The 144,179-nt window shown below is 42.8% G+C and overlaps 3 protein-coding genes and 1 long non-coding RNA gene across 7 annotated transcripts in view; 3 read left to right on the plus strand and 1 right to left on the minus strand.

Annotated features, from left to right (window-relative positions):
• Positions 1-244: 244 nt before the first annotated feature.
• Positions 245-36,725, minus strand: ALS2 (alsin Rho guanine nucleotide exchange factor ALS2). 2 transcript variants are annotated; one of them, XM_088167856.1, is made up of 34 exons: positions 36,680-36,725; positions 32,438-32,527; positions 30,326-30,480; positions 28,933-29,849; positions 26,274-26,634; positions 25,250-25,418; positions 24,692-24,788; positions 24,211-24,288; positions 23,087-23,263; positions 21,574-21,745; positions 21,009-21,189; positions 19,272-19,337; positions 16,727-16,889; positions 15,808-15,939; positions 15,447-15,575; positions 15,071-15,141; positions 14,661-14,727; positions 14,177-14,379; positions 13,975-14,040; positions 12,478-12,576; positions 11,813-11,977; positions 9,614-9,725; positions 9,239-9,316; positions 8,995-9,128; positions 6,943-7,131; positions 6,563-6,680; positions 5,872-6,029; positions 5,027-5,149; positions 4,359-4,535; positions 3,919-3,964; positions 3,358-3,419; positions 2,623-2,772; positions 2,271-2,367; positions 245-976 (listed from the first exon to the last, which is right to left on the minus strand). In XM_088167856.1, the coding sequence occupies exons 2-34, from the start codon at positions 32,455-32,457 to the stop codon at positions 938-940; spliced, it is 4,971 nt and encodes a 1,656-aa protein (XP_088023982.1). In that variant the 5' UTR covers positions 32,458-32,527; positions 36,680-36,725; the 3' UTR covers positions 245-937. The 2 variants fall into 2 exon arrangements, with proteins under 2 accessions (XP_088023982.1, XP_014734928.2); XM_014879442.2 differs by having other exon boundaries at positions 6,943-7,110; positions 36,680-36,724.
• Positions 36,726-38,951: 2,226 nt separating this feature from the next.
• CDK15 (cyclin dependent kinase 15) lies at positions 38,952-77,468 on the plus strand. The gene is made up of 13 exons (XM_088167857.1): positions 38,952-39,086; positions 40,260-40,357; positions 40,920-40,999; positions 44,468-44,562; positions 45,350-45,412; positions 47,403-47,526; positions 48,102-48,222; positions 53,205-53,298; positions 57,231-57,294; positions 64,343-64,391; positions 66,794-66,933; positions 72,237-72,374; positions 74,696-77,468. The coding sequence occupies exons 1-12, from the start codon at positions 38,976-38,978 to the stop codon at positions 72,344-72,346; spliced, it is 1,149 nt and encodes a 382-aa protein (XP_088023983.1). The 5' UTR covers positions 38,952-38,975; the 3' UTR covers positions 72,347-72,374; positions 74,696-77,468.
• A 7,917-nt stretch (positions 77,469-85,385) lies between these two features.
• On the plus strand, positions 85,386-97,654 carry LOC148223171 (uncharacterized). 3 transcript variants are annotated; one of them, XR_015804795.1, is made up of 4 exons: positions 85,386-85,578; positions 87,349-87,510; positions 89,975-90,060; positions 90,181-97,654. It is a non-coding gene; the product is annotated as an uncharacterized LOC148223171 (long non-coding RNA). The 3 variants fall into 3 exon arrangements; XR_015804796.1 differs by having other exon boundaries at positions 91,563-97,654; XR_015804797.1 differs by lacking the exon at positions 89,975-90,060 and having other exon boundaries at positions 91,563-97,654.
• Positions 97,655-141,872: 44,218 nt separating this feature from the next.
• FZD7 (frizzled class receptor 7) overlaps positions 141,873-144,179 on the plus strand; it is a 3,713-nt gene continuing 1,406 nt past the window's right edge. Inside the window, exon 1 of the mRNA XM_014879500.2 lies at positions 141,873-144,179. This exon is cut by the window's right edge and continues 1,406 nt beyond it. Within this exon, the coding sequence (XP_014734986.1) occupies positions 141,943-143,664 (1,722 nt within the window). The 5' untranslated portion in view covers positions 141,873-141,942 and the 3' untranslated portion in view covers positions 143,665-144,179.

Consider the following 144,179-nt stretch of genomic DNA (forward strand, 5'->3'; position numbering starts at 1 on the left):
ACCTCTGGGGCAATGGCTCTGTGTGCTGAGCCCTGCTTCCCGGGAAAGGGCTGGACATCACATGCTGGTGAGGAGGGGAGTGATAGAGGAGCCTGGGGGGCACCTGGTGTTAACCAAGGTCAACCCAGCATATCTGTTCAAGAGCATCCTTCTCACCTCCCACCACACGGGCTGATAGAGACAGCGTTTGTCCTCAGGGGAAGCCAACTGAACACTGTGCAGCATTTCATTCAGTGCCAAAATCTGAAGTGGTCAGTGCCTTTTATTTATTTCATAAACAGAAAGAATGGTAAATGCCTGTATATTTACAATTCTAGTAAACAGGGAAGTCCATAACAGTGTGATTATTTCCACAAGAGCACATGAACACTGCATTCAGCAATGCTGTTCAACACAGATGCCTCAAAACCGTTAGAGCCAAACACACTATAGGTACCCGTTATAAATACTAACATATTTCTATTTGCTTAAATAAACAAACATACAGCTTAATTCAGGAAGACCAAATGGTTCTGTGGTGCAATTCATTCCCTTTAAACATTTCTGCTGACGAACCAGGAATAAGAAAAACAAACCCACTGCTTTGGAAGCCATGCGGTCCAGACTCTCACATGTGTTCTGTGTAGATGCCATGCCTTTGTGCAGCATGGTTAATTTAAAAGGAGTAAATAACCTTTCTGTTAGAATAGGAAAGTATTTCTTCTTGGTAGGTACTTGACAAACCAAGTCTTTAACTTCATCACCACTTCACAGAAAGCTTCTGGCTGTAGTTTTTGAATCTTAGAACTGAGAGTTCAGAAGAAACAACTGAGTATTTTCATCTGCAGCAGCAGAACTATAACCACGTATTTTCTAAGGGCCATTTCAGGGAAGAAGTGGTTATTAATGAAGTTCCACTGAGTAGATTATCCCACAGAGGCAGATTGTAAATGATGGTCTAGGTAAGCTTTTCATGTTGAATCTGGTAGTAACACGCCTAAATTAAAACAAAGTTCAGATTAGCACAGGTGCCAGATCACAGCAAAGCATCACACAAAAACGTTGATTGCTTTCTCTGCAAGAAAACAGAGGACAAGGCTCTCTACAAGCAGGGATGCTACAGTGGCACTCAACACATGAGAACCTTCTGATATGTAAGCTAGCAAAACGAGCAACAGTTACAAAGTTACAAATGACATCCAACACCTAATCAAGCAAGACAGCATGATTTGCAACAGAATACTTTCACAGCTCCCAATTATGCCAAGATGAAAGTGTATTTTTGGTTACAAGTTTCTCTTTGCTCTTTGACAAGGACTCGAAAAAAAGAAAATATATTTTTACAGGACAAGGATGCAGGGATGAAGCATTTCAAAAGCACTCAAACTGAAAAGCACAGGTTTCCATCACCCTGACCTCCTGTTGAGAGTTATTTACTTCTTAATGCTGGTTCAAATATGCACTGGGTCAGGTCAGCCAGGATCAGAAACTTACTATAAATGTCTCAGACAACACTTGCACTCCTGGTAATTTAGATTCTACTTCTGCTTCCACCGTGTAGGTTCTTTAGTAAATTTGAACCAATGTAAACCTTCCTTTGTTGCAACATTGTGAAACAAATAGGTCTTAAAATGGACCCAACCATTTTGAGTTTCCACAGACAGAAAATGCAATCATGATAACCTAACACTTCAGTTTCAGATTAACAACCTCCCTCCAAAACACTGCCACTAAAAGGCTCCACACAGCTCAACTGTCCCGAGATCCACGTGGTAACAGTTTTGAGGTACCAAAACAACATCTTTCCATTATGAATGCCTTAGTTTACAACAGGATACTCTTCCAAACACACTCGAGTGACAAAGTATTTTTTTACCCTAAAACTGCATTCTTAGAAAGTCTCGATGTAATGTTAGACTCAAACTTCAATGGAATGGCTAATCTCCAAAGAAGCACTTCATTTCAATTTTAATAGGGACAGTAAGGATTGTTAAGCTGCAGGGGAATGACAAGCTCTAGGTGAGCATTTAGAACAGCTCAACAGCAACCAATATTACCTTTGAGTAATCCACATTTGCACATTGCACCATTTTTCTTTATGGTATCTGCAATTAGGATGTTATTCAAAACTCTACATTAAATTTCCTTGCTGATCCTAGTAAAAAATTTTAATTCAAGAAGTCAAAGAAGTTATAGCCTAATGTTCATATACTTGTCCTAAGCTGCTCTTCATTGTTGAAAGCTGATTATTTCCAGAGAAAGCCTTTAATAACTCTGAATAATTTTCATACCTTCAAGGTAGTGAACATGATGCCTTGCTCCCCATGCTGGAGATAGGGATCCATCAGGTCTTCAATTAAGTGCACCTCAGACCCCAAATTCCTTATCCTGCCACATGTAAGAGTGGGAAAATCAACACAGGAACACAAGGTGCCAGTATAACCTTTCTTAATGCTGAATTCAGGGCATTTTCACATTAAACTGTTCAAGACTTTTTCAGGTCAAAGCAAGCAGTCAAATTGGAAAATTTATAGTTACAAAAAGCCAGTAACTAATCCTATAACAAGCAGTAGTAGTGTTTAACACAGAAGTATTTGTACTACCTATGCTCAGCTTATGACTGATGCCACTCTTAGTACCTACCTGGCTCGTAGCACCACATAGAGAAAAACAGGAAATAAGTCATCCATGGACCACAGAAAATCTTCCTGAAGGGTCTCAAGTACACTCTGGGAGATCTCTTCGAAAGTCTGCTGGATCACCTTCAACTTGTCAGCTGGGGTAAATGTGGTACTATTTGGAGAGCAAAAGCAAGCCAGGGTAACAGCAAGCAGTGAGAGATCTGCATCTAAATCAGGAAGGGTTTGCTGGCCAGCATGGCCCTCCCTGTGCCAATGGAGGTCAGTCAGACATTGACACTGCAGCAGCCAAGGTGCCAAGGCTGCACAGTACCAAGGCACACTGCAAGTCAGACTCTCGTCAAACTTTTATATGGTGTTTTAATATAGCGGTAAAAGGGGAAAAATTCCTTTCTAAAATATTTTTAATTTCTTAAATTCTTGCTTAACAGACACAGAAAAGCCTTCCATGCTCAGGTCACTTTACTACAGCTGTTTGGAAACTCACATTTGATAGACATTCTTATGCCTTTGATTCTAAATGGTGCCCCACAGACACCTTTCATCCCTGTTTATGAGGCAACACTTCATTCCCCAGCAGGAAAAATCGCATTTTCACTCAGAACTGGAAAACATCTTAGTGACTTCTCTTACAAAGGTGACCAAAAAAGGGTGACATGTAAAGGATCCCAGTCAAATAAACCAGATACTACTATAGCAGGAACAGTAAAACACTGAAAGACAAATTGAGGAGAATTACCTGATTTGCTGTAAACATTCAACAGCAGAGGCAAAGCAGGCATCTTTTGTGTTTGATGATACCTGTGTAATCACGGTAAGATTTGTCAGGCAGGTTCAGCACCCCCACTGTTCAGTGTTGAGCCTCTTTCAACAAGATAATGATTAAGAATGTAAACCATACATTTTTTGTAATCAGAAAGTATATAATGATATAACACTCTTAATTAAGCAGCTTGAAAATCTCCTTGCTAGACTTTTATTCTCACACTTTCATAACTAGAGACCAACCAAAGGTCTCTTGAATTCATTACCAAGTCAGTCAGTGAGTGACAAAGCCAGACTGATGGCCACTGTAAGAAATCACAGAATAGCTGGGGTTGGAAGGGACCTCTGGAGATCATCCAGTCCAGTGACCCTGCTAAGTTATTACTGTAGCATTTAAATAGTAGGCAAACTTAAGGGAAATATAATAAAATGGCATATCTTAAGCAAAAAGCCTGGCCAAAAATTCTTTGATCACTTTGATGATTTCAGCTTCTTGAAAGAAGCACTGGGCAAAATGTAAGCCCAATGAACATACCTTTCTACTCTCTCCAAGGATGGATACAGTTCCTGGCCAAAATTTCCTGCAAGAAACCCAACACAGTCCACTGAGAGAATATAGTTGTGAAGTATTTTTTGCATTACAGGAATGAAGTCATCATGTTCTGAGACTCAACAGCCCTTCCTACAGGATCAACTACACCTCCCACAGGTACCCAGAAAACTGTCTAATTTGAAATGTCTCACTCTGCTTTTGTAGCAATGTCAATCTTTACCACCTTCCCATCCTTTCCACCTCCCCATTTTGGAAGAGGGAAGGTTTGATTCACTCTCTTAACCCTTCTAATTAGCTCGAAGACATGTTCAGATGCATTTAAATCTCAGAAAATACTTTAGAAAACTGGGGCTTTGTTTTAGTTGCTTTATCTAATTACATGCCATAACCTGCTCCAGTTTCTGTTTTTGTAGCATACTCACGCTTGCACTCCAAGGAAGCTGAGAAGAGCCATGTCAGTTTGTTTGTTTAGGCGTAAAACGCATTCCCAGTAAATGTCCTCCTCACGCTCGTTGTCCAAGGCATACAACATAAACAGAGGGGGATAGAGGCGTGGCAGTAATACAGGGAGCAGCAAGCCAAAACTGGTTACCACATAGCTGCAACAAAAAATAGAGGGGGTGGTTTGCAGAGGAAGACATAAAAATTGTCTATAAAAATGGAATGAAAATCATTGGAAGAAATCTTTCATATAGCACGAGCCTATTCTATGAGGGATAAGAGTAAAAAATTAGTACAAATCCATCAAATAGCAACTCTGATAAGAAAAGATTATAAATTAGCTCTGGTGTTTTTATCCCTAATACTCTTCTGAAGCCCAGGCCCAAGCCTTACGTGCTTACCCGTAATAGACAAGAGCAAGTTTTGTTTTAAGTAAAGAACAATTGCATGGCCAAGCATGAAATGCTTATTACAGCCATAACATGGATGCTTGCTTATCAGAGTCTGTCATCAGAACCAAAGGGGAAAGAAACCACTACTTAGACCATCAGTTGAACATTGTTTATCTTTCTTCTCCCACTCAAGTAAAACAAGCGCAAGAAATAAAATAAAAGCTTTGTTAGTTTTTATTTGTTTTTCCTTTATGTACCCTGGCTCAGGAGATTCTGATCTGGAATCAGATTTCCCACTGCAAAATGATCGCCTTCCTTTTGGCTCCGTAGTCACAAATGGAATTGTGCTGCCCTCTTCCGGGAGATCAGGAAACAAGAACCTAAACGGCAACACACAACAGTATTTGAGGTCACGTCAACGATGTCAGCACTAAGACCGGAGAGAAAAAAGTCAGCAGAAATAATACATGGTGGGCTAGGACAGCACAGCTAACACACACACAGTATCAGTTCTCTGGAAGAAAACTTAGGAAGGCCAACCCCTCCAATGCCAAGGACACCTTTCCTACATTTACATCACTTCCCTCCAGACAAGGTTTTTGTTAGTAATTTGGAGTATTTCTGCTTTCAGATTAGCAGGACACAATTAAAGCTGTAATTATTCTCAAGAATCCAAGCCAGCTCTTCATAGGAAGATTGTTCATCCATATTGGTAAGAACTTTAATGCCATATTGGTAAGAAATTTATGGAATACACTGGGATTCCCTATCCTCACTAGTGTTCTGTACCCTTTGAACACTGTCTTTGCACAGCACCGATATCCATAGACACTAAATTTTAAATCCATATTCCAGGTGAGCTGCTCACAGGCACATTTTGAAGTACAAAGTAAGATGTAACATACTAGGTGTAAAGAGTTAAGTTTTTCCATTTTTGAAAAAATATTCAAGACTCCTTAAAAAGATTAGGAAAATACAAGCAACCCTCAAAATTAACTAACAATACCAGCACCTTTGAACTGTACAACACTAGACAGCTTCAGTACATGGGAAAGCTTTAATGAATTCAGCAGTAGTTTGACTTGGAAATGAGTCTCGTTACCTGACCAGCTGGAAGATGCGTTTGAGGTAGGACTTGATCTCTCTCACAGCCTCCTGCAGCAGTCGCCGATTTGCTCCTACTCCAACATAGGTCATTCTGTAGACAGCCACCAGTGTTTCCACCAGCTTACCCAAGGGATGGAGAGGAGTATCACAAGCCTGAGACAAAAGATATTAATTGGCCACTCAGGTCAATGGCAGATAAGTTTAAAAAAAATGGAATCCAAGAGACATGAGTGAGAGATCCAACAACAGGCTTTCAAAAAATATTACAAATATCTCAAAAATGAGCTGTATTGAACAAATTGTCATTTGGATTATAAGATTTCTGCGTCAGCTAAACACAATTTATATGAATCAAGATAGTACAAGAACTTGTGCTACTAGTTGGACTAGTCATCTGTCTAGTACTCTTAAAATTAACATGCAAAAATTACCATGTATTTCAAGATGCTTTGCTGAGATCCAGCATTAAAGAATGAAAACAGTAATTGAACTGCTTAAGAGAGCATTCATTAGATATTCAATGATTTTAGTCTTAGTGGTGGACTTCAATATATTAAGAAGTGATGAGCAAGCTATGGAGTTCATACAAGAGTGCAAATATGGAAGTAATTAGGAAAGCTATTACAAAGTGAGCTTGATGTCATGCCTTGCCATGCCTTATTATGTGAGTATTTCAGTCACAATACCTTTATTAAATATTTTTTTATGTTTTCATATTTTTCCAGGGTGAAGGCACCAATGTGTTGTGGAATGAACTCCAAACTTTCCAGTGTCTGAGTATGTGAGCGGCTCAGCAGTTCTGGGCTGCAGTTTAAAAAGACAGACATGGTACAGGTTGAGACATATAATGGGGAAAAAAAACCCCTGACATTAACAACTCGACTAGTAATACACATCAGTATGCCCCAAAAGGGTTTGTAGTGCAGGTTATGATACGATTTCACTTGGGATTTGCTGTTGTTTTAACTAAAACTTTACAGTCAGAGTTTCTAGTTTAGAGCTGAGTGCAATTCCAGCCTCCTTCCCTATCCTGTTTTGCTTGCTGACACGTTCTCTAGTAGCCAACCTGTCTTTGTGCTGCCGTCGGTTGGTGGTCAGAGCCACTGCAATGTTGTCCCAAGCCTTCCATCTGTCCCCCTGGCCAGGGCTCTCACAGCCAAGCTGGTTCCAGCATTCTTCAAATACTGCTTTCCATTTCTCATCAGGGGACACTGCCAGGATCCCAAGTTTCCGCCTAATAAAATGACCAGTGGGTCTGTTAAAATCAAATAGCAATGAAATAACACATTCAGCTTGAAAACCACCCATGGCTAATGTCAATCTAATCTCTCACACTGTTTTACCAAAAGCTGACAGACTTAACAGTCTCTACTGTGAACGAAGTTTTATCACTAAGAATAAAGTTAGAGCCTACTACTAATACCTACATGAGAGAAGCAAGTATGGACCTTGTTAGTTTTACTCTTACTTGCAGCCTTCCAGGAAGCAATACAAAGGGCTGGTGCTTATCTTCACCACTGGTTTTCATTCAGAAGTCTCAGGACACATTCATGTAGCAAGGACACAGCACAAGTCCCAAATATCTTGGTACCCTGGAGTGTACAACCAGCACAGCTACCCACATAAATACCAAGGATGGGTACACAGCCTCTGACCCTGAAGTAGTAGCTACAGATAATGTTGCATGACACGTTAGGGATGTGCTGACAGAGAGCAAAACCAGGCATCCTTTCACTGCCACACAATGCTCAAGGATCATCTATAGTCAAAAGAAAACCAAGAGCTCTTCTTCCCATGTATATAGATAAAGATATCTCAGATATATAATGAAATTTAGGGCTTTGAAAAGCTTTCTCAAAACAAATAATTGCTGTCAGAGTTAACAGTTCTATCCTGATTTAAATCAAGTGTCAGAAATTCTTAGACCTTTCATTAATATTTCTCCCAGCACATTTGAGATGAGAACTAGCAATACAGGCATTTTCCTATGCTGCCAGTTTCACAAAGCAGATAAAGCAGGCTCTAAACCTTTTCAGAAATTATACCAGAAGATTTTCAACTTGAAGACAGTCAGAATAGGGTAGATGAAACTCTTATTTCACAAGCAATCCTCAAAAATATGTACATACATTAATTCATAGACTCCCTACTGGGGTAAAAAGCAGACAGCTGCGAAGGCTGCAAGTGTTCAGTTCAGCAGGGAGGCCCTGCTTAACTTGCATGCTGTTGTAGGTGTCAGCACTGTCAAAAGAAATTACCAGTGAAAGCTTCAGGAAGCCAACTGAGAAGTAATCTATGTAAAAATATTAGAGCTGTGTTTCCCATTTTAATCTGAAATTTCAGAGCACACTTCCAAGACACTGAATCCTACACAGCAATTTCTAAACCATCACATGGTGCTACCACATACCAACATCTACCATCAACTCTCTACTTAGGTTTCTTCTACTCAAAGATGTATCAGTTATAACTTAAACAAGTTTTGATTTTTTTCCTCCCATAAATAATTATGCAAATTGCCCTAATGCATCTGCTATACAGAGGAATTTATGGGTACTTTTCAAAGTCATCTTTGCTAAGGTATTAACATGCTCTTTTGCAAATCAGCAACCTTCTCTTTCTTACACACTGCTTGGAAGAGATGGAGGATCTAGTCAATTCTGTCCAAATATATCCCCACTGGCATTATTAAATGGCACACCTAATTCATTAAGTTGCTAACAAAGTAACTGGCAGAAGGCAGAGAGGTCTGCTCTAATGGAACTTAGTCTTTCTCAGGAGCTCAAAGGTCAGAAGCAGCTGTGAACTCAGGTTCTATCAGTCAGTTCCACCATAAACAAAAAAAATTGAGACTGCTACAGCACAGTAACAGCACATCAGCTGTCCTGTAATTTCATGCCACTATTTGCATATTCAAGTAGTAATTAAAGCAAGAATAACTATAAAAATATATTTTTATCTTATTTCCTGAGCAGCAGCAAGAAACAGGAAAAACATTTTCAAAACCTCACTATTTCTTTGGAAGAAGTATTTTTGACTGGTCTTTGAAGAAAGTCAATCATTCTGTTCCTAGGTATTACTGAACTATATGAGGAATTATTTATTATTCAACACTCACAGTGCTTTAGGTTTGTCCTTCTCATTCTCATACAAAGTAGGTTTGAAGTAGGTTCCAGTGATTTTTATTCCAGATCCCCACTCTCCACTGAACAGACCTTCAATATAATCTCCATTTGGCAAGGTCAGTGTTCCCTTGAGAAACGATAGGAAAAAAATTTAACTCAAATTCATTGGGAACCAAATTACAACCTTTTTATTTTCTTAGTTGGTAACAGTTTACAAGTGACAAGTGTAATACTGACCTTTCCACTCAGAGTCCAGTTATCTGAAAATTCCCCCTCATAGACTGTATCATCCTCAGAAAGCAGAATTCCAGTCCCCTACAAAAAGAATCATAAAGAACACAAAGCAGTAATTATAAGAGAAGGCCAGACCACAGATCTGAAGATGTGCTTTAGAAAACATGCTATTAATTCTTAGCAAACAGTAATTTTTGAACTCTCTAAAGTAGTCCTAGGTAAAACAAAGCAGGGATAATAAAGACAATTCTAAAAGCATGGACAATAGCAGATTAGAAGAAGAGCAGGTTACCACAGCCTAGCACATACTCATCTGCCTCAGAAAGCTGCCACACTTACAGGAGAAGCCCTAAGCCCACGGTCCAGTGTCCAACTCACCATCATTTTGTTGGTGCTGAAGGCTCCTTCATAATACAGTCCAAACTGAGTAACCACAACACCATTGCCTTGGCAAAGATCATCTTGCCACATTCCCATGTACTTTTCTCCTCTGAAGAAAAATGAAGTAGGAAAAACAGAGTCTAAATAGTACATTCCTATTCTTTCTTTGGCTTTACAGTCACATTTGACCATTAGAGAAATCATCAGAAGAGATGAGTTTAGTTTCACCAACTCCATGGAAATACAGATTCTTTTTGATACAAATAAATTAGAATGAACTTTCTTTCCCAATTCACATTTCAAATTGGCCATATGCAAGCAAGCTGATGAGCTGAGACAGTGCTGAAGCCCTGTTAAGCCCAGTGTGTGCCTCAAGGAACCTGACTAGTTCTTGTTTTCCACAAGTTTTTTATTTATTTTACCTAAAGTCAGGTGACTCAAACCGAAGAGAATAGAAAATAAAAAGAAACCAAGCTGCTCTTCTTGGGGAATAGGAGGGAGACCTAGAAAGCAATTTTTGTAATATTAAGAGTGCTAATATTGTAAAGAAACACATCATATTATAGAAAGTTTCTCTGTAACAGCCTAACAAAGACCATGCTATCAAAAAATTTATTAGCCAAAAACTGCTTACAAATAAACATCAGCCTCTTTCCGACTATTTTAAATACTTTTTTTTTCTGTATATAAGCACACAGATGTCAGGCTAGAGTTGTTTGAAACTTAGTCCCAAATATTTTGAAACAGCCTATTCTTCCAGCTGTTCTGAAAGAGAATGTGATGCTTTCACTATGCAATTAATAAAAAAATTAACTTGTTCAGGTCTTTTCTTCTGCTTTTTGAGGGAAGCTAGCAATTGATTTGATACAATTCTGCTTGTTACCAAGCATTTTCCTTGAAATGTACCCAGGAAAAACTGTTTATAGTAAAGAGAGTAAGCCCAAGCATTAAACTAAGCTCAGGGGTCTCTCCCAGCTGACTGGCCCCCTAAGGTGGCAGGAAGCTTGTCTGATGATTCATCCTGCCAACTACAGGGGCTTCTGCTGGGTGAAGGCCCCTTGGAGAGAGATTCCACATGCTCAGTTACCAGTAAGGAAACTCAAAGTCCCACTTGGTCAAAGAGTTGTTTTGCAGCAATGACAGCAGGCAATTAAGAGTGTCTGCAGCTATTCCTTGTTTGTCTGGGCTGCACAATAAGTGCAGAAAACAAATCCTGAGGACACAAACATACACAGGTTACCTCCCCGAGACCAGAAACAAAACTACATCAGGGCAGCTCACTCACATTTGAGTAGCTCTGGAATGAATGCCACGTTCCTCCTTCACCATGAACTAACACTGCATTTACAGATTCTGGAGGTGAGAGGATTTGCAAGAAAAGCTCATATCTATTTGTCCTAAGTACATCATCTTGGCACTACAGTGTAAGAACAACCACCACCCCTGAGCAAGACTAGATGCAAACCTGACATCAGGAAATACCTAGAGATGTTACAACAGCTGTTTTGGAAAAATATCCCCCCTTCACACTCCAGACTTTTGTCTGCTTGGCTTTTGAAGTGGCCATTCAGTTAAACCAACAACAATTCTTTGGGCTTTCACCAAAAGCTCTTTCCAGAAAAACAACCAATAAATTGGTGACTGAAAGACAGACTATATTGATGTGTGCTCAGGGTTCATTTACAGCACATACTTAGTGCAAGTCTGTCACTGAGACCATCATTTCAGTAATCTGCCCTGACAGGAAGCCTCTTCCCTCCAATGCATTTGGCACAATAAACCAATGGAAAACCTGAGCATGTGTTGAAATTCATGAGCACCGTTATTTGCCACTGAACAACCTAGTCTCATAGGCCTGAGATGAAAGAATACGCCTCACATGAATTCATAACACCTTCAGCACGTGCACAACACAATGCCTCAGTAAGACACCATATTCAGAGGCAGTTTTCAGGCAGGAGTAGGACAGAAAAGCAAGACAAAAAAAAACAGTGCAATCCCTCCACCATTCACTCCAGAAGCAGCACCAAAAAGCAGTTCCTAGAGCCATTTCTTTAAACCACCAATCCAGAAAGCCCAGCAATAAAGAAGAAAAAGAGACATGCAATATTACTGGTACTAACAAATCAAATTCTTTCCTATTCTTTTCGCAATTGCATGTCATACTCGAGTTCTAAGGACTTGTGGAAGCACTACCTTGTGATATCATCAAAAACTCCATAGCCACTCTTCTTGTCCATTATCCACTGTCCAATGAACATGCTGGGAGAAGAGGAGGTCAGCTTCCCGCTGCGCAGCAGCCCGTGCCCGTGCCGCATGTTGTCCTGGAAACACCCTTCATACACCTCACCGGTGGCATAGCTGGAACAGCAACAACACAAGAACAGCTAAGAGTCCTATCATCTACTGCTCTATTGGGGGGCTGGGTTTGGAGTTTTTGATTGATTCTGTTTGTTGGGTGCTTTCCCCAAACAGATAAACCCTCTCTTTTTCCTTCTAGGAATTACATTACAACCACACCAAGCAGCAGCTACAGTTAAAGGATGTTTGGGATAAAAGTGATCCTTTAATACAAGTCTCTGGATGCTTTGTTGTTTTAAAGCCACTCTCTGCCACTGGAGATTATATTTATCTCTCAGAATAAAGAATCCTCTCTCACTGCAAGGTGGCAGTAATATTAGAGCAGACATTAATAACAGACCACCGTACAAATTGCATTGTGAGCAAAGCAGAAAATAAGCCACTCTGACTGTGACCACAAGTCTGCAATGTAAGAAAGCTACACACAGAGGCTTGGTCAGAGCATCAGCCCTGCTCTCCTGCAGCCGTGCAGTGACAGCAACACAAGTGCCACAAGTTACCTGTACACTCCATGCCCACACATCTTGCCTTCCTTCCAGTATCCCACGTAATGGTCCTCTTTATTCAGTGCTTTGTTAGGCACTCTGTATTCACCATACCTGCCAGTGCAGAGATGGAACACAAGTGGCTGTAACACCAATACATTTCATTAACAGAGCAGATACACATCTCAGAGCCATTCTAAAATCAGAATGCTCTTTCTCATTTTTATGCATCTCTACCTACAGCAGTCACAGATGATATTTTGTGTAAAAGAAAGCAAGAATTCCAGCATCACTAGATCAATTTAGTCCATACTGCTCTCTCCTGTTTGATTGTGACATCTCGTAATACTGCTCTTGCAGCCACAATGCAGCATTTTTCTCAGGCCATGAGTCTTTTCAAATCTTAAGACTGATTCTACCTTGATTATTTTCTTGAGCTCTTGATAATTCAAGTACACTCTATTCCAGGGAAAGATGAGGGCATGTATTGCTACAGAAAAGATTTTTTCAAAAGATGCTAGCTTCCAATTATGTTCAGTAACAAGGATTTATTCACAATTTCAGTATTGCCTGAAAAGAATGAGATACACGACTGTATTTGATTTTAATCTCCTGAGGAGATCAAGATCCAATTCTGAGGGTTCTCCTGAGAGCATGTCCACCCAACAAGACCCTGCTGTTAAGTGCTGAGACTATAACATGCACGCTGAAATACAAGTATACATATTAGATAATTTCAGCAATTACAGCTAAATATTAGTCGATTTATTTCTGTTTGGAACTTATTTGCAATATTTCCATCTCCAACAACCCTAAAATCTCCAGGATTAGTTACACTTAGTTACAAATGCCCAAAGCTCTAATCTTGTTTTATGGTTTGACATTACACCAATAGCCAAGAGAACTTTAAAAAGCTGTCTGCAGACCCCATTTCAATGTCTCCTCCAACCCAATATTTTGAAAATACATCTGGAAGCCAACAGGACTCCTCATTTATTTTTATCCTACCCAGTACAGACAGGTCTGCTCACAAGATGCATGTTAAAATGCCTTTGGAAAGAAGTTAATCTCTCAGCCTCAACAGTGCTCTAAGCAGATTCTTAGCAATGAAGTCCACAGATTAATTCAAAGCTGTGTAATACATTAAGTTATTTTCAAATGGTTTTATTTGTTTCACCAGATAACATGATAATTTCCAGACCTTCCATTCAGCCTCCTTTCAGTCTATTCTGTATTAGTTATCTTCATCATCAAGATCACATACTCTCATTAGCTTTCACTCAAAGTGCAAACTCATCCTGAAGTCTGAATTCAAGATTTTGTCTCTTTGCTAAATTACTAAACCTTTGCTCTACTAGAAATATAGCAAAAAAATGCTAGAGAAGATGCATCACTATGTTGTAAGAAAGGTCAGCAAGATTTGCTGCAAAACCTTCAATTAAAAAAGGTTTTGTTGTTTTCTCCTACAAAAGGTATTTCTTGCTGGCTCCACGAGTAGTTAGACGATCTTACCCATCCTCCAGGCCAGTCCGGAAAGTCCCAGAGTACATTCGTCCATCTGCCCACTTTAGGATCCCTCTGGAAAAAAATATGAACCCATGCAAATATGTAAGATAATCAGTTCACTTTGCAAATACCTTCTGGGAGTGAGTCTACTTACAGCTACAGCAACCACTTCATTTTGGTTTCAACAGCTCCATTCCTATGCTTTTACCTTCCATGGGGTTTTCCTGAAAGCCACCTCCCATCATAAACAGCATCCTTGAATCGAGGGTCCTTGTAGAAGGTGTATTTGGCACTGCGAGAAATAGGAGGTTCCTGTCTTGGCACATTCCCACCAGCTCCATACAGAATCATGTCAGAAGTCCCTCTAAGGGCCTGATCCACTGCTTGGCTTATTGCCCTCAGCCACTTGGTCTGAAACAGAAAAGTGGTTCATTACAGGATTTAGCCAACACCTGTCTTTGCACCAACTCCCACCTTTAGAGCAAGCACAGTCATGTCCCTGGCACTGCTCAGCACAGTGCTGTGCACTTCTACACTCGGGCACCATGTACAGCCAGCCTGCACACTCAGCTGCAGAAAGACTTCATTCTTGGGGAATACTCAGGCAATCCTTCTCCCGGTTTGGTTTCACAGTAGGGGAAAAAGTCTCATTTGTATCACTGAAGCCGTGTCAAATTTGTAGAAATGCCCACCTTCTCCTGTGGTGTTGAAGAAACAAGAACAAATTGTTCTTCAGGTGTTGTAATCTTCAACCCGTTCCTACATGGAGGAAAAGTATTTTAATCTGTGAAATTCCATCCTGAAACCCCAAGGTTTCTTAGAGCATTGATATTGTATCTTCTCTTCCCTACCCCAGCTAGAACTTCCTTTAAGTTAGCAAAGAAAAAGAAGCAGCAACAAAAAAAGACGTGCTCCCCTCTTGATCACCTCATTCTTTCTGATGTTTACAAAACTTTAAGACACAGAAATACATTTTCTGAAAAAGAAAAAAGGGTAGACATAGCTGCAATCACTGTATTCTACTCCAAGTTCACAATAATTGGTTACCAAATGCTTATCTTCTCTCCCAGACTATTTCAGCATCACAAGCAAGAATACTCACACATTACCAGCTTCTTCTGAAAGAGCTTCTACCCATAGTGTGGACAAGGGAAAGATATGGTGTGTTGAGAACTGTAGGAAAGGAGAAGGGAAACATTGCCAGTTACTGATCCATTAACCCAGCCCCATTTTTTTCCAAATAGTTTCCTTTTTCCCTTTAAGAACTAGGAAAAACTGAGCATTAGGGACTCTTCGTACTACTTTGCTTCAAGAAACAGCCAACAGAAACCATGCCAGCCACAGGGCAATGCAATCAAATGTTAAAAAGACACCATTTTAGATTTATTTTTACACTGCAAAAACTTCACTGTATCAAAAGTATGTAATGTTATTTGAAGCAGAGAAAAGTTTTTGCTCCTGGCTGCAAGTTGGCTCACCTGAGCATGTACCAGAGCATCGTTGAAGAGGATGAACCAGTTCACAGAGAACCTTCCTGCATGCTGCAGGGACAAGGCCCGATTGCTGCTCTCACAGATCAAACGCCGCTCCGGCTTCCGCAAGGAGTCCTACAGGTGGGGTCAAAGGGAAAAGCACAATCCCACTTCTCAATGCCTGTGACTTACGGTCAGCGCTTTAGTCTTTCATAGTGAAGGCCCAACCTTTCTAAAGTAAAGAGTACTACAGCAACACCAGCTGGAAAAAACAGCAAGTGCAACTGGGACAGCAGCATGAGTAATAGATACAGGCACTAAGAGCAAGAGATTCAAGCTGCTAACGGACTGGCAATCGTCACCATACCGTCATTTTCCCAGGAAAAGTCTTCCAGAAGCCAAGGGTGTATTCTGCTTCTTTCATTTTTCTGCTAAGATGGACAGCAAGGCTCTCGTAACATGAACTAGAGTCCTGCAGCTTCTGGTATTCTGGAGATGCCTGTAGGGCACAAGGTAAGGCAGAGCTGAGGGCGTTTCTGAACCCCTGTACCAACACCACCACCAAGCTGCAATACAACTGCTCATTTTATTAAATCAGCACTGAGTGCATGACGGCTGCTCTGGGTAATAAACAGAGCAGACCAAGGCATTTTCTTGGTCACATGTTCCATTGGTGTGCTGATAGCTTTTAAAAATCACACAAAGGCCCCTGAATGTTATAAAGAAAATGATTAATACACAATTACATGATCTATTTTCTTGCAGCATAACAAGCTGTACCACAAGTAGTGCTCATAATTGCAGGAACAATATTCTAAATTACTATATTGGGCTAAATGTACAAGTAGTTACTGTTCCTGTTTAGTCATCTTTTATTTCAAAACAAAGCAATTATATACACCTAAATGGGTGGGAAAAGTCTGCCTAATATATATGTAGTGTTTTTAATAGAGTATTAGAGCCAAGGGTAGCTACAGCAATGATGCCAGATGAAACTGAAAAGCAATAGGCAAACATCAAAACAATATATTTGCAATTAAGCACTCAGGCACACAAACAAGCTCTGGCAGGGTAACAAGTTTCTACCTGTCACGTGATCTGTGCAGGTGGTGTAAGATTATGCAAATAAATCTACAAGATCTTCCCTGCAGCAAATACAAGTTTGAAGCAGCTCCTCTGGGGAATAAACTGTTTCTAATTACCTGGCATTTGCTTCATACAGTTAATTCCAAGCTGTAAGTTTAATGTGTTTATTTATTGAACTATAGATAGAAAAGCCATCCTACCACTTCAAAACACGTGGCAAGTTTCAGCAAAGTTCTGGCATAATTATGAAGTCGTCCAAATGGCATGAAAAACAGAGCATTCAAAACTTCCACTAGCTGGAGGTTTTCCTCATTCTTCTCAGACAGTTTCTGTAACAGCTCCTGGTTTTTACTCAAGAAGTCTCTAAATGATGGAACCATTGGGAAACAGAGGGACAAGAGAAGAAAAAAGACATTAAGACTTCAGTAATGTTTTATGTCAATGAGCCCAGATTGCCCCTTTCTGGATTACCATAAACCAGTAAAAATTATAAGGGCAAATGCATGCTGCTTATTCATCTATTCACAATTTAGTTTGAGGAAGTACAGTAGTAAAGACATGTAGCTAAAACTGCAACACAAGATTTGTTTTTTACTTCTAATTTCATATGCTCAATCATCAAACTCGCTGAAGGAAGTTGACTAGGTTCCTTACTTGGAGTGTAACCAATTGCCTTTTTCTTCTTTATCACTTGATTAGTAAAGAACAAACAGATGGAAAGACTTCCCCATTGCTCTTAGAGTAGTAAGTTTCTAACACTGTTGATTTATACAGGAAGGCCTGAAAAAATCTTAACTTTGCTCTAGTGTACTTTCCTAAATATACCAAAATAATTTCTTCCCCCTGCTGTTGTTCAAAGCAACTGAACAGTTCTTCCCCTACCTACAAAAATTACATCCTGCCTCAGAGAAAGGCAGGAAATCTGTTCAATCCTCAGTCTGATTTCCAAGAGGGAGAACTAATCTAGTTCAGAGAAGAAGAGGGAAACGATTCTGAAGACAGTACATTAGCACACAAAGCCAGGATCCCTTCATTCACAGGAAAGCACACCTATTTCTCCCTCTCCTTCGCCGTATGTGTGTGCTCACTGGTGCTGGCACACAGGACATGCACTGAAACACATCCAGCTGGGAAACATTTAAACCACAAGCTGCAAGAATCAGGTGAGGCTGAGAGAGCAGGTCCCAGGGAGAGCAAAACAGATCAGAGTTCACAGCAGGCTCCCCAAGAATGCCACATGATTAGTGAGATGCCATTTACACAAAATACTGTACCTTGTCCAGGTCTGCTAGTGGTATTTAAGAACTCTGTTATTGAACAAGCCTTAGGAATAAAATCATCTTTAGAGAGAAGACTTTTATTCCTAATTCTAAATTTATGCCTCTGGACAGCTTGCTATTTTTAATTTTGAGATCCTCACATGGAGGTTTTTCTGTTGAAAAGCATCAAACAATAACAGATAACACTCACTACAGATTGTCTGCTTTTTTAGAAGATATGCTCAAAAACCTGCCAACTATGGAGACTTTCATTGAAGCTGGCACTTTTTTCAAAGTCAGGACTCCATCTAATGCATTCATGCCGCAGAATATCCATAAAAGATGGGCTGACACCCTTAACCATTTACTTAAGCCAGTACCCCTCAGAGAAGGAGTGGGGGGGAAATTCATCATTAGCAGTAAAGATATTCTTAACCTTTCTTTGCAAGGAGCAGAAAAAAACTTGCACATCTCCTCCCTGAGGTGTTGTTTACCTAATGAGACCTTGGTTGCAGTAGGAGAATCTGTGACACCCAACAGTGACAACTGATGTGATGAATTCAGCATGCATGATTTCAGTATGAATTATAAATAAGCTTATACTTGAGCTAAGATTTCCTCTAAGTCACCCTAAAAATCCTGACCAATAAAAAAAGATTCTCAGTGTCTCTCAGCAGGGAGAATTCTGTATTTAGACTTTGGCACAGTCCTCGAGGGCAGAATATTCTTCATCCTCAGCACTTGCATTTCCAAGAACTTCCAGTACCATAATTTACACTGCATTCAAAGTGCTCCATAAACATCAATGGAATTACTCCCAGATTACAGAATTTGTGAAAAGGCAGCAATTGCATAGACAAATTAAAAATTACCCTCAGTTCAGCACTTCTTCAAAGCACTAGGGTGAGAGATCCAGCATCATTACTTTATTTCCTAGACAAAAATACTATAGAAGTGAGGAAAAAAGCTTTATGATCTAGAAACCTCAACTGTACAGTCTCAGGTCTCAAAATTCAATCCCTTCCTCACATTTACATCATCTCCACATGAAATAGAGCAAAGAAACCTTGAGAGGCAGGGAAGATACACATGCAGAAATGCTATTTTTGCATCATTTCTTGACAGCAACATTTGAAAGAATAAACACTAACACTGAATAATGATGAACATTTAACCTCATTTATCCAAAGCTTTCAAAAATCATTATCTGAACTCTATATTTTTTTGAAGGAATTTCCAATAACAAGCTTTTTTTCTCTCCTTTCTCCATCTTCAAGATGAACTAACTCAACTCAGCAGCATTTTAACCTAAATTTTGGTCACAGTTAAGAGGAGGTAACTTGCTGTTGATCTGAAGGAAAAGGTATTAGTGTACTCAAGTATGCTGAGACCAAGTCTCTGCATGGTCATTACTACACACTCTCCATTCTTTACAGTTCTTTGTTAATGAATAAAAATGTCGAAAAAACGGTAAAAGTTTGCTTACATTGCTGGCTTTGCAAGGAGCATGAATCCTCCCATTACAAGGAAGTTTGTTACTGAAGTACAATACCTAATATAGGGAAGAAAATCTTCAGTTAGAAAATGAAAACATCCCTGAAAGTAGCAAGTGTTGAAATGTCCAAGAGTTCATAATGACGTCTGTAATATCTTTTACTACATAAGTTATATAGTACTTGAGCAACACTCAGTATTACTGAACACTTGGCATTCACTTTCCACGTGGAGCACTGAACATGCTAGACTACACATTTCTGCTGCCATTAGCACAATGCAGAGGGTTGACTTTAATTTTTTGTTTGTCTCTGATTTGGGCATGTACAGAATAAACTACCTGTTTCAACCATTTAGTACTGTTAGTTTCTAATTACAGTCAAGATGGAAATTTCAAGAGAGATATTTTCTCTTTTCCTGCTGTTCAACATTCTATGACTTCTCCCCATCACTATTAAAAAAAACAACAAAACCACCTTTCTCCAAGGGAAAAGCTCTCTGCTTAGCCCATTTAACAGATTATACTTGTGCTGCCTTGAAAGATGCTCATAGTGTAATGCTGAGGTTCTGATGCCATATACATAAAAACATGTAAGCAATAGGGAGCAAAGGGGGAGAGCAGCAGACAAGCAGTAGTGAGAATAGAGATTGGGTATTTCAGTCGTTGAGGAAGAAATTAAAACCTTCTAGTCTGAGTAATGAGAACCAATTTTGAAAATCCAGGTTACATGAAAAATTCAAATTGAAGACTAAGTAAGAAAATGAGAAAACACATATTTAGAATTAGGAACAATCTATATGATAAACAGAGATGGAAGTTTCTTTTAGGGTGATGCAGCATAAGCTCATCACTGACCTAGCAAAAATGTTATTACTTGTGCCTGTGTTCAAAAAAAAGTGCAATCAGTTGTCCATTCAAACTGCTATTGTGTAACAGAGTTGACAACTACTGCAAAACAACTGAAGTTGATAATCTCAAAATTTTGTTTCCTTAGATATTTTCAGATATCTGATAACCAAGGCTACAGATATGACACTTCTAAACTTTCTGTTAAGCCATTATTTTTCACAAAAACAGTAAGTAGGAAGTATGATGAGAATTCTGTCACATTCAAATAAAATTGTCCAGAAACTAGAAATTATTGACAGGAATGACGGGTTGACTGCACAGATCTTTGCTCCCAAAAGGATTAAGCCAATAAAAACAATAACCAGAAAAATCCAGACTTAATTCTGAGTACTAAAGCAGCTCCAGCTTTTGCGTGACAGGTATAATGCCAGCTGTTTAACAGGTATGAGGACAGAAGAATTTTCTTCTGGAAAACAATATTTAGTTAATGACTATTGAAAAAGCATTTTATTACCTCAATAAACCCCTAAAGGCAGCTTTAATTAGCAGCCTAGCAATGTTAAGTCTATCACATTATACTACAAGGTCCTTAATAAGTGCTAAGTATTTAGGCTTATAGGCAGCGACCAAAGAAGTGTCTGTACAGAGTTTTACACAAAGGAAGGTGCTGCCCTTCATGTGCTCCACTGGTGAAGACCGGGAAATACATCTCACTACAAAATGAATCCATTTGTGTAAAACTCTCCAAACATTCCTAAATCACAACAATACAACAGTTACATAGCTTTCCTTATGACCTACTTTCCCTTAACTCAGGGCTTGTTGCAGTCAGTAGATTAAGCCTGCAGAGACTCAAGATGAAGGGAATTGGATACTTGCTCAGTGTAACTATCCAAAAAGAGACTGGAATGCTTCAGGATGGCCAAGCTCCTGGCTTCTTTTACTCCATGAAGAAAGCTACTTAAAGAAGCTCCATGTTGACCAATGAGATAGCACAGCTTGCTGAACCTGCTTGCCATTTCCTGCAGCAACTGGATTGCATTTGCATTGCCCAAATTATCTGTAACAGACCAGAAAGCAATTCAGCTTACCTTATGAAAGAGCAGCACCCTTTAACAGAGACAATCTCAACACGGTGCTGTTTAGATGTTTTATCAGCAGCACTTTCACCTCATGATTACATTATCCAGAATCGGAACTTCAACAGTTTTAGACTAAATACACCTCAAATAATAAAGATACTTCAGGTGAAACCATCAGGAAAGTGCAAATATTAACAGAATGCACACTGTCAAATTGCAACTGTCTTTCACCTCTTCATCCAAACAGGGGAGAAAGCAAGACCTTAGTTTTACCTCGAAAATACATTATTACTTTTAAATTTTGCATAACAGAAATTTGTTATGGAAACAATATCAAGGAAAATATTAAAAGAAAGTCTTACCTAAACCTAAAAGAGGTCTAAGAACCTGAGATTTGATTTCACTCAGTTTGAAATAAAACCTTCTCTCAGTAGCAGCCAACTCATGCAAACTGGCAATATATCCCATTACGTTTTTGTCTACTAAGGCCAGACAGTTGTCACCACCAGCTATAACATTGCTTATGTACCCTATCTGAAAGATGAAAAAGAGAAAAGAAAAAACAGCAGCTTTAATGTTTTAATTTTACACTCCAATTTAAAAATAAGAGTAATGCAAATAAAGCATATTTTGAAGAGCACTAAGTGATAGTAAGCATTAATTACCTTCAGTGACAAACAACCCATTCAATACGGCTTAATACAAAGATGACAACAATGACAAATTTATAGCCACTGCTCTTCATTCTCCTGACTCTGACAGAGCCAAAAGACAATAAATAGACCACCTTTTAAAGGGGCTCATACAATCATTCCATATTTAAGAGATAGTGACCTTAGGTTCAGTCACTTTAGAACTGCAATATGCTTTTATCAACAACGTTATCAAATAGCATCATTATATCATACATTTCTCCTATTAAATATGAAGAGAGAAGAACAAACCTTTATTAGAACTATGACTGTTCTCTGGACAGGTCCTTTCAGGACCTGGAATATGTGAATTTATTGATAAAAGTCCAGTTTATTTATACTGCAATATTACTAACAGTAGTACTTGCTTTCCACAGTAGTTCAAAGCAAAATTCTTCTCTAAGGTGAGCACAAGTGCTGTTCTGCTGTTCAATTTAGGGAAATAGCAGATATCCAGAGGAGCTAAGGCAGAGACATTCTCTACCCTCACAACTTCCTTTTTGTTACCATAAACTCATGTTGGTCTGAATCCATACACAACTTGGAAGAGGGTGTGCAGTCACAGTTCACACCCCTAGCTCATGCCAACCTCAAAGCACGTATAAGACTCAGCTTCATGAAAAAAAATTGTGTAGGGGCAGCTCCTGTCTCCCATTAACATCAAATGCTTATTTTTGCTCGGATCCCCCTTTGCACTCATGTGAAAGGGAGGGGTAGGGAAGGAGATGGTGCAGAACTCAGAGATCTTCTGCCCAGTCACAAACAAGAGGCAGAATATTGGAATGGAGTACCAGAACAGAGCAGCCAGTGGCCTCAGTCAGCTGAGAGACAAGGAAGTGAAGAGCAATAGCAGTTACGACTGAATGCTAAGACTGGTGAAACAGAGCACAATGTGCTCTTTTGAGTGCATTTCTGCAGCATGCACAGATAGAAGGAAATGGATTAAACACACTGGAAGCACCTCCTTGTCCCTCAAACAAAAGGGAAGGCCAAGAAACAGGCAGGGGAGAGAACAATACTAACTCAGCCTCCTCTCTGCCCTCCATCCAACATGCTCCTCATTTGACCACTAGCAACCAACCATGTGTCTTGACATCCTTAAAGCTCATCGAGCCACCAGCACTGTGCTGTTTCCTAAGAGCACCAGTATGATCTGTACTGACTTAAAGGAAATAACACTCACCTTACTACAAGCTATTAACAAAACTGGATTCTTTGTACAGCTATTTTCATTCAAATTGTTTTCTGTTGATGTCTCCTGGCCACAGTAATATAAGCCAGGTTGGAAGTCTTTCTCATCTGCTAGGAAGAGAGAATAATCTAGTCCTGCTGCTGTAGTCCAAATACCATCACCACACACCTAAAATGCAGGAGGAAGAAAGACAATAAAAATCATCACCCAAAGCTGGAAGGAGAGAAAAGTACATAACTCTTCTAGTCATACATGTACATAACACACCTGCCAAGATAAACCATTGCAATAACCAGTCAATTTTTCAATTTCAGTATCTCATAACAAATAAACTCCTTGCACATACACTGAAAACACTTTACAGTTTTCTTTCTAATGGCTGATTTTTTTGGCTTTCAGTTACAAATCAGTCTTAATTTTAAATGGGCATCAAGTGAACTTGATTAAAGTTGGAACACTATTCTCCCCTCTACATTTAACTGGGAAATCTATATAAACTTGGGAAACAGTTAATCTGCTGTACATTAATTAGCATAAGGCATAAGCAAGAAAATTGTGCAGCTAGTTTTCCATTAAGATGATAACCAGAAAACATGGGAAAGGCTGTGGTCTAACCCAAAAATTTTTATTTTGCTATTCACTCAATGTGGTGAAAAGTTCAAAACAAAGAGAAAACCCACTGCCAAAACTCTGGAAAAACAGAAATGAACAACAAATGTGGCTGTGGTCCAGGCACAAAACAAGCTAAAAACACTAGAAACAATTGTTTAGAATAAGAACAGAGTTCTGAACTATTTAGACGTTTCAACACTGCAACATCCAGATCAGAGAAACCAAACATAAAGTCAAAGTGAAATCTGATAGGAAGATACAACATTTCTCAGTTCTAGAACTTCATCATGGTCAAAACCCAGCAGAAGTCTGTGTAAATGATTTCTTGGGTAGATTTTGACACACTCATCTAAAGATCATTTCACCACATAAGCCAAAGAAAATCAAGGGTTCTGTTATTAAACAGCACCTAGATCCAAGAACAGAAAATTCTAAGAAATTACTCTGTGTTTTGTAAGAAGAGACCCTGAACTGGAAGAAGAAAACCACAGAAAACGAAGTACCTTTGTGAGACGAGGGACAGTTGTAGGGGAGTTCAAGTGACCAAGCTGGCCAGAGATATTACTGCCCCAGGAATATACCTGCAAGAAGCAGTGGTGAAATCAGAATGTACATTTACATACATGGAAACATACTGAACTGTGGTAGTACAATACATCAAGTGTGCAAACATTTAACTCAAGGCTATAGGATTCATGTACCAAGAAGTACTTCAGTAATTTTCACTGCCTTCCTACGTTCTCAGATTGTCTTCTCACATTCAGAAACAGAATGCAGCAAATCAAGTCACAGCACTCTTTAAACATAATGTTGATGGTACATGCAGAACTTGAGAAGAAATAGAATTTAGATCCCACACTACTTCCATGCTGCCTCCCGCAAAAGGGAACAAAAGTTTAGAAGCAAAAGAAACTAAAAACTAGAAAAGACCAGACATGGTAATTGTGTCAGAGATAAACAGTAAATGGTAACAATCACTTCTACCTGGGATTTGGCAGTGAGTGCTAAGGAATGATGGCCACCAGCAGAGAGGTGAATCACTTCCTTACCATCAAGGCTTTTCACACACAGTGGCTGAAGTCTGTCAATCCCCAGAACCCATAAGGTAAGGGAAGAGGAATACAAGTGAGAAAAAGAAAAAAATATTATTGGAGGTACTGTCAATGCAAAAACACTCAAGGTTTTATTTTCTTGCCCAAAACAAATTAGAGACCAAAGATATATGGAACCTTCTGGCAATAAACCAGCTTAGTCAAAATGGTCAGAAAGGGAAAAGTTGATGATAGACCTCATCCCAATTTGGGCAAAGTCCAAATATCACCAAATCTGTTACTGATTACAAAGGGAAAAGTCATAATTCATTGATGCTTGGTAACAATGCAGCATAAAACGTTACTTGGAGAAACATAGGTCGCAACACTTAAAATAACAAGAACACAATGCACAGCAGATGTTTAAATTTGAGAAGCTGAGATAGTTCAAGACTCAAAATTTTCTAGCAATCTAGTGAATAAAAGAAAACATTTATCAATGAAATCTCACCTTGGCAGAACATCACCATGCCCTAGCTGTCCTTCCTTGCCCTTCCCCCAGGTCCACACCTCTGTTCTTAGAGAGGGCAAAAGAGCATCAGCTTCACCACTGTAGGTTGGAGTCAGAGCCACAGTCCTCATTTTTGCCCGTCCTACCTTCCTTAAGAGCCTTGGGGAAACTGAGCAGAGGCCAAGAATTAGAAAAAATACTGATCATTTTGGTGAATGTATCACTCAGATTGTGTGTTACACAGTAACAGCACTACTTAATAGCAAGTGATCAACTTCTTAAAGCAGTTTTAATTCAAGCCTGAGAACAAAGGTTGATAGGTAAGACAATAGGTTATGAATACAAAGAAGTAACATAGGTGCTAAAGCCAGACAAATGTCAAGTAGTTTTTACCAGTTGCTAAAAAGGATAGCAGACATCTGAGAACCATGCAGTTTATAATGAAGCAAGTGAATCAAAACAAACTATACATTAAAGTGGTTTGGAAGAAAACATATCCTTGCAGTGAACAGAAGACTTCAATACTTCCTAAAACTCCCCTCAAATCCAAGATCAATATAGAACTAAACCATATACACATTCAGAGCAATTAGCAACACTAAAATCTGTGAGGGAAGAAGGTCGTTAACTCTGAAGTTAGCAGTGGAAACTGGAATACTGAGCTGGCTCAAAACCAGCTCAGTGCAGTGCAGATTACAGACCACACAGATTTTTATCTGCTGCAAAACCAACATGAAAGATACCTCAGCATCATTTGGCAATATGACTCCTCCAACGTGCTCAGTTTACCTTAATTTAACAAGGCAGACCATTTGCAAACCCACTGGCTCTGGTTTTCTTTGCATGCAGTATCTGCTAGTCTTCACTCTCCACTGCTTTCAAGTCCTAAGATATCGTTTAGAATTCATACACACCTTTGAGAGATCATTAGATTTGTGTTTAATAAATTTGTGGTTTTTTTCACTTACAAACCCCCACATTATTCCAAGTTTTCCAGTGTTTTGTCTCCAACATGCTTGTTTACCTTGTGACAACAGGCCAGGCAGGGAAAGCCTTCGACTCCCTCCTTCAGATTCCTCTTCCCTAATATCTACTAAACTGGAACTCTTCTTCCCCTGCATGGATTCCAGCCTGACCTGCTCTTCTCGGCTGTCCTTCAGAGCTTCGGGCCCTGGGGACTTGCTGCCCGACTGAGACCCTGGCTCACTCGAAGATGTGCCATAGAAGTTCATGACTTTCTTCAGGGACAGGGCTCCAGCCTCGTAGGTGGCAGCGACTCTCACCCCAACTGCTGAGGCACACGAGGCCACCAGGCTGTTCAGGGTGGATGTGCTGCTACCTGGAGGGCCAGGGATACAAGCACTGAGCTGTTCCTCTTGAGATGGCTAAAACCAAAGGGAAATTGGAAACTGTCAGAGCAGACAGCACAGAACAGTAGATGATGATAAACATTCACTATTCAAACCATGGGTTGGACTGAACACCATATAATGTTTATTACAAATGTTTACTGTAAATTATAGATGCATTTTAACCGTATAGAAGCATAAAACCCATAGATAACTTATATTAAGCGTATATCTATTGCTGAGAATAATTTTAAAGGTAGCACCAAACATTTCTAAATGGACGGGCTTTGTCTGTTGCACTTGTTTTGTAGCTCATCCATATGAGACTGTAAGTCTGAGGTTTTCAAATACCAACAAAAAAAGGATCTTTGCAAACAAATATAAAAAGGGATATAATTTTAAGCTTATTACCAACTTCTTGCCACCAGTGAAAGTGCATCAGTGAGCATGTTCTATTTTCAGAGAGACAAGTTCTCTCTTCAATATGGTAAAAGGTAAACAGCAATTCATGGATTCATTTTGCAAGGCCTATCTTAAAACCAGTCTGGGCTGTGTCCCCTTACACCACTGTTGTATCCATATCAAGCTGGGTCAATAATCATCAAGTCACACGAAGGACAAACTGAAGGCAATTATTAGTCCTAGCACACCATTTCCTGTAATAGCAATCAGCTGACCCACCAAATAAGAAACAATGCCCAAAATGATCTCTGATAAATAGTTTGAATATTTAAGACAAAGACAGCAAAGTCTCATTTTCCCATCTAATACACAGTGGAAAATGGTATTACTACAAGTATTACAATTATAACAGCTCATTTTATTCAAAATAAAAACAATATTTGACTTCTTTAAGCTTCTTTAAAGCTTGGGTTAAAGGGCTGGGATTGGTTCTATTTACTTCATCCTATTTCTAAAAGGCATACCTAGCAATACAGGAAAGAAAACTTCATTTGTGTAGGAAAGCAAAGAAAAATGAAGGATTTTATTAATGCTGAAACACTACATTAGACCTCATCTCTGCTCTTCACATATGCATCAATTACGGAAGATTCAGTGAATCAGTTTCAGTCTTGATTCCTGAAACTGTGCAAGGAAAACAGTGCTCTGGAAATATGCCAGGAACAAGGAATTGAGAAAGGGAGCCTGAAACTACATGTTTCAGTCATTTCCCAATCTGGTGCTCTTGCAAGAGTCTGAGGAGCCCACAACTGCTACAATGCATTTGTAATATCAAAAAGCAAAAGAAAGAGCAAATGTATTTATACAACGTTCATTTCTCTAAAGTAAGTTTTCCTCTGAGTAAGAAAGCATAACTTGCTGAACTACCAAGTGACTGGCCAGATTTTAAAACTACGGGGGTTTTGTTGCCATCAGAGGCAGTAACAAAAATCGACTATTTTTTAGGTATTGTGGAATTTATTTCTCAGAAGCACTGTGGAGAATGTCTTACTGCAACTATTAAAAAATAGACAAATTTATGTCTGCACAACACTTTAAAATGACAGAAGAAATTTTCAGAATTCCACTGTCAGTTTTGCAAATTAGGCCACAGAGCAGCAGGGCTCCTCACAGGCCAGTAGTTTGGTAAGGACTGCCAGACTGCACTGAAAGATTCTGGATTAGTTTTCTGTCTAGTAATATAAACCAGAAAAGAGTATTTTGTCAGCTCTTGAACAAACACAAACAGCTCTTGAAGCATCATGTCAAGCATTTTCTGAAGCTTACTAAGAGATGAGTACTTGTCTGTTGTTTGTTTGATGCCACAGCATCAAAACAGTGTTGAATCATTTTCCACACCACACAGAGTAGTACTTACACATCTCCCATCTCTTTTTTTGAGTTTATGCCACCCCTACATTATTAGCACTAGCACTTTTCGTCAAACCTTTTAGCAATCTGCAATCCACAATTTTCAACTGATTGAGAAATTAGATGGATTTGTGACGGAATTGTTCCAGGTACAGAAATTAAACCTTTACTTAAAGACAAATCAGATGAGTACCAGTAAGATTCATGGTTTCTTACTGCCCCACACAAATGGACACCCATCAGGAGACAGAGCATTGCCTTACACGGCTCTGGGACTGCAGACCATGACAAGGAGAGACTACAGCACTGTCAAGGCTGCTCACAATGAAGGCAATTGAACAGCAATGGAGGACAAAAAAATCTTCCACTTTGAAGCTGAGAATCATCAGTGAAAAAAACACTTGGAAACTACAAAAACACCATAGCTATATTAAAGTAAGTTTATAATTTGTAACAAGAATAATGTTGTCACATATGCAAGAGAAGTTATAGCAAACTATGAGCTAGTGATTAGGTACCAACCTGTTCAGGCTCTGTACAGATGTTTTTACTCAGGCTCTCACTTAATGAGTTATCTGACAAACCAATTAAGTACTCTTTCACTTCTTTTTTGTCTGAGAAGAGAGTATTTCCCGAACTAGAAATTGCACTATCTTCTGGTCCATCACTGCTGGAAAGGCCACTTGGTCCATCAGATTCCAAACCAACAAGACTACTTTGTTCCACAAGTGGTTTCTGACAGTCTTCACTTTGGCCAGCTGTCACACTTTTGCCCTCGGGGGTGTCTGATGAGGGACAGAAGACATGGTTTTCTGGCTGGTTATCAGACAGTGCCACACCCAGTGGGCAGCAGTGGCTATCTGAAATGATTACGTGGTCTTCCTTGTCTGTCATGGTAATGAGAGGCTGACTGCAGTGATTGCATCTCTCTGGGAAAGGCTTCATTTCCTGCACAGGGAGACATTGTACCAGAGCCAGGCTGTGGTAGGCTCCACAAGCGATCTGGAGCACAACACGTCCTGCCAGGTGCTCTACCTTCTGCGGCTTTGTCACGGGGAAAGTTGTTGTGATGAGACCGAGCTGGCAGCCACTCCCCCAGGCCCATATCTCCCTGCTCAGCGACAGTGCCAGCGTGTGCTCCTCTCCACATGCCAGTTGCAAAATCCGTACTGATAAGAGAGGGCTGGTTTCAGAATCACAGATACTGACGAGCTGGGGCTCTGGCACACACGGCTGGTTAGCAACGGCACACTGGCCAGCAGAATTGTCCCCCCACATATACACCACACCACTCTCCGTCACCACTCCATTATGGAAGCTGCCGGCTGCCACTGTAATAATACGATGTCCAAGCAAAGTCTTTTCTAAGGTAGGACTGTTAGCACATTCCTCAGGTCCTGATCTCCAGGGCAGCTTTCCAAAACTGTAGACCTCTCCACCTGGGAGGGGGGGGAAAAAAACCCCAAATCTTAGCATGAATACAAAACCAATTGGTAAATCAAAGCAAAACTATGAATACTGCTTCAGACAAACAGATATGAATTCCTAACTTACCCCAGGCTCAGCGAAACTACTGATGTTATTGATGTGAGAAGGCTGCTGGCTGCTCTCTGCAATTGCTGCTGTTAAGTTCTACACCTCACATAAATGTCACTCTGTGCATGTATGTACTGCTAAAGTAAGTAATGCTTTTCTGCTAGAAGTTCTATTATACTCAGGTCAAGTGAGTTAAGTGTATTTGTTGGTCCTTTCTAATTTAAGAACACATTAAGGGCATACGAATGTGTATGAAGAGCACAAAGTACAGTCTTCACCTTTCTAAACACAGATCTGGTATCACTTCTAAAAGAAAAAAACTTGACAATAACTGAAGATCGTTATTGCCCCAGATTGTTCCAATTAAAGTGTTTCTTACCTTCTGTTAGAAGTAACCCATGGTGGATTCCAAGGGCTGCCTGTAACACTGTCTTTCCACTGAGGCCTGGAAGCCTTTCTGGAGTTACAGAGCAGGAACCAGCCTTCCAAACATAGACCAGGCCTCTCTCTTTGGCTCCTTCTGCCTCTTCTGAGCTACAAAGATTGGATGAAATCGGAACACAATCAGGATGAAGTTTTCCATGGTTCAGTAATACCTAAGTAGGAAAGGCTTAGTAGTTCAGACGTTAGTTTTACTTTCAAGGCAACACATTTTAATTACTATTATCAAATTGTAAAGTAAATGCTATTTAAATGAAAAGGCAAGTGTCTTCTGTTGCTTTTTTCACATTTGTACTTCACCGTGTACCAAGTGCTCCTGTTAACAATGTGCTTAAAACATTACACCTGTAAGAGCTCATCCTTTACACACTTTCATTTCTATCTCTAGGGATAGATGAGGTTTTGTTTGGTTTTTTTTTTTCCTTTTTTGCAAATTCTTAACGAGTATATCATATTCAAAGGAGCCAGTTATTCAAATCAATTGAACCATGATTAAAAAAAATCCTGAAATAGTGTGCGAGTATCAGAGCTTGCAGAAGTGACTGGAACTATCCAAAACTGGTTTAATGCTTCAACACACTGTGGTTTGAATGCTCCATCAGCAACTTCTCTAACTCAGCACAAAGAAATTCCTCGGAATTTTGACAAGCCTACAGTTCTAACAATTTGCAGAATCCCTTGTTTCAAATACAAAAAGCTACATTAAGCATCAATACAGACTGGCTTAAAATAACACTAGACTTAAAGTTAAATTAAGAGTCATGTTTAAATTTCCTTAGAACTTTATATAGACTAGACTGTTATCTACTCAGAAAGAAAAAAATAGGTTTAGCTGCTTATTTGACAACAGCCAAGTCACTCACTCCCTGCATAAATCAGTTCTTGCAGCTTGACATGAACTTGCAAAATTAAATATTTTAAGACTGCAAGAAAAGCTTTGATAGAACTACAGTCTTTGTCCAGAAGAAAAGGCACAAGAAATAAAATGTACTCCAAACCTGTACCAACCCCCCAAAAAAAGCTATTGTGATACATCACATTGCAGGCAAACTCGTGCAAGTAGGCCTATTCCTGCAGATTATGGATTTGTTAAATTGTATTTTCTTAACTGTGGTGCACAGGATGAACATCTTTACACAATCTGCCTCTGAGACATTCCAGTTAAGAACAGTTAAGAAATCCAATTATCTCTCTTAGCTCCTGGGCCCATCCCAAATATCTTTATTTTTCTACAAAACAGAAAGAAAACAAAAAGGAAAAAAAATTTAAAAGGTGACAGTCTAGAACTCTTCTAAAATTCAAGTAAATAATTTATTCCATAAAGTAAACACAGATTTAAAATGCAAATTCCACCCTGCACTTCAAATACAAAAAACTTGTGCTTAGAATAGAAGTAAAGTAAAAAGGAACCAATCAAGTAATATATACGCAAAGAAAAAAAAGGCTTAAAAATTTAATATCAGTATAAGGATATTTCACCTAAGATTAAAACACAGATTTTACACAGATGTGCAAAGCACTCCAAAGAACACAAAATTATAATATTGAGAATTTTCATCAACATACTGTAAATCGAATCAGTTCAACGCCTGATATTTGCACTTTTATCCATTTAAGAGGTATTCAGAAAACAATGTAAAACAAATTTGGACATTCACATAACAGAATTTGTGATGAAAACATCTGACCTCTATCAAGCATCTCAGTGCAAGAAAAGCCTACTGCAGGGCTACTGATCCAGAATCAAAATTCACAGCTGCAGGTACCAGACTGGATTTTCTGTTCACTTGGGAATGTTACTTTCAAGTCTGTAGCCTGTGACTATGGCTCCAGAAATTACAATGATCAGCTTAAAGAAGTTGCTGTTGTAGCAACTTTAGTGTTCCAGCCACAACTGAAGCTGAAGCTAATTTAATAAGTCTTCCATTTAGTGTAAGTTTTAAGACAAGTTACATAAAGAGTATGCTGATATCACTTAATTTTCCAGGATGATCATGAGCTGGCCTATTTCAGGGAGCCTCTGTGGTTTCACCTAGCTGCTCATTCTCACCTTCTTTCCTGTGAGTCCATCTGTCAGTGGCAGCACTCCATCACCACCAAATTGTTCCTCTTTCAAAAGGAACAATATAATTTTCACAAACTGAAAAACATAAAACCAGCTATTTAATCACAAATAACATGAAACAATAACAATAACAAAGCTCAAAAAACCCCCAAAGGTTTAGCTCCTGCATTCAATAAACACTTCCACACTGCTAGGATGGTTCAAGTATTTATATTTAGTTCACTCACACTGAGTTGGCAGACAGAAGTGAAACAGCCAGACTTGTCCTAACTACTCAGCTCACAATGGGTCTATTGTAAGGATAGAATGAACAAAACCTCGTTCAAAGGCAGAAATTTACATCAATCTCTCTATACAATTCTCATTATACCACTCAAGAAACACCAAATTGTTTCATTTTTAGTCATAAGACAGAATTCAATACTCAGCTAAATTTAAGGCGAACAGATTTGCACGAGGAGAAAACGATCAGTAGCTGAATTTGTAACTTCATTCCTGAACCAAAGCACACATCACCATTAGAAGGTGCAATTCTGCCTGGGTAGAAATGCAGAAAGCAGAGTTCAAAACACTTCTTCATGCAAACTGGCAGCAGAGTGCCTATGGAGATAAAAGACAACCACGGAAGGCAAGGGGAAAGGGGTGGCTGCTCCAGCTACAGTTTCATCCTCTCAGATTTTGAATGTTGCAAGTTCACCCTCACACCTTCCCATCCTCATGAAGATACGCTTTTCTTGGAATAAAACAAAGCTACAGTTAATCTTTGTTTCTTATGATGTTTGGCTTTTTTTTTTTTTTTTTTTTTTTTAGTATTAAAAGAACTGTGATTTCTCTAGATCTCCTGCCTTACTATATGAAGTATTACAAGTTTTAGTTACATTAATGCACGTGTACAATCATTAATTCAAAGTTTCACATATAAATGCTTTAGAGCTGCTGTTTATTACAGTTGCTGTCTAATAGCCACTGTAACAAAATCAGAAAATAAATTAGTCAGTATAAATCTTAAGACTCAGAATAACTAGTCTGAAGCTTTTGCATACAGAAAACAGAAATAAATATGGCCAGTCATGAATACCAGAGACAAAATATATTCAGACCTGTAACTCTTATACAGAAATTTCAATGCACACTTGGAAACAGTAATCATCATGTTGATAAATAATTAAAATAACTAACAAAACCTCCAACACTTTCACTGGAGTGCTCTGAATAACGAAGTACCAAGGAGACCTTCACATATAGAAACAATACAGCATACAAACAATTCCAGTCTTTAAGATACGGGACCCTAAAAAGAGTGATTTTGGCTTCAGAGCTGGCAACGAACAGACCTCAAAAAGATAAACATTTGATAAGAGGGTATTGTGGTAAGACATATGTACCCTGCCTAAGAAAACCCCCAAAACCAGAGCATACTTTCTAGGAACACAATGACACACTTGTCACCAGAAAGATACAGCTTTCAAGACAGCCTCTCCTTCCTCAACTACAAAAAAAAAAAAAAAACAAAAAAATATACCCACTTACAAATGTAAAAGTTAACTTTTAAAATATTAACAAAGGAAGTCTCACAAATGTAAGGGAACTGTCATGCAATGCTTCAGAAGCAGAGGTGTTGATGAAACATCAAAGGAAAATGGAAGTGTGTTTTTGGAACCATAACTTCCTGATGTGTTCTTGCTCAGCAAGTACATTTAGGGTTTTCTTTAGCCTACTCAAAACCACCTAACCCTATAATTCATTCTCTTGAAAATGCTGGCATCTCTCCTTGGTGAAGGACTCTAGCTTCAAATAAAAAGACTCAGTAGATCACAGAATCAAAGAGATGAACACTTTGATAGAGTAATTGAAGTATCAACAAATATACCATTTACATAGCATATAGTTATTTGAGGTTAAAGAACGGAGACTTAAAATTCTTGACTTCTAGAATTTAAGGACTTTTTAAAGTCCTTTTAAGAATATTTTTTTAAGGACTCAAGAATTTTTTTCATTTTCATGAGCCTCAGCTGCAAAAAAAAAAATATTGCAATTGTCATAAAACCTTCTGATAGTAACAAAGCAGAGTTAAAGACAGGCATTTGATTAGCTGTTTTGCAAGATCTCCCTTTAAGGCCAAATTGAAAAACTATTTACATCATTACTAAGTAAGAAAGCTGCAACAGTGGTGAACTAGAAACTAAGAGCATAACATGATAGCAGTGATAGATTATCTTTTCTTTATAGAAGCTCACACTTAGGGTTGCATTACCAAGCATTTATGCATATAAGGGAAATCAAGAGTCAAAGTGTTTTCTGTCCACACATGAGACACATCTTTAAGACATTTTGAAATCACTTTCAAGTTCAATTCAAGTTTTCATTCACTCCTCGGACAGGACATTATTCCCATTTCACAGTTAATGCAAAATACAAGTTGCATTGCCACAGCTACAAAGTAAAATAATTGTAACAAAATGTTTCTTCCTCCCAACAGAAACATGTAATTTTCCTTGCTCATTCTCACATTACATTATTTCCTTTGCACTATGATTGTTATCAGTTTAGCATTCATGGAGATGCACATCCAGGCACAAAACAACACTCCTGCATGGAAGCTCAGTGTGATACCAGCACCTTCACTGCTCTGCCCATACTTTTACCATCTACATTTTTCTTTCAACGCTGCAAGTGGAAAGCAAGGAGTGCCAATTATGAAATGGGTTTGTGCTACAGACAGATGGTCACTGGCATGACACTGATGTCATACTCTCCACTTACAAAGTTAAAGGCTAATTCTCCAGAAACCAAATGCTACCACACCGTAACAACTGCCATGGCTGGGAATGACGTGGAGCAAACTCCACTCTCATTATCATGGATCTTTTTTTTTTTTGCTGACCATTTTTAAGCAAACACCACAGGTATGAAGGTAACCTTACATTCAGTGCTGAACAGCAACAGCTGCTATGCCCCTGACTTTGAGAAACACTAGAACTCCCATGACTCTCATGTGCTTATTTACCTGCTATGTCAATAAACACTGCAAATATTTCTACAGCTCTCACACATGTTTACTTATGTATTTCCAAACACACTTTTAATAAATTTGTTGCATCGCATTTAGAAATAACTTGCAGGACCACGACTGCCTATTTGTTGTACAGAATTACCTACTCAGGTTCTGAATACGTGATCTCCAAGCTTCCTCATTCAAAACAGAGTTGTCAACATCATTTACTGTTGCCAACTGTGGCTTACATACAATGTATGACCAGTTAAAGGAGCCCGTGTGTTTTGGTGAGCACTAACCACTGCTTTTAACATTGTGTGCTTAAGATCTGCTCAGAACAAAACAAAACAACTGGCTACTGAAAGATGGTAGCGATCCTTTTGGATGAGGGCACAAAGCTTTTAATGCAGTTCCAGCGAACGCAGGATGGTAGCAAAATACAGCAGTAAAGAAGTCAGGAAAAAAAGAACAACACAGCTGAAAATTATCTGCTACAGCATGCAATTAAAAATTTGAAAATTACTACACTCATAAAAGGCTCAAAAAATTCTGAATGTCCTTCTACCTCTTTTTCTTTTGAAATTACACCTTAATTCGCACATTCTCATGTGCTTCCCCTTCTGAAGACAGTTCACTCTGCAGAAACTCAAAGTGGTAAGGACAGCTAGTTTACATACACTGCTGCCCGACAACAGCAGTGATTAACTACAGATCATCTACGACCACTCCGGCTGCTCCCCGGTGCCTCACCAAAATATTTTCGCTCTGGAAGAGGAGGCCTGTGACAGCGACAGCACACTATGTCACCTGCACAGGATACTGCAGCCACAGCAGTACCATCACTCAACACACTCCAAAAGCTGAACTGCATTTACCCATGAGCAAGCAAGTCGCGCAAAGGGACAAGACATTTAAATGCAAGCGTAAGGAGATGAAAGGCATGTCAGTCACAGTGCGGGGATCTCTTTCCACCGAGAGGGAGGAGACCGTTCAGACCCTACAGAAATACACCTCGATATCTCTGCTGTGCCAGCCCATCACAGCGCGGTGAGAGTTGGACACCCAGGGTCCGCCAGAGCTGCTCTTGAGCCTCTCCCCGAGTCCCCGGGGGCAGCCGGGGTGGGCGCAGGGCCTGTCCGCTGTCCCCGCTGTCCCCGCTGTCCCCGGTGCCGCCCGGCGCGCGGCTCCCCCTTCCCGCGCGCACCCCGCGCGCAGCCCCGCGCGCCCCGCACCTGTTGCCGCCGCGCCGCCCTCAGCCGCGCGCTGCCCGCGGCCCCTCGCGCCTCCCGGCTGACTCACGCGGGGGCGCGGAACGCGCAGGGGGCGGGGCCAGCGCCGCGCGAGCGCCGACGGATCCCTGCCCGGGACAAAACAGACAGAGACGGGAGCGACACGTGGGCGCGCGTCGGGAAATGCTCGAGGCGCAAGTAAAGAGCCCGGGGCCGGCCCGTGCGGGATCGATGACAAGCGACAGCGCCCGCCCGGCCCTTCCTGCTCCGCAGAGCCGCCCGTCAGCTGCTGCTTTAACGGGGAGCGGGCCAATGTACAGCTTCCCCTCCAGACCAGCCTGCTCTGAATAGATGTCATGCCACCGGTGCGGCTGCGTGCACGTGTTGGTGCGAGCCATGCACACATGTCTAAGTGTGCTTTTCTACAGGCATAGATTTCACAGAATACATTTAAAATATGTACACATAAATACATCAATATGTGTATATACACAATATGCATATACACCAATATTTGTATATATACAATATGCATATACACCTATGTATATATACATACACTATACACACACACACACACATACATATCCCTTTATGGATCTATACATGTGTTTCTGTTTGTATGAGTTTTGTAAAATGTACTGTTAATGTTATGTCACCTCTTAATCAACCAATTTTTATGTTGCCTGAAACTTCCATTTAAAAGACATGGTTCCAAACACAGCTATAGGCTCTCCTTTATAAATTCCTGCATTTTCTAAGGATAGCTATTAAATTTCTATTAGAGTGTTTCCTCCACTAATGGGAATGGTTACTCCATATTTTTTTCAATAATAACAATCACCAGCTGTAAGCATGGTTTCTTCATTTATCAGCTCTGGCTGCCTGGCAAAATTTGGATTACTTATTTTTGTGACAGTATTTCCCCTCTAATCCCTGACACAAGGAGTACACAAGATTAAAATTTACAACCTTCATATGAATTTACATGTACATTTTATATTGTCCACTTTTTGTGCATTTCTCTTTACGTTCTTTTAAAATGCAAGTATTATTTTGTCATAACACTAAAAACCGTTTTCCAGAATAAAAGACTACATAACCAGTTTGTTGCTGAGTGTGTTGCATCTAGAAAACCTTTCTCATGCCTGGACAGCACATCTAAATTACTGCTGTTTCCTGGTGGCTCAAAGAATACTTGGAAAATAAAGAGAAGACCAAAGTCCATGATGATAGGTATTTAGCAAATTATGGCTAATGAGAGTGCAAAAGAAAGTCATGTGAAGGAAATCAAGCCTTCCAGGTGTGTTAGCTCCTTCTTGCCATGCAAAGGCTGGGTGGTTTGCACCAAGACACAGAAATTGTTCCTGCCTTCCCAAGATGTTTTTGCTTTAAAGAAATCCTTTTGCTCAAGGAAAGAATGTTATTCTTGGACATCAAAACAGTAAAGCAAAGGGAAGATTTCACATGATGCATCCAAATGAAAAATGAAAGACCTAATGGGTCAGCATAAAAATACCACAGGACAATGTCTGCTCCCTCAGCCTTGTCATTCTCTGTGTGTGGGTAGGATGTTACTCCTAGAAAGCTGCACAGTGAGTCCTGCTCATGCAGGACTGAAAGAAGGGGACTTTCTGTCTGTCCACATCCAGGGTAAATCCACTGTGTGTTCCCTGCTCTTCAGTGGGCAGGATTAATCCGTTTCCTCTGGCTATTCTGACATATGGACAAGACTGTTTTCAATCAGCTACAGCTCATTGCATCCCTTAGACAAGTAATCCAGCAGGGACACGCAGGTCACCATGCTGATGTAAATGCCAAAGCAAAGACAGTCAATGGACAGCTCCTGCAGAAAGCACCGCTCAGCCACAGTGCTCAGAAAGCTCACCTGAGAGCCTAGAGGCTGAAGTCTGAAGCCTAGAACAGCTGCAGGCAGGGAGGGAAGTCAAGGCCTGTGTGAAACCCATCCCTTCATTATCCAGCTTACTACACTGAGAGTTGCTTAACTGAAAGAAATGTGTACAAGCAGAAAGTTTGGATTTATTAATTCTCCATCTTCAGGTATGAAAAATGTTGTCTGTTTTTGGAGGGCATGTACCAAAGGAACTGAAATCAGTGGAGCTACTCCAGGGGTGCATTTGGACTTTCAAAGAAAAAACTGCAGAAATCACAAGACTGTTTGAGGCAGAGACCTCATGTGAGTCATATGAGCTGTTATTACAGACACAGAGGGATGGGGAGGGGCAAGGAGAAAAAAAAAAGAGATACAGTTTAATTTAAATGGGACAACACGGGAGACATGCTGTGTCTAAGTGCTGTCAGACCACGATGCAGCAGCTGCTGTTCAGAGAGAAGGGGCTCCCAACAAATCCAAGGCCTTCAGCACGTGGAAGCAGTGACTACAGCAGAGGTATTTAATATCACATTGTGATGCTTCTGCATTGAGATAGACTAAGCCTGGGTGCTTCCACTTGTGTGAGTGCAAAGCCGTCGCATTTGCTTCTAACCAGAGAGCATCAAACTTTGCAGCTTCAGGCTTGTAAAGCTGCTGAAAGAGGAATCTGTACCTTAGATGACAATAAATGCCTTTGATGTGATGAGCAGGGAGAGAAGATTGCACTTCAAGTTCTATGCTGATGAGAGATTGTGAAACAGGGAGGCAGCCAATAACCAATATGGGTCTGGAGGAGGCAGCATGCCACAGATTGCAAATCCTGTTTTGTCAAATTATAATCCATTCAATATAGCTGCTCAGGAGGAGCTTGAAGCCTGCTTGCCATTCATTGCTACTTCTTTTACAGTTGTGTAGTGTACAGCACTGTTCTGCTGTATGGGCCAAATTAACAGGCTATGTAAATTACACCGTGGTGAGGAAGGAGACGAGAGGTGAGGGATTAAAGAGGAGAAGAATACATAAATGAAAAGTTCCTAAAATTTCATTTCAGCATTTGGTTTTTGGTCCTGCCTTAACAGGTTATTTAGAGATGAAATATTCAAGGGTAAGGGGGAATAACATGCATTTAGAAGGAAGCTGGCAGAAGTACCCTCTGCTTAAGTTAAGGCAGCTTTATCTTTGCGTGTTCTGAGTGAGCACTACCATTTACCAACACAGGAACACACAGACAGTTGCTCCCCTTACAGGCAGTACTGGAGATCTATGAGTAGTAGAGAGGGAAATGAAAATTATGTGCATTGCTCAAAGCCACTGCAGTCGAGGAGGAAGAAAAGAAACTCATCAGTAGAATGGTAGTTTGCCAGTGTCAGTTTGTCCCCTTTTCCTATGCCAGCTGTTAGATGTAACCAGAGCATCCCTTTCTCTACTTGCTGCAGCCCCTGCAGCTCCACACCCTCCAGAGCTGGAGGTACAGGACACAGTGACCTTGGAGTTACACTGATTCTTTCCAGGAGTAGGATGTTGTGGAGAGGTTCAAATGGGTGAAGTGCAGCATCCATAGAGCCAGACAAGAGATATTTTATCCTATGGTTATTCCAGCCATAAATCAGTACTTAATTACTGAATGACCTGCTAGTATCTTCTTGTTCTACCCAGCAATATAAAACACATACCAATTTCTTCATGAAGCAGAGACAAGGCATCCCGTTTGGAGCTGCCACATCCTATGTACATCTAGAGAAGCTGTGTGAAGGATCCTGTGCAACTGTGTACAAGGGGATCAGCAGGTGAGCAATATTCCTTTCCAGTGCTTGCTGAAAACATCTCCTATGGAAGATAAAGGTAAATCAAAAGTCCAGTTTTGCCTTTAACCAGAATATTTTCTAAGCCCCATCCCAATTTTTCAGAGAACTCCTCCATGCAATCATGGAGGCACCACAAAGACTCTTTGATCCACAGCAGTGTGCCAGGAGACTGTCTGGCTGAACCAGGGAGAGAGCAAAGGTTTTCCTTGAAGTGAGGGATCTCTGCATGATTGAAAAATTGAGTGTGAGGTCATGCTGCCATCACACAGGGGCAGGAAAGCTGTGAGAAGGTGGAGTGGAGCCACTGCTCAATGCCATGCCCTAACAATACCTGGACAGCAGCACAGTGCTTCTCTAGCCAGGTGGGCTGGCTCCCATTGCTAATGAACACAAGATGGAGCAGGTTTGTAATTCTCTTCCGAGCTTGGCCTGACTGGGTCAGCAAGCCCTAGAAATTTTGCTTGGGTATTTGCTTGGGAGACTGTTACTGTTATCATGCCAAGCACGGAGAAACTTCATGTGACTTTCTACTGTGACCTGACAGGATCAACAGCCAGTTGGTGGCACTGAAAGTGATCAAGCTGGAGGCAGAGGAGGGAGTGCCCTTTACAGCCATTCGGGAAGGTAAGACATAGAGGAACATCACTCTTGAAAGGCATTTGTTTTAACCTAGAAAAGCTCCATGATGTCTCCCTCAGTCCTTTTTTGCTTATTCGATGTGCTGGCTGTCCTTCTCCCAGAATTCTGTTTCCTTACCCTCTCATGGAGGATGTCTTCACACTGGGCTGGATAGGCATGCAATGTACAGAGGAGGAATCTCTGCTGTATGCACTTGTGACAGATGCTTGTGAGAAGGAAAGTGCCAGGTGCAGCCAGAGCATGTTCTTTCTAGCAGTGTCAGGGCCCTCTTTCACCTTTTGCTTGCTGCCTCCTTCACAGTTGCTTTCTCACTCTCTCTAGAAACTACACAGCTTTTGCCACTGCTGGATTGGACAGTTGTGGACTTGTTACTACAACCATGACACTTTCCTAGCTGATATATGGAGGATCACAGATCCCACCTGAAGAGATACGTTCAATAAAACTGATGTTTAACAACATCTGTCATTTCAGTCCAGTGAGAAATTCTTCTTATCAGTCAACTTTGTAGAACACTGGGCAAAATGTCTGCAGATTTTTCAATTTCTTGGAGAAATAAATGCTTTTGTGCAAGTGCTTGATTTTGGCTGAAAGTATTTACATTTCCCTACAGACTGAGTTGACAAGCCTGGATAACTGAGGCTTCTATTTTCATCTCCTGTACAATCCCGAGAAGACCATGATCTGTTTTCTTCCATACACAGAAATATGCAACTGTTGTGCCAGTCTGTTTTATGGTATTAGTGAAAGCTATCAATGTAAGACGACACACACAGGGGTTTTTTTTTAGCTCTTACTGTACTTGTGAAACTAGGGTTAATCTTGTCACAGGGATGGAGAGTCAGGGAACAGATGTGCCAGCTTTCACAGAGCAGCACTAGCACAGAAGGGCTCTCATAGCAGTCAACTCAGAATAACGAGAGAGGTCACTGAATCCACTTCAGGTTTATAACTGTAATTAAGACAAGAACGTTTACTAAGTCCTTAGTCCAATTCTGTGTGAAAGCAGAGACACACCTATATATGCCTATTTTTAAAATGGCTTGTGTTACAGTTTCCAATACACTCATTTGCTGTGGTGCTTTTGCACTGCATTTACACTTGTAGCCCACCAGTAAAATAAGCCTTAAAAGCTTTATCTGCATTGAACTAATGATGAGCTAAAGATCAGCACCCCTTTAACATGCTCTACTGGACAGGCTGAGAGTCTTAACTTCATTCATTATGGGAGAAAACAAGGGTGATCCTATGAAGGGTCTGCTTTAAGTAGGTCTTTTGTGTACTGCTGAGCTTTGCAGCATCTGACACCTCAAATTTACAATGTAAGTCAGTAGCAAAAACAAAGCACAAGATTTATTAACGCGGCGCATTCTCTGCTACCCTGGAGGAATGCGCTCTCCTGACAAAGAGACGCTTCACCCCAGGAAGCCCCGCAGAGACAAAATGCGTTTAAAGCTCGGTTCTGGCAGTAGCACCTGACACCCCAGCAGGGGGTTGTAGAAGCAACAAAGTGAGGAGCAGTTCCCAGAAGCCTGATTGAGGCACAGGCTCTGAATCCTCCATTTTACTGTGGACCCTCTGTGCTGCCCCTCTGGAGCAATAGCTTCGGTCATATGGAATTTTTGAAGTATTAGAGTCAGGTTATCATGTTCTGTAGCAGATGGGCTCTAGCCAGAGTATCTTTACTAGGTTTATAGGCAATTAGATGCAGTGTGGAGCATGTTTAAGGTCCATACTGGTGTGCACTGGAAACATACTGTAGCTAAATGGACTAGTATCAATAGCAGAGGCAGTATAGCTGCAGCAACACCAAACTCTGTGCAAGAACTACTTTTCAATCTGCTGTTTCTAGTAGTTGTGCTGAATCAGGCATCCCTTATTGCTCAGTAGTCTCAGAACTGACACAGGCTTGGGCCACAGCTGTGTCGTACAGTGCAACTGGCAGTAGGGCTTTTAGAACCAGGTGAAATTGTTATGGTCGCAAAAGACAAAGTGCCAATCCAGTATAAATTTGCTTTGCCAGCATGAAACGCTTCAAATACCTTTTTCAGATCCTTTGAAAAACAAAAAAGCAGCTTTTAATTGTGAGTAAAACTCTGCCTCCCACAGCTGGCCCGTGCTCTGTATTGTGTGCTTCAGCTAATTCAGCTGAAACAAGATTGTACGCCCATGCCTTATTTGAATGAAATTTGTAGCACTGCATGGTCTGACAGTAAACTAATTAGTTTTTACTCAGCAGCAAAAAGTAGGTCTGAAACAGCTCTGAGGCTATTCTGCTATGCCAAAAGCAGAACTAAAATCCCGAGTCAGAGACACCTGCTTTACTGGGGCTTTGGGGCTTCGTTCTGTACAGTTAGTGTTCCCTGTCTGTGAACAGCTGGGTCAGATTCTTCAGTTGTGCCAGTGACCTACAGGTAAGTAATCCCAGCTTCACCTCTTCCCCACATTCCTCCTCTGTACAGAGTTACTGCTATATTGTCTCACACCTAAGGTAGCAAATAATTAAGCTGTGAATGCTCCTCCCACGTGAAGAGTTACTGCTGAGAAGCTCCTTTCACGAGTGTGCTGGCTGGATCCTGCTCTAACACAGCAAACCAATGCACAGCCAAAAGGCTCAGAAGGCTGCAGCTCTTGTCTTAGAGTAAATCAGTGCTCTGTGGTCTATATGGGGACAGAGACTCTTCCACGTGCTGCCCCCCTGCATCACCACACCCTGGATATACCAAGGCTTGGCAAAAGCTTGTCAGGACCTGAGGACCAGGGACACACAGTGCAATGATGCTTTTGGATAGTTAGGCTGAAAGAAAAGCTTGCAGAAATTTTATAAACACAAACAAGTTACTATTCACTCTGTAACTTCATCATCTCTGTTCTTAGAGTTTTTAACCAGAGACAGTAACCAATATGCACAGAACTAAACTAGGAATTTAGCTTTTATCTACAGTGATTTCTTTTTGCAGATTTTTGCTCTGTTGTTGTGAAGCTGGAAACTAGTAGAAACTCAGCTTTTCCCCGAAGTCTCTTGTACGGGCCCTACTGAGGGCACACACCAGAGGGTGGATGGGAAAGGATGAGAAGCTCAGTGACAGGCTGGAGGCTGCTGCACTCCGGCTCTGGGAGTTCCCGTGTCCTGCCTCTCAGCATTTACCTTGAAGAAATTATTTCTCCTCAGCTTATAAGCTGACACCTGGGGACTGTGAACTGCTATTTCTGACAGAGGCAAGATCCCACCTCTGAGGGATGGACGGGTTCCTGCCAAGGCTGGAACACTGATACTTGCTTCTCTGCGGAGCTGATCCATCCTCCTTCAGGCTCAGTAGCTGCCACTTCTTACAGAACTGCCAAGTCTGGACTATTACTCCCCAGTATTTTCTTTTCACTGCCTTGTTTTGTGCACGTTCTCCTTCCACTTCCAGCAGCAGTAAAATTGATCTTCCTTTTGTGTTTTCCCAGCTTCTCTTCTCAAGTGTTTGAAACATGCCAACATTGTACTGCTTCATGACATTATCCAGACCAAGGAGACACTAACATTTGTCTTAGAGTACATGGTGAGTTGATGTTTTTCTAGCTTCCTGTGGAGCTAGTACTGGGAAGTACTGGGAAGTGGCTGCAGAATGAATTTGCTGCACTATGAGACATCTACAAAGAAACAAATTGTAATGCTTTAGTGCAATGATTGATTTTCCTTCTTGATCTCCTGCTTTCCAGCCACACAGCTTTACTCTTTTCTTTCTGTATATGCGACAGCTGTATGCAAAAATAATTCCATGTCTTGTGTCCACTGGGGTGGCAGACGTTATTTACCTCCATTTCTGCCTTGCCAACACAATAAAAGTACTGTTTTTGAGCCACAGCAAGGATAGGAAATAATGATATGAGCTCACACCCCAGCTGGGGTCAGATTTGGCACTGGCCCCAGTGGCTTACCATGACCAAGCTCTGAGTTGCTCTCATGGGGAGACCAGGATACCAATAAAATTCTCCACATGAATCTTGCTACTTCTGTTGCTTTGGCAGGTAGTCAACCAAATTATAAAGAAAATATAGAAACTATGTCTTCTTATCACAGCTTTATGATTAGTTCTGGCACAAGTATGAATTCTGTAAACCAGCAGCTTCAGGTCATAAATACTGGTGAGATAACAGGTCAGCCAGGTCCCTGATGTGACCCAAAACTTAAGCAAATGCTTGTGTCCTGCATCAGACCAGATGTTCACCCAGGTGAAATAGGCACCTTTTGTAGCAGTTGCATATTTTTCCATTTACAGAAGGGACACTGTTGGCAGAGGCATTTTACAGCAGAAGCTTTGCCTGAAGTTGTTCTCTTTTATTTAGCACACAGATCTAGCACAGTACATGGGCCAGCATCCTGGAGGACTCCATTCATGCAATGTTATGGTGAGTTCCTTAGAAGACCCTTACCCCTTAAGACATGAGGAAGAGTATGGTCACTGTAAATTGCTAATGTTTATTTGTTACATATATGACAAAAACTTTGGAGAAAATCTGCTTTTGATGATGTAACAATCTCCCTCTCAGTCTCCAAGCTTTTTTTCAGTTAGCCCCTCTGCATATTTTCTGAGCCTGCAAGCAGACATTCAGCTTTTTTAAGCAATGACATCTTGTGGCAAGGAAACCTATCTCTACACAAATTTGTATCCTCTTATTGTTACAACACATTATTAATCTCTTTACTTAAAAGCTCTCACATCTCACTCTCTTTTTATTTGGAACTATCTTCATATTTGCAGTCATTTAAGTCCCTTTTGTTTCTCCCATAGCTTTTGGGATTGGTTGACTGGATCTGAACACAGCCAAACATGTACCCTTACTTTACAGATCGATGTTATGATAGTCTCCTGCTCTCCTTTGTATGCATCTTCACATTTAATTAACTTTCAGGACTGCTGCTGCATGCTGGCTTAAGGTTTCAGTGCAGATGTCCTCAGTGAATGCCTGGGTCCTTTTCCTGAGCAACTTCAGTTAATTTATCTTACAGCTGTCAACAATAACTTTGTAACTTATCAAACTGCTTATTCATCTGGCTTTGTCAGATCTCTCTAAAGTTCCTCGCTGTCACTTCTTATCACAACTAATCTAAATACTTCTGTCATCTTCAAATGTTGCCACATTGTTCACATCTTTTTCCAGATAGTTGTTAAGCAACACCAATTCTAATGATGTTTTTTGGGGCCTCAGATTTTAAACATCCTTAAAGCTCAGATACATCTGAGATGCAGTGTAGTCGTTTTGGCAGAGATCTCAAAGGTTCTGCTACCAGACATGCTCGTAAAGCACATGGAGCACATGGCTGTAATATGCACTCAGTGGCATTTCTGTGAGTAAACACTAGCCAGCTGCTCTGCTTTCCTGTCCGGAATCCTCACTGTCAGCAGGAACTGAACTGCAAAATTATTTACTGCTCCTTCAGGAGGGTCATCTAGCTTGCTTCATTTTTGCTGGCAAATGCTGTTTGTTTTTTCTGAGTGATTCCTATGGAATATGATATATAAGTATGCAGAATGTTACAGGGACACTTTTCTGCTACAAAAATGACCTATGGGTGTCACTGTTTTTCCTCCTCTTCAGGTTAAACCTCTGGTGAAAAATATATTTACTCTGGTGAAGTCATTACTTTTGCTGTGTTTTGTTTCTATCCACTGTCCAGCTTCATACTTTGTTTCAGCCTAACTTATTTTACCTCGTGCTTATTTAGACTACCATGATGGTGGGAGTTAGATGTTTATTTCTTGGCTTCCTTTCTTGCTTGGTTTCCTTCTTGCTTGCTTGCTTTGTTCATCGTATCTGATTTGCTGTATTTTTAAAATCAGGTCCTCATGTTTTCTCCCAGCTTGAAGCCAACAGTTCCCACTGCCAGGTCAGTCAGTTCCCTGCTCCCCTGGTGGCATGTGCAGCAGCCATGGAACTCAGTCAGCTGCTGCCATCTGGCTCAAGGGGGCAAACCTTCAGCTCCTTAGACTTTCATTTTGTTTGGCTGTATTTCTTTGTGTCTTTGTCTTGAGCACTGCAATCAACACAGCTGCTGTTCTGAGAGCTGGGGTCTGTGTTTTGGCAAGCTGATCTTGCTCCTGCAATCAACAGTCCATTTCTAAAGAAAAGTTAAATTTCCAAAACGTGCATTTATGGACCACAGTTAAACTGCCCTCCTGGCCAAATATTTCACCCTGAAAACCTCAGAAAGCTGTGGAGCAGTCATAACCCACCACAGTTTTTTCCTCCTCAGCCAGCTCTACTCATTTTGGGGATTTTTACTGGTTTCTTACTTGCTTTGTCTCTGCTTCGTTCCAGAGTTCTCCTAAAGTTCAGAGTTAATGTATCAATGCAAAGTCACACAAAATAATTTCAGTTTTTTGTTGGCTTTTTCCAGCTCTTCATGTTCCAGCTTTTGCGTGGCCTGGCTTACATCCACCAACAACACATTCTTCACCGAGATCTGAAACCCCAGAACTTGCTCATCAGTTGCCTGGGTGAGCTCAAATTAGCCGACTTTGGTGAGTCACAGTTTGGATACAGCTGTGTATCTGCTCAGACCAAAGCTGCAGCATGCATATAGATCTGCATCCACAACCAATTAAGGCAGAGAAGCATAACCTTTTCTTGAACTTCAGGAAATTATTTTTGTGGTCAGTCCAGCTTTTCTTGTATTTATCCTGATAGGTGCAGGGATTAACTTCATTTAAGTCAGAGCGATTGTAAAACTAGTAATGTAAAACTAGTTCAAGAGAACAAAGAATCAACCCCTCTCCATTCAGAAAATAATGTAATGTGTAGAGTCCACAGCAATGTGTGACCCAAAAAGCTGTCTTGGCATTAGTTTGGGATAGCTGCTTCATTCCCAAATGATAAAGCCCTGCAAAACACAGACTATTACTTCACTTGATCTGCCCCAGAGGTATATTCCAGAAATACTTTCTTTGTCAATTGCTTGTAAGCTGCATTGAGTTTACTTGTGTTTAAAGAGAAAATAATGTCCTGTTTCCAATTATTATCATCTATTTACTGTACAGATAGAAGGACTGTCCTAACACAGCATTTTTTTGTTGGTTTGTTGGGGGTTTTTTTGCAGGCCTTGCTCGTGCCCAGTCCATCCCCAGACAGACATACTCCTCTGAAGTTGTGACACTCTGGTACCGTCCTCCTGATGTGTTGCTTGGAGCTACAGCTTATTCTTCTGATATAGATATCTGGTACTGACCAATATCAAAGCATCTGTGGTTCCCGGGGAAAAATCATTTTTTATCTGAATTAAATTAAATCAGCCACAGTTATAGTAGATACAGTTGTAAGTAGAGGGATTAACACCTGTGAGCAGAAAATGTGTGAGCAGTGTGGAATTTTGTAGAAGTTTCATAGAGGATTCATAGAAGATTTTGGGAATGATGTCACTACATCACAGCTATAGATTGATACAAACCTCATCTGATAATATTTATGAGAGATATGAATCTTGTTTGGTAACATGTATGGAGCATTTTCGTGTCTTGCAACAGAAACCTTTTGCTCAATGCACATATATCCGTGTAGTCAGCTGAGTCAGTAGTAACTCTCTGCAGAAATGGCTTTGTGTAAAAACAATGTATCCACAACAGCACCATTAATTACTTTGGCCTTGGTAACAGAATGTGGCATTAAAGGGTTTCTCAATGAGTCTGGAGATTGAAAGGTGTCTGAGATTTTAGTTATTTCTGAGATATTTTGTCCTTCTTCTCCAAGACCATGTCTCAGATGCAGTCTGTATTTCACTCAGGAGAAGGGCTGTGTCTGTTAAAGCCTTGTTTCCATATGAGTTCTACCCCAAAATCTTGATGGTGTTTGGGAATCAAAAGGAAACAAGCTGCACATTCATAGAAGGGAGAGGAGTCTCTGAGAGTGGGCAGAAAACAGGAGAGGATGAAGGCTTCACAAGGTCCCAGTGGCCCTTTTGGCTTAGATGTGTATCTGGGCTAACTGTGAGATTCATCAACCTTCTGGCTCACTTCTGCACCAGCCTGAGCCCACTTCCAGCAACACAGCCCTGACATGTTCAGGGACAGCATGCAGCTCATGAAGTTGCGGGAGACCTTCCTTATTCTAGGCAATTTTACATCTGCAGATGCTATTGCTGCTTCACCCTTTCTTCAGACCAGCTAATCTTCTGCTTGTACCTGTCCCACAGGACTTATTTTAATTACTGCATAGTCAAAGGCTGGGAAAGGGTAGGAGTGCAGCAGGCTGAAGAATGTGCAAGAGGGCTGGCTAAGTTTACAAAGAGCAAAACTCCAGGTCTTCACAGGCTGTATCTCCCTCCAGAGGCCTGCAGCTTATCAGACACTCCAGTGACCTAAGCCTGGAGGGTAGATCAGGGAAACGGAAGTTTTTAGATTGTTTACTTCCCTAGGACTGCTGCTAATTTAATTATTTAAAGACTTCTCAAAGGAGGAAAACCTTGCTAAATTCTAATGGCTTCCAGCTGCTAAGCCAGTCTAAATACTCCTGTCTACTACCCCCACTACCTGTCATTTTTCCCTCCAGACAGTCTCTCAGAAATGTCCACTGAGGTTGAAGAAGATGCCAGCATAGCAGATTAGAGGGTTTGTATCAGACATAAGCCTGTTGTTTTTTTCCTGAAAGCTGACCCTGTCCAAAGCCAGCTATGCACAGAAAGCTTGTCATTTCTGCCTATGCAAAACCAACATCCCCAGTGCATAATTTTGCTCTGGTGTAATGAATAGCAACATAGGAGTGGTGTAGAAAGATCCCAGCTCTTACAGCAGAGTGCTCTCCATCCCACTGAACTACATCCACACTACAGGCACCTTTGTTATAACGCCTCCTTATAATAACAACATTCAAAGTGTTTGCCCTAAAGAAAGATGTCACGCTGAGAGAATAGAGAGTACTTCAGTGAGCTCTATTCAGTAACTTCCTCTAACAAGAGTCATTTATTATCTTGATGTACACTGCATTTAAGTTCAATTTTTGTCTATTAGGAAATAATGTGAATTCACACAGATGTTACTTGTCTATTGGGAAGAAAAGAAAAAAAAACCCTATGTCTTTTGGATGCTGCAATTTACATGAAGGCAGGTCAGAATGCCCTTGGTAATGGCATGAGACAGTGGGTGTCAAAGCCTTGGTTTAAAGAAACCAATTATAACAAAATAAAACATTATGGCAATTCATGCATAGTGTGCTTGAGCAGCAATACTGTCAGTGGGAGGCACACGGGAAGTGAATGAGGCCTTGAATAGATGAAGAAAGAGATATAGAAGGAGACTTGGTCGCTCTTGGACTAACTAGAAAAGCTGCTTTAATCTCTCTGTACCTCTTTTCTCTCTCTTTCTCCCTCACTATCTCTTCAGGACTTTAGAAGATTCAATTAAGGGATTTCAGGAAGATTACACTGCATATCAGAAGGAGTCTTTTTTTTCTTTTTTTGAAAAACACCAAGTGCTTTATGCACAGCCACATTAGTGGCTGCAAACATCATGAGTGCCTTAAGATGTCTTCTTTTCAGTCAGGCTTTCCTTGTATAATGTTCCATTAAAAAAAAAAAAAAGAGAAAAAAATCACAGTGATATTCTCTGGTAGATTCATGTAGAATAGGAGTTCACATGCAGTCATTTAACATGGACCTGCCAGGCTCACTACAGCCTTCTCCTCAGCCTAGTTCACAGTGCCCCATTGTGCCAAACTGGGAGATATTGGCTAAGGGCTCCACTTTACAGATCAGGCTTGGTGAGGAACAAGAGGAAGAATATATTTCTGGTCGAATATAAAATTACCATCTCCTACTGACAACAAAAACCCCCAAACACGGAAAGGAAACTCTGGGATGCCATAGAGATATCCTAGATCTTAATCCACATGAGAACCTGTCTACTGTGTGACGCAGCACTGCAGACTGAGGACGAAGTGCAGTGTTCAGACCTTTCCCAAGGATTGCAGATGGATACAACTATACTGTCTGAATCAGATCTGCTTATGCTCCCTGAATATCCCTGTAACTTCTTCTACTACTTTAGCTGTTGCTGTTTTGATTCGTGTGCATATCTGGCACTTGCTAAAATATCATGTCTAGGCTCTTCCCAAAGGACCCCTCCTTTTGCCCTATCTCTTCCCAAGGCAGTTTTATAGGGCTAAGACCCTTTAAGGAACTTACAGACTGGAAGAGGTAAGAAGATTTGAGAAGTTAATATTAGAGGGGAAAGAAGGAAAAGGGAGAAAGCAAAACAACCCCAGGTCTAAATATTTTAAAACATTTAAAAGTAAATGCTTTTGAATCATCCTCATTATCAGAAAAATCCTCATAAATGTTGTCAGAGCAGCAACTATAACTCTCAGAAGGAAAGCTGAGGCCTCTACTGCAAGGCTATATGACTTCCATTAGTTTCCACAGTTCCTGCTCTTGCCAGTCTAATAGCCCTTTCTAGCGAGGATATCAGAATGCAAACTGTGGTAGAACATCAGCATCACTTGTTCCAAAAACACAGAGAGCTGTTTCTCTTCCCCCTACAAATCAAGAGTACCTAAATTGGTTTGACCATGCACATTTGAACTTGTGCAATGCAAGCAGCCAATTACAGCAGCCCCTATGGTTGCAAAAGAGGGCGAGCCATTTGGGCACGTACATCAGCTGTGAAAACAGTGTTGGTATGACCCTGGTCTCAGTAGAATCTATCTGTGGGCTCTGAAGTAATGTCTAATCATGTGGTAGTGCTATGAAACACCAGAAAAACTCTGTGTTGCAAAAGCTGTGGATTAAGTTTCGTGATTCCTGGACTTCGTAAGAGGAGATTAGACAAGGAAAGAAGCTCATCTCACAAGATTTGCCAAGGTTAGGGTACAGGAAGCTACGAGAAAGTGCAGCAGAGATGTTTATGAAAACAGCATTAGATATGGATCTGCAAACAGGCTTGTCACCACCTGGTGTGCAAGGATGACCAGAATAAATACCACACATGAGCTGCATGCCAGAGTTTCAACTGACCACAGCCAGGTGGGAAAAGCAACTACAGTACTGCAAAAACAAGGTGCAAGGGGTAACACAGGAGTACAGATGACCAGAAAAGATTACCAGTTATTGCTAAGCAAGTGAAAATAATACTTTCAGAGACTGTAAGACAAAGCTGGGTTTTCAAGAGTTCAGCTTAAAGGACTCAAATATGATCTAACCAAAGAAGAATGAGACCGAGACCCAAAAAGTTGCAATGGGACTTAGAGAAAAGACAGAAAACCTAGAAAAAAAAAATGGAAGGAAAGGATTAAAAAGTAAATGAGTGGAGTTTTACACCATGCAGTAAGAGATGGGAATAATTGCAAATAGGCAAGTCTACCTTGATCACAACTATTTCATCATTACTGCCATGAGGACTAATCCACCTTAATAACATGAAATAATTTGGAAGGTGTTGTTTTTGTTTTTTTTTTAAGCTGGCTGGTTTGTTTAGATGCAAGTGCAGAGCAGGGGATGACATAAAAATACGAATATTTTAACTTGCTGTTATGACAGGTTTTTTGTGCTATGAAATCTTGCCTTCAGCTTTCCAAGGAAAACCTAATTGCTTCTGAAGGAAAATGGCTATAGTAGTTAGTGCCTCTGGGCTCTTTCTGCATCTAATATATCCTTCAAGCCAATGAAGTATGTAATACCTCCCTGTTTATCTTTCCTACTGTAAGTACTCCAATTTTGTACCCTTTTCTCATGAGAAGTAACCTTGTACTCCACAGGCTTCTGCCATGACACTTTGTTCACATAGTTTGTAACAGGATTAAGGGACAGAGACGTGAAACCATTTTTTTGGTACTGGAAAAAAGATAGTGCTTAGTGGTTTTCTTTTCCAAGGATATGACCTGTCTTGTCTTGCTGGTGAAAAGTGAATTGTTTTTTTTTAGTAGGTGATGTTGATGAGAAAAAGGAGATAGGAACAGACTTGTATGGAATCTTGACCTCTTCGGGTTTTTTTCAGAAATTCTGGAGGCATGTGAATGTAATTTACCTTTGGTCTGCTCTCATCCTATTTGACTTGTGAGCTTATATCAAGATTTCTGCATTTACAAATCAGAATTTCTAAATGTCCATTCCAACAATTATCTATGCCTCTCTCCCTGCCCATCCTAAGAATCATATTATATATATATATATATATATCATTTATGTGAATGAGTTAATACCTTGGGTTTCTTGCAGGAGTGCAGGCTGTATATTTGTGGAAATGTTCCAAGGTCAGCCAATATTTGCAGCAACTTCTGGTACTCGTGAACAGCTGGAGAAGATCTGGGAGGTGAGTAAAATACACCCTGAAATGGCAAAGAAAAAGAATCCATTGCTCCAGCCTACTTAATTTTGAAGTTCTAAGCATAGGTCCTGTGAATAGCAGAAATAATTTGGTCTAATCTCCCAAATTCATAGCAGACTTTGTAACCCATTTTATATTTGGCAACTTTCTTACAGACACAGGAGTAAATCAAATGACTTCCCTTTGATGTTTGTCATCTCATCAAAAATTTAAAGCCAATTAAAGTGACATCAAATTGAAGGAGGCATAAAAGGTGTGCAGGTACTGCAAATTCTGTTGCTTCTTTTTAAATCCTTTACTTACTGTAGGATACAGCATTCTCACAAAGGAGCTCTAATACTGCTCTGCAACTACCTTGAAAATGGCAAGACCCTGAGGTTTGTCAGAGATCCTTCTTCATTTTAACTTGGCACATCTTGTATCATCCAGTTTTTATGGTGCAGCTCTAGAGACTGATTTTGGATAATGAAAAGTGTGAAATTACTTTATAAAGGTAGCAGTGAGTGAGAGCAACATATTTAGGATCTTCCTAAGTTGTTTTTTCTGCTGAGGAGACAGCAACACAGAGCCACATTCCTAGAGTTTGGTAGAACTGAGGCAGCCAGCAGCACTGACAGGTTCTGTGCATTCCTGACAGCTCGTGCTGACCCTGTTACTGATTCAGCAGCAAGGTCAACCCATGCTTTCATATTAGGTCTTGCTGTAGGTATCACTTGGTCTGTTCAGTCTGGAGAAGAAGAGATTGAGGGGAGATCTCACTGCAGTCACAACCTCCATGTGAGGGGAAGAGGAGGGGCAGGCACTGATCTCTGCAGTGACCAGTGGCAGGACCAGAGAGAACGGCCTGAGTTGTGTCAGGGGAGGTTTAGGTTGGGTATTAGGGAAAGGTTCTTCACCCAGAGGGTGGTTGGGCACTGGAACAGGCTCCCCAGGGAAGTGGTCACAGCACCAAGACTGCCAGAGTTCAGGAAGCATTTGGCAATGCTCTCAGGTGCACGATGGAATTCTTGAGGTGTCCTGTGCAGTGCCAGGACTTGGGGTCAATGATCCTGTTGGGTCTCTTCCAACTCAATAGATTTTGTAATTCTGTGATTCTGTGTCTGCCCTTTCACATCTCCTCCCAAGAATTTACTCTTATGCATAGAGTGTTTCTGAAACATGAGTTTTCAAAGGAGAAAGTACAGAAAAAATGAAATTCATTAAAATAATGAGAAATTACTTTATAGTCATTAAACTGCGTAAGTCAGATTTTTCCAGCTTGACCACTTCATGCAGAAACTTGGTAGGGTTTGGTAGGGTTTTCCTCTCTTCTTGTAAGTAGGAATGTGATAAAAAGTCAGACAAGTGCATCCAGTTCTTAGACTTGAGTTCAGTCCATTTAAATAAATGCTGAATTTCTCTTTCATAGAGAGTAGGGGGAAAAAAAAGAATTATTGGGAAAAAAAATTCCATACTTGGCCAATTAACAAGGTTCAAAGCCAGGGCAGGGTCCAGTTTCTCAGAGTGTGAATGAAGGTTATCCTTACACTTATATCTCTGAAATCTCTGGATACATTTCCTGCAGTTTTGCATTAGAAGGTTATAGCACTATCGTAATTTCTCTGGTATTATAACTAATACCATGATTAATGGGATTTGTGCTATAGAAGGCAAAAAACCCCTTATTTAAAAATCATGAGGAAGTTTAAAGAGCTGTGAAATAATTAGTGCTTTTCACAGGAGGTTTTATGATATTATACAGCCTGGAATGAGGCTCTGTGTTAGACCAAGATTTCAAAGCTCCTTAGAGGCTTTCGATGTCTAACTTGAGATATTTTGCCAAGTGTGAGGTTCAGAATGGGGATTCCTACTGTTTCCTAATAGTCAGTCCCTTTCATGTACGAGTAACAGAGGCACCCTGCACTGGTAGAGAGACTATCTGCATTTGTGTGCATGAGTCTGTATCACCCAGCATGCTCATCTCCTTGTGGGACTGTTGGTTCACACACCATATAGATACATGGTTGGAAAATCCCCATTCTGTGAAATGTGTTTGTCCTGCTGAACCATTAGGACTGACTAGTTGTCATTTTACCAAAAATTCTTCTAGAGGCAAGTGCCACCTAAAGCAGTCTCCATCTCTGATCTCTATCCCTGGCTGCTCATTGCTGCTCCTGTTTCACCTCTCACATGAGGGGCTACATGAACTGGGAACCCTGCAACTTTGTTTTCTCCCTGTATTACTCTAAATGAGAACAGCTTCTTTGCCCTTCTCATTCTCTGGTTGCAAAAACAGCCCTAACGAGCACAGGTACTCATGAAGGCATGGCACAGGAGCAGGGCCAAACGGGAAGGGAAGGCTGGCAGTGTTGGTTAGAGAAGTGTGGCATGAGTGCTTTGGGCAGACCTGCCCTAGCCACAATACACACACCAGTCAAGAAGCATCCTCACCCAGGGCTGTCAAATTGCCCTTGGTGCAAGCCAACTTCCAACATCCTCAGCTGGCTGAACCCTGCAAGATACCTTCTCTATGGGGAGCTTTCAAGCTTCCAAGGCTGATTTTACAGATAAGCAGAGACAAGGATCCTCCCCCTTAGTCTTTGCTGTGGCAGGCTGAGCCCATAAGCAGTTTGGAACCATGGGCCATAGCCACTTCACTTCAGGGGCCACCGTGCTCATGTGTGCCAGTGGTGAGATGCACGCCCTGCTTGTGGCTGTCTTCCCCAGGTAGTTGCAATTGTCACAGCTGTTTCCCAGCTGTGAGTGAGAGAAACAATCAATTACCTGATGCTTTACAACTGCCACAAGCTGGCTTTATATTTCTTCCTTCTTTAATGTACTTTTTAACTGACGCCTGTTTTCTTGCCATCTCAATACAAATTTTTGGAAGGCCAAGTTACCCATGTCATATATCTCAGCTTATATTTTAAGGAACAGGAATTGTCTGTCATATGCAAAGGATAACTAATGCAAGACAAATCTAGTGCTGGAGAAGAGAAAGTGAATAAAAACCCTGAAACTCTTCATGTTAAAATTTCACTGCTGTTTTACGGAAACCTGGTAATTCTGGGGGTTGACTGGATGAAAGCTTTGAATGCTTGGAGCTAGCAGTGTGATTTATACTACAGTTTCACATGCTGTGAACTCTTCTTAAAGATGTGTCTTTACCTCTTTAGCACAAATCATCCATATCAATAGGCACAGGGCATTTTGCATGTGTTAAGTAATAACAATAACAACACTAAACATCCGCAACTGCAGAAATCTAGATATGCTCAATCTCACACATTTCAGCAAGTAAAATGAAGTTGGAGGAGGCTTTACTGGCCCAGACTTTGTTCAGTGAGCAGCTACTGCTGAAGCCCACAATTCCCAATAAAGACCAAAGACACTGCTGAAGCTCTATATCCTTCAGAGTGAGGCTCTGCACTGCTTTTCAGCTCCAGCTACTAGACCTGTCTGCCAGCTTTACTTTTTTGCCTCAGAATCAAGGGTTTCTCTCAGAGCTCACAGCCTGTGCTGCTGCTGAACATATCAGCTGCTGCCAGTGCAAGCGGGCACAGTGAGTCCCCAGTGCAGCTCTGGTGTGGGAGGACACCTTCAGCACTGAAAAGGGCTCAACTCTGTGATCCCTGGGCTAGCAGACACAGGCAGCAGTGGCACCTGGCAGTGATGCTGCATATGCCTTCACTGATACTCCCAGCAGCAATAGCATTCAATCTCAGCAGGAGCCTTTCTGCTACATAATCAAGTGTTAAAATGTCAGTGTCCTTTATGCACAGTGGTAGATTCCAGCAGCAGCCAGGGCAGTGTAATTCTGCATTAGTTTACAGGGAAGGCCAGTCACTCTCCACTGAGACTGATTCCTCCAACTCCACACCAAGGCAAAGAATGGGCAGAAAGAGGTCACTGTTTTCACTCTCTCTCTTCCTTTGCAGGTATTGGGAGTCCCAACTGAAGACACCTGGCCAGGGTTTTCCAAGCTCCGCAAATATAAGCCAGGTAGGACTTAACTCATGAGAAGGCCAGCTTTTTCTCTGAGCCACTAGCCACTCCATTGTTGGGTCAGTAATTCTTTCTATGAAAATCCTGTGCTTTGGTGTAACTAAATCCCTTTAACTACTTAATGACAGTAGTGTTGTAGGACCTACATTGGCTTAGTTTGCAAACAGAGGTACATGTGTGGCAAAGTTGCCTCACTGAGTGCTGGTGTATGTAAGTCTAAGGGAAGATTTCATTGCTCAAAGTCTCACAGTGTATTTAGTCTCCACTCCTCAGTGGAATGGAGCAAAGGACCAATGTCTCCTGGTTTAGACTGGAAAAGCCGACAGGCACCTGGAGACGCAGTTTATCTGAACTTTCCTTATTTTTATGGAGATTGGTTTGGGGACCTTTAAACCTCAGCTTTAAAGGTCACTGTCCCTGATTTTGATGTGGGCAAGGTGAGAAATCTGTGTGATTTACAAAGCTGGATTCTTTTATTTCCACATGGGCTGGTAGAGAAGTCTGTGTCCTGAACTTCAAAGGGCCAGTTGTCTCTTATTTTGATGTGGGCAGGTTGAGAAGTATGCTTTGAAAAGCTAGCTCAGTCACTCTCCCTCTCTCTCTCTCTCTCCCTTTCTCTCTTTCTCTTTTTGTTTAATGTTTTCTCCTGGGAAAATATATTCAAGTGTCAGTGAGGGGGAAATGATGAGCACTGATTCTCAGCCTCTCAGCAGGATAATTCTGTAAGAGAAATATAAAAGTGAAATATTAAAAACCCCAGAATGTGAAATTCACCCATCCACAATCTAGCCATTCTCTCTCACTTATACCATAGGAGAGTGGTGGGGGGAGCCTGTCTATCTGGACGGGGTAAAAAAAGAACAGGGGGAAAAGGAGGAGGGAGAAGACGTGCTTTGAGCAAGAGGTTTACAGGTTTAGTAGAGCATAGTAACATCTTTTCAAAGAAGTGGGTGTTGCTCTGTGACCCAGTCCAAGATGCCCCTCCTTTGATTCCGGTGCATGAACACTAAACAGCCCCCATTTTCACATGGTAGCCGATATTGGCTGAACAATAACCTGGTCTCACACTCGAAAGGACTGGAATCTTTCACACAATTAGCTGAGACACATTAATCAAACCAGCGTGAAATGGGAATGTGTCGCTGTCCACAGCAAGTTTAATTTGGATAGCAAGCAAGCACAGAGCAGACAGCTGGAGGAAGCATTTTCTTCTCTAAGTTGTAGAAGGCCTGGCTGGGTAGTCTACAAGTTGAGAAGAGTAGTCTGGGAGATACAAAAATGCTCATGTGTGGGAAGAACTAATCACAAAGAATTTTTTTTATGCTGGTCATCTGCTAATACAAAGCCTCAAACATACAAACATACAAACTCTGAGTGATGATGGTTAGGTGTCCTGGTGCTATGTAGAGGAACAACCTAAAGGTGCAAGCATTAAGGCTATGTTAGCAAAGAAACTTGTATGGACAACAGAGAATGTGAGTGCCTAGAACTGCCCTGAGTAGTGATTCCCTCAGCTCTGTTTTGTCTGAGTAGCAGTGCTGTCCTCTGCTGCTTTGGAGAGTGCCAGTGGCAGGGCTGGGAAGGAGAGGAAGGCACCTGGACAGCAGAGCAGTAACCCCAGTGAAGTCGAGCCATCATAAGCAGTTTTCAAGTCTGACTTGCTTTCAGACTTGATAGAAAGTTTTCCTAATGTATACTCCAGAGGGGCAGAATTGACCTGTGCTGTGCTGTGGTACTGGGATGCTGGTCCCCTTTGTGGCTAGACCAGGCGGAAATGCAGGACTCAGAGGACAGTGTTCTGTTGGAGCATCCCAGGGAGCTGGCAGACACACGGAAGAGGGGTGTTATGTCAGTGTTTGGGACAATAGCTGTGTTAGCTGGAGAGGCAACATCCCTTTCCGCTCTTGAGAGCCTAAGGGGCTGCCAGCTGTTCCAGCCACATACAGGAACCAAGCACTTGACTCACACCTGGATTACACAAACCAGTCTGAACAGAAAGCTACTCTAAAGTTGGACTATTTGCCCTTCTCATGAACTAAATCAATTCATTTTTTGATGGGACTGCTGGTAAGAAGACAAATTAGTATCTTTGTTTAAAGCTAAATGCCATTTATATGCTTCTGGGCACATCGCACATCCCTTCTCTTCCCTGAAGCACAAAGCTGTTTCCCCCCCCAGGACATGCTCAGCCCAAGTACAATCTATGGAGTTTGTCTGAGAAAACCTTCTCTCCTGAGGTTATTCCCAGACCATTTGTGCGAATCTGGGTGTCTGGGTTGGTTCAGATAAGCAAACAAACTTTGGAGCTCTTCCCCAAATCTGATGGTTTGAATTCTTTTAGCTAGTCTTATTGATGTTCACACTGAGCACAGGCAGCAAACAAACAAACAGGTTCCTGCCCGCGGCAAGGAACGAACACGGGCAAAACAAAGCACTGAGGTGTGATCCTATTCTCATTGAAGTTGATGGCAAAACTCCCACTGGATTCAGCAGCGCAGGCTCAGCCCCAGACTGAGATTGTTACTGGAAGGGTTCCTGGGCCAGGTGGGTTAGTAGGAATCTTTGAAATGAAAGCTGGAAACCTTTAGATGTTTTCCTGTCGCTGCCGTGGGCTTGAGCACATCCTGCTGCAGTCTGGAAAGGATACAGCATGGGCTGTGGGGTCTGTGAGTCAGGCATACACAGGGCAGCTGGAGGAAAAGCAGCTCCTCTGCCTCCTCTATGGGCTACTGGCAAGGGATGAATTGTGCAAAGGAATTTTTGGCTACCGTGTGCCCTGATGTCTTGCACAAAGAAGTTCAAGAACAGCCTCATGCCCGTTCCCTACAGTTTGGCAAAGTCTCAACTTGAATCCAGGTGAATGGGAAGGATGGGTGAGTAACCCATTCGTGGCCAGCCCTACAGCTTGTGACCTCCCCTTCTCTCTGCAGGCGAGACACTTGGGGTAGGGAATTATGTGCAGTCATAGGGCCTGCAAGCAGGTTGGAGAGCCATTCCCTGGAGAACGTGAGGACTGGGAGAGCTGCTGCCCCACATCTCAGCACACTTGCTGGCCGTCTCCCTGGCTCTCTGGGCTTACCAGCCCTACCCACAGTGACAAGGCTTTGCCCTGTGTTTGTTCATTTGTTCTGTTCCCTCATTTTGCTTCCCCTGAAAGAGGCAGTTGTAGCTCTGTTAACACTATTTTTGAAAGCTCTCATGCTGTGTGAGCTCAAATCCTTGCATTAATCTACTGCTGTGTTCATTTCACTGCGCTGAAAAGCAGTGAGTTTAAATCCCCTCTAAACACCATTGGTGACACCAGAAGGCCAGTGTTTTGATCCAGCCCCATTAATGGTTACAAGTTTGAATCTAGACAGCAGGGGTCAAGGGCAGGAAAGGATTAGGAATCACAGCCCATGACATTAAGCTAGTGCCTTTGCCAAACTGGGGATACTGGAGCGCCCAATGTACCAAGTCAGTTTTTGTTTCCTTTTTCTGACATTTGGATTCCAAAGAGTGGGGAGCAGTGCATATCTATCTATAACATGATGAACTGAGTGTGAGCTTTTCTCCTTGATTATTGCACAGGCTGAATGATGAATTTGCCTATGCCAAGTAGTATCACCTCACTGAGCAGATGCAGGTTTCACACAAGGCCTTTTCAGATGCAGCAATGACTTTCAAATAAAGCCTAGTTTTCACATATCTCTAGGCTTTGGTATGCTGAATGATATTTAGAAGCTTTCCAGAGTCAACTTGTGTTCCCAGGTACGGATTTTCAGTGTCTGTTGCGTTTCCAAATTATTACCAGCAGATGGAGGCAACAAGCAGCAGGCCCTGAAATGCAAACTTCCCATGACATTTGTGAAAATGCAGATGAAGTCTGCATTCCCAGTGCTTTTTTTTCCTTTTTTTTTTTCTTTTTTTGTAATCTCAGTTTTTATGCTGATGTTTCATTTAACACATGGGATGGCTGAAAACTGAATTCTAAAACGATAAAATTTTTATTGTCATAATAAACTGCATGTGGCTTTGATCTCACAGGGAAGAGCAGCACTGTAACTAATGCTAGCCAGGGTGTAGGGAAACTTCCCATCTGTGTGGCAATGGGCACAGCCTGCAGTTTCCAGCCTGCCACACAGACAGAGCTCTGCTCCTGTCCTGAAGCCACAGAGATTTCACTAATGAGAGAAATTTTCTCTGTGAGCCTGCAACCCCACTGCCTTCATCCTGCAGCACTTGGCATCCTCTTTCTCTCTCTTCATCAATTAGGAAAGTTTAACTTTTGTCCTCTGGCTTGCTTGCCTCATTATCAGTTCATTAGCCACTTCCACCTGAGTTTTCAAATAGGAAGGTATTTCCTCATTAGCACACTCTGCCTTGCATAAGGACAGAAAATAACAAACCTAAGTGCTACCTTTCAGATCTACTCATTTTGTTAAAAAAGCCAATCAGCCCTACACAATCCCATCATTTCATGACTAGATCATCATTGAGAGATGATTAAATCAGTAGTTCATCCACTTTTTGGAATGATCTAAATATTCTTTATCTCTTACCTTTATAGAGTAGCTATTTACAGCGTTTTGCAATTTTAGATTGGTCTTAATCTTACAGTAGGGAAAATATTTTCTGCACTGTTTTTACCCTGCTCAACACAATGGGGCCTCGGCATTCTGTAAGGATTTGTCTATATGGGGTCATTCAGGAGATTAATCTGAACTGATTTAAAGTGCATTAGTTAACTGCATTAAATCCTTGAGCAGAGACACAGTGTTTTCTTGCCCATACCTTCAATTTATAATCAAAGCTCTGTATACTCAAAGTGGCAAATTTGGCAGTCCTCACTCAAGCTGAATTCTTCACTGAGAGATGTGTTTGGACAGGGACAGGAGTAGCTGGCTCACTGGCTCTTACATTATTCCTTGCAGATAATTATTAATCTCTAGGTTATATGAAAGATAAATTTAAGACAAGAGCCTTGCTCAAGACAGCAAACACTGTAATTCAGATATTCCTCCTAGTTCCCAGTAGGCAAGCTGATATTTCTATTTCTAATGTAAAGAAAATCCTATTTCCTCTTTGGAATGTTAATTCTGAAAATACACTCCACAAAAACAAAGTGACATTTCACTAAGAAATCATTGAAACATTTTGGCCTCCTATTACCAGCTGAATATGCATTTTAAAAATTCTGTGTTAAACTAATTAAAGAATATTAATGTTAAAAGATTTCAGTAGAGTTAAAGTACAGTACTGAAGTAATCTTGGCATTTTCTCGAAATATTTAATGAAGTTGATATATTGTCATAGAATGTTTTCATCTCACAAATCAAAATTTTCTGACAGAAAGTTACATCTGAAAGTTTTTGGCCAGCTTTATGAAGAGGCAAAAATTCCTACCTCACACAGAAATTTTTTTTGCCTTTCAAACCATTTTAAGAATTATTTTTCTTCTGTTCTATCTGGAAACTTTACATTTCTACTCAATATGGGTAATCTATTTCTACACTTTTATTACAGTCAAGGGGGCAAAAAGAAGGAAGGATGATCCAGTAAAAATGTTACTAGTGATCCAAGAGGAATGTTCTGCCAGTCTTGGTGACTTATTTGGGAAGGAGGTATTCAAGATGCTAATATATAACTTCTATACTTTGATTATATTCCTGTGCTCTGGCACATAAACAGCCATGAATCCCATCCCAAGCTATATTCCCATTTACTGCTCTAGAAATCACCTTAGTATTTGGGTGTAGGAGAACAATTCAATTCTGAACTGTTACTTACCCTGCGATAGACAGGTTTAACAACCTGCTTGCCTGGTTTCATGGTGCACGATTGCTGCTGGAAAGGTCAAGGGCTGGAAGTTCAGTCATTTGCACTTTTTTCAAGTTGTCTGTGCATCAAGTCAGATGCTGGGTCTGGCACTCTGAAAATGGTGGTGCAGGCAAAGGCAGAGGGGGCTCCCACTTGGACGGCAGCAGGCAGCTCCTGTCCCTGAATGAAGTTCCTGGTGCTTCCAGGGAGGGCAGATGCTCTTGGAGGCTGCAGCATTAAACCCAACCGAGCTCTGAGTCTGCTGGCACCAGACCAGTGGTGCTTGCCTCCTGGTGGTCTCACTGCTGTGGGGAATGCTTGTCCAGGCTGAGCTGGAAGAGAGGTCAACACCACCCTTCCTGCTCTCCTTCCCATAACTAGAGGGCCACTGTTCATTCTCTGCTGTCAGAAACAGTGCTCAGGAAAATGAAGGTGGGTAGAAATTGCAGCCTTTCTGATGCAAGAAAATCTCTCTGTTAATCAGCTCTACGGGGAAATTTTCCAGGTTTAAGCCATTCATTCATTCATTCATATCTAAGCCTGAGAAAATTAATGCTTTACAATAAAACATTTGAGGAATGTATTCCTCTATATTTACCACAATGTTTAGAAATATGTCCTTGAAAAATATCAGCATGAACACAGACTTCACAAAACTGCAAACTCTGCTAAGTTCCAGTCTGATAGAGATAACAATAGTCAGTGAGCACAAAGCCTCCATGAGCATGGTTAACTGGACAAACAACAAACTTAGCGAGAGCTGTGGGCAAGAAGAGAGTGGGATCAAAGTGCCTTGTCTCTGTCCCCAGTCTTACTGCTGCATCCATGTAGAAAAGCCCCATGTACCCATCGGGGCAGTATGTGAAGCTCAGCAGCCCCTTGGAAAACCAAGACAATTGCTGGGGATTCAGACCTGCAAATTTCTTTTTGCTTCCTTTGTGTGAAGGCTTTAGGGACCGATACTGCTTTTATTGATGTCAAAGCTAAGACTTGCACTGTAACAGGAGGAAGTCCAAGGCCTACACTCACAGATATATGAAAAGAAAGGGTTACAGAACTGGAACAGCCTTATTAAGATCAATGCAAGTACTCAAATCCTATAGGAATAATGTATATCTATAAATAATAAGATGATAGATTCTATAAGGCCCTTTGAAATTCTGAGCACATTTTTTTGTAGGGGCTAAAAGAATGGGTTTTGGCTTGACTTTCATTTAATCTTGTGATTCCATATTACATTTTCTAGAACTGGTTGCTTCCAGGAGACCTCAGAGACTCCAAGTCATCTGTGACAGGTAAGCTACCTGTAACAGCAATGTCAAAATTGCCTCTGGGTTTATTTGTTTCTTTATGCAATCATTTAACTTGAAATGAGCTCTTTTGGCAAGCTCAGGAAAAGCAGGGTGGCTCTGTAGTAACAAGCAGATCTAACATCAGTTAAGCAACTGATTTTGAGAGATCTCAGCAAAGGTAGACACATAGTGGGTTTATTATTCTCAGAGGAGTAGTGATTATTCTGAGATAAGCAGTGATTCAATGACTTTGTGTGCAGCTTTTTGTGGGGCACAGTTCGATTGAGAAGGTCGTACTTTCCCAGGCCCTCTTGCCCAGACTGTGGACAGACTTTGCACTGTCCCAGTTTTCATTTTTGAAAACAGACTGTAGGAATGTTGCTCAACAGCAGTAAGGAAGACATGCTAGGACAGCATTTTCATGAGACAATGAAATAATCTTGTGATTAGTTAGGAGGAGAAAAATCACATTCTTAGTGGCCAAAGCTATGAGATGAAGGCCATGGTTACACACACAGCTTGACCAGACACACCAGCACTGCTGAATCACTCCCTAGTGTGCTAAGGGAAGGGAGCATTTTTTCGGGCACACACACGCTCACACACACACACACACACACACACACACACACACACACAGAATGTATATATGTATCAGTGAAAGAAATTTATAATCAGACAAAGTGCCCTAACCTAGCTGGGAGAGTCAATCAAATCAAATCCCCCTAAACTGATTTTGAGGCATACAGCAGGTTTTATAGATATGTTGGAAAAGACAAGACAAGATTTGTCCTCAAGATTGTGTACATGAAGATGTCAATAATCAAATATCCTTTGAGGACATAACTACATTTTTCATTGCTATTTATTATCTGTTCAGCTGACTGCTTGGGATCCAGCCCTGCTAGGAGGGAAGTGTGCTGCCCTTCAGAGCAGGATTTCCCAGGCGCTATTCTAAATGGCTGAACAAACATGCTAAAGTTTTCAGCAAAGGCCAGGTTACTGAAATGCCAGCCATTGTCATGCACAGCTTGAGAAACACAGAAAGCTCAGTATGTCCCAAACCCTTTTAAAGGTCCTGGAACAGAACAAATCCTCTCTCAGCCTGAACAAAGAAATAAGTATATTCCTTGCAACTGTGCTATATTGCACTCCTGCTTTTTGGCCATAATCCTTTCACAGACCCCCTTATAGTTCATACCAAGGAGCTGGCCTAGCACCTCTGTGGCATAGCTCTGGGCTGCATGTGGGCCAGCTCTGCCTTAGAGTCCCGGTGCTGCCATGGCCAAAGAACTGCCTTGGAATGCTCAGCTTGGGAGAAGGAAAGAGCTGCTTCATACAGGCTGCTCAGCCATGACTCTCCATGGACAATTAAGAAATCAAAGGGGAGCTCTCCACAGAACTTGGCCACCACCAGGAAGCCTGAGCCATGGTGGGAAGCACTGAACTGTGTAGCTGCCCAAAGTGGGAGCCTGCAGCAGCAGGGAGTGAGGGGGCAGAAGTCTCCAGTAAGACACTGCCATGGCAGGGGCAGCCTGTCATGCAGCTCCAGTAAGAGGCCTCAGACTGGATGCTTTGGCTTCCTGTCCCATCCCTGGTCCTCAGGGAAGCAGGGACTTGAGCTGTTGTGCTGGAGGTGAAAATTCAGCAATTATCTACCACAGTGAGGGCAGATAGCTTCTACAAATTTATTTCTCAGGGTCTCTTTCTCTCCTTCTGTCTTAGTGTTTTTTCCTCTTCTTTTACATTTTATCTCCTCGAAACAAAAATGTCAGCATGTTGAATGTTCTGTATAGGGAGGGGGAGTACAGGGGCAGGGGTATCCCCACCCCTGATGTCACTTGGAGGGGAAGCACCATTGGGGGCCAAGAAAGGAAGCACAACAGGCCTTGCTCTGAAGCTGAAATGTGATCAGAACAAACAAACAAAGCAAAAGCTGTAAAACTAAATGACTATTTTTATTTGTTTCCCTGTTGGTTTGTTTTCGCTCTTCCACTTCCTTGTCCCCAGCTGTGTGCTCCTCTAGAGAGCAGCCACTTGGCATTGGTATTTGCTGGGCATGGAGCATATGTGTATTACATTTATTTTAAGCACTCATCCTGAGAAACAGATTCTTCTCTGTGAATCCTCAACACATTTTACAACCAGCTGCACTACGAGTACTGGGGTAGGAGAAAATTTGTCTGTAAACATGAATTTGAGCTGAAATCCTAGATTCATATACCCCAACATAGTCAAACTCAGATGGAAAAGCATGAAAAGCTATATAGCTGGGCTGCATTTATCCAGCTCCTGTGTCCCTCCTCTGTCTTTGCCTCAAGCTGAGAAGGGCTGGGTCATGTTCTGGTTCCAGCTTTCTCACTCGTCCTCATCTCCTGTGCTATTTTTTCCTTCTGTTTTCCTAGGATGAGCAGGGTGCCAGCAGCAGAGAATTTGGCCTCTAGGATGCTCACAGCCTTCCCTCGAGACCGAATCTCTGCACAAGAGGCACTTCTTCATGGCTTCTTCAGCCCCCTGCCTCCTCAGCTCTATCAGGTTCCTGCTGGTAAGTTAACTCTCAATTTCATCTCACCAAGAAAGAGCTGCTGCACATGCTATACTGTGAGTTTCCTCTCTATTTTGAAAGTCTCTGCCATTCACCCGGAGATCTCTCTTTTCTGCCTGCACTCCCTCCCCACTCCTATATTTACGAAGTTCACATCCTGTGGCAAATTTGACAACTTGTTTTTCTGTTTTCTTCTACTTGACCACTGTTAATACTAGAAGGGGACCTTGATGGGCTGCTACCATGGTCCATCTGCAAAGCAGAGGTGTATATGCTTTGACAGGTCATCTCTCCTCCATTCTGTAACCTCAAGGGTCTGAACATTTCCCTGCTCACACTGTGTTCAGTGTAACTCACCCACTGGTCCCTCCTGATGTCCTGAATTCCCATCTGCTCAGCATGGTGTGCTAGCCCCAACTCCCTTGGACTGCTCCTCCCGCTCCCTTTTGATGTTGAGACAGCTGTTCCTTGTACTCTGCCATACCAGTTCTCCCTCAGTTGTACCTGCTTTATTTTCTTCTTCCCTTGCTTCCTTCTCTTGAGCACACAGCTGCACACACAGTTCTGCCTCTCCTGGCCTCAGCTGATAACAAATACAGGGTCTCTCAAGCTGCAGTTCTGCTCCTCACTAAGAAAAGCTCCCTCTTATTGGGCTGCAGGCCAAAGGGACCTTGCATTGCCTGTTGCCTCCTGGGCAGCCTGTACATTAGTTAGTTTGGTGGTGGTTTTTAAGATAGGGGCAATTAAGAAAAAGCCTTCATGGACTGTGTTGCCAAGCTATTGGAAAACCAAATTTCTGGCTCCTGTGACACATCCCAAGTGCAGGAGCAGCCAGCTAGCATCTCTCCCAATCCCCCAAACTGCTGCCCTTCAGAAGGTGCTCTGTGTGTGTATGTGCTTGAGTGAGAGACATCTGCATTCCTTTTCTGTTCACCCAGCCACAGAGCACAAATCTACTTTGACACTTTTAGAAAAATGAAAAGATGGAATCTCGCAGGAGCCTGCCTGTGCCGGGGGGGGAGGAGGGGAGCACGCACAGCAGGAGGGAAGTTGACTTTTCTTTATACATATAGGGTTTTTTCCATGCAGAGTTTAAATTATGCCTGATAAAAGGAGTTTCGTGGATGTTTCAGTTCTTTCAAACCCTCCTGGCTTCCTCCCAATTAAATGAGGTTTGTCAAAGCCACAGGGCTCTGCTGCTGCCAGAGAGGCGGACAAGCACTTCCCGCAGTGACATCTCCAATCCCCAAGGGAGAAGATGAAAGTGTCAGTGCTGAGAGAGAGAGAGGGAGAGAGAGAGAGAGAGAGAGAGTGGAAAAAAACAGGTACAGAGACAGACAGTGTGAGAGAAAGGGAGAGAGTGAGGAGAAATAGAAGGAATGAGAAAACAGATTGGCATAATGTGTCAATCTCTCTGATATGCTGCCAGCAAGGGGACAGATTCATTTCACCTGGGTTTAGGCACCATCCCGTATTTATTATCTCCCATATTGCAGCAAGAAATACCTTGTGGACAGGAAACTGCATGGCGTTATCATAGCAACCAGTGTGTTGAGAGCAGAATCAAAGTGCACAGTGCTGAAACAAGTACAGTACGATCATGTAAGACCATATTCATGAGTGACTCATTAAGCCTCTAAAATTTAGGCTATTCTGAATAATTCCCAATGTGACCATTGCTATTGCCATAATTGTTTAAGACATTTGCTCTCCTGTGTCACTTTGGCATAACACTATTTTGGAATTTAACTGTATAATTTTAAAATTCTTGTTGCTATGATAACAGTGCAGATTTTAAATATATTCTGTTCCCACTTTGTTCTGGAGGATACCGGCTAATAGTTGCCATCCTCTGAGGGGAAAGTTAAAGCAGAAGGGCAAAGAGTGATATGGAGATGAAAGGTGAAAGAAGATGGGGTTAATCCTAAGGTGTGTGAGAGAGTAAGAGGGAAACAACATTTGAAAAAATAGAAGGTTCTCATAAGAAATTATTCTCTGTTTTTATGAAATAATTGTATCTGTAACTACCCTTTTTATAAGTTGTTATGACTTTAGCTGGAAGCTAAAGGATGTTTTCAAAGGTCAGTTCTGGGGAATAAATAATTGAAGAAATCACTGTTTCAAAATTAGTACCCCTCCAAATAGCATGTTTCTGGTCATTAGGGGGAATGTTAATGGTTAGAGGCTGGCTGCTGCCCCTGGGAAGGGGGACAGGGAGCACAGGGCTCTTTGCTTCCTGGAGGCCAGCTCCTAGGGAGTGAACAGGTTGCTGTTGCTATGCTCATCTGAGCGCAAAGCGCTAGAAAAAAAGAGTAGCCGTGCTCTAAGGGAGGGAGAAGACTCTGTCCTCTGAGTGGGGCTGGCCCACAGAGGGGCCTCTCCTACAGCTGCTCACTCCTGTGTGTCTCACTCTAGGAGGGGATTACTGAGGCCCAGATCCAAACCTCGCTCATCATCTTGGTGGCCTTAAATCTGCATGTGCCACCTGCACCTCTCAATATAAAAACAGAGAGAAGTGCAGGGATTTCTTCAGCTTCCCGTCAGTGTGGCTAGTAGCCTGAGGGGTGGCAGTGATGACATTTTGTAAAACCAGAGCATTTGCTGTCCTTTTTCTGGCCAGAGCAAATCCTGAGACAATTATCTTTGTGCAGTGCAGCTCTGCACTGCAGCAGCTGTGATAAAACTTTAGTCTAACCCTTTGCCACCTGCTAAAGCAGAATGTTTTCTGTCCAATTAATCCCTCCTGGAAGAAAGATGAGATCCTCGAATCAAGAAAGCATGAGCTGTGCTCTCAACTCAGTGTCAGTCCTGAAGTGCAAAGGGCCTTCTGAGGAGGTATCTCACTCTGTTGTCAGACAGGTCAGACACAGTATCAATTGCAGCTTATTATTCTTAGTTATAGATTTGGTTTATTTTCCCTCTCTTTTGCCCACCGATGCTTTAGAGCAGGCTTGCAAGCAGGGAAGGTAAGCAGTGGAATTTGGGGTTATCAACAGTGCACTCCCAAGAAAACATACTGCAAGAAGAGCTCTGTCCAAAGCACACAGGCACGGGGGCCAGGGAGGCCTGAGCTGGCAGCTCAGATCCTTTCCCAATGTCCAGTCTCAGTAGAGACCTTTCTCTCAGTGTAGGACACGTTCAACCCTGGCCGTACCCTCGGCACAGCAGTTAGTAAATTCCAGTATGTGGCCATGAGGAGGATTGTGTTGCAGGGATGGGATCCTGGCTCTGACTAGGAGGTACTTACTCTTTTTGGATACAATTGTTCTCTTAACTGTTACCTCCCCCAGCAACACAAAACCAGTGCACCAGGTGATGAAGACACTGTACCATTTCTCCTGAAACAGCCCACTGTCCGGCCTGTCAGAGACAAGGAGGAGGAGGCATGCTCGATGTTGACAGTCATTTTAATGTCTGTTGTGTCCAAACTAAGACAAAGCAAGTAAGCAAGCCTGGGCAATGAGGAGGTTAAGGCTGCAAGCCATTGCCTACCAAAAATCTCATTACTGTTGGGATTAGCTAGCACTGGTAAATGTTATCACAGGGGACCTATAAGGAAGAGCAGGCTTTCATGACCCCTTGTTTGGTTTGGTTAGTTTCCCTAGGTTCTCCTACATAGCTAAAAGGTTTATACAGTCACTTGATTTTTTTTTTACCACTCTGCTTTGTGACCTCTTTACAGAGCAAATAGATATCCTTCACTGCAAGTCAGATACAGACACCTAGAAAGTTCCTACCAGTTGTATGAATCTGGTTGATAATGTGTCTTAATATAGGAATAAACCAAAGCTGGTGATGAGCAGCTTTCTGTGAGGCGGTAAAACAAATCTTCACTTAACTCAGGAAAACCACCCCTCACTTCACCTGGTGTGATCTCTGCAGGGGTGGAAGATCTACTTGCCTTCATACTGACAGGACATTAAAGTTTTGTATTCTGTCATTAAGCCACCACCCTAGGAAAGAGCTGTTGCAACATCACAGCAGATGCTTGCCAAGTGCACAGGACTCTGGACATGTTGCCCTATTTAAGCTCTTCCCCGCATGCTGTCCTGGGGCAGGCATTGTGCTGGGCACTGTTTAGGAGCACGGGGCAAAGGGGAAGATGGGAAAAGAAGGAAAATTTCCTTTGCTCACTCCCCAGCTCCTGCTCTTGCAAAAGCAACTGGCGCAAAGTTTGGCCCACATGACTTGTGGAAACAAAGTCCTACAGACATGGATCAAATGCTTTGACTCCCATTGATCTCAGGCCAGAGAATCTCTATAAAGGTCTTATTGTTCAGGGAGACAAACTGCTCTTGGGGGGAGTGCTGTTAATACTGTTCGTGGAGGCAGACACTATTGCATCAGAGGTTAGCAGATGTTTTTCTGTATTTTGTCTAATTGCTAGTTATAGCTGAGGTTTCTTTAGCTTCCATTTTCCCTTTAACATTCTTAAATGCAAATCTTAAAAGATTTAGTTGTCTTGTTTGCTGTGAAAGACATCCAGACTGAAAGTCTCACATAGTCGTTTCCCATCCTCAGGTGCACTTCTGCCTTCACCCAGTTATCAGCAGCAATGACTAAATGGGGAGGTAGTGATCAGGTTTCTAAGGCACAAAAGTTAAAGCTAAGTTTGAGATTGTGACAGCAAGCAACCATGAGCATAGGAACTCAATTAGCCTGAAAGACAACTATCTCATTATCTTTCCTAAAATGATATAAATACATAAGAATATAAAAATTTAAAATAAACTCTCTATTGACTGTCTAGATGACTGAATTTCACTGCTCAATTTCTTTAAACACCCACTTTAGTATTTATTTATTCTAAGCGTGAAGCAGCTACGATAATTAGACTGTCAGATTTGGTAAGTTAATGAGGAGTCACTGGAGTGGAAGGTTTTGCATTTGTGAGATTGCTGAAGGAGAGAAGCTCTGTGCCTTCGCTCTATCTCTTTTTTCTTTTTCTTTTTTTCCCCTCTGCTGGGTGGGAAGGAGAGAGCTTGGCAGTGCACAGATCCATTTGAATCCTTTTGATTAGCGGGTTGCATTCCTACCACTGTTCTACCAAATAGTATTTTGCTGGTTGTTCCAAGAAAAAGAAAAAGAAAAAAGGAAAGAACCTGCAGATGAGATTTCTAGAGAAGAGTGTCTAGATTAAAGAAATAATTTTCCAAAAACAATCAGAAGGAATGCAGCTGTGAGAAATACGATCCTGAATTAGTTTATATTGTGGTTAATGTCACAGGAGAGCATTAAGAAAGTAGCACAATTAAGGAAAAGGACCCTTTTGCAGCTTTCTCTTTAACCTGATTTTTCCACAGGACAATCAGTGCTCACAGTTCCAGGGGTGAGACTGCAACCTGAAACCTGTGACCTGTTTGTTTCTTACCGAAAAGGCCGTGTCTCAGGAGGTTGGAGCAAGTTTTGGTAGAAATCATGGATGATTGAATAATTCTTGGGTAAGCATGTAGCTGCCATTGTCAAAGCTGCTGCCATCACCCTTAGCACATGAACTCCTTCATGCACTGAAGGTGGAAAATAGATCTGATACTTAGGGCTGGATGATCACATTCCAGGGTGAGAACAAAGTGGGAAATCTCACATTCAGAGAGAAGAGATCAGCAAGCCAATGGCCCCCAGTGAATAATGTTCAGTGGTATCATGGGAGGTTTGGATTTGTTTTGTCATATTGCCAAGTCTCAGACTGGTGCCCTTTCCTCCAATGCCTCCCCAGTCAAAGTATTGCTTCATTTCCCCATTGCTTAAATTGGCCAAATTGCTTTGTTCTCCTTTGTCCTTGCCTACTGAGTCCACATTTCATAGCTTACTTTTTTGATTTCACACACACTGGAACCTGAGCAGAGCTAGGCAAAATCTCCTTATCTTGTAATATGCTGGTTTTAATTAATCACTATTTTAATGTTATGCTTCAAAATGATGCTACAGCATCAATATTTTTCATCTTTTTGTTACAGAAGACCAAAAGCTCACTTAAAATAACAGTTATTGAAAGAGATTACCAGAAAATATATTTTTATTATATCCTGTCTCTTTGTTTACTTTGTGCATTTGTTAGCAGCATGTGTCCTGTCAGTGTCACTGCTGGGTCTGCGCTTGCAGGGCAGACCTGGAAACTGAGTTTGAGGCCAAGTTAGTTTGACTGTCTTATTGTCTGCCAAGCTAAGAGGCAACCTTAGGATAGCAGGACACACCTCAGCTACCCATCTGCACTTTCAAATGCATGTAGATGCTATGTACCTGCTATAGGATCAGGTCCCAGCACTCAGTGCTGGGTCTCACAGCCTCTCTACCCGTTCTGTCCTCATCACACAGACAACAGCAGGCAGAGAGGCCAGCCTGCAATCCTTTTAAGAAAGATCTGACATTGCCAGTGCTGTGACCAGATTGGGTTTTGGAAGCAGCCTGAATGCCTTCCCTGCTCACCTGCTCAGCTGAGTGCAGACAGGACGGCTGCTCCCTCTCTGTGATCAGAGAGGAACTAATCCTGCCAGAAAAGCTGGCTGTCAGTTCCTCTAAGGCTTCTGGGACAACTCACTTGAGGAGGGCACTCATGCATCAGTGTTCAATGAACTTGGAGTTGGCCAATTTTAAATGATTTAGAGAGCACTTCACAAAAACGTCATTTAAAATAGTGAAAACTTGCAACTAGTAGGAGAAACTCTTAAACACTTTTTAGATATATTAACCTGGCCTCAAAATGATTGTGTCCTGCTTTTTCAGCTGCTTACAAAGCATACTAAACAAGCTTATATGTCAAGTTATCTTCTGCAGTTCATTGCAGGAGAACTTTCTATATGTGATGGTGTTCATATTATTAATTCTCTTTTTAAAAAAGGCATCTGGATTCAGACATGCAAGCAAGGTTATAAATGAAACAGTAATTTTTTTGTCATTTTAATAGGCTACCGATGGAAAGCAGGGGGCTCTGTATGCTTTTTCAAATCTAATGAGAGGTAGATAGGCATCTAAAGCACAACAGCCTCATACTGGCACATAAGAGAATGGAATTTCCTGGGAACATAATTAAACTGGCCAGCCTTCCTTCATTTGCCAACCTGAGTTAAGTTACAAAAATAGACAAAACCAAAAAACTAAATATATCAGGCTCCATCTTGAATCCATGGGCCCTGAGCAACACAGCAAGGGACAAAACATCATCACAGACTCCTCCATGTTCTCCTTCCCGTTTCAGGAAAAGAGATACTGTCAGTTGTCTATCCCAGGGTGATATATACTCCATGCCAACACTCCACCCATTTTCTACCCACCACTTTCCCTCTACCTGCTGAGGAGGAACATATGGATCACTGGAATCTGCTACTGTTCTCATTCTGCCTCTCAAAATAAATATTCAGAAAACTAATGCTGTGCTTTCGACATGTATGTGATTAGTGTACCAGCTAAGGATATTTGAATCTACAGGAAGAGAAGAGCCTGTTTTAAACCACCTTTTAACAAGCAGAGTGACTGAAGGCACTAGCCCTGCAGAATATTTGTAATTGGGATTAATTTTTCTTTTTGATTCAGAACTTAGGCCATGGATTTTTACCTTAATAGAATTCCTCTGCAATAGGGGCAGATTGTACCCTCCCTTACACCAAGGACCTTTGAAATAACTCCTTATGTTGACAAAATGAAGAAAAATCTTTGAGATTATAAAACAAGGACACAGTTTGAGGGATGGGCTGTGTGTTTTTAAAAGTCACCTTTCAGTAGAAGAGAATGAAATTGTGCAGATGTCCTGCCTTTTGTTTTTCAGAAAGCAATGTCAGAAGGATTGACTTGGCAACGAAGATGTAACAGCACAGTCTGGACACTGGACTTGCAGAATATACTCAGCCATGTGTCACTTAATAGAGAGCTCCCTGGACCAGAAGATCGATGTACAAACAGGACAGATGGGGAGTGACAATTGAAAGAATGTAGAGGCTCATCCGAGGCTTACAGAGACCTGTCATTCCTGGGGTATGCCTACAATCTCCTTCAACAAAAGAGCTCCTGAGGGAAGGAGGGGATTAGTCAGAAGTTGAGTGAGGTCTCCGGGGAAGATGGTTTCTTGGATAGAGTTGTCAACAAAAGGAATTGTTTAAGACTATTTGTTATAATTTCCTAGAGGGAGCTTCTGCCATTACTAACAGGATTACCAGCATACTGGTTCCACACCAGCAGAGCATTAGACATGTGCATTGCAGACTGGTTGCTTAGAGCTGAATCCAGGGGTCTTATACAGCATCCCAAATGTGTGCAGGTGTTGATGAGCAGAGGGGAGATGGCAGAGAATTAAGATGTAGCCAAATGCAGTCCATTTTTGGTCCAGCTGTTGCAGAGAGTCCTGGCTCATTAATGAGTTTCCACAGTGTTTTAATCTCCTTGATCTCAAGGCTGCTGACAGACTATGAGAAGGAAAGCTAATCTGAGGTGAGTGCTGATGGGGATACATGGGGAAATCAGAGACCTCTTTCCCAACTGCAATTACCGTGAAATTTCTCATAAAATTCTTTCTGGAAGAATTGGGAAAGCAAGTAATTTACTGTGTTGAAGTACTAGTCTGCTTGGTTTCAGTTATCTTAGATACTTCTTCTTAGCTCTGAGAAACAGAAACCAGTAGCCTTGGTGTAACCTTACAGCACATTTGGGAAAAAAAGACAAAGATAAATCACTGAGGTGCAGACATACAAATCTTCTTGATCGTTTTAATTTATCTGTGTAGTGTTACTGGCATGACTGGGAGAACTTCTCTGAGCGAGAATTTTTCAGAGCATTGAGGCACTGGAACAAAACCAGTCAAGGAGCTATGGGTGGCAGCCATAGAAAGAGCTGAAAAGTGAGCTTTTAGTGTAAGAGAGCTGCATCTCCGGCCCCACTCCAGTCCATCATTTACCAAACACACACTGCAGATCTGGGCAGGAAGCAGCACAATTGTTTATGTTCCCCTTTGCCCTTGCTACAGACATAATTTCAGGAATGCATAGATTAGCTACATTAGAGGGGACATGGACTATCTGCAGGAACTGCTCAGTTAAGAGGACAAGATTTTCCTTAGGTTATTTTCCCTAAAATTCTCTGCCTTGATGAAAAGGCAAGCTATGTTCCAGAAGTCTTTCTACCTCTAGATTGCATGGACTTGGATCTCCCAAACACCTGCCACTCTCAATGACCTGACCTCCCTTTGCAATACTAAATAGAACAGCTGTACATGATGCCCAAGTTGGGATTGGGGTTGTTTTGCATTCCTTTTGCATTCTTGGAGATGTCTGGACTAAGAGCAGTGAAGAAGCAGGATCTCCAGGGCCTGCAGTGGGACGGTTGTGGCTGGTTATCTGCTCCTAATTGAGTGCAACTAAATGCTCAAGAGACATTAAATGAAATATTTGTTATGCATGGGCAGTGAGGGATCTAATGATAAGAACTGAGTCACTTTTCCTCATGGTCTATCCAGAGCATCAATTGCAAATTTCTTCTGCCCTGGAGCAGTGGTACAGAATGGCTTTGCTGTTTTACATAACTGCCACTCCATAATGGCCATGCCATTGCTAAATTTAGCCATATGCTAAATTGCCAAAGAGTCAAATGATACCTTTTAATTCTGTATCTAGAGGGGCAGAAAGCCAGGAAGACCCTGGGTATTCTGCAACCCAGCAGTCTTCCATTCATTAACTCAACATTGCAGGCCCAATGCCTAAAACATGGCAGATCAGAGAGAAACTGACTCCTCTCTTCAACTAATGGAAATATTATTTACATCAGAAGTACTAATCTCAATAGATTTTCCATCCCCCGGCCTGCACAATCTCAGGGGCAACAGCTTTTGGGGAGAATGGATGTAGTGTTGTAACGAGTCAGAAAGAGTAGGTAACAAAAACCATGTCTGAATTCATGTACCAAGTTAGTGCCACCCAAAAAGGCAGTTCTGCTTCCCCCATTTCTCTCCCAGCTTCAAGCTTTACAGTCTTTCTCTTTTTTCTCTCTGGCACCTTTGTAAGCCTTTGAAGAACTGATTTAATTCCCTAAACAGATGGAAGACTATGAACTCTTTTGCTGAGTTAGTTTTTCATTGTTTTAGCGAGCTGAATCAGATTATGCAGGGAGAAAAGTACCAGACTTCATTCATGGATGAGTGTGGAGTAGGAAAGGAGGTGGAAAAATCCATAAATTTCATATTCTCTTATCTCCAGCCTGCTCACATCTAGTTCCTGTGGGGTGATCATCCTCTGTCACATCTGAATATTGTTTTGAGATAGTAACTGAATGGGTTGTAGCAAGTAAGTGCTCAGTACTGCTGTCATTTATGTGGGCCCATCTCAAATCCAAATGTTTGCTGTTGAACACCTCACAAAAAGTCACAGACGTTGGCAGAGAGATGCAGGACTGACCTTTCCTTTTTTTTCCCCAGAAAATACTTTCTTTTGGCAGGGGCAGGATGCTTTGATAAAGCAGGTGAGAGTTTACAAAGTGCATGTAAATGGAGATTATTGTGCTTAAGGGTCATCAGACTGTTTCTTCTCACCACCTAATAAAAAACCAAAAACAAATCTGAGGTTTTTGAGAAATCCTTTAACATCCTCATTTATGTAAAGAGAATTTAACATCAGACTGAAATATTTGCTTTAAAAACATCTGGAAGTAAATGAAATAACTTCTTTCCCAGGCCAGGATTCTGTTTTGTTTCAGCCTGGAGCAAGTTTGTTGGCCAAATTATATAAGCCCAAGAAAAGATCCAAGGGCTTTAAAACTAGCAAACCTCTGTCTGAAATGGTGCAAGTGGGCAATGTTCTTTAAAGTGTGCGTGGGGGAGGGAAATGCCAGGAAAATCCCCCTCACAAGCCAGAACTGCATTTGGGGAGCCCAGATGAAAGCTCTGATGCGGGTCATGTGACAGGTGTCACTTCAGTAATGATATTGGGGCAGAGATAAAAGTCCTCGCCGGCTGGTCATGTGACATCGCTTCATTACTGGCACAGCAGGTGGTCGCAGAGACTCAATGCCTTTATTTTTTATTATTTTTTAATTTTTTTTATTCTGTGATAATGAGAAAATGTTTAAACTTCCATCCCTGTGTTTAAACACTTCTTCATGCTGACAGCAGCAGGAGATCCCTTGATCAGCTGTCAGATGGGAAAGTGCAATTTTTCTGGAAAGTAAACAGCGTGTTTGCCAGTTGGAAATCATTTTCTGTTTGTTGGGACTGCTAGTCGCGGTGTGATGGAGCCATGTCACAGCATCTGACAACTCGGGAGTGGGGAATAGAAAACAGGCTGAGAAATGGGGTTTAGATTCTGCCTCTGATAACAGCAGCTTGAGATTTGTGACACTTCGTTATTGTTATTGTGTGGAAAAAATCACCACTCACTGGTTGCTATGAAACTTTTAAAGCAGCAGCTCAGTGCCAGTGTGAATGTGTGGGACCTCCTAAAAGAAACTCACGCATTTTAATAGAAACTTTCCTGGAAGAAAAGCAAAAACTACACAACGAAACTCAGTAGGTGTGGAGGTGTGTGGAGGTGAAGGTGGTCAGGTCTCATTCCTGACTTACAAGAAGAAACAAAAAAATGTTTTCTTATTAGCAAACTTTACATGGTTCTGATGTCACGTAGGTTTGGGTAACCCACTGGGAATTTCAGGTAAGAAAAGGAAGGCAAATGTGGTCACAAGGTCATGCAAAAGAGCTCAACCCCACCCTGAGCCTAGCTGAAATCAGAGTCCTTAAGGTCTCCTTCCGAAGTGCCCTGGAATCCAACTAAGTTAACTTTAAATGCTAATCACATATTTTAAAATTCTCCTGTTAGGCAAATACCTTCTCAAAGTCAATTCCTGTTGAGAAAAAGGAGATACTGATATTATATACATAATTCTAATTAAAATATTAGGGTTTGAATGTGCCTATGCAGAGCCATACACACCATTTTTCCTAGGCAAACAGACAACATCTTATGTGCAGAATCAACAAATCAACCTGATTTCAACACCGGGAAAGTTAATTACTCAGAGCACTGCTCAAATCACGTAAAAAATATTCGCAGCAATTATGTTACATGAAATCCTTGGTAGCCTCCCAACAAATGCTTTCCTGTGCTGGCTCCACTGCAGCATTCTGCCTCTTCCTAAAGATCCCAAATAAAAGCTTCCTGCCTGTTACACCGGCCCGTAGCTCCCCCGAACCCCAAAAGCCCTGGAGCCTTCTTGCTTCAGCCCGGCTGCGGCTCTGCTGAGGCCGGTGGGGCTGGGGGCGGCTGCAATCCGGGGCTGGGCCCGACCAGCAGCAAAAACCATCCCAAGCAGAGATCAGATCAGAATCTGGCCCGTTGTTAGCAGTCATTAAAAAACATTGCACTTTTAATAGGAGCTTATTCAATTAGCAGACTAACAGGCTCCATCAGATAAGCTGGGGATTTCCCTGGGAATCTGAGTCACATACATGAAGCTGCTCTGCACTGTATGGTTAACCCTCTCCATGCAGAACCAGCAAATCCCAGGAAAGGGTTTATTTTAGGGTTTTTAAGGGAGAAGCAGGAGCCCTCCACTGCGCCTCAAGGCCTCCGGAGGTGCCAGTGCCGAGTGAGTCACACGCTGGAAGGACCCAGGAGGATCATGGCACCAAACTCACTGCTGCAGACAGGAGACTCGCCTGATCTCCGATAAACACGCTGACATTTGGCAGCCTGACAGCTTCACAGTCCCATAAGAGGCTTCCTAATTAGAGCCTGGGTGAGAAATAATCCACAACTTGAAGTTTGTCTCTAGCTTCCTTGCTGTACCTTTTTTCTCCTCCCTTTTTGTGCCTTTTTTCCCTTTTCAGTGTTTTCTCTCACACATTCTCAATACATCCCCTCCCCGCAGGCGGAAGCTTTTTGAAACGCCAAGCAGGATAAAGGGTCACTTTTGCCTGTCCTCTCAGCTCAGAACAGCTCCCAGCAAAAGCACCCCTCTTACATTCCAGCATTGCCCTTGAAGGAGATGGAGAGATAAGGCAGGGAAAAGGACAGTACATGGTGAAGTTTATAATGAGGCAAAGTAAAACCGGTCTGGAATAAAACCAAGCCAGACCCATTCGTTCCTAGTCAAACAAGTAGGGCAAAACTAGTGCTCCTGGCAGCAGGAAAATAGGGACTCTGGGGCTCTGGGTCTGGATCTAACCATGAACTTTGCTTTCCTCTTCAGCAAGTGCCCCAAACAGCAAGTCATGGCATCCTGAGCCTTTCAGCTGGAGCCAGGATCTGAATTTAGTATTGCCTTCAAAAGGCACAGTACCATGATGATGCTGTATCATAGTAAGACACTCAACCAGCTGGTCATACAATGAAATATAATTTTTAGCAATATGGTACACAGCCTGACCTTTTGAAGAAAATCATATTCTACTCATTTATCCCATCACATGTATGTTCTCTGAATAGTTCCAGAATAGTTCTCCAAATGCAATAACCTGTGGAACCGAGATTATATCAATATTGGCTAAGACAAGTATGACTCTTTTACCGTTTTTATCTCTTGGAGGATTATTTGCTGATAGTGGGATTGACTGTTCTCTATTTAATATTCCTAAGTCTTTTCCAGGGTAGTGAAACAAGCTAGCAAAGCTCTTAAAATACATTGTATACACTGCAACAGCTTGGATACAGATACAAACATCAGAATTCATTTTTTACTAGAGGGTTGTTCTCCCATACTGTCTTCCTCAGTGAATACTGTATGTCCTGGATAGCCACTAGAAACAGGCAGAAACTTGGGATTCTCCTTTCTTGGCCATACATTACATCAGACAGCTCTGTATGTGACCAGTCAGCAGGATTCCAGATGATGACATGGAAAAAATACTTACAGGTAGTTGACCATTAGCTCTCTCCAGAGCAAACAGACTTCATTCAAAATATGCAGTTGAAGCTATTTCCAGGACAAACATATTTAATGCTGAGATAGGCTGGAAGATCTCCAGTGATGTAACATCACTAGAGTCCAAAATGTGTCTTACCCAGAGGACTCTGGGTCCTTGGGAACACCTTTCCTTGAAGTTTTGTTTGGGGGCTTGGTTATGATTGCTGATGCCCAAGTGCTTCCTGTGTCGCAGATGTCTATGTATGGTGCAGCTGTGAGAAAAGAACTGTGGTCCTACACCTTGGTACTGGGGAGAACAACTCTGCACAAAGACCAAAAAGGACTATATCATCATCCTCACCTGTAACATATGTACTGCTACAGTGCTGAGGCTGAGAAAATTGTTTATCAGAGTGGTATTTCCAACAAACAGATGCTTGTGAAGTAAGCAGAGATACCTCTTGAGGATTTAATATTAATAATTTCTCTGATTTGACTGTAGCTGTGTGTATTCTACCATCCTTCCCTATAAACTGAAGCATGGGTTAATATGCACTATTTATAGACCCCAGCCCACCCGCTTGCTTGGAACACCCCTGAAGCTGTGGGAGATATAAATGCATTCATAGCCAAACGTCATCTCCAGGGTCCACATAGCATCATGGCAAAATTCTGCCTTTCAGCATGATAGAAACCATGGAAAAAATTAGATGTTGTACTGGACCTATCTATCTGGCTCCATTCCTGCCCTGACATTTTTTGCATGACAAATGAGCATAGACACAAAGAAGGAAGAGAGCATAGAAAAGGGGAAAGCTCTCTGGGAAGACTGTGTGAGGAGGAGATGAGGCAGATCTGTCCCCAAGTGATTTGTTCCTTGGGTACCTGTATTTCCCTGTGGCTGCAAAGTGGGCACAGGGGTCAAATGAACAGCATTGTACACACACGTGCCTGCTTGAGATGAATAATTTTAAAATTCAGGAGAATCAAATGCCAAGAGCAGGTGTAGTAACACAGGAGAAAGAAAAACTGTGATTCTTTCCAATTAAACTTCATATTTCCTGGGTTTAGAATTTCAGTCATTTAAATCTATTTTAGACTAAGTCTTAGAAACAGAAGTTGGCAGCCTGGAGGAATTAATTTTTTAATTATTTTATTTTAAGAGATTAACTCAAGTTGATAGATTTAGAGCATTTTTTAAGTTTGTTGGTTTCAGATGTTTAAAAAGAAATTTAAAATAAACAAACAAATTCCAGTAGAAAATTTGGCAAGGGCTGAATCCTTTGGGCAAAATTTTCCCAGGAGAAACACAGATCTCTGATAAGCAGCAGAGGAGAAGCTGTATTTCACAGCTGCAATGCAGATCTGAGGCCTCTCCAGAGACTCCCACACACTAAACAGGGATTTCTTTAGTTTAAATGCCAGATCCACTTTGGTCCCAGTGAAACTCCAGAGGGGCATTAGCTAGGAAAACGGGGCATGTTTAATCCACTTTATCATTAATGCAAAGAATAGTCTCAATATTTGTGATAGTCAAAACCATGTGTTATGGAAGGTCCTTCATATCTCGAGTGGATTAAGCTCTACCTGCCAGCCTTGGCTGGGCAGCTGGGCCATAATTTGTCTGTTTGCAATGTCTCATGACAGAGCTCTGTAATGAAGCGAGCACAAGCCAGACTGCTGGCCTGACTGGCCACTTCCCTGAAGGATGTGCTGGAAAATTTGCTTTGGTGACTAAGGCTGGAAGTGCATAGGTGCCAGAGGAAAATAACAGCTCTTAGCAGTGCAGTCTCACTTTGGCTTCATCCTTCTCATCAGTAATGGCTGCTGCATTTTCTTTGCAGAATTCTCTCTGCTAATTAAATCTGGACCATTTCACATTTTGACTGGATTTAAAACGAAAAGGCTGAAAAAAATTTATTTCTCTGAACAGAGGTCTTGAGTTAATTACCATGTCACAGTACTGCCAAAGTCAACTATCCCCATGATGAAGTCTGGGAACAATTCTTGTGAGCTAAACATGATGCCATTGCACAGATCACCATGCTGATGCTGGTGAGCTGAGGGCGGAGCTGCAGGACCTGCATGCTGCTGTTGGTGAAAAGCCCCAAGATAAACCACACCATGCTTCAATGAGTAAATGCTGAAGGCTTCTCACCTGATTAGATGTCTGTTTTATACAAAACTCTCTCAAAGCCATTCAGTTGGACACAGACCTGGAAGATTTAATGATGTTGAAAGAAGATGGTCTGCAAGAGACCTGGGAGCAGGGATGCTGACCATCCATTGCAGATCCTGTGCAAAAAGAGATGAGAGACAATTGGAGATAGCTGTGAGTCCCAAGCTTAGGACCATGTTTGAGGCTCCTGCAAGCAGAATGAGGCTTTCTTAGGGTCTGAGTGAGGAGACAATCTGGGAATGTCTTTTGAAGGTGGCAGAGAGAAACCCAGGAAAGCAGCTGCCCTGCTGGCAGAGGAGGAAACTTTATCAATTGGACATGACCAATGAAGGCAAACAGGTTGCTAGCCATCACCATGCCTTCAGGGAGCTGCCTGTGTGTGCCCAGGCTGCATCACAGTCTCTGCCAGGGTAGGCTTGCTTGACTTAATACATGTGAGGAAAAAACGGCAGGCCTGGAGGGAAGCAGTCTGTGAGCAGTGAAGGTTGGACCCTTCACATCCAGCTGTGCCTGAGGTAGTTGTGGAGAAGACCCTGAAGGGGCTGCCCTGGGGCCGTGGCCTGGGGGGACACAGCCCCTAAATTTGACCCCATCCTTTTCTACCCTTTCACAGCTACGCCAAGTTCCTTTCGGTTTGCACAAGTGAGGGAGAGGGAACATAGACTCGTCTTACAGATTTTCACTCACCTGCCCTGTGGCTCCAGATACAGTTTTGAAGGGTAGTGGAGCAGAGAAACCTCCCCAGTCATGAGTGTCTCTGGGCAATGCTCACTTTTGCAAGGAGTGCAGAACTTCTGCAAAGCTGCACATCTTACAGAAGGAAAAGACCTTCAGTTGAACATTCTGCTTCCTTCAGACAGATCATCCAGCTGACACTGAAAGTCAGCCTTGGGCAGCTTTTTGAACCCACCCAGCAGGATCACCACATTTACCAGGCCTCCAAAGCACTTTCAAGGGTCTGAAGATATCTTCCATTGCTAGTATGATCACAGCTCTAATGAGATTAGGAGCAAGCTGTTTCTTCTAAACAATGGTGCTATCTCATTCTAACCCATTTAGATTATAATCTGCTCTTCCAGATATTAATATTTTCATATTAATGTAGATCCTTTTATCCCTGTAGCTTAGCACTGGGTTCTGATTTATTAAATAGCTGGCTCCCTCTGGACTGGAGGAGCAGTATGCTGTGTTGTGATGAGCTTAATAACTCACTGCTCCCTATTAGTAAATCACAGACTGGCGTTTCAAATTTGCAGAGAGAATTGGGGTTGACTTTCCTCTCAGTCCTTGAAGCATCTTAGTCCTGTTGTGCAAAACTACCTACTAACAATCGTTCTTAAATGAGCCAAGTGCTCTAATATGGGTTCAGCCCACTCGACTGAACTTTTAACAGCAATTTGGGGACCAAGGGCTAGAGCAGAGTTAACAGATTTCACTGGCTTTTCTCATCAAATAGTGCCAGAGCACTTTTCTGGAGGCACCAGCAATATAACATCCAGCAGAATTAGTGTATTTATTATTTTAGAAGAGCTCATGTTTTTTTAATATCTCCAGGTTTGAAGAAAAGGTTGAAAGTAAGGGCACCCTATTTGCATTGTGAATGAAGTTATCTGCCTCCTCCACCCCTGCTCCTGCATCCCCACTGGAATATGCAGAAATAAATGCCTTCTAATGATCCCTGGGGGGCTGAAGCTTTGATATGGATCTTGCCCGGGGTATAGTGGTTGGGAGAAGTTCTGCCAGACTGAAACCCACATGGCGTGGGGGAGTAGGCAGTCTTCCTCTGAGTGGGAAAGAAGGGAAATTGGATTATCTTGCTAGCAGTTGGTGTTTTTCTGTCTGCAAGAACTTACAGATGAGAGGCCCCAGCTGGGAAGTTAAATTCAGCCCTCTGCAGAAAGCAATGTGTGTTTTCCTCATCTAAATAAAAGAGATTATCCCATTCAAGTTCTGGAAAGTTTTTTTTCCTGCTTTGGCTGTGTGCAGGGCAGGTGGGTAGAGAAGCAAAATTGCAGGATTTTAATTTCAGTTTGGTGGCTGCTGAAAATGTTGAGTATGTGTGGCCATGTGTTTGTAAACACAGATTACTCTTGGGATGTGACATCTGGCTTTCAAGGAGCTCCCACAGTAGGCAGAATCACAGGAGTACACACTTCAGTTCCCTCAGACAAATCTATTGTAGGACACTATCTTCCTGTTTACAGCACACTGACTAAGCTCAAAAAACCCCAAATGCAGTTGAAGCCCCTTAATAGAGAAAACCTGTTTAAATGGGCTGCTTTCTGGGAACAAATTGTTAAATAAAAAGAACACCGTGGCAATGGGAAAGTTTTCTGCGTTGCCAAGAGTTTCCATAAAAAGACTGTTTTATAGCGTTAACCCATTCCCTGTAGAAGCCAGAGCATACTGCAGAGGATCACATGGTGCCTGGGAAGCAGCAGCAGAGAGATGAAATACAGCAGCCAGAAAGGGCTCCCAGCCCTGTGCTTCCTCCCTGGGCAGCAGCTGAGCTGGGGTGGTGCCGTGGGGATTCCAGCTAAAATGCCAGACCAAGCAGCTTTTCCCCACACAACACCTTCCTAACAGAGGGCGATACCAGGAATGTTGAGCAAGCTCCCAGACACACAGGATGTACCAGGGAAGGAGCAAAGGTAAATATCAGATTTTTTTCCTCACAGAGAAAGACAGAGAAGAAAGGATTCTGCAAGAGAGCTATTATAGACAGAAGGGAACCAAGACAAAGTGCTGCTGTTGTTTTTCAGTACCAGGATGCCACACAGTAATTTTCCTAAAGCTCCAGCATCCTTATGCATCAACTGCAAAAACCCAGTAGCAGCATTTTGGGATGATTTGCACTGATTACTTGAGAATTCCTGAAGGGTTTTTGAGAGAGGTATTTTTTCCCCTTGCTCCTTCTGTGCAAACTGTAGGTCAGCCCTGGCATTCAGGAGAGCACTCTGGGCAGGCTGTGGTTGTGTTTTTGGAATCAGGGCTACTTACATAATTTTAAGCAATCCTGCTCCCCTTCCACTCCCCGTTGCCTCCTTGCCCATACCCTACACCACCAGCTATGCCAGCATGCTGTCTGTGTAGCACATGGTGAATGAGACCAGAGAACTCATCCAGATAAAAAACAGCTCTAGGAAAAAAAAAAATGTTTATTTTTCAGCTGGATTGGTTCCTGCCCTGGGTCACTGCACAGCAGGGAGACTCAGGGATGAGAGCAAGTGCTGAGGATGGATCTGTAAACTGTCAGTCAGTAAAGGTCCCCACCATCACCCCTTCTTTCTGCCCCTCTCTGTGGTGAATTAGACTTTATTTTACGTAGGGCCTTTCTTTCACCTCAAGTTTAGTTTTCGAACAGTTGCAGAGATGTGATTCAACCTACAACCTAGAGCTTGAGAGCCTTCTTATCTCACATAATAACCTTGGAGTGCCAGGCTACATCTCAGTGTGTGGTTTGCTGCAAGGATCCCCAGGATCCTAAAAACTTAAAAAATTTTGGGAGAGATTTGGACTATTTGGGCTTTAAAGGTCCCTTACACCCTAAACTGTTCTGTGGTTCTACCTCCTGCAAATAGATGTGTCTGTTTATGTGCCACCATCCAGCAGCACTGTGTGTAAATCCAGTCACAGGAACAATAGAGCTCTCTTATTAGCATGCTGTACAATCCATACATAGCTCTTTCTTTTTTTTGCTTTCTGGTCACAGGGATGCAGCAACTCTGCTCCCAGCTCTGGGATTAGTGACTTTTGGGCAGTGAGTGTAAGGGTGTGCTCCATTCTCCGCTGCAGGCGGAAAAACACGGCTCAAATCTCATGAGGCACCCTCTCACCAGGCTGCACGAGACTTGTCTGCCTTGTATTGCAAGTGGGCTACTTTTAGCACCAACTGCTTCAGTACCAAAAGGTGTCATGGAATTTTAATGGCCACAGATGGCCACAGCTTCTGTTTTATGTCTTATCTGAGCCCCCCACCCTCAAAGCACCACCACAGCAGCACCATGCTCCTCTTGGGACAGGCTGGGGAGAGAGTGGACTCAGGTGGGTGAGAGCTGCCAGCTCAACACCTCTGCTGCCTGCAGCTCAGCCTGGATTTTCCTTTCCTAATACAGAAACTGTTGGCTGTATGCAAATATGATGGAGCTGGGCAACAGAAAACTGTAGGTGAATTTAAAATAAAATAGTTTCTATCCATCTCCTCGAAAACATTCCAAAGCCATGTCCTCAGGGTCTTTGAGGCACATTTTAGCTGGAACACCTTCTTTTTGTACTGGATGATTAGATTCCCACTTTTTTCCATAGGCAAAGGAAACATGCCCAGATACAGTTCATAGCAACTGTGCAAATTCATTTTAAGTTGTGGCCAGATGTTGGCAAGAAGAGACTGAAGAAAAGCTCATACTATTTTCTCATTTAAGTATATAGGAAAATGGATCCTCCTATCCAGCTGTGAGCTTTTCCAGAATACACCCCAGAGTGCAGCTGATGGATGTGCCTCCCACAGCCCATAGGGTTTGATGCTGTTCCAGACATGCTTCATGGGGAGTATTCCATTCAAAATAATTATCAACTTGAATAGAGTAAGTAACCAATCTATGCAAAACTTACTTTGTCCACTGCTTGGGAAAAGATTACAAAGCACATTTGGCTATTGTGTGCATGCTTGTAAATTTTAAAGTCCCGGGTGAGATCTCTGTATCTGGAGAGCATCAGAAGATCTTGAGAGCACTAAGGAAATGTGGAACCCAAATCTTTCTACTTCTTCCTCCCAAAGGAGTCCCAGACTGTATTCTGCAAAAGTCACCACAACTTCAGTAACTCCTAATAAATCTTACACTAACTTTAGATTTGGAGAACCCACACAGGAAAAACCTGCTCTCAAACTCACATCTCCCATCTTGGTTACATTAATTTCTCCTTGCTGTCCTTCCCTGACACCATAACCAGACAGAGCAGTGTGGTGCAGACCTGACTCACACAGCATTGCCACCGTGTTGCTCCCAGTCCCTCCATTGTGGCACCCTTTCCACCACACCACGTAGCAGGGTCTTCAGGCTCTTCACTAATCCTGCTCTCTTTTGTTCTCCCAAGAGATCTTCTGTTCCACTGCCAGTGGGATGCAGCTATCCACTTCACTCCTCTAGTGCTAGTTGCTTATTTTCCTTATTGGTCTTGGACTTCCAGCCACTGTGTTCTTGTTTCCAGCTGCAACTCCTTCCCTCAGCACAGGCCTGCCTTGGAAGGTCTGCACAACACCACCTCAGTTACACCCTTCCTGGATACCAGTATCCTTTGCAGTGACTGTAACAATCTGCCTGAATTAGTCCCAGGCTTCTGTACTTCACTTTGCCAGAGGTTTTCCTTAAAAGAATTGGAACAATGGCTTTTGAGGTGTATCTCAGTTTTAAAGACCCTGAAGGCAAATGAGAGAGACAACAACCTATGTGTAGTTTCAGCCCACAACAGACTCCTTGAAGACACAGTAAGCTGGAAAAGTCCCCACTGTGCTGTGAACATGCTGCCAGCTGAGGTGCAAGTACACGTGGTTGAGGTCTGCAGTCTGGGCCACAAAGTTTCGAGACCTAGGCTGCGGTTTGATTATAAAATAAATCTGATTCTGTGGTTCCCAGTATTGATCAAAAATGCCACAGCCATGAGACATGAAATATGGATCTAGCACTCCACCAAATTAAACACATTTAGAAAGTTTAGACAAGTCAGTTTTTTCATGCCAAAGTGTTGGAGTAGACCAGTTCCTACACCACACTACTGTTCTGCCAAATCAGCTATAAATTGTCTACCACAAGTAGCCCAAAGCTGACATAACAGCATAAAGTTGCATAAATTCTGTGTTGTGTACTCAGACTAGTTTCACAGAAATGCACTTGTGTGCATGGGATTCACCCAGGTTAACTGGGGACTGCTGGGTGATCTGTCAGAGCCCAGATCCACAGCTCTGGTAAAACTTTAGTCTTTAGAGCATTGGGGGGTTATTTCTTGCAGGACAAGGTATGATTTTCAGTGTTTGCAGCTGCATAGTTAATCCTGCTGCAAAAGCTGATGCAAAGAGGTTTGTGTGAAGTGTAGACAAGTTTGAGACTCCAGTAAGGATACTGGAGATGGCAGCTGTTAATGCTGTGGAACCTCTTTCTGAGATGAAAACTCTTTGCAGGCAGACTGGCTGCTGTAAAGCACATAGCATACTGTGAGTGAAACTGTATGGCCTGCAACAAGAATATTGGGAACCAGTCACAAACACAGGCAAAGCTGAGAGTAAATAAGCCCTGTGCCAGGAAACAAGCACAAGCAGCAGCAAAGGATGTGTTTTAAGTGTGGGAAGGTGAGTGGGAGGAGGTGCCCGAAGCAAGGGATGCTGGGGTGGGCAGGGATAGCCAGAGGAAATGGGGCAGCCAGCAGAATGGGCACTCAACTAGGATGGGATACCCAGGAATATGGGGCTCCAGGGTAGGATTGAGCACTCAGAAGGTGTGGGGCTGCCCAGAGGGGATGGAGTGCCCCTTCTCCATCCTCCTGCAGCCTGGGAGAGGGCTGCAGAGCTGCAGAGACAGAACTTAGGTCAGCAGGGAAAGGAAGGGGTTAACCGGATTCGGATACCCCCCTCTCTGTTGAAGTCATTGATTCATTTTCTCTGTTCCTATTTCTTTCTCTCACTTTCTTCTTCTCTCTCTTGCAGACTGATTAAAAACTCTTTGAGTTTGAAGGTTTTTGTGTCAAAACAGCTCAGATGCCAGCTGGGTGCCAAGCAGTGAATATTCATGGTATTTAAATGTGACAGTGCGGTGGGGGCTAAAGGACGGGCTAGTTAGCTCTTTTTAGATGGAGATTAGTTGCCTCTTTGCTCCTAATCACCACTGTTGTTGAAATATTACAGCTTCTGTTACAACTATTAATGTCCTAAATGAAGAACAGGCTCCTCTGAATAACATCAAACACAAAATGGTCACTTCCAATTTTAGCCTGTTTCTTTCCTCTTTGCTAATGTGTGTTTTCATTTCTGTCTGGGGACCTGTCTTGGTACCATAGGGTTCAGCTTCAATTCCTGCACAGTAGGAGCTAGCGCGGCCCGAGGGAGCTGCTAAAAACCAAGGAGCATTCACGTCTCCAGAGAGGTCAGTATCTGGCCAGAGGCTGCTGTTTAGCTCATGAGGATGGTGGCTGCTTGGAGTTGGGAATGGGTACCAGCTCCAGGTCAATCCTCATGGGTAGGCATTCAGAATCTGTTACTCCAGGTGAAGCCCCTGTTCTCTGCACAAGATGGAGGAAAGTTATTTTCCTGCACCAAACAAGAGTCCAGGGAAATGTGAGCAGAGGCCCACCACTGGAGTGGTGTGCAGGAGGGCACAGTGCTGTATTGCTCTGGGGGCTGCTGTTTGCCAGGCTCAAAATGAAACCCACAGCCCTAGCTTCCACCAGGAGCATTGTAAATGGTGAGGTAAGCCAACAGGCTCTTATTTGAGCTTTGCTCAGATAAAACTCCCACTGAAGTCAGAGGCTGGATAAAATCTGTGACAGGGTGGTGTGAGTTGGTCCTTTCATGGCAATATCTGGAGGGAAGCCTGATGGAAAATACTTTGCAGCAAAAGCTGCCCAGATGTCCAGTGCATGTTTGGCCATTTGGAACCTCTCTGCATTCATCCCCAAGAACTGCCTGCCGTTATCCGAGAGCATGCCTGGCAGTGTGACGAAGAGGAGGGAAAACCCATGTGTGGTCCTTAGGCTCTGGCAAGAAATAGCAGAGCAGAACACCAGGCTATTGATTTCATGTTTGCTTTAAAAACAACCTAAGTGCATTCCTGGAGCAAGGCTGGTCTGGAAGCCTAAATAAAATAATATTCTTCAGCCTTGAAAACTGACACTAGACTTCAATGGGTGCTTTAAAGTCCTGCCCCCAGACTAAGACCTGCACATTTCCTAAGCTCTTGTCTACACACAAAAATGGTGCTACTTTAACTAGATCAGTGTAGCTAAAGAAACACATCTCTCCTCTCTTCCATCCCTTTCTCTTCCATGCGTGAAAACTATTAAAAAGCATCCTTATTTGACAAAACCTTCCTTATTAGAGGGAAATATCTTTTTACTAATGCAAGACTCATTAGTGTCAGCACATCTAAGTATGACTAGAGATAGCATTACTGTTTTGGTAGCAAAAAAATCACATCCATAAACAGTATGCTTAGTCTGTCTCAGAAGGGATGCACAGAGCAAGCCTATAGAAAAAGGCAGGCAGAACAGATCTAATGCATCTTCCTGATGAGAAGGCTTATGTCGTGCTCTCCACAAAGTGCAAATGATCCCAACTGAGATAGTCAGGGACTTCTCAGACTCTCATGAGTCTGTGCAGTATGTGGATAAAACGTGTGCACAGTATTTATAATGTACAGGCAACACCACAGAACTCAGACCTTCCACAGCATAAGCAGATCAACAGAAACTGCATGTTAGCTAAGCTCACTAGAAAACAAACAAGAATTCCCCTAACAACCAAACAGAGGCCACAATGCATTCAGAGAGACAAAAAATAGATTTGCACTCTGGTCTGTCAGAAATGCTAATTTCCATAGATGGTATCAGAAATATGTGGACCTGACCCTTTGAAATTCTTTCCTCACAGGAAAATTGCATTGGCTACCACTGGGCTCCTGAAGAAAATGAAAAAAAATGTATATGATATAATATATTCCCTTCTTGCAACATCAAGACTATGGATTTCAACAAATTGCATTTGATAGTCAAGATACTTTTGAGCAATGCAGTTGCACAGGAAAACCAATACAATTTCTCAAATTTCTGCCTTTGTAAAGGCAGACTGGTAATAATAAGAAGAATCATCATCAAACTTCTAACTTTTGCCTTCACGCTCTCAGGACTTTCCTGCATCAACCCTATTCCCACTCCAACTGAACAACTTTCAGATTTCTAAATGCTGTACTTCAAGCTTCACCAGTTCTGATATCCTCAGTAATAATATCAAAGCTTCAGGTGCCTTATCCATTGAAGTTAGGATGACCTAAATAGCATTAGATTTTCCCTTCAGCAGTGGTTGTTTCATACTTTTTAAGTAAATCAGATGATACTTGGTACATACTCCTGGTAGAAGTAAAAACTAAAGACAGATGGATGTGGCTCCCAATAGGCAGCAATTTGAAAACATGGCACCAAATACATCAACAGTCCCAGTCTGTTCATTGACATATCAGAGTGCTTCTTGCCTTCCTCAGATAATTTTCTTCAAAAGCGTTCAGCCCCCCTGAAAAATTTTGAGCTCCAAAGTGTTGGAAATGGAAATATCTACAATGCAGCCATAACTGAGGCCGTGAAAGTGGCATAGTAGTACAGTCAGAAATGCAAAAATCCTCCGAATGCACTAATGGTGGTGAAAATAAATGTACAGGCACTGTTTGTCAGGAAAAGTGAAGGTACTGGCAACCTGGCAAAGTTCTTCTGGAACAGCTCCTTCGTGCTGCAGGGTTGGAAGCCCCATGCTCAGAAGCTGGGCAGCATCACAGAGCTGCGGGTGTCCAAAGCTCCCTGTTCCCAAGAGGAGCAGTGCTCAGAGCTGGTTAGCTAAACTGCAACAGGACAGGAAAATGGGGGAGCAGTTCCCTAAGTCAGAAGCAGACTTGTAAAACATCTGTCACTTTCCACTATTCCCACTTGTTAGTCAGGAACCTGAAACAAAATGAGAACCTACAAGGTCAGGGCATGCACTATGAAAATCCTAAAAACTTTCCTTTCTGACACCAGTGATCATGGAGAAAAAACCATCTAACTCTGATCAACTGTCTGACCCCCTGCAACCTCACAGGAAAAAAGGACGCAGAGCAGTAGGCACTACTCCTCTTGGTTGCAAATGTCTGAAGGCATCCTCTTTCCTTCATAATTCTGTTGTTCTCTTAATCGAGGGTTGCTGATGCTGTTAATGAGTATTGATTTCTCAGCTACAGATTGTGAGCAAAACAAACTGAACATGTATATCCACATCTTTCTTTCACTACAGCCGTGTAATCTCCTCTCTCCCCACTTTCTAGCTCACTCAAACCATCAGTTGCCTTCTTTGCTTCTTTACAAATCTCATCTTCCCTCTATCCACTCCATCTGTCCTTCTTCAAGACTTCAACTGCTGACCCCATGCCCTGTTCAGTGCCTTCCCCTTCCTGCTCCCTGGCTCCCTTTGTGTCCTTTCAGCAATTGTCTTTATCATGCTGATCTCCCCTCCTCAGCACAGTGCTACAAAGCCTTCCCCAGCTCCTCCAGGGGCACCACTCTAAAACAATCCCTTCTCATCAGCAGGATCTCTATCATATGACTCTTGAGTGTTTGTTTCACCTGCCTGAATTGATAGGTGCAGACCAGTGTCCAGATCTGATTTATGGGAAGATTTATAACGAGGATTTTAATTTTTATAATGTGCATGGCTGTCCATTACAATGGACCTTCACAATAATGAAGTTGCCTCAGGTCCCCACTGTCTCCTGGTGGTCCAGACAGCCCAGCTAACAGAGCCTTTCCTGTTCTGTTTGCCTAGGAGGTAGATGACTTTTCTTTCTGCTCTGAAGCTGGCTTCAGACTGGGTACTTGCCCTGCACACTCCAAGCCCACCAGGCTGTTGGCTGAAGCAAAACCGAGTTTAGCTGTGAGGACTCACAGACATCCCTGAGCTCATGGTGCTCCTGCACTGAGCAACCTGCAAATGGACTCTGAGGAATACCTCTAGATTCATCTCGTTAAGTCCTCTCTCTGAGACCATCTCCTTTCTTTTTACTTCCAGAAGTAAAAAAACCACTTGGCTGACTGTTAACAACTGCTGGACAACTTTAACATGGGACTGATGCAAGTTAAAGCATGGGCTGAGGGCACATGATACAGAAAAGTTTCCCGTGAGAAAAGCTGGAAATAATCCATCTCCTCCTAAGTGAAAACTGACGGAGAATAGGTGGTAAAAGTACAAGCACCTCTCTCCTTTACCCACAGCTCAAAGCATCCAATTGCCTGCATTCCTGCTAATCCTGGCATCATGCCTTCTCCAGGTACATCTCTAATGTCCCTGCTTCCAAGAATGTTGCTCCAAAGCGACCTACTGTTCATGCACTCACTTTTAGAAATATTTTCATGAGAAATCAGAGAATAGAGGCTACATGAATTAATATTTCCAAGCATTCACCCCTCACCATATTTGAATTTTCTTGCCTTAATCATTCCTTTTGGCTGTCTGGCACATATCTTGGCACAACACAGACTGGAGAAGGCAGAGGTGAATCTTCCCTCACTCACAGCTCACCTGAGAGGCTCAAACGACTTTTCTGTACCAGAGTACATAAGATCAGCACTTCTGTCTAGTCCATTCACCAGAACAAACAAGGGTATGTCTCACACCCAAAAGCCCACTTGGCTGTCTGTGGCAGAAGGCACAACAGTGACAGAGGTGACAGACCTCCCTGGTAGCTGCTTGTTTGCTGACTCTGCTAGTGTCTGTCTGCTCTTCCCTGTGCATGGACCCTCAAGCCTGGCCCTTCCCACCAATTCAATGTCCAGCTCCATTTTCCAGGCTCTATTTTCATTTTTCTCTTGCTCTTAATTTCTTTCTGTTAATCAGGACACTGTTTGGTTACTTTATAAACTTACTATTTCATTTTTTTAGCAGAGCTTCTATCCTGTTATGGATTTGTTCAATAAAATTACCTGCATTTGCAGAAGAGCCAGTTAACTTCTCAAGGCACTGCCTCACTACAGATCTGTCAAGCAACATCAAGCAAAAGCAGGAAACTAAATACAGGGTCTGGATTCCTTTCACAAAACCAAGGGCTGGCTTTTCTCCAGGGAATGCAGTGTCTCCACATGTCCCTTCTGCCACTTGGACCTATAGTCGGGCTCTGCAGGCAGGAGCTCTGAGTGAAGAAGCCCTGCTAGCAGAGGGTTAGTAATGGCACAGTCCCTTAAAGCAGACCCAGCTTCAGGATCTAAACCCTGGACAGGATTAATTACCCAGCAAGCAGCTTGTTAGAAGCTGTGTTGGCACACAGATAAGGGGAACTGTAATGGAATCTGCCAATTAACCAGCCGATGGTGCTGAACTAAATGTGACCCCATCGTTAATTGTGGTTGTTTCTCAGCAGTTTTCTCATCACATTGGGTGCTCAGGAGAGGGGAGAGAAAGAGGGCTTATCCAGGTGCTTAATTTATTTCTGCTCACAAACAGGAATCATGGGATATAAACTTCATGACAATTACATGGCAGAGCTTTAAATCTTATTACATTTACTCTTCCTGAAAGAGAGGGGAGATAAAAGTCTTGGAAAAGCAGAAAAGAAGGACTCCTCACACTTTTCAGCAGAGTAAACAGCTGTCCAATATAATGAAGCCTTCTTAAAGTAGTTTACCTGAAGGTAAATATTCTGTGTGAGTGGTGTGTGTGAGAGGAATTCCTCTCCCTCTATCTTCCACATGGCCTGTGGCCCATCTGCACTGTGCGGAACAGAGCCGGTGCTCTCAAAGAAAGCTGACATGAAAAGCTCAGGATGGCCTCGAGCTACAGCTGTGGATCTGGCTCCAGACTTCCCCTCAGTTCAGAGGTGTTTGAATCTCAGCCCCTTGCAGAGCTTTTGAGCAAGATGGAAGATCCAGGAATGAGTTTCCTTAAAAGTTCAAGAGGGTTCAAGAGGTTTTGCTTTAAATCCATCTCTAGGGATGACCTAAAGCAGTCAGTGATGCAGAACAAAGGTCTGTCTTCTTGTGGCTGCTTCCCTAAAGGAAATGCTTGGACAATTCTTTGTTTGGAATTAATCTCACATGCTCCTGAACAGCTAACTCCTCCCTGGACTAGGACTGTATTGAAAGAGTGTCAGTCACAAGAACTAGTACATTAACTGCTAAGTGTGGCTTTGCTTCCTGGAGGATGCGGAGTCTGCACTGATCTAGCCACAGCCAGACCCCTACCACAGCCTCTGCCATATCTACCTTGGACTTTAAGTCCATCTTCTTCTGTATCCTGTCCAGCAGTAGATAAGGTGGCATTTTAGGGCAAAACATGGGAGAGGAACAGGATGGAAATTCTCCCAGTTTCTTGCAATATAGAGCAAAGAATCTCCTTGAGCTGGAGGTTGCATCCGCATCTCAGTTTCGCATCCCTATTTAACTATTCTCACAACTTCTCCAAGCCCTTTGAACTCATTTATTAACATGTCACTGACTTGTGTCCTGTAGTAACCAGTTCCAGGTTTGGCCATGCATTGATTCTTTTCTCTTTCCTTTAAACTTTTGTATGATAACTTTGTTCCTTGTCCCCTAGGTTCCATGCTGTGATAAACAGTGAATGATAATTCCTTACTCACATCTCCGTGCATACTATGACTTGACCAGTCTCCAGTGTAGCCCCCTCAGCTGTCACTTTTTCAAGCTGACGGGCTTGATTACTGTCCCTTCATAAGGGAGTAATTTCATACCTGTTGTCTCAATGTATGTCCCTCCTGACCAACAGCTCTTCAAAATTTCACCCTGTGGCTGCTCCCAGCTCTGCCCCTGCCTCTCACTCCCAGCCAAAGCCCTCTGTCACCTTGCAGGACTCCTGCCAGCACTGCCACACTTTTTCTCATTTCATTACATCCTCTCTCAGGGAGCAACTGCAGGCAGCATTCAAGACACATACGTACCATGGATTTATACAGCAGTATAATGATGTTTTCTGTTTTGCTGCCAGTTCCTTTCCCGGCTGTTCCCTCCTCCCACCTCCAGTTTGACTGATGCTGCACAGTTTTCCTCCCCAGGATGCCTCCAAATCTCCCTTCTGGGTGGTAATAGCTAATGCGTACTCATCCACTTATCATTGTTTTTCCCCACATTACTTCTACATACATCAACATGGAATTTCATCTGCCATCCTATCACCCACTCACTCTGTATCCTGCAGCTCTTTGTTCATTACAGCTTATTACAGCAATCTCATGGAAAAACAAGCTCATTACGGTTGAGAAACTCACGCCTTATTCCACTGACTGAGGGGCTGCCTGTGTTGGAGGTGGTGCTGACTGCTTGAATTTCTTCCCAGCTATTAACAGAGGGCCCAGTGTGCACTCCCATCCCCTACCCAGAGGGGTAGGACTGATTGAGGCTCCTTCATCAGCCAAAAGGGCAAAGGATCACATGCACAACAAACCATTATTTCCCTACTGCTGGCAACTCTCTCCCTACAGACTCTAATGGCAGTCACCTACCCACATTCTCCTTCAATGCTACCCTTTCCCAGCACCACAGATTCTCAATAGAGGGAGAGAGATCAGCTGAAGCAAGACCCTTCCCAGCACAGCCCAAACCTGCACATTAAGGATCCACATGGAGCAAGGAGAAAGGAGGTGCTTTGGGCAAGGCTATCAATATTTCTCATAACAGAGAGGTAAACAACAGCAGGAAAACCCAAACCTTTACTGCAGCAGCTACTTGGACCCATTAAAATGGAAGAGATCAGGGCCAAGGATGTTTTCTCCAGCTGTGTATGCCATGAAAAAGCACTTCCTCACCGTTTTCCCAGAGACTTGTCTGTGGGGTAACCAGGGGAGAAGTGACCTCCTATTACTGTCAGTTATGTTTTATAATTTTATGCCAGTATTTCCGGTTATAGCCTCTTATAGCCACCCAAACTATTCCCCTACGTTGTGGAGCTCACACCTGGCAAGCCATGGACATATATAATTAAATTTTTCAGGCTCCTTATCTGTGTTGCCTTTTTTTGTCATTTTCCTCACCAATCAGCCTCTCCAGTCCTACAGTACTACATCTCAGTGCTCCTCCCTGTATCCTCATGGATTTATCTATACCTTTCTACTGTGATATAGCTTCTACTGTGACACAGCCCAGGACTGAAAGCAGTATATTTTGTTTGAGATGTCATCAGGCACTGAGAGGAACCAGTGCCTCCCTCGGCTGTGGTTTGATGCCTTTCTATGTGTAGATAAGAATCTCGCTAGCTACTTCTTTTTTTTTCCTACCATAACACACTGTAGAATCACATGATTCAATTTTCTGTCTACTATCACCCTCACATCTCTTTTAGCAAAACAGCTTTTCAAGCCCCTCTTCCAGTAAATCACTCTGGACCTAAATGAATTGCACCAGTTAAAGATTTGCCCTTTTTTTTGGCACAAGTCTTTTTGAGGCTAACCACCTTCTTCATTCCAGGTCAAATCTCACTCCACTTCTTGCTCCAATTGCTGTTGCTGGGGCATTTTTCTCAAGGGAACAGTCGTAACTCCCTACTCTGATATCACTTGAGCATTTCCACCCACAGAGCCCAAGAGATGACTGAGTACCAAGCACCCCTAGAAACTTTTCCCCCTAGAATATTGCATTTCATTTCCATCTGTTTATACACTGTCTGTACATGGTATGCTGCCACCCAGCAATCCTGGTATGAGAATTGCTTTCCAGAATGACTGGAAATGTGTAGTTCAAACAAAGCTGTACCTGACTTTCCACTTCTCCATTTCTGGTTTCAGTGGTGGCCATGCCAATGTGGAGACAGATGCTGTAAGTGTCACAGCTCTATAAGAGCTGCTCCACAGCCCATGTCTCCGTCTCCACAGCCCTTCGTCACAAGCCTTCCAGGTTTCAGGTTTCATCCAGTCCTATAAAACAGGGCTAGTCCCACAAAGCCCTTCCAGAACTAGCTCTGCAGTGCACATGCTTTTTCGCCAGATGTCCAAAATATTGCACAAGAGTTGCCAGGATTTAGACCCAGATAACATGATGATCTCAGCCTACATCTCCTTACCAGCAGTGGGAGGCTTCAGGGAAGTGGTAGACTTGTCTCATTGTGTTGTTGACTGGCTTCTTGTTGCCATGAAACCCTGAGATTAGCTCAGTCGATTAGAGCATAGTGCTAATAACATCATGGTCAGTGCTTGATCCTCACAAGGGCAATTCACTTAAGAGTTGGACTTGATGATCCTTGTGAGTCCCTTCCAGAATATTCTGTGGAAGGATGGGATGTTAAAAGGGTTTTTTACTTGCTCTTTAGAGGACTGGCTTTCACAGATGAAGTGAAGAGTTTGGTAGAGCCTCCTTGCCACACAATACAATAATCAGATGGAGAGCTGGCTGCAGTGTGAAAGAGTAATGGGGGATGACAGAAGGGACAAGTATTTAATCACCTTCTTACCATGCTTGCCCTGTGAAAGAGAATCCTTCCCAGCTAATTCAGCAACCAAAAATATGTTATCCCCTCTATATCAAAGAAACACCCCATCCTGTTCACACAAGCTCCAAAATTTTGTGCTCATATTGCAAAACAGCTGCTGCAGATGTAACAAAGTATATTGGTTCTGGGACAGGCAGAGAAGTTAGAAGAATCAGCTACCTGTGGTGCTGGTAGGGCAGGGCTGAGACACCTGACAGGGTGGCTGCAGGCTCCTCCTCCTGAAAATGAAGATTGAATTTACCAGTGGTCGTGGCTTGTGTGGCTCCTGGGGAGAGTGTCACCTGGCTTTGTAATGAAAGACCTAAGGTAGGCAAAATTAATCCCTCCAGATCTACTCTTTGTATTTTCAGAGTGGCTATGTTTAAAAGCAAGTAAAGAAATTGATACACGTTGGTTTGAAATGCTAAGTCTGACTCTGTGAACAACTTAATCCAAAGTAAGGCAGCACAAGTGGGGAAAAAGGTACCTTTACACATTCATACATTTCCCGATCAGTTTTTAGGGTGCCAGGAGTTTTCTTAGTCTTTGCTGAGAGCTAGGGCCAGCAGGAACTGATGACACTCATTCTTGGGCTGCCGAAGTCCCTGTGTGAGCTGTCATAAACTAAGCAGCACCTTAGCTGTACTTGCTGGTAACTTCCAAAGCAAGTCAGCTGTATGGGTTTACCAAGGAATTCCAGAGATTCCTGTTTATATTCCTGTTTATCATTCAAATCACCTTAACAACAATTAGCACAGATAAGACAGGTAGTGTGGGACAACAAATTTCCTCTATAGATTTCCTTTATCTTCTGCAGAAGGTCTGTGAGACTTTCACACCTCAGTCTACCTCCTTAGTCTGTTCTCAATATCCATAGAAAGACAGTGCACAGTGTTTCTGCTCTTTACAGCAGCTGGGGGAAGGCTGCAGTCTGTGCCATGAAGTTGGCAAGATCCAGACTCCCACTTGGACTATGGCTCTGTGGCTGTACAGGAAAGCAGGCCCAGCTGGAGGGAGCCCAGTGCCAGTTCAGTGTGAAGCACTATATACCAGAAACACCTGGGATGTCACTTGCCAGCTCGAATTTACTTAAAAAATAAAAAAAAACCAACCAAAAACGAAGAAAGAAAAAAAAAAAGAAAAAAAAAAGAGGGAATTTTGTCCCTGTAGACTTGATGCTGGATCAGGTACTACACTATTTCCCAAACCTCCTCCTCCTTCCCTGCAGCTAACAGAGGCCAGTACCATGTGCTATGCAATTTAACTACCTAGGCAGAAAATCATTTGGGCTCCCTCCTGATGCAGACGAAAGTCGTGCAGCCTCGGGAGGCATTACCGAAGGTACAGCCATGCTCTTAAACTAAGCACCTGCATGCTGTGCAGCTGCGCCGGGCGGCTCCTTCCCCGTGCTCCCTAATGTCCCCAACATGTGTGATTGCTTGGTAGAAATGAAGGGCTTCATCCCCTTCACGATCTGGCTCCTGCCCCCAGGGGCTTAGCAGAACATATTTTAAAAACCCTCCTGGGAGCTCACTCAAGCTCTCTGTTTACACAGCAGATTGGTGGCTTCTCGTTTGAAGTCAGGATTTAAGCTGTTCTTTCTAATTACAGAGAGACTCTGAAACCTGAGAGATCTCTGCTGGTGAAGACTAAGCACAGAGGAAAAAACAAAACCAGTTGCATAGGCAGAACAATGCCACATCCAAACCCTAGAGTTTGCTATAAACAGAAGGCCCCTGCAGCAAAATAGGACATATGCTATTATTCGTCCCCTATAGTCTCTTTTCATCATGCTGTTTTCTGCTCATCACCTCTGTTCCTTGCAAGTATCACCAGCACTCAAGGACGTTTGTTCCACTTTGTCTACTACAGAGGATAAGAGATAGTAAAAATATCTGAATCCCAGTGAACTTCCCTAGACAGATGAACGAAAGCCAGGGTATTTCCATCCTCTCCAAACTGACGGCTGCCATGGGATATAACTACATTAGCAGATTATACACTGAAATTAATTTGAACTGATCAGTCACTAATGTTCCCATTAGGAGAATAAAAAGGACTATATTACCACCCCATTTCAGAAAGGCAGTTAGTTTTTAAATTATTCTTTTGTAACTCCTGTGTTTCTAAGAGGAAGAAAGTGATGCCCCAGTGCCTTCATTCCTGTGTGGGTGTTCCTTCACTCCTCCTTGCAAGGAGGACAGGATGGAAGACAAGATCTGGGGCAAGGTGGGACAGCAACGTTTGCTCCCTCCCTTAAGAGAGCCCCTTGTCTCTGAACAGTGCAAGGCTTCAGCCCTTCATCTGACAGCATCCTGAACCTTCCTGGAGCTTCCAGACACTGCTATCAGCTGTGCTGCCATGAGACACTACCTCAATTCCTTTGCTGTCACTAGCAAGTGTGATGTTTTGGCAGCTGACAGAGGAGGCAGGAGGTGGAAGCAAGGTGAGAAAAGACTTTGGGAACTTTCCCAGCACGACAGAAATAGTCCTCCAGCAGCACAAACCCACAGCTGATTGGTTCCCAGTTCACCTTGGGAGCGTGAGCCAAGTGGGGAACACGTTAAATAGAAAGTAACACGTTTGAAACAAGCTGAAACACACGGGTTTAATCACCTTCTGAAAGCAAGTCCAGTCCTTTCCTCACCCGAGTCTCCTCAGCAGAAGAGAATTGCTCTCTGTTGCCTGAGGGCAGTGCTTGTCCCCTTGGCTCACTCTGCACTGAAAGGCCAGCACTTCAGTAATCAGATTAAGAGCCTCAAACAACAGCTGTGTTTGTTCTCTGACTTAAAGGCAAAATAATTATAAATTATTGTTTTCCTGTAAATTAAAAGACTGTTTCCTCTCCTCCTGATTTCCAATTTGTTCCCTGAATAAATACATCACAGCATTAAGTGCTTGGATCATACCGATCTCTGCAGGCTTCATAACACTTACAATCTCTTATCTGAAATGATTTAAGGAAAGGGGGCCATAAATCCCATTGAAAGTGAATTCCTTCCAGTGTTATCCACTATTCAAATGGATATAGGCTGAATAATTGGACCCGATTAATTAAAAGCTGCAGGGCACCAGTGGGAGAGACTAATGTGGGTCTTCACTGAACACCCTCCCCCCAGATTTCTGCATTATTTTAAAAGACACAACCCCCACTGCTCTGGCTTCATTTGCTCCAGACCAAGTGTCACCAGAGTGGGATAGCTGAGTCCAGTGCTGTGCATGCCATGTTCCTTTTGCCCTGCAGAACAAACACAGCAATAGCTGCACAACCATGCCAGCACAACACTGTGGCATGGGCTTCTCTGCTCAATCTAAGGGACTCCTTGCACATATAGCAAGTGATACATTTTAAATTCTTCTCCTCTTCGGAGCATCTAACCAAAAATCATTACATCAGCAGCCAAAAAAATTATGACAGGAACTTATGTTCAATGTCCCATCCAGATCACACAGTGGACACAGCTGTAATACCGTCTTCCTGCCCACTGGTATGGCCTGAGCCACGTCCCTGCTGCAGAGAAAACACCATGTAAGTGTAATGGTATTTATGTGGTTGAACTAAGGTGTGATGATGAGAATTTGATGCAAATTTTCTGCCCCATGTTCCCAGTTTTAATACCATTTGGGTAACAAAAATATCAGTGAAACAAGACTGGGCCAGAGACAACCTATACAGGCAAGAGAAGTATGATTTGATGGGAAGCAAATAAAAATAAAAATTACCCCAGATCTCACACTCAGGGTCTTATTTACTTCTATAATCACTCTCCCCTCTTTCCCTTTCACTATTGGACCAAATGTCAGCCAAACCTCCCATAGGTGTTTGGCAACAACTGAGCTGCAGCTGAGCCCTTCAGGAGTTGATATTAGGAGCAGAAATCACCACTGTGAAATCTGAGACACGTATACTGGGAACAGAAGAGCACAGGCAGAGAGAAGCTTTACCTGCAGTCTGCAGTCTGCAGTGTAAGTCATTCTTCTCTGGTTTCTAAGTTAAGATCACCAGCTTTCCAGCCTGAATATTAAGCATGGAGCAGCAGAGCAGCAGTGAGACTGCTGTGGTGACGAATTTTTATTTCTTTGTTAATGGGAGATACAGACTGTGAAGGGAAAATAGTGAATAAGGGAGATAGGGGAGAGAGGGAAAGGGCAGAAAAAGCCAGTAGATGTTTCTGGTGCTGGGAAAACTGTTCATAATGAAGTTAATAGTGCAAATTTTATTTCAGAGAAGAAGAGGAAAATTACACCCACTCTAATTAATACACACTTCATCACAGCCACCCTCTGTCTGGCACTGGATCTGGCACGTGGAGGGAGACCCAGGAACTACGCCCAAGGTGGGGGGCCCTGCTATGGAGAGCAATAGCACTGACAGTGCTGATGCTGGGCAGCTTCTCCATGGGCTCACACCATAGAGCAGTAGGTTCTGCTGGGATAAAAGGCTTATTTCCTTGCTAGAGGCTTCTCTGCTCCCTTGTATATATACATGTGTATATATAGTCTTAACTTGTCAACTTCTAGAGAGTTTTACTCTAAAATGCCCAGCAGAAGCAAGAGACAGTTATTCTGATGCACTCAAGCAGACAAGAGCATGCAAAATGACTCTCAGCTCTTTGTATTTCATTGAGGTTTTTAAATTTTTAACTACCTCTCACAGAAAATTATTAGGAAGGGAAATACCCCTCTATTAAAGTTAAGACAAGGCCAGTGTCAACACTTCTGTTAGGGTAGCACCTCTGTCCCATACCTGGCTTGACTTTAGCTCACTGATTGCTCCTGGGAGACCTGTATTTTCTTCATCTGCATGTTTTTCTGGTGTTTAATAGAATAAATCTTCTGCAGTGACACTGTGCTGAAATCCCCAAAGCTAATGATCTTCATGTTTCTGGAAACTAATGACTGAAATCTACATTTTAGTAATGTCCTCTGCAACTCTTTCTTGTTTAAAAACATCTAAAACCATTTTCTGTTTCTTTCTGCTGTCACGGGGTGATCAGATACATGCAAAGAGATCATCAAAATAGAGAATGGATTTGAGGTGAGATGAATAAAACCCAATTCCCCAGAGTATGAAAGGGGAGGGAGGTGGCTTTATATAAACACTAAAACAAGGTCTCCTGCAGTTCAGGGAAAGGTGAAGCCACATCAGAGCTGAAGGACAGAGAACTGTTGGTCAGATGTGAACCAAACATAAGCAGAGGAAGAGGGCTCCACTTCCCCTTGAGAAAGCCAAAGGCAAGACAGCCTGTATGAGAACTGGGCTGCTTTCTAGAAGCATGCACAACAGCATTAGAACAAGTTCTCTTTGCCTAGCAATGTTCAGGACACAAAAAATACAGTAAAATGTATTCACTGTATCTGCACTGGTAAAGTTCATGGACTGTACAGAGTGGGCAATCTGTTTTGACCATCCTCGAAATCCTATATGTTCTAGGAAATACAGCTCTTTAGCAGAAAAGTGTGAGGCCACTGACAGGAAAATAAAGAGGAATGCTGTTTTCTGAAAGTGATAATAAAAATTCAAGCATTTTACAGGCACTGAATTTTGTAACAGTAAAAGCCAAGAAGCCTTGTAAAATGAAAATGAGTCGCATAGCTGTGCACTGTGTGGCACTTGCTGAAATAAGGACTCCAGTTATTTGTGTGGGGGGAGGGAAGCCACAGTTACTCTATTTCCCTGCTGTGTTTGCTTAAAAAGTTGAGGGCATGTGATGAGTTGATCCTTTCCTATTTAATGACTCGGAATTTCCCTCTTCTCTAACACTGTAACCAGCCTTCTTTCAGGGGCAGTCCTTTTCCAGCTCAGGTATTTGCCAATTTGTTCTCCCGAGGTGAGCAGTGAAGGGCCCCTGATCTGCTGGAAGAATACAGAGCTGTACAGATGTTTTTGCAACCATCACGGGGACAACAGGGCCGTGCCACTTGGATTTCTGGCTCATCAGCTTCAACTAGGTCTGTCACTCTCTGCTGCTCAAAGACAGAGCATTGGGAGGGGAATGCATGGACACTACATTGAGCCTTTTCTTGTGAAGCAAGAGAGCAGCATATGGAACACTAACACAAGGAAGTGTAAGGGGATGAGTAACGCTGATATGGAGTGAAATAGAAGGAAATGGGAAAACAGTGTGCAAAGAGTTGGGAAGTGCTCAAAATATCAGCAAGGAATTCTGAAGGTCATATCAACCCATTTGCCTCCAGAGTGACCAAAAGACAAGCCAGGTTGACACCAGGATACAAACACCTGTATGTGGACCCAGAAGGGGCAGATGAGCCCTTTCTGGCAGGTGTGTGATGCAAATGACAAGGATGATGTGCTGCCATAAACACAGAGAGGTATCACAGGCATCAGGGCACGTGATGCCTTCATTCCCAAGTATACCTCTTCAATTTTGTTGCAGACCTATACAAACACTTTAAATGTAGCCAGGAAAGCTACACCCACTTAGAAAGCTCTGATTCTCTCCTCTGAAGAATACACACCTGAGGTCTCAGTAACTTGGCTTTAGCTTGGGACCATTAGGTTCACCTCCTCACAAATGCCAGAGGGGCTTTTCAGCATAGTGCAAGAAACCTGAGCTCTTAAATAACTAAACGGAAAAACACTAGGAGCTTTGTAACGAGTTCCCATACAACAGCAGAGAAACATCATATACTTGTGGATCATCTGCAGACATCTGCAATCCTTTTGCTGTGACCCTGTGCAAGTACAACCAACCTGTGCAGGAAGCAAGAAGTGCCCAAGTATGGAAGCTGTGCCATAACAAAGTCTCTGACTCCAGAACTGACCCTCCAGGGCCCACTGTGACTCAGGCCTGGCAGAGAGCTGCTGGGATACAGGGACAGCACAGTGACTGGGCAAGGCTGGAGAGCCCCAGAGAACAGGGAGGCTTTCAGAGCACACAGGAGAGAGAGGCTGAGAGAGGCAAGGCAAACCATGAATTAAGGTAATACATCTTGAAGGCAGTCTCCCAAACCAGTTATCAATAAAGCTACTGAGGATAATTGGCATTTGAATGTAATTGCAACACTGAGGTAAGGCTAAGGTAGCATCCTAGTTTTGCACACCAGGGGCATATGGAGACTGATGGGATCATCTCATGCAGAAACAACTGCTTTCTAAATCTTCTCTTTTTAGGAATGAGTTTTTCTGCTCTCTGAAACTGTAGATAAATTCTCATCAGCAACAACAATATCAACAATTAACACCATAACATATTCAAGTCCCTGGATCTTATTGTGCTAAACATGACTCTGCCTCTTCAGCATGTTGGTGGCTCAGGAGACTTGGCAGAAACAATTGGCATTGGTGGGGTGTCACAGTAGGGCATCTTGTTACTGCTCATCAAATATCAGCAGCTTCCACTGTGTGCCACAGGAACGGGCACGGAAGGGTCTCATCCAGCTCTTGTATGTGATTGTATCAGCATTTTTCTGAGATGCAGGTAGTTGGGTTCTAGTAAAAAACCTGTCACTCCACCTTTGAATAGATGATAGTAACATTTCACCTACCCCCAAAGAAAGAGACACTTGCTAGAGATTAAATCATAAACTCTGTCACCCTCTGCCAGTTTTAAAGTGCATGAAGTAATAAACCCTGCATCTCTCCGGCAGTAAACAGCATGGCAATTAGCGCAGAAAAATCTCCCTGAAATCCTTCTTGTAAATTAAATGCCTGGGACCTTGCCTCAGTCTAAAAAGCATGACAGAAATAAACAAGAAGGACCAAAGGCTTTCCAGTGACTCTTTCCTAACCCCTCCACACAGCTCTTTTCCTGCAGACATGGGAGCGGGAAGAAGAGCACTGAATCCCTACCATGGAAACTTTTTGCTTTGTGCCCCAAGCAGAGGAGAAGAAGCCTTCTGCAAGCTACTAAGGGACCAAGACTGCTTTGATTTTGCTGAGGCAAATGTATTACCTCGACAGCTCCCACACATGCTAAAAGGGCTGCACTGATTTTCCACGAATCAGATAAATCAACACCACCAAGAGGCTTAGCCCATTGCTTCCCTCTGCTCCTGGTTCTGACAGCCCAGCACAGGCACAGCTCATTTTGTTTCCCCTCACAGTGCATATGGGGTGCTGGATGGTATCTAGATTTCACTTCCTCTGGTTTTCTTCTTTTCAGTGAGTGATCTTTTATTTTTCTTTATTTTGGCTTTTATTTTTTTCTTTTATTTAAACCAGCCTGAACCCATGATAGGCTTCTTGCTTAACAATGAATGACCACTGTGTGTTTTTCCATGTTGCCTTGTCACGAGCTACTGCATTTTGGTGGATGACTTCTTCTACCCTTATTATTTCCAAATCTCAGTATATTTGTCAGCTGCTGAACATACTCTGCATGTTTAATGGCTTCAGAGTGAGACAGAAGTTTCTAAATATGCGTTTAGAAGCCACCTGGAAAAAATGAGTAGCTATTTTAGAAACCAGTTTGAACATCTCTAAGTCTATAGACCTCCTTCACACTCAGAAATATGCAAAGAAATAAAAAGAATTAGCAGTTGCAATCACACTTATGAAGCAAATTCCAGAAGCTGGAAACAGGCTTGCTGTGCTGAAGTACAGCATGCACCCTTTGAGGGGGTCTATATGTGATTTGTAACATTTAATACTGCAACAAATTTCAGCTCCTAAAATGTGTAGTGCCTGAGAACCCCAAGTCTAGCAGCAAACAGCTGGACAGAAAGAGCAGAAAAGTCTTCCTACAGTGTATGTCATGCAAATGAAGCAACTGAGAACTTTGCAAACCAGAAAAACACGTCAGCATCACGGGGCGACCTGCCAATGCCACTGTCACATGGCATCTTGAACCCCTTGCCTTCAGATACAGAACCTGAGGCCCAGCCCTGGGGTGCTGAGGGAGCTGAGAAAATAAACAAGGCAAGTCTGGCTCCCAAACCTACCTCTGAGCAACTCTCAAGAAGGTAAGGATCAATTAGAGGGATAGCGAGTGCTGTAGAGATCTGCTGCAGACAGCAAGAAAGAGGGCTACAAGATGTAGTCTCAGTAGTAAAGTGCTCATCAGTTAGAATGGTTTCCCCTCTCTTCTCATCTGCTACTTCCTACTTTTATTCCTGCTCCTGTTGCCCAGCTCACCCTTTCACAACTAGCCATAGCCCTTAGGCTACCTGCCAGCAGGCTATTCTCATTCACAAGGAGGTAAAGAGAAGGCACAAAGCCAGCCAGTCAGAGGCATATTAACCAAGCCTCACAGGCAGCAAGTCCCTTTCTGCCCCCCCTGAGTCCATTCAGGACATGAATTCTTGCTATGCAGAGAAAGACCTTGGTCTATTTCAAAGCAGAAAAGGCATCTGTGCTTTCTTTTGTCTGGGGATTTAAGCACCAGTTACATGTTTGTCCCAAAAAATTTAGCCAACAAGAGCTTTAGTGAACAAAGAAACACAAGCCAACCTGGACTGGAATGAGGCTAGAAGGAAAGCAGATCAGGTTTCCAAGGCAGTTATGTAGGAAGCCATCATTAGATGCTGCAAAACGCTCTCAGAGTTTCATGTTGGAGCTGAACTCAATATAATCAATGCCAGCTGTTCCATCAGTTTCAATAAGATGCTTGTCAGGCTCTTTGAAAGCAAACCATAAATTGGCACCAGTTTTCCCTTCCTGAAAGCAGCCGATGCTCTTTTTCCCTTCTAATAACACAGCTTCTCATTTTCTGATGGACGTTGGGCTGATAGCAGTGTCCTGTCTGTCGGAAAAGCTATCAAGAGGCAAAACAGGAAAACCTGGCTTTCCACACTGATTACTCCCAAGTGAGCTGCTGAGACTCAGGGTTTCCAGCAGCTTACCTGGTGCTCAGCTTTCAAGAAGATTCAGTGGGTGCAATTCAGTCTGTCATGCTACAGCACTTACAGCAATATCATCAGTAGTGAAGATGAGAGGGGTGGTATCAGCAAAGTAACCAACCAAAACCGGTTGGTTTTGAGCATCCTTTCGAGGACACTTAGGCTATCCTGTCTTTGTTACACATCATGGAGCAGTCCTGGCTCTTGCTAAGTAAAGCAGGCTGCCTGGATGGTGCAGAGCTTTCAAGCCCGACACTTTATTTAGTTTCCCTGCCAAGAGAAATGCCTGGTAGCAGAATCTGGGTTCAGACTGATGTGTATCCAACATGACTAGGGCTGAGAGGCTGGAGCAGAACAGTATGGGTGCACCAAGTCACCCAGGACACAGAAAGGTAAAAGCAACATTTTTTTCTTGAACTGCAGAAGCACAGGAACAGATGTTCAGTCACATTCTAGTTCCTCTGTGGCACAGAGCTGGAAATGTAGCCAGATGTCCACTCCTAGAGGAGAAATCTTTAAGATTTCTTTAAGAAAGCTTTAGGACCAGCAGTGGCTCTAATACAATGTTTGACGCAGGGGTTGAAGGGAAAGGATACCTGTGGTAGAAGAAATTTATCTCTGTAAAATCCAACCACTTTGGACTTTGCAGAACAGGTTTTAGGACCTGGCTGTGATAAGGAGTGGTTTATAGAGTCATCCTGAGCCTGTTAAATTAGGATTTAGCAAAATGCTACAAACAGAAGCTCTGCCTGTGAAATCTCTGTTTCCAATTAGGACAAATGTTGAGGTTCTTCCCCAGGGCATTCTCCCTGTGATACTCATAACAACTTTTGTGACTGCCTTTTCACAAAGACTCAGGGATTTAGGCACCTGCTCTATTACAGATACCTTAATTCCTATGACTTTGGAAAATCTCCACCACCACTGCAGTTCACAGAGCACTGAAAAGCACAAATTATACAGACAACTTAGTTACAGATACAACTGATATTTGATGCTTTAGCCAGGCAGACTGGGCAGTCTAGGTTAGAAAGGCCCCTGAAGAAGACCCTCACACCTATTTGCTTCCATTCTGCACAGGTAAAAAGGCCTTTGAATTTTATGAAGGAGCTATTTCCTCTCAGAAGGCTCTGAGTCTCACAGCTCACAGTGGTTGTTTACCCAACACTGCTCATCGGTTTGGTCAGAAGGGTGCATGAAATAGATCAGCCTTCAGGCCAAGGTATTCAATAAGGTCGGAGTAGTCACAGGGATTTAATATTATAATTAAAAGCTAATTTGCTTTTCAAAGCAGTTTTGCCACCACTACTCCTTGTTTATATACCAGTAACTCTTGTTTCTCGATTTCTTAACATAAACAGGCCTTAAAATCCTTTTCCTACAGAGCTTTGTGCTGGTCACTTCTGCAGCATGTATGTCTGCTGCTGAGCCTCGTGCCAGAGAAGGAGAACTAAGAAGAGCAGGCTTAGCAGAGTGCCAGCCAGAGAAGAAGCTGGTCACTGATAGGGATGAAGCAAGTCAGATGGGAGCTGGCAGGGCCCAGCTGCTGTGCCAGCTGCTGAACAAACCCTCTTCACTTCCCTTTGCCGGGCTGCCTCCCACACGCTGTGCTGACAAGGGCTGCATTGCCACATCCAACACTTCATTCTGTGCTTTGAAAGTCCAGAGTAATTGAGTGACAAAGTCATTCTGCCTTGCATCTCAGCAAAGGGTTTTCCTCTAAAGACCCTTTCATCTTCTGACCTTCTCCTCTCTGCCCTTCCTGAAGCCTGGCTAGCCCGAGGCCCAAAAGGGCACATGAAGGGGCAACTGAACCTTTCCAAAAGTACATCCTGTGCTCCCCCAGCCTGCGCTCTGCCAGTGCAGTTGGTACTTGGGGGGAGCATAGGGCTGGGAACTGCCAGCATACCCAGGCTTCCTGAGAAGAACCCACTCCCTCCACAAATACAATGCCATGCAAGAGCCGTCCTGTTCACAGCACTCCCCATCAAAGCACAAACTCTGGATTACAACCACTTCAACTGATACTTTTCCTGAAGGCTAAAAATGTTGGTTCCTACAAAAACAATGCAAACACACAACCTGGCAATGTCCCTACCCTTCCCTGCTTCCAGATTGAACAAAACATTGGACAAGGATAAAACAAAAAGTGGAAGTGGGAAGAATAATTGTTCCAGGAAACACAGAACTCAGGCTGCCCATACTGATGGAGCATTACATGAGTCACTTATCCAACTTCTGATAAGCCAATTTCTTAGAAGTATTAAGAGTAATAAATTTTTAAAATAATTAAAAATACGGAACTGTCATGAAAAATTTGGGGAATCTAGTATGGTTCTTCGGTATACAGCTCCCTGAATTTAGTATTAATGTCAATCTTGCTAGAACAGTAGACCAATCCCTCTTACACTGCTTTGATTTCACAAACTTTATCATTCACATCACCCTACACAGAACTCTCCCTGCAGTCTTGCCATCTCTCACATGGAAGGGAGACAAAAAGTAGGAGAATTTTGCAACCATCATGATTCCCAGTGATGGATGCACAAGTGCTTTTCCTTAGAAGACGTGTGTTTTCCTTCCTAATCTGCCCAAATATCCTCTCCTCTCTCATGATCCTGTATTCTCAGCAGTTCAGCAGAGAACAGTCCTGTGATTGAGCAGAAACAAGCAGTTTCTGAGATATCTCCCAGTTGAGCTACTACTGATTCATTTTGTGGTGTTTGGCCTCCACAACACACAGATAACCTCAGAAAGTGGTTTTTGTTTGTTTGGGGCTTTATTTAAAGAACTAAAAATGCCCTGTTAAAATTGTCATGCCAATATGTGAGATTCCTCTCTGCCTCCATGAAACCCTCATGTCTCTTAAGCTGATGCTTGCTTTCTTCACCTTTACTCTAACCAGCCCAATGCACCCCGTAGATCATCTGTCTCCCAAGGCAGTTCCATCTGTCCTGCTACCTTTCCAGAGCAGGAGGGGGGACATGCCACCTGGGCAGAGCAGAGATACACCACAGGAGTAAGGGACAAGTGTTCCCTGTGCCTGTGAAGAGCTTGCAGCTCACTCATAAGGGAGGAAGAAGCAGCTGAGGCCATGTTTCTTCCTATGCTCAATAGAGAAAACAAGTGCTCTTTTACTGTTACAACCTGGATCCTAAAAGGGGAGGTTGGGCTAGCCCAGCCTCACATATTAGATATGATTATGACACCAGCATAAACTCCAGAAATGGCTTCATATCATGGAAGACATTATAGACTTTATCTTTGCAAATCTCTATGAACAAACACATGGGACAAATGTAAGTATAAATTGAAATATACCTTTATATCTATGTCTTATGCAGCACTAATAGGTATGTATGCATAATACATGTTGAATACCACACAATCATAAATATTAGAGATAGAGCCAACTAATGCATAAAAATTACTTTTCTCATGCAATGAAGCTAATTATTATCAGGTGAAATGCATGGGTTCTTTTCACTAGCTTATACCCTTCTGGAATGTGGATTTTAGTCTAAGAAGTGGTGGCAGGATCTGTTCTGAGGGTATAAGGCTACTTTGCTCCTCATACTTTATTCTGTGTAAGCATCCAAAAGGAAACCATCTGGTCTGAAAGATGGCTATGCTATCAATTATCTGTGAGGATGTATTTTCAAGGGAAATTATATCCTTTCATGGTTTGGCTAGTTTGTTTGGACAACTTTGCCAATGGAGAATTTGCTTTTAGGTGCCTTAAGTGTGTAAAATTTCAAGTCTGAATATTTGTGAAATAACAAAGTTTAAAAGGTCAAATAGAAAACTGAAAGGCAAGCTGGCTGTAGTCTGTACTATCAATGGTGTACATTGTTCTGCCAGAAATCACTAACTGGGAGGTATTCAAAGCCCTAGATAAGTACAGAGAGAATGCCACAGAGAAAGACCTGTCCCCTGTTAAGTTCCTGAAGTGCAGAAGCCCACAGGGCAGTTGGGGAGACTAACAAAGGAAAAGTAGAAATAAGGATTCTGCTCCTACATGAAATGCTGGGAACTTCTCAAGGAATTGAAGTGCTAGTACAGCTCTGGGTGCAGTAACCCAGAGACAGTCCTGCCCAAAACCTGGCCAACCTTGGCTCCAGCATCTACAGTCACAGATGTCAGGGGGAAGAGCATTGCATTTTCAATACTGACTGCTGATGGCTCATCTCTCCTATCCTCTTTTGAAGGACTGAGAGGCTGAGGGCCTCAGCACAAGCACAGCTGGCTCAGCTGGGCCAGGTAAAAGTAAAACTGAGAGTTTGAGATCAAGAATCAACTTTGCATGTTCTCCAGGGTGCCATACCTGCCTGTTGGAAATTCTCCATTCATCTCAGTATACCACAGGGGAATACAGTGGTGACTATCTGCATCTCTTAGTATAATAAATAAGGCCTCTTGGCCTGAAGGTAGAAGGATTCCTGAGAAGTGTTCAGCTGAAATGAAATTACCAGTTCTTGAGATGGGCTTCTGATCTCTCACAACTTCTGCCAGGGTCAAGTCCATTTCTCAGTTTGTACTTGAATCTCCCATTTATTATTTAACTGCTTGATTTTATAACTCTATAAAACAATGTTGTTAAAGTAATTGCCTGAATAGATAGTTGTGGCATTCTTGTCAAATAAATTTTTTCAAACTTTTAGTAATTCTGATCTCTTTTTTGGTTGTTTGTTTTGTGGATTCTTTTGTCATTATGCATCAAAGTCTTCAAAACACTGCTAGCCAAATGCTTCTATTGAAACAAACAATCTGATTTTCAGCAAATACCTGCATTCTCACACTCATCTATGGCACTCCATGAAAACTAACTGACACTACTGCTATCTTGTTCACCACCAACCGAGATTAGTCAGCTGTAGCTCTGCTCCTCCAAAGAAGAGTGAAAATGAAGAGTAAATATCAGTTTTGAGCACTTAATTGAGCCAGGAAATTATTAACTACCTCTAATTAGTGATACATGTTTATACCTGGAGCTACTTGCTACAGCTGCTTCTCATTCTTGTGTCCTGGAAGAACTGTACTGCTGTCTTGGAGCAGTCCTGAGCAGGAGAACTGCAACTTGACAAACCCTCTTAAAACAGCTGTTATCTACTGGGAGTTTTGGTCGAGACCTTGCTGCAGCAAATACACATCTCTGTGTACTGACATCAACCATTCACTCCCTTCAGATCTTGCAAACACAAAGTTCAGGCTCTGCCTGAAGATCTCTTCCTCTGAACACAGTCACTTAGCTATCTCAGAATTATTCCCAGAATATGGAAGTACATGTGGTTTTAGGGCTCTGGACCAAAACCAGTGCAGCCACCTGACTTAAAATGCTGATCTAATATGAATTTACACTTCAAGCCTAAATTGTTCAAAGACTTCTGGAGGTTTATCTTTGTGTGAGGGAGCTTTATGCTGGATCAGGTACTTTTGGTTCATGCCACTCTTCCTTTACATGAATAAGACATCACATTTCCAGAAAAAATCAGGGAAACGTGTATCATCATATATACGTTTATATATAATGTATATATATTTTAATGTTTATATTTACATCATATCTATAGTTGGGTGGCATGGCTTATTTGGATCAAACGTGTACTCTAACCTATGGAGTGACCAAACCATCAGCAGTAAAAGCCACAATCCTCCCACCTTCTGCCCAAGCAATGTCCTAAGATACTGTTTCCAAAGACTGAGGTGGTTATTTTCCATGCTCACCCAGAGCTTGTCCTGTGAGCTTTGCTGCCGTTCCATCACAGGTTTTATGCCATTAGCTATTGCCACCAGTAGCCATCAAACACAGGTCTGTTTGGGCTGATCAGCTTGAATGTGTTCCATCCACTGCCTCAATTCTCCATTCATTAATGGTGTGCAGCATCTCTCACTCAAAGTCTTCAACGAGGACATGAGATCTGGAGAGTACAGCACCCAGCACTGACCTTCACAACATGATGAGATGCAGCAGCCACAGCCTGCAGGAACTACAATACTTTACTCCTGGTCTGACACCAGTTCATAAGATCACCTTGGGAAAGCCATGTCACCCCTCCTCGCCTGAGTTTTCCCAGCTGTTAGATATGGATAATAATGCTCTTTGAAGTCTGTCCAAGTCCTTTGATAAAGGACAAAGATTTTAAAACATTATTCTTGACAGTCTTCAGGACATGAATTGCATCCTTGGCATGAGAAATCCTCTAACACACCACAAGTGCTAACACTGCCCCAAAGAGAAAACAACAAACTCTGCACCAGCTTATCACTACAGGCACTGGAAAAATACACGTTGGTCGCTGATACACTCTTGGATTTTGGCAAGTCTATGTGTTATTTCTGAACACAATCGAAAATTGCTTTGAGTTCAAAGAATTGTTCAGGGCTGCTCAGGGTTATCTGGGAGGCAAGTCAACCTCCAGCTGTATCACCCTGTGTCCTTGGGAATATTCCTCTGGTTTGATTTGAAGCTGAGTGGATTGTGAAGACACACAGCTGGGTTTCTGGGCATCCTCTTGAACTAAACATGTTCCAGTCAATGTATTCTACTTGCCAAGAGAGTTACAATTTTCTTACTTAGAAGAATGAATTGTGGTAATGGGTGTCTACATTGGCAATGTGCAATCTTTTTGTTTGTTTGTTTTCTTCCATTTGCTTAAAGGTCATATAATATTTGTACTAAGCAGTAATGACCAAAGGAGCATACACAGCTCTAACTCAGAACAGGGAGGGTCCTTCTTATGTCACTGCTGTCAACTTAGGACAAAAACTGCGATGAATAGGAAAAAATAAATAAATCTTTTGTTTTCAAAGCTAAATAGCCAAAAATGCAGCTAGAAAAGTTCCATAAAGCTTTAGCTTTCAGCAACACATAGCGGAAACAAAGCTCATTCCTCCTCTTGCTGTGCCCCCTGACCTCAGAGTTTTATATGTCACTGCCTAGAAGGCCTCTAGTCACGGCAGCCTCTGTGCATGGCTTTCCCAGGACTTTCAGGGTTTTCCTTGGGGGATGCTTGAGTGGGGGAAAAAAGGGTTTTAGCACCAGCCTTCGATTTAAAATAGCAGGGGGAGTTTACTGATTAATATTCATGAGAAGGGAACAGTCTGCTTTTTGTTACCGAGGCCGTTTCCCATGCAAGGTGGGTTGAGAGGGAGGAATACATTAAGGAACATATCCTACTGTCACAAGTACACCACCTTTAGAGATACACAAAATCAGGAGTCTGAGCAGAGCTTAGATGGTAAATATTTAACAGGGAAAGAACTTGCCTCCTCTTTCTGCCTGTATATATTAAACTCATTCTTTCATTTTAACAAGGGAACTGTGTTTTCCTGCTCTCTCAACCCCCACCCCTGCCCCTCACTTAAATTCTGGGACTAAGTGGATAGTTCGCAACATGCTATAAATCGCCTCCACCAGTAACCCAAGTGAATGTATTTCCTTGTTTGGTTGTTTTTTAAAGTCATTGCAAGTCCTTCTCCAGTGGGAGATGTTCATTCTATTCACCGAGGCACAAGGAAGAGCAGGACTGGTTCCCTTGCACTTATACCAGAAAATTTCTGGGATAACCCAGCTGAAATCCATGATTCTCACACCCATCTAAAACTGGAATACGAAAAAAGCACAAATGAAGCAAACTTTTTCAACCACAGGTGCTGATTTGTGGTGCCTCTGAATTGTGGACATTCAGCTCAAAATGCTGCTTTTCATGTGCCAAAGCACAGAGTATGGTCCTCGCCTTGACATTCTCAGTTCTTCTGCTGTCAACTCCATCAGCATCTGGTTACAGTGAAGGGTTCAAAGCCTCTTCTGTGAGAATAAGCAAGGGCTTCTTAATTTCTGTGCAATCACAGGGAAAATACACAAGCTCATTTGGCAAGGTCAGCTATTATTTAAACACTCCTTAGAGACAGGAGATTGTGGTACACCTCCAGTTCTAACATCAAAAGTGGATTTGTGCAGGAACTGACAGACTTCTTTGACAAGATATTTGTATCTGTGCTCATGACCCTATAATAGCAAGGTAGTAGCAAAATGGCTGAGCATTACCATTTGACATTTTCTCTTGCTTCTTCACTGAGTGAAACAAACTGTCCTGGCAGAGCCACACTTCAGCTGATGCAACCAGCTCCAGACTGAGCACCAGAGCAGCACATGTGGGAACTCCTGAGACCTCGCAGGCAAGAATGAGCCCTGAGAACTCATACACTTGAAAATGTTGATACTGAGCTGATCATGAACAGACTACAGCAGTGCACAACTAAAATCACATCTGGATAACAAGACAGCATCATCATCCTGACTGTAACCCTCTTACCTCCACAGCACAAAAGAGCATTAGTGGATCAAAATGGCAACACATGTGGCCTGTGTAGGGGCCCATGTCTCACAGAGGGCAGCAAGGGTCACAGTCTGAGAGCCAGGTTAGCTCTGCCACCAGCTGCTGGCAGGGCCTGGGGTCAGGCTGGATTTGGATGAACTGTGATCCCAGATCAACCTCACTGTTTTGACAGATGTCCTTAGACTAAGTGCAGTTAAATGGATCAGTACAGCCAATTTCACCTGGGGGAGGGATAGGGTAATGAAGAAGAGAAGAGCAGAGAGAAATGCCCAATTTCACCACAACAGCTGTCCTTGTCCCAAAGGCCCTGTCCCAGTGCAATATCCCTCTATTTCTTCAGCATCAAGCTAGAAAATTTTGCCAGTGGAAACATGTCAGCTTTGCACTTTTGTGAAGATAAAACCACAAGATAGCTGTAGCAACAGCAGTAGTTTTGCCTGTACAGCATCTCTTCCCTGGGAACTGAAACATTTCACACTGGCACAGGACATGTACTGTCAGAGGCTTCATTTCCATTGCTTGGGTAGCAAAACTTCAGCAACGCAGATAAAGCAGATAATGAGGCCCAGAGTTTCTCACTGAAGCCATAGAAGTGAGGTTAGGATTTGGTTTAAGGATGGCATGACACATGAGAAGATATTGCATGGAGATGGGAATTTGATAACAGCTAAGAGGAGTTGTTATCACCATGCCAGTCAAGGCTAAGAAGAAAGGAACTTTCTGAACAGGGCTGGGGAAAGGAGGGTCTCCCTGACCTTGGCTGCAATGCACTCGCAGCCCAAGCAGTGCACGCCTCGCTGGAGCTCTTGCTTTGAAGAACTGTGCCTGACTTCAAGGTGATTGTGAATGCAGAGCATGACCCATTTTAAACAGGTAGGCCAAGAAAACCTCCATCTCTCTGCCTTTAGGGACCTGTTTCAGAATACAGAGGACTTACCTTGAAAATGTTTTCCATACTGTTTGATGTTGTAGAACAGTCAGTGGGAATACTGACAGCATTAGATGCCTGGGTGGCTTATTGATTTGTTCTAGTTTTATTAAATTAGCTAAAGTTCATTCAAAAGTCTCCATTCCCACACACAAGTACTTATTCGGAATGCTACCTTGAGACGAGTAAATGGGGGAAAAAGAAGAAGGGAACTATAAAGTTGAAAAATTTATCTAAAGAAATCTGTGATGTGAAAATGGACTTCATAAAAGGTATATATTATTTATAGCACTAGCATAGTCTTCTGGGTTCAATACCTCTAGCTACTTAAATTCTGCAAAAAGCTGAGTTGGTGTGTGCATGATATTTCTAATGACACATGGACACAAATGTGTGCGTCTGTGCTCAGAAGGAGAGATTCCTGAAAAGAATGATTCTACCACAGAAAGAAATTTTCCTTTTGTCAACCAAGTAACTAAAGAAGAGCTTAGACCATTGCCCTGTTTTTGTAAGAAAACTGAGAATTGCGTTCTTGGTAACCTATATCCATGAAGTAATGACAGACAAATTAAATGGCTGAGGTCATGCAAGACCAGTCCAGACCTTTCCCCTACCCCCAACAGTAAGATTAGAGCCCCAGGCAATTTCCAAGAAACTTTACAAATTGAAGTAGGAGCTGTGAAAATGGCCAGTGCTCAGCAGCTGAGAGAAGGACTCCAGGATTTCACACGGACACGGTGTGAATGGCTCAGTCTGGCTGAAGGAGCACCGAGGAAGAAAAGGCTCAGTGCTGGTGTTGTCAGAGCCCAAGTGCTCCTCCAGTGCAGGTGGGACAAAGGCATCCTAAGTATCTCCTTGGATCAAATTCCAGATTTATCCATTCTGATGAGATCCAGAGAAAACTGTCAAAGGAATGGCATCTGTCAGAACAGGTGGAAGACCTGAATTTGATCCATCTCTTTGCTTCTGTGCTGAAACAGAAACTATTTTCATGTTACTAACCCAAATGAGACTTTACTGTTGTTATGGTCTCATTGAGACATCAAGAGAGATTTGGAGACTCTTTTCCTCAAAAAAACCTTCTATACTACCTCTGGTTTTGAAGGAAAACACCATAGATTTAATCTGTTGGGACATCACTATTCTCTCAAAAAGTAGTGATGTTAAAACAGCTTATTTATCTTCAGCAGATAATTTAAAGGCAAGATAGACTAAAATTGATAATTCTTCCTGCTGTCTAATTCTGCATATGTTTTAAGATGCATTTGTGTTTGAACGAGATCTATTAAAAAGATCATTAATTGAAACTGTCTGGCTCTGTCATCCTGCCCTCCCATTCTCCACCCAATGAATCAGTAAATTGTAACAAGAGAATCTGGCTAAACAAGTTCCTAATTCAAACGCCATCTTATGGACAAAGAAGTCTTTGAAAATAGTATCCGTCATCTGGCTCCTTGCGATGGAGCGGAAAGTTGTTTTTTTACTGTTCACGGAATTCATCTCTCCCTTCAGCGCCGTCAAATGTCGAGTGTGGTGCAGTATGGGAGAGTGGAGTCCAGGGAGGAGAGGGAAGGGGGAGGCCTCTGTCAGAGGAGCCCAGGGCAAGCAATTTCCTGCCAATTAACATAGAGCTAGTGATAATATTTCTCCCAAGAACAGAGTTGCAGATAGGAGAAATTTTATACTGGTTGATTCCAAGTTACTGATAGAGCTCCCTTTTCCAAGGTCCAGTTGTCTTCTCGATGGAGTGACTGGCTCGAGTACGAGGTCTCGGAGCGCGTGCAAGCCAGGCTGGCTTTGATCACAGAAATGGGATAACTGGCAGAAGGGTCCCACTTCCCAACAGGAGGAGATCTCAACAGCAGCCTCTGAAGCTGAGCACACAACTGGTCATGGCTGTTTTTGTGTGGGTGTCACTAAACTGTAGCTCTCCCTGCAAACCCCGACTGCATTCATAAGCAGAGTTGCAAAGTTCACTGTGCAGCACTACAAAACTAAATTAATTTTTCTGTGTAAAATGATTCAGAGCCAAGCACTGCACTATCTATAATAATAAACTAACCAAACAAAATACTCCTGACTAGTCATCTATAAAACTGATTTAAGATCAATATTAAGATTTAAGATGTGTTCATTAACGTCCTTATAAAGAAACATACTCTTGGCAAGGTGGCAATTTTATATTTTTTTCTTTTCCTTTTCAGCTGTTGGAGTACCTGAGAGCAACAGAGCACAAGGAAATCAGAATAAAAGACATTTGTTTTAAGTATAAATGCACAGGGCATTTTGTGTGAGGGGACCAGACCCTTTTCCTTTACTCTCCTGCATCTTGTAGCTTCTTTGAGGAGGCTGGTGGGAAGAGGTTAAAGGTTACCTAGAGCTGCCAGTGAGAGTGAAAAATGGTGGATAGTGCCCCTGTTCTTGACTGTGAGTTCCTTTATTTCCTTTTGTCACGGCAATACCTTCCCAGGGAAGGTCTGAATGTTGCAAATTAGTGTTCCAACTTATCTTTCTAATTACCTCTTCAGGTGCAATACTGAGCCAGCTGCTTGCACAAACAAAAGAAACTGCTCAGTAGGGTCTATGTATTGGTATCTGCCACAAACTTTTTTTTTTTACTTATCAAGTATCTGGCTCATTATTAAACAAAAACAGTAAAGAATTTCCCCATTTTTTTCTGAGAAGTAAAGATCTTTCCCTGAAAACTTCAGCCTGATACAAATTATTCTAGGAAGAAATCTCAACTTATACCAGTATAGCTGAAAATTACACAATTAGGAGAACATCTGATAAAATCAAGTATGTGAGCTGAGTTTGAAGAAGCAAAAACTGGATGCTGCTACAAATGAGAGAGACACGGGGCTTGGGGAGGGTGAATTCTGCCAGAGCTGTGTGAACAAGAGCTGCAGCTTTTTTCTTGGGCACAAAGGAACACTCCCTCTGATGAGAAAGGATGATGATTTTGGTGACTGTGCATGAGAAGTCTCAGGAGAAACGTTCAATTCTTGTGCTTGTTCAGAAAGGAAACCTTGGAAACTCGAAACAAATTCCCAGGAATGCTGTTGTCTGTTGTGCTCAGGCTACCTCCAAGTACACAAGTCCTCCTGGAAAAGCGGGTGCTGCCATGGAAGACTCCTTCCAGGTGAAAAAAGCTGTGGTGTTCTGCAAGAATTGTCACCAACAAAGAATTGCAGAAACTCAAGAGACAGGACAAAGAGATAATAGACCATTGTTCAGGACTCTATATGTAATCATAGACAACAAAATTTGAGCAGGATACTGAGCCCATCCTGACAGATGGTGGTCCAGCCTGTAGCCAGGAGAGGGAGATTAGGTTAACCCAAACAAGCCTGGCCTAAACAAATCAGGCAGGCACATGACCAAGGCATGAGATCTGATTCAAATCCTGTTGTGGTGAAAAAAATCTCTCACTGACTATCATCAAAACCAACTGAACTCTTATTAACAATATAAACACACACAGACAAAAAATATATATTTACATGGGACTTGTGGCCAGACAAGATCCTTATCAAGCTATACTGAAGTATGTAGTGTGAGTTGCAGAGAGGTGAAAGAGCTCAGTGCAGTGGACCAAAGGGGCTGTCTTGGGTGCATGCCTAAGTAAAATCTGAATGGCTGGGTGTCTGGATCTAGCTAGAAATATTGGCTCCTTAAAAACTAGCCCTCAAGGGTTTTTTTGGTGAATCTGGCCAGTGTACAAATTTTCATTTTCAACACTGACTGGAAAATCCTGTCACTAAGGAACTATTCTCTGAAAAAAACAAAAAATAAACCCCAAAAAACAAACAAACAAAACAAAAACAACAAAAAAACCCAACAAAACAACCTTTCAATGGTATGTCAAAAAACACCAACTAACCAACCAACCAATCAAAACAGCTTTTAGGTAACAGAAAAACGAAATAATCTTTTTCTGTATTTTATTTATACTCCAGTGTCTATGTTAGTATGATGGTCCAGAGCAACAAATGCAAATCCCCTGTGCATCTCCAGTTAGTAGGAACTGTTTTACTTTGCAGAGTAGTTCTGGTGTGCACCAGCCCAATTGCTCATGGAGAATGCTAAGCCAGAGCTGGTTTGGATGCACAACTGGATAAGCTCCAGTCCATAATGGAAACCTGGGAGTCTGAGTCAGTGCATGGTTCTTGGAAAGCTTCAAAACACCTCCTTAGTGGGAACATTTGGTTCAAACAACCAGACCATCTCCTCCAGAGAAAAGCTCCCAAACTGCCAAAAGGTCAGATGCAGGGGTTTTGGCACCAAGTAGCTTCAGTGTACTGATCCACCCATGTTGCAGTAAACAACTTTGGACACAGCCTGACTGATTCAAAAGATGCCAAGTGTTTACTATTCCCTGATGAACAGTTCTAGAACTGTGATTCCAGCTCACAGCAAATTATTACAGCCAAAGTATAATAAATAAATCAGTGTTTATACAAAAGTCACGAGGAAAAGGGCAGTAGATTGGACACTCATTAGACATTAATTTCCAAACGAAAGACTGAACAAAGAACTTACACAAACTCACATGGTTCTGGTCATATTATGAAAACAGCTAATGCATTCTTATTGGCTTCTCATGTTTAGCCAATCCTGAATACATATATTAAAACTAGAGTTTTGCTGTGTATTTTCTGTTTGGTTGATAGTGGAACCCTATCATTTTGCCATGAAATAAGAAGGAAATGGTGAAATTCAAAGTGATTTTAAAAGATGATTTCAAAATTAGCTTGGAGAGGTCTTTGATGGGTTCTGGTGCTGTGGCACCTGAGGTAATTCAGACAGCTGATCAGTTCATTCAAGTCCACACTCAAAATGGTTGTTTTCCCCCTCTCTCATAACTTAGAAAAAAGTCACTTGTCACTATCAGGCTTTACAAGTAAAAAGTGAAACACTCTGCACCAGAGACAGAACTGTTCTTCTAGAAGGCAGAGAATCTTCTTCCAACTATTATTACATAAATGGGATAATAAAGACATCCCAGAAAATTCAGTTACTTCAGTTATTAATTTAATACAAAATACTGAAAATATTTCTTCAGCTATTATGTAGCTCTTCATCATACCCTCACTATTTTGTGTATTTATACAGTACAAGCATGTGTGTTCACACCACGTGAACAGATCTGATGCCCACACTGGGAATATTCTGTCCTTTTTTGCATATAGGATTGTTCTAGTTGCTAAAAGCTACAATCTAGTGAAGATGACCTATATTTACTGCATTATTATACTGCATCTTCTCTGGTACATTGCTCCTAGAAGGCTGGGATGTTGCATACTACAGCAGAGGTATGGGTATGTTTATATTATAGATTTCAGCAGCTTAATTTCAGTGACAGAAGACAAGAGAATGGCAGCCACGTAAGAGACCTGTATGAAGAATACCTGAAGAATAAAAAAATAATATTCCTTTTTCTTTCAGTCCCAGGGAGCTAGGGATGTGATCCTGTTAAGCTTCATACAGTTACTTCATTTACATGAGACTGTATGTGTTGATACTAGAGAGCCTCCCTCTCTTTGGTGCAGAAAAGTTGTATGTCCAGATGGTTTCAACAAGCACAAGGGCTTTGCATTTCATGGAATCAGCCAGTGATCAGCAGTGTGAAAATGTAAAAATCGACTCTGGAGAACATAATGCAATTGTTACATAGCTGTCCCTGCAAAATGTCATAAAGGCAGGTAAATACTTGATATCAATTTTACACAAAGGTGAGAGAGGAATTCAGATTTTGCTTTGTCCGAATTCCACGAGCTTCTGTAAGAGGCTGGACTCTACCTAAGCACTTAGATTTTCTGATTGGAAGCCAATGTCCAGTGAACTGATACTCCTCCATCTTTTCCTGCCCACAGCTACCTCTGCCCTTCTTACAGAGGAAAAGCTGAGAAACAAAAGGCCCCATTTCCATTGTCTTAAAGCAGCACGTTCATGATCTGAGAGTAGCCTTCTGTAGGGATGAAAGGGAGGGCGAGTGAATGAATTATGTACAGAAAGAAGCCAGCCAAAACTCCACCAGAAAGTAATGTTTACATCTCACCAGAGCTGCACAGAGAGAGAAAGAAACACACTGAAGGCAGAATCCCTTTCCAGACTGATCACTAATTAATCTAAGACCTGGAATATGATTTTTCTCTGTCTCAGAGCCATTGGAGGGGTCCAGGTCAGAGATGTCTTTGGCAGCACCCTGGCAAGGACGAGCTAGGGCACCCCAGCTCTCCCCATCCCAGCTCCAGGCAGCAGCCACAAAGCCAGGCCTGCCCCTTCTGAATGACCCATAGCTGTTCATTCAAGCTGTGTTTTTTGACAGCCCCAGCTTCAATCTGAATGTCAAATGTAGAAGAGTAGCGACTTCCAGAAGCATTTAAACCAGGAAATTCTTCTTTGACATATTTCCAGGCAGGTTTTTTTAATTTGGGTGGGTGATATGTCACCACTTACCTGAATTCAAAGTCCCAGATATTGTGAAGCCAGAATGAATGCAAATAAATGAAAGTTACATACAAATTTGCCACTAAGCAAACACAGTGACTACAAACTGGGAATAAAGAGAATATGGAGTGGAAAAAGTATTTCAGATGTTGTTCCTGTTGAGACCTTTACACTAATTACTTTTGACAAACTCTAAGAATGAAAGGCTGCATCAATATGCTAACATTACTCACAGCAACGTGTGGTTTTAGACTGCCACACCATTCATCTTCTGCCTGATCTCTCTGCATCTTGCAGACATCCAGCAAACAGATTAGAGCAAGGCCAACACGTCTGGGTTTAATTGGACATGCCCTCTTCTGCCCACAGATTTTGTCTGGATGGAAGGGAGACTCTGAGGACCTTCTTTACATTTATGTGGGATTTCTGCGGGTCGAATACCCAGCTGAAACTACTGTGTGGTAGCAACCCCATATTACTCAGTGTCCAAAAACCCCAGACATTTCCACAGCATCTGCACAGATCAGCTGTGGAGATCCTGCAAGTGAGTCCAACACTTCCTGGAAGTGTCAGAGGGGCTTGTGGTGCAAGTTGAAATCAGCTGTGAAGCCAGGACAGAGTAAATTCAATGTTCCCCAAAGCAGTGGGCTTGTGGTGCACATGCAGACCATCTGTGCAATGCACAGATGATCTTTTGGCACTACCTTGTTATGTTTTTTCTTGACAATATCTTTGCCAGCTGTCTGCAGAAAGACATATAGCAGTTCTGGACTAGAAAAAGAGAGTAAGGAAAAATATCTGATATGAACCCTGGCCACCATTTCTGCTATAATTAGGAATACATTTCTGAGCTTGGATCCTAACAGCTACAATGCTAGTATATATATGGACCCAAAAGTGCCAGAAGCTTCAGCTTAGAGATCCTATGCTGGCACCATGAAAGCTAGCCTGGTATGAAGGCTGCAAAAAATATCCTTCTGGGAATCTGTTTGGGAGGGGTAGGGGATGTTCAGCTGCTGGATATGAACAGAAAGAAACGGTTACTAAGCTTTACTTTTATTAGAAAGTAAAATGCAGCAGAATCTGATTTTTTGGTGGACATCAGGGTGAGAAGAAAGATGCAACTAAACCTTTCTAGCTTCTTTCTTGCTTCTGAAATAACTAAAAAAAAATACTTAGAGAGAGAAGAAACTGCAGTACTTTTAATCATCACCAACAGGTCTTTAACCTCACAGGAAACAGAAAAGGAAGGACACATTGTAAAATATCCAGACAGACTAAAGGTCACTCTTCTTTCCCTCGGGATGAAACATTGCATCTTGCCTTAAGGACAAATATGCATCTACTATATACATGCTGTCACGCAGAACATCCACATCTCTTCACTGGCACTTGATAGTGGCACAGCAAGTTTACATTTGAGAATAGAGATAGGCACAGCAGCAGTGAGCAAGCAAGCAACATAATAGGAAAAAAATCAAGGCACTTCTCCACAGTGACAGAAGGATTGACCCGAGCCAGAAATATTTAGTGACTGTGTAGTTAAAATCATGTATATGACATCAAAATATAATTCTTGTGGAGTCTAAGTTAGGAGGTTGGAAATTAGTCTAATGAAGCAGTCCAGAGCACAATACACTCACCAACATTTTCACAGATTTCACAGACTTTGGGCAGTTCACAAAACCTGCAGGGCACACAACAGCAGCACAGAGTAACCAGGCTGGCTGAGATGGCTACAAGAGGCTGAGGGGCAACCAAACATGTTGCCACCCTTGCCACACCTTTCACTGAGGGAAAATACCTTGGCTGAAGGATAGCTGGACACTTTCCTGCCTGAACTCATTTCTTCACGCACAGGCAATTTCTTTAGTTTCTTGCAGTCAGTTGCTTCATTTTTCAGCATCTAGCCTAAGACCTACGAGGAGCCACCAGCTACAGTTTGGCTGCAGATAATTCACACATTAGGATGGGACTTTTTTCTCTTTTTCTCTTGAAAGCCTGCAGGCCAGCAAGGGGTGGGGGTGCTCAGAGCCAAGTGCTTGTTCCCTCAGGGCTCTGGTGCAGGAGGGACCCTTCACTGACCACTATACACAGGGCTGGTGGCTTGCCCTTCTGAGGCCACTCTGCCTTTTAGGGAACCAAAAGGACTCCTACTTTCCATAGCTAGGAGCACGGACGAGAGAGATTTTCATCTCCAGCTCCTTTTGCCTGCAGAAGGAGGGTGGAGATGGGTCTTCCAGCAACACACCACTACTGCTAATGAGAAGGCATAGGAGGAATTGTGGGCAGAAAGAAGGAGGTTTAACATGTGGATGGTTCTTGCTGCAGCACTTCAGGACTTGTTGCTTATTCTTACATGCTGGTAATATCCTTAAGCAGCTGGAAAAAAAAATAATACCCTGTAAAGCTTCTCTTAAATGAGATATTATCAGCAAACTTACTCTTTGATTAATTACATTAGTTGCACCAGAGGGTTTAGGTTGGATATCAGGAAAAATTTCTTTGCTGACAGGGTTATCAAGCATTGGAGCAGGCTGCCCAGGGAAGTGGTACAGTGACTACCCCTGGAGGTATTTAAAAGACATGTAGATGTAGCACTTCAAGACATGGTTTAGCAGTGGACTTGGTAGTGCTAGAATAATGGTTGAACTCAAGGATCTTAAGTCTTTTCCAACCTAAAGGATTCTATGATTCTCTTTATAGACATATAATAAAAAATGACAATTCAGAACCACTAAATTAAATTCTAAAAACCAGTAAGGGATGCTGTTTTATCAGTTGTGGGATCAACTCTCACATCCTCCATGCCAAGTCCTCCATAGGGGTGTGAGGGTATGTGGGCAGAAGCAGGTCACAACATGCTTAATGGAGAAATGACAAAAAACTGGGTTGCCAATTATGCCTAAAAAGTATTTGAAATCCTGGAGCTTTGCCTTAGCTTAACCACTCAATACATGAACATTTCAAAGTATCAATTGTCAGTGATGCACTTATTCTACTCTGAGGCTGGAATCTGTATGGTCTGCATTGCTGCCTTGGACAAAGGTGACCAGGTCTCAGCTGCACACTCCAAGGGAAGGAAACAAGCTGGGAGAGTTGCTGACAAAGGCTGTCTTGAGCAGATGAGCTCAGGGACAGGTGCCTTGTCAGGGTATGAATAGCCCATAGGATGCTGCTCTCTCCACCCGTGCAACCCCACTGTGCTGCTGCTGTCCTTCCACAAAAGGCAAGCAGCATCCAGGCAGCTGTGCCAGGCAGCTTGGACACAGCTGTTCAGGTGAGCCCTAACATCTGGGGAGAATGGCAAAACACATTCAACACCTCTCTGTCACAGAGAGGAGAAGCAGCTCCCTCCTCCTGTATGTTCCTCTCCTGCAGGGTTTACAGCTTAGGGAGGCTCCCGTTCTGCTCGCTGGGAGAGCTGAACCACTCACTGAGGGCTTTCAGCGAGGCAGGGGCTGTGTATGGCCTGGAGTGCTGAGACAAGGCCGGGACAAGGGAGGGAGGCCACGGGGCCTGCTGTTCTAGCAGGATTGAGGGAATGCGGTTACTCAGCACTCCCTGCCCCTTTGCACCTTTCCCGGGAGTCACAGGCTCAGGGGCTACGGAGCCAGTAGTGCCACCAGCAGCCGATGCCTGTCGCCTTTGAGGTATGCTGCCATTGTCCCAGTGACTGGCACCGAAGATGTTAATTCTCCCTGAGGGGAAGGCGAGCTGGGGATTTCACATCTTGAGAAGGCTGGGCTTTCAGCAGCCACATCGCAGAGGGTGGGGGACACAAATCCCTTTAGAGAGAGCCTGAATTGCAGCGCTGCTGAACAGCTTGAGCTGCAGAGGGGCCAGAGGAATCTCTCACTACTCCACACCCTGTAAATCCTTTGCTAATTGCTTTATTGCCATTGTTTGTGAAGATAAAGGAAAAGGATTAATTAACTAAGAAAGAAGAGCACACATCACACTAGATTGGCTCCATTAATTGATATGGGAGGGAGAAAAATCAATTAACAAATTCTTTTACCTTCCTGATCAGTCTGGAAACAGAGCTGTGGTGGTTTTTTTTGGGAGGGCAGCAGTGTGAACGGTAAAATAACCAGTTTTCTCCCCCAGCCAGCGACAGTTCATTCATCCGGCAGTTTGCAGTTTACACCACTTAATCTGGTGGTGTAAAGGCTGTGTTTTACAGATACTTTGCAGTTCTATGACAACAGGCAGAAACATAACAATGTCAGAGACATGAAGCTTATGGGCACCAAGTCTCTAATTTTACTGCCTCACTCTTAGCAGAGGGCGACTTGATTGTATCACAAAACATATAGCTTTTAAAATAATTATAACATGGACTTTGATGTCCCCTGGCATTGTAAGTTAGGTCATGATTTTCCATAACGTATGAGAAAGAGCAAAAGAGGTAAAGACAAGAATACCACATTTTGCCTGTCTTCTTGTACCTTTGTACAAATTCAGAGCTAGACTGAGATGCAGGAATCTACCCAAGATTCCTTTCATATGGCATATTAGTTGAAGGAAATGAATGGTCCCCCAGGATAGGGCCTCAGAGGAAAGGAAGCATTTGATGAATGAGGTTAAAAAGGTCTCCATGTAGCTGTGTCATGCCTCAGTAAGGGCTTCTCCAGACAAGAATGATAGTGGTTTCCACTGCCTACACAAACAAGGGAGGCTATTCAGCATCTGTGTTGCAATGTATAAAAAACAAACAAATAACAACAACCACCAGAAACCCAACTCACCCTATTCTACAGTCTCATCTAAAGCAATTGGAGTAAACTGGATGTAATGTATTCAATTGTTTAAGCACCATAAATCATTACTTTGTGTTAAAAAACAAAGATGGGGGAGAGTTGTAGTTATCAACTGGGAATTACCCAATTTGAATCTGATGTCTTGGGCAGCGATTCTTAAGTTTTGCTGTCACTGTCTCCCAGGGACGAAATTAGTGAATAAAGGAGAAAAAGACAGCAGAGGCACTGAAACAGAGAGAAAAAAACTGCAAGAGAGGGACAGAGCAAGCTAATAAATAAAACAAGAGCCTGAAGGGAAGAGCTGCTTTGTCAGAATATAAATATTTCCCTTCCCCTTTTATCTTTAATGTGGTGCGAGGAGCTTATTAAGGGGAAGTGCAGCTCTGTCCCTGGAGTCCATCCACAAAACCATGTAGAGAGCTCAGTCCAACACAACCGATGCAGCCACACACACATAAACTCTTCTCTGCTGGAAACAAATGTAATGTACTAAGTAATAAAAGGGAAAGTAGGAGCCCATGGTGGTCATTACAACTCTTATCTTGCTGGCCCTGGTACTGCTTTGCATTAATGGGCACCAACGCCGCCCTGGTCAGGGAACTCTGCTCTCCTTGGGTCTCTGTTGCAGCCTGGGAAGAACAAACCTTATCCCCCTGGTACCGCAATATAGAGAGAACCAATGTGACAGCTCATAACAAAGCCAAATTTGCGTAAATAAAAAGAGGGAGGGTGTGAACGAGTGTGTGCAAAGAGGGAAATGCTGCACGGTGAAGAGCTCACACTGTGCACTAAGCACTGAGGAAGAAGCTTTTCCTTCTGAGCATGGCTCAGCACAGCTGTGCCAGGCAGTCAGGCAAGGCCTTGCCTTCCTGCTGTGCCACACTGGGTCCCGTGCACAGAGAAAACAGTGAAGCATGAAGGAAAATTTTGTATTAGTGGCTCCTCTCTCTGAGATCCGGTTTCCAATAATGACTTGGTTCCCCTTCCCAGGGCTGGCACCAGCATCTCTTTGCCAGCCCTTCAAGATGTTCAACCATATGGCTGCACAAAGCTGCACCATCAGTCAAAGCCTACAAGTCAGGAAGGAAAGAGTTTCAAATTGCTGCCAGCAGATCCTTTCCCACAATTTTCCTTGCCTGAGCTGTCATAGATACAGGTGTCAACCTGGCTTCTTTACTGCTTCATTCTTTTAATCTACCCTTAAAAAAAAGAAGGTGGGGGAAAGAGCAAAAATGAAGAGCTTTGCATTTCCTCTACTCAGACCTTAAAATGGAAAAATGATGGGAATTCATTGTTGGTGCTTGCTGATCCCTCCACCCCTACTGTTGCACCACTAGAGCCCTTTGAGCATGACAAAATGAACTCCCCAGGCTTGATTATGCAAGCCACTAATTCCTCCTCTAGGCAAGGGGATGCTTGGGTTCCTTGGCTATACAATTTGGGTTTACCCAGCTTTTGGTTTTGTTTCTGTTTGTAGAGGCAAACACTTGGGCATTCTTACATTAAAAATGGACCGAATTTTTCTTTTAGCTGTATGCCAGTGAATAGGAAGAGATTGTCACATACAGACTATTTTCAACTATTTTTCAGAAACATTTTGGGTTTTCTCCCATGATGCTTCCACATGAGCTCCTATCCCAATTGTAATTGTTTTATCATGTTTGAAAAACAGATGACTTCAAATACTACCAGTAAACTGAATTTTCTTGAAAAGGCTTTCAACAAGCAATTCTTTTCGAAGGTGATTTTGATAAAAATGCAGTGAAAAGTACGTATTTTTAAAATCAATACTTCTAAAGATGGACAAAAGCAACAATGGATTTTTATACAACCCTTATGTCAGTTCTTGGATTATTTTAGCTGGTCCTGTTAGGAAACAAGCCCTCAAACCCTAGGGAATTATTTAGCAAAATACCATTTGTGCTAGCTCTCTAAGCTTCCTGGCTTCAGCTGCAGCTTCCCTGGAGCAGGTAAGCGTCTCTGAAGAAGCTTGGAAGTGGCCTGGGTTTCCTTGCCACCCACAGCCTTGGTGGAGAGCACCTGGAATCTGAGAGCATCTTAAAGGGAGGATTGGTCTAGCTAAAAAAAAACCAAAAACAAAAACTGACCAGTTTTAAGACACGCTTTTGAAGCAAATCTAATTTTTACATCTTTGATGTCTTAATTACAACTACCCTAGACATTATTGGAAAACTGCACCTCTCTGGAATATTTTAGCAAATTTGGGGTCTGGTGAGTAGCTATTATTCAGCTGCTCATGTTGCTTTGGAGATCCCAAACTCACCATATCTGCATAATATCTAGAGGCCAACGCCTTTAGACTTTACTCACAAAGAGCTGACCCTTGTGGTCAGGGAGAGTATTGAGTCACAAAACAGATGAAAATCTGATGCCTTGCCCTGTCCTGCTGCTCTCCACAAGTGGCTGCCCCTCATGCAGGGATCTCTGGGCCAAAAGTAATGTGGTTCCAAGGATCTCCTCAGTTTGCGGCTCAAGTAAGCCGGTGCCAAATCTGAACTGCTCCAATCCAGCGAGGCATGCAACAGCAGTCCTACAATGGCTCTGAGTTGAGCGCAGATGTCCTCGCCCTGGAGGAAGCGATCTCTGGCACAGGCCAGGGGATGTCTGGGGACAGTCACCATTTCATCTTTCCACAGGCTGTTTCATGAGTCATCATCCTTCTCTACTATAACTTGCATGAATAAATCTCACTGGGCAGAAAATGCCTTTACTTCTGTGTCTAGGAAAGCACCACGGATTACACTGCACTTGGATAATAACAATGATAACAGTGGTGCATTTTAAAAGCCTACTGTCTCCAAAACCAAAAGCCACTGGTGTGATGCTGATTCATTCAAATTCAGGTAAAAACAATTTATAGCACCTCACAAATTCCCACAGATCAGCAACCTTAAAAAAATACTATCAATGTCTATACAGTTTCCAGGATTAGCATTCCTTCACCATCACCCAACACACTATGTGGGGCAGCTTCTAGGATGCTACAAGAGGACTTGCTTGCTTTGCTCAGAAAGTAATTATTTTAATATTAGACCTCGTTTCCCTACATTATCCCTCCCCCTCCCCACCAGCAACAGGAGTTTGGCAAAGACACCAGCATTTACATTTCTGCTTCAGCGGTTACACTGTAATAGCTATCAGCAGCTGGAATTTCAGTTTTCACACCCCAGGCAAAATCCTGCACCTACAGCAGCACGGAGCTGGGAGACAGAGCCAAACAGAGAGATGCCACCTATTGCTGTTCCCAGCACCACTTCCTACAGCACAGGTCTGGCCGCGACACTCGCTCCTCGCCCCATGGGCAGGACCAGCCCCAAGGGCGGTCCCAGGAGCAGCATTGCAGGGCAGGAACTCGGGAGCAGCACTGCGGGACAGGGTTGCAGGAGCAGCATTGCAGGACAGGCCGCAACCAGCGCACGCCTGCTCACTCACATCAGAAAGGAAACAGCAACCTGCCAACCTTTATGATTTCCTTAAAAATATTTTGGTTTTTTTCCCTAGGAATAACTTCTGCTCCAGGCAAAACCCTCAAGCCTGTTTGTAAACACTCTCGAGAAGCACAAGCTTAGAACACTTTGGAGTGCTACAATATGAATGTTTTCAGAGATAGTGAATGCATATCTTTGCAATTTTAAAACTGTTGCTTTCTAAAATGGTTCATGAAGTCTCCCTTACCTTGCAGTATGGATCCCTTCCTATTGAAAATTCCAACGTAATTATGAACAAGTCCACCACTAAAATCACAGCTTTACTGGACACGTGTAGCAGCTGACCAAAATATGGCTTTATGACTTTCTATCAGGTCAATAAGTTATAATCACTGAAAGAAAAGCAGCTCACCCCAACAACGTGGTTCAACAAAAGCCCCTCAGCAAACTGCATCCAGCTGCACTCATGTAAGGAAAGCAAACAAGAAGCAGAGTTAAAATTTGAGCTTGAGGGCTGTACAGCTGTCTTGGAGATGCTGTGAGTTTTAAGTTTTCTCTAAACTTAAAGGGATGATCTGTGGGAGCAATGAGAGCGGGATATGTTATTTTTAGAAGTCAAGAGTGAAACAATCCACTATATCAAGCACAAAAGAATTTGGCAGCAAATTAGGATTTGAGAGCTCTGAGTACCTTCCCCAGACTGAGTCTGTGGATTACTACATACTGTAATGTGTTTTAAGTCACAAACCTTTTCCTAGAATTTTAAATAATTTAAAACAAACAAACAACAAAAACCCCCAAACAACAAAGCAACCACCAAAATCCACCAAAGATTGAGAAAAAAACCCAATACAAATATACACACATTCACAAAAAGTAACTGAATGCCTATTGTTCCAAGGTCTAGCAAAGAAAAGAAATTGTCACTGTGGTACAGGCAAATGTAGGAGTTGCAAATGGCATGCAGATTGAGACTGAATTCAGAGCAGAATTGCAGATGTTACTTTGAATTTCCCAGCTTTGGTAGGTGCAAACCAGACATATGATGTTATTTCTTTTTAGCCCATAAGAGAAAATGTTACATGCAACGGAAATCTATTTCAGACAGCAGTGTTTCTTTAGCAGAATGGGATTTCTGTGATGCTTTGCTTTGCTCCATCTGCTTCTAATTATTACTCAATTCAAACAGCTATTTCTGCATTGACTTGCAGGAATCTCAGAAGGCACCTTCTACGTAGGCAAGAAGCATAGCCCATAAATAATTTCAAAAAGTATTAAAGAGGGGAAGCTTCATAGCTTTTCATTCCAATCTGACTATGTGGTATTTAAATAAACCTCTGTGGCTTTCCAGTAACATAGTAGGAACTCCCAGGTGGCAGGGCTGGGGGAAGAGAAGGAGGAGAGCACTAAACATACTAATGAACATGTAATTAAGAAAATGGGCCCTCATTCCCTGCAGAGACTCCATGAGGAGGGAACTTATTTCAAGTGCTGCGTTCTGGTTCCCCTTCCTCCATGGAAGGAAATCAGCTGAATATCTCTAGTGCCAGTCACAGTACCAAGAGAGTGCAGTCAATGCAGGCTGACACTAAGGTAGAAATAATAGTTTGAAAGCAAGTGATTAAAAAAAAAAAAAGGTAAAGGAGAGCATTTGAGGCTGGTCCACAAACTCCAGGATCCCAGTTTTTCAGGAGAGCTGTCTGTAAGCATTGGTGTTAGCTCTCTGCCCCTTGCCCTTAAACAGCATTGCTACACTGAAATGCAGTTCGGTCACTGCAGCCTGGGGGGCCCTGTGCAAAGGGAAGTTCTCCACACGTAGGATCATCCATCTCCAGGGATGCAGCAGGCAGTAGCCCTATACAGCAAACCTTCAGGTGTCCTGGAAACAGAAAAGTGGGTCTCTAAGCATGTCTGCGACCAAAGCAAGAAATAATTCTTTGTAATAGTTTTAATTGTGGAGAACAGGGGTTCGTTTATGCAAGCCCATTAAGTAGAGGGAAAAGTAATTAAAATATTTGTTTCATTTCACCCTAAATTCCCTAAATTTCACCCTAAACATGGGATGGTAGCAGTGATTTGTAATTTCAGCATTCATGGGAGGAGACAGGATTTTGTAAACAGAGGCTTAGGAATTCCTCAGCCTCTTTAGACATCTGGCAGATTCTGTATTGAATTCAGCTCTTCTTCCCTTGTTTTCTAAGCTTTGGAAACCACTTGTTTCTGGAGGCTGCACTCATCTTTAGTGAGTCTCAACCAGGCAAAGCTAAACCATTTGTTTGAACATCAGGCAGTGGCTTCTTGTCTGTATGATTGTTAGATGGTAGAACCACATCCCAACAGAGATGACAAGAGTCCCATTATTCCAGGCATTTAAAATTAGACTAGTTATACCACTATCATATGTAGTAGCAGGACCTAAAAGAGAATGGGTCTTTCCCATCTCTTATTTTGGGCTAAATCCAAGTCTTCTTCCTACATAAACCGAGATTGAGGCTTTGATGAGTATCCTGTTCTTTCCATTGAAACAAGTGAAAACTCAAACAGGACAAGTGCAAGCCTTCAGTTTGTGCATTAAAGAAGATTTAAAATATAACCTCAAACAGATGAATCTATAGAAAGACAAAATTTAACCCAGGTTGGGCATGAATGACAAAAGACGTATCACAATGCATCTGACCATTGCAGCACCTCTCACAACCAAAGGGTATCAACAGGAGAGTGATCAGAGCAACCAGTCACTATGTCCACACCAGCAGCAGGGCTAGAAGCAAAACATAATTCAGTGTTCAAAAATATTGTGGCACCATTTGCAGCGAGCTGGAAAATTTATGCACAAACTTGAGAAACTTGGCTGTTTTTCATTAAAGTTTTACGTACCACAGTTAATAACAGCCTTACATTGCTAGAGCTGCACACAGAAATGCTCCCTGGTAAGAGACTGCTTGCCTTGATGGCAGCTGAAAAATGAGACAGCTCTATGGAACTGGCTGCCTCAAGGAAGGACAACCAGTATTTTTTAGTTTTTCTGCAGACTTTTCTGCAGGGTTTTGTAATTGTGCAGCTCCTTCAGGAAGGACATAGGGATCAGGTGTTAGCATTTGTCTTTGGCCTCACAAACTGAAGGGGGTTTTATAGAAGGCGGAATCACACAGAAGGAACAAAATCACTGGGTTTTGGAGGAAAAGGGATGTCTGATAGATAGTCCAGACTAGGTCAAGGATTCATGGTGTGGACAAGAGGCCTGAGGGAATATAGTTCTGGGAAGGGGACCTTCAACCACAAACACATTAGTCAGCTTCCTAAAAAACATTGCATGGTTATGAGAGCAAGTAGGTAAGACTATATTTATTTTTGCTCAGAAACAGAATTATAAAGCAAGGAGTGACTCTGCTAGAGACCTTTGCATACCTGTGAGTCATTTTCACAGACACTGTGAGAAGCTCAGGATAAGCTGAAGCATCCATGAGACTGGGACTCCTGCACAAACAAAGAGAAGGTGACCAGCCCAGGGAGCCTGGGCAGGTCCATCCCAAGCAGTTCTCCTGGTGCTGCCAAGGCTGATATATCACATATCCCAATGTACAAAGAACTGGCCAAAATCAGCTACAGCAGTCTAGAAAGTGTCTAGCCAACATACTACATCATAAAAGTGCTTCTGTACTTTTTAAGATTTAACGGATCAGAAAGTAAGTTTGCGTGTGCCTATGCTACATCAGACTTACAGATTTTGTAAAGCAGTATCTTCCTCACTGATGCAAAGAGGATAGCAGACACAGATGTCATATTTTCCAACTGCTTTCACAATCTTCCTGTTTTCATACTGCAGTATGCTGCATCCAGACATAATGGTGACAGGGTCTAGCTGGTAATACTGCTGCCAATAGAGAATTTGTCTTGCTAAAAAGGCACCTAGCCTAAGAAGCTGACATAGGGAGGGATTTCCTGGGTTCTATACCAAAGGCTTTCTGCAGCCCTAAAACTGAGAAAGCAGACTAAAATCACCTTATAAAAACAGGGGATTTCAAAGTATCATGAAAGGGTTAAAATGTGACTGATGTCCTCAATGAACTGCTGAGTGGGGGATGAGCAGATCAACTTCAGGTTTTGTTTTCTTATTCATGGATCTTAGAGATAAAGGCAATCATCAGCCTGATAGCTCATCCTTGTGACTGCTTTCTAAAGTTTCTCCCAGTTTTACCATAAATGTGGAAGACAGTGCTACTTCCCTGTATCCTTTGGGATACTAATTCATAAACTAATAATTGTTTTATAAATCCGTGATGCAAAGGGCTTTTACCTTTCTCGCTGTGGGAAGCCACATCCCCTCTTGCAGCATTCCCTTTCCTTTTGTCACCATATGGTCTTTCCAATCAGTTTCTTATGTCTTCCATCTATTTTCAAATTAAGGATTTCGTGGTGGGGGGCAGGGGTTTGCTTTTCCCACTCCCTGCCTATGAAATACGAGGCTCTCCCGCTTCATTACAGAAAGACTGGATTTCTTTGATGAGCTCAGACAAGATGTAATTTAGACTAATCTATCAAATTGATAGAAATGCAAACAGATATAATACTGTGAACTTATTTTATTTCTAATTATGCAAATAATTATGTAAAATAGGCAAATGTATAATTTTCCCCCAGGCTCCAGGCATTTCTCCACTAAGCTTTGGGGAGTGCAAATTTTGATGTTCTTAGCTCAATAGCCTGTCTGATCATGTAAGGCTGTATGTAAGCATGCTTCAGAATGTCGAGGTTAAAAGTGTCATAAAAGTTATTTACTAAAAGTAACTGGGAAAATCTCAGAGCTCAGGCGGTGGCACGGGGACTTTGGCAGTGCTGGTTAGCAGGACGGCAAGTGAGGTGCGGTCCAGCAAGTTTCTGTGGGTGGGAAGGACAAGGGGAAGCAATGGCCTTTGTTCTTCTGAGGGCAAAGAGGACTGAAAGCTTTGCAACAGGTAATCTGAAAATGTTCTCCCTCAGGCACTCAAAATAAGTGGTGGGGCAGGGAGGGGGTGTTTTGTTTTGATTTCCCTCCCCAGATGGGAAGAGTTTTCTATCAGATGGGATAGGAAACAAGGAAAATTATATTGGCACCACCTAAGGAGGCTTTAAAACAGCAGGAAAAGACATCATGTAGGGATGCCACTCCTCACTTTGACTTAGTTTGGAAGCTGAACTGGATTTATTTTTAAATTAGTAAAAAGACAGATAATTGTTTGCTCCTAACAATTCCTCCCTATGCCAGTAGTCTAGTCAGATAGCTCCAGAGCTGGTATCAACACCGGAGACTGTAAATTTATTCTGGAATCTAGGACTTGCCAGGACTTTGCTTGTGAAGGTTTACTGCTGGTAACAGTACTTAGAACATTAGCAGTTAGGAGATTTTTAGAGAAAACCTTTTGAACTGCTCTGTGGTTGCAATAGACAACTTGTTAGATGCTGTAAAGTCTTGTGCAGCATGTTTGTTCTGGGTGACTGATAACCTGGCTGCTGTGCTTACCGTGCTGATGAGGATCCCTCCTGTTGTGAGGAAATTTAAGTCATTTTGCAGACTGCTGTTTGAACTGTAGCTGATGGTACTTACAGAAGTTCTGGATTCTTTGGACTAACCTTTGTTCCAGAATAATGAATTTTGCTGCTGCTTTTTTTCCCCCTTTTTCTTTTCTTTTCCTTCTTTTCCTTCTCTTCATTGTCCCCTTAAAGCTGTCAGGATGCCTTAGACTGACTTAGGAGTCTGGGGTTTTCTTACACTACAGTGTGCCATTTTGAGGCAACTGCCATTGCCTCTCTCAGTGATTGTTTCCCATCTCCCCATGGGTCTAAATAGAAAAAAGATCTTGGAATTTGGTAACATATCCAAGAGACTTTCTTCATTCATCTTAGTAAATCCTGTTGCACATTCCTGCCATCTGGGATGACCTAGCAGCACCATTCCATGTGATAAATTTACTCTCTTCTCTCCCTAAGAAATAATCTAGGACATAATTCTTCTTTCTTTCTGCCTACATTTTCACTTCCCCCTCCCCTTTTTTCTTCACTTTGATTCTACATTATATTCATAAAGTGTAAAGGATGCTTTTCCATGTATCAGAGAGCTCAGTTATCTTTTTGTTCATTCCACGGTTTGGATGAATGACTCTAACAAATAGGACCAGTAGAAAACTGGGAGAGCCACTGATGCCATTTGCCCTGTCTTGTAAATGACAAGTTATGTCAATGACATAACATAAAATACATAACAATGTTATGTAAATGACAAGTCTTGTAAATTTCCAGTTAAAGCCTTGCCACTTGATTTGATCAACCTTACTCCTTATAGTTCTGTAACTGTCTCCCCATTGCTGAGCGGGAGTTTCTTGCAATACAATTTTACTAGCTCTGAACTTGTTTCTTTACATCCAGAAATCAGAATGAGCAATCCATGGGACAGAAAGTTTGAGGTTGCTTTACCTTCTCTGCACTGTCATTGCCTGCCAGTGAAACATCTCATATCATCCAATGCTTTTCACAATGAATCACAAAGTGTTTTGCAGATGAAGACAGTCATATAAGCCAAAGCAAAAAAGGGAGGCTTTAAGGTGATTATTACAGACTTGGGGGGGGGGAGGTGGGGGGGGTAGAAGGGGGAAGGAGGAAACCACCCCCCTCCCCAAAAACAAACCAAATCAAACCAAACAAAAAATTCCAAACAAACACACAAAACCAACCAAACAAAAAAAAAAAACCCAAAAAACAAAACAAAACCCAACAACAACCCAAAACAAACCCCCCAAAAATCCCCAAACAAAACTGTGGAAAGAATAATTTTATTAAAAACTACTAGTGGCCAAAACCCGAACAACAGAGTAGGCAAATTAATATAAATTTGTCCCATGGGTGGTTATTTAGGTGAAAAGTATCAAAAGCCTTCTTAGTCACTAGGCATAGAAAAGCAAGGAATTTAGGTAAAAGGCCTTAAAAATTGAAAAAGTGAAGTTACTCTAAGGCACTCTCAAGCAGCTCTAACTGAGAAAGTAGAAAAGACATTTCTTTTCCAGAAGGAACTGTTGCAGCCATGACTAGCTAGTCCTTCCCGTACGTCTTTTTTATATACACAGTATTATTTTTAAAAACATCTCCATTAAGAGGAGTAAATTTATTTTAGCAAGCCTGTTTATAACTGTCAACTCCTCTTAAGAAATGTAACAAAAGCTGCAGCACCGTGGTCTTGTTGGCATGAGGACACATTGTTCATGAGCAGTAGAGGATATGGAAAACATTTGTCCAACAATTGCTGTTGGAGCTCCCTGAGCCAAACTCTGCTCTCTTTAGCTGCCCTGGAGGATGGTACCATTGGTGTCTTTGCTTGGCTGTTAACAGAAGCACAGTCCCGAGCAAAGGAGTAAAAGTAAGAATTTGAGTACAGCAATTCAAGGGGACCTCTGCCCTCAAAGGGAAGGATGGGGTAAGTTGAATAATACTTGGCTCAAGCCTGTCTGCGAGCACAAACTCTCATGGGCCAGTGAAGCAGAAGCAGGCCTTGTTGCAGAGCTTTTGTCAAGCACACTCCTTCTGTGCTGCCGAAGACATGCTCTGCCTGCACAGTGGCTGGATGGTCCCAGCTTCCTGTGCTTTGGCAGTGCACCTCAAAACACAGCTATGCTGCAAACCCCACATTCCTGTCCTTAGCAAATGTATGCTGGTATCTAGTTCTAGAGCTAGTTGGCCTAGCACGCCAGTAGCAGGGCTCTCTCAGTTTCTCTCTGGCAGGCAGGGTGCTTTCACAGAGGAACTCACGGTTTTTCACTGTTTAATTGAGTCTCCTAAGGAATCGCAGCAGTGCAAATAGGGATTTAAAATTGCTCCTCTTTGCTTAGGTAACACTGGAAGTTTCAAAAAAAGCTGCCTTCCTCCAGCTAGGGCTTAGATCTGCATGAATAAAGCGTTTATTCTGCCAGCAAAAAGCAACGGTCATGCTGCGATAACAAATCAAACCCCCCACGCTGGGGAGGTGATGGCGCACAGACACGAACATCCCAACTACGCAATAGGATCATTCTGCAAATGTACCCGGGCGTTTGGTTTGGGGTTTTTTTTCCTTACTCTCTTTTTTTTTCTTCCTTTTTAATAACTCCGGGCACAGGCAGCTGTTCGCATTTTCAAAGCCTGCTCAGAAAGCAGCCAGTTAATTTTAGTTTGCTCGGGCCACCCTGAGCGAGCTGCCTGCCCCCCCCCGCCGCCTTCCCGGCTGTGCCGGGCAGCGCGGGGGGTGGGGGCCGCGGGCGGCTCCTCCCGGCCCGGCGGGGATGGGAAAAGTTGTTCCCAACTTTTTTTCCTCCGGCGCGAGCTCCTCCCCCTCCCCTCCCCCAGCACGGCCCCGCCCCCCGCGCGCGGATTGGCGGGCGGGTGCGGCGAGGCCCCGCCCCCGGCGCGGTTTGTGAATGGGGCCGGCGGCGGGGGCGGGGCCCGCGCGGAGCTGCGCCTTTTTTGTGTGCCGGGGCGGCCGCGGGTCGGGAGCCGCGGAGCGGGCGGCGTCGGCGGAGCCGCGGGCGGAGCGCAACGAAACGAGCCGAGAGACGCGCGGCTACCCCGGACGCACAGCCCGCAGCGGCGTCCGTCGGGAGCGGAGCCCAGCCAAGCCGCGGGGAGGATCGCGCAGTAATTGGATTTTGAAAGTTATTTAAGCCCCGAAGTAAAATACACGGCTCAGCCGGGCGCGGTAATAATCGATTTAGCCGTAACCCAAATCCCCGGGGCCGTGCAGGGAGCAGCGCCTCCGCCTCGCCGCCGCGGGACCCTGCGCGGAGCTGGCCAGAGCCGTCGCCGGGCTACGCGCGCGTCTCCTGTTTCGCCGCCGTTGCCTTCTCCGGGGAGAGCAGCTCCGGAAACTTTCGCCGAGCGAAGCGCCGCCACAGCTCTGCGAGCGCCGCCGCGTCGGAGCCGAGGAAGAAAGTCGTGGAGGTCCGCGCGGAGCCGCGTTCCTCCCGTCGCCGCGCTCCTGCCCCACCGAAGGGGCCCCGCCGCTGCCTTCTGGTCGCTGATGCCCCTGGGGCGTCGCGCCGGCCGGCTCTGAAAGACTCCCCGAGGCTCCCCGGGCCCCCGGCCGCCCCGGCGATGCGGGCTGGAGGAGAATGTGGCGGAGCGGCCGCCGCTGGCTGCCCCTTGCTGGGGCTGGCCGCGCTGCTGGCCGCCCTGCTGGGGACCCCCGCGGGTGCCACGGCACAGCAGTACCACGGCGAGAAGGGCATCTCCGTGCCGGACCACGGTTTCTGCCAGCCCATCTCCATCCCGCTCTGCACGGATATCGCCTACAACCAGACCATCCTGCCCAACCTGCTGGGCCACACCAACCAGGAGGACGCAGGGCTGGAGGTGCACCAGTTCTACCCGCTGGTCAAGGTGCAGTGCTCGCCCGAGCTGAAGTTCTTCCTCTGCTCCATGTACGCGCCGGTGTGCACCGTGCTGGAGCAGGCCATCCCACCCTGCCGTTCACTCTGCGAGCGCGCCCGTCAGGGATGCGAGGCCCTCATGAACAAGTTCGGCTTCCAGTGGCCAGAGCGGCTCCGCTGCGAGAACTTCCCTGTTCACGGTGCGGGTGAGATCTGCGTGGGGCAGAACACGTCGGATGCCCCACCAGGACCTGGTGGTGCGGCGGGTCGGGGGGTCACTGCCCACCCCACAGCTGGCTACCTCCCTGACTTTCTTACCCCACCACAGCCACCCTCCGGCTTCTCCTTCTCTTGCCCCCGGCAGCTCAAAGTACCCTCTTACTTGGGCTACCGGTTCTTGGGGGAGCGGGACTGTGGAGCCCCCTGTGAGCCAACCCGGCCCAATGGGCTCATGTACTTCAAAGAGGCAGAGGTGCGATTTGCCCGGCTGTGGGTGGGTGTGTGGTCCGTGCTTTGCTGTGCCTCCACCCTCTTCACCGTGCTCACCTATCTGGTAGATATGCGTCGTTTCAGCTACCCGGAGAGGCCCATCATCTTCCTCTCAGGCTGCTACTTCATGGTGGCAGTGGCCTATGCAGCAGGCTTCTTGCTGGAGGAGCGGGTGGTGTGTCTGGAGCGCTTCTCTGAGGATGGTTACCGCACAGTAGCCCAAGGCACCAAGAAGGAAGGCTGCACGATCCTCTTTATGATCCTTTACTTCTTTGGCATGGCCAGCTCCATCTGGTGGGTCATCCTGTCCCTCACCTGGTTCCTGGCTGCTGGCATGAAGTGGGGCCATGAGGCCATTGAGGCCAACTCTCAGTATTTTCATCTGGCTGCCTGGGCTGTGCCTGCTGTCAAAACCATCACCATCTTGGCCATGGGACAGGTGGATGGGGATGTACTCAGTGGGGTGTGTTATGTAGGCATCTACAGCGTGGACTCGCTGAGGGGCTTTGTGCTGGCACCCCTATTTGTGTATCTCTTCATTGGCACTTCCTTCTTGCTAGCTGGCTTCGTGTCCTTGTTTCGCATCCGTACCATCATGAAGCACGATGGCACAAAGACAGAGAAACTGGAGAAGCTGATGGTGCGCATCGGTGTCTTCAGTGTCCTCTACACGGTGCCTGCTACCATTGTCCTGGCATGTTACTTCTACGAGCAGGCCTTCCGTGGCACCTGGGAGAAGACGTGGCTCCTCCAGACCTGCAAAACGTATGCTGTGCCCTGTCCCAGCCACTTTGCCCCTATGAGCCCAGACTTCACTGTCTTCATGATCAAGTACCTCATGACCATGATTGTTGGGATCACGACTGGCTTCTGGATTTGGTCTGGCAAAACCCTTCAGTCCTGGCGACGCTTCTACCACAGACTCAGTACCGGCAGCAAAGGCGAGACAGCCGTATGAGACCCTCGTCCCCTCTGGCACACACACACACATGCATACACGCAGAGGAGGCAGAGGAGACGGATACTCAGCACAGGAGTAGGGCAGTGGTTCCCTGAAGAGGGAGGAAGGGAGGCTTTTCCAAACTTTTTCTTCCTCACAGAAGGTTTGGAAAAAAAAATCAAAATCATTGCATAAAGGATCAGTCAAATTATGTCCAGTGGTGCTTATGACCAGCTAAGTGGGAGAGGACTGAAAAAGAGGCCGCTGCTGGGACAGGAGAGTCCTTCACTCAGAAGTCTCCTTACTTCTCTCCTGCTACTCCTGTTGAGGAACAGAAACTCCAACCCAACTAAGATCATCTTGCCTTGCTTTGGACAAGAGGGAGGGGAAGCCAGATGTGCTGAGCCACCCCTGCCGTGAAGTAGCCAAATGCTCTCTGAACTGCCGGGGCCAAACTGCAGCGTGGGCAGGGTAATCCCGAGCCTGAGCTCGCTGCCTGCTCCTTCCAGCTCGGCGGAGCCATCACGTGAGTA

The sequence above is a fragment of the Sturnus vulgaris genome, chromosome 7 (genome assembly GCF_052056855.1).
Source record: "Sturnus vulgaris isolate bStuVul1 chromosome 7, bStuVul1.hap1, whole genome shotgun sequence".
Taxonomy (NCBI): Eukaryota; Metazoa; Chordata; class Aves; order Passeriformes; family Sturnidae; genus Sturnus; species Sturnus vulgaris.

Excerpts from the sequence above, each read along its gene's own strand:
- CDK15 (XM_088167857.1), top strand. The coding sequence starts at position 38,976 with ATGCTGTGTCTAAGTGCTGTCAGACCACGATGCAGCAGCTGCTGTTCA. Across the intron at positions 40,358-40,919 it reads GTGTACAAGGGGATCAGCAG|GATCAACAGCCAGTTGGTGG; the intron begins GTGAGCAATATT and ends GTGACCTGACAG. Across the intron at positions 44,563-45,349 it reads CATTTGTCTTAGAGTACATG|CACACAGATCTAGCACAGTA; the intron begins GTGAGTTGATGT and ends TCTTTTATTTAG.
- ALS2 (XM_088167856.1), bottom strand. The coding sequence starts at position 32,457 with ATGGACTCACAGGAAAGAAG. Across the intron at positions 12,577-13,974 it reads CGGACTGGCCTGGAGGATGG|GTATGGTGAATACAGAGTGC; the intron begins GTAAGATCGTCT and ends CTGCACTGGCAG. Across the intron at positions 7,132-8,994 it reads AAGGACAAACCTAAAGCACT|ACCCACTGGTCATTTTATTA; the intron begins GTGAGTGTTGAA and ends TGATTTTAACAG.